This window comes from Labeo rohita, chromosome 5, assembly GCF_022985175.1.
Source record: "Labeo rohita strain BAU-BD-2019 chromosome 5, IGBB_LRoh.1.0, whole genome shotgun sequence".
Classification (NCBI taxonomy): Eukaryota; Metazoa; Chordata; class Actinopteri; order Cypriniformes; family Cyprinidae; genus Labeo; species Labeo rohita.
The window spans coordinates 26421620-26543037 of NC_066873.1; the positions used below are offsets into that span (position 1 = coordinate 26421620).

Consider the following 121418-nt stretch of genomic DNA (forward strand, 5'->3'; position numbering starts at 1 on the left):
TTTTAATTTTCTCTCACAATTCAAACTTTTTTTCTCAAAAACGCGATTTATATCTCCTAATTCGGACTTTATAACTCGATTTAACAAAACTAGTGAGTTTGTAAATTCTGAGGGGGAGAAACGCCAGAAGTGTGGGATATAAACTCTAAGCCGAGGGAAAAAGAGAGAATGACGAGTTGTTTTTCCTCTATAGTTGTGGGATATAATCTCGGAATTTCGAAAATAAAGTCAGAATTTTAAAATATAAAATCAAATTACCTTTTTTTTTTTTTTTTATTCCTTTATTCCATGGTTCCATAGACCGCCACTTGAACCGCCCACAGAAAAAACGTCATCCCTGTTTCGGATCTGTAAGATTATCCCCCATCTAACGTCAATTTCGTTGAATAACAGTGCTTATCACTAAGTGACAAGCTCTTGTAATATGCGAATAACATTTTGAAAATTACATCTAATTAATATAATCCATACTCTATTTAAATTTAAGTATTTTGTACCCTGTCCGTGTAATTCTCTCGCCGGTTTCATGTTATACGAATTGGAAGGTCAGAGTTCAGGAAGCTCTGAAAGCTGCAATGCAGCGAAACGCCAAACTTTTGCACGTGTTTGCTTTTCTGAATGGAAGTCGATGGGGGGGAAAAGTGGTACCGACTGAGAGAATCTCTTCTCCACCGCACACTATACTACGATTATGGAGAAGAGAAGAAAGACGCCCGATTCAACACTGCAAACGAGCGATTAAGCGATGCGGCTGCTACCATGAGTACACAAAGCGATGTGCGATGAGTGTCTACTAGAGCCCAGCAACTCACGGATTCGGATTCGCGGATTTGATGGAAAAAGAAGAGTCAGCCGCTCCTGTCTTGTGGTGAGTAAAAAACTGTAAACAACAACAACCGCAGCAAAAGTAGTAACGTTAATAGTGGTAACAGCAATTTAATTGAGGTATGACCAAATACCGACTTAACCTGAAAGCCTAAATTAGGTTTAAACACCGTAAATGACGCCGTTTGACAGTTTTCAAATAAAAAAATCTAGTAAAATGCAAAATAAAAAAGTAAATTTAAATAACACCGTTTAGGGGATAATGAGTGCCGCAACTGACGGTGCTTTCTGTCATTTAGAACGCCGTAAATAAAACCGTTTAGGGCAGGCCTGGGCAAACCCGGTCCTGGAGGGCCCTGCAGAGTTTAGCTCCAACCTTGATAAAACTCACCTGTTTGTAGCTTTCTATTAAACCTGAAGACACTGATTAGCTTGTTCAGGTGAGTTTTATCAGGGCTGGAGCTAAACTCTTCAGGGACACCGGCCCTCCAGGACCGAGTTTGCCCAGTCTGGTTTAGGGGATAATGAGTGCAGCAACTGACTGCGTTTTCTGATGTTTAAAACACCGAAAATAACGGCGTTTGACAATTTTCAAATAAAAAAACTAGTAAAATGGAAAAGGGAAAAAAATTTAAAAATTTAAGTTATGCCATTTAGGGGATAATGAGTGCCACAACTGACTGCGTTTTCTGATGTTTAAAACACCGAAAATAACGCTGTTTGACCATTTACAAAAAAAAAAAAAAAAAAGTTAAATACAATACATGCAAAATAAAAAAATTAAAAATTAATATAAGTTATGCTGTTTAAGGGATAATGAGCGCTGCAACTGACGCCACTTTCTGTTATTTAAAATGCCATAAATAATGCGATTTCCACATTAAAAAAACTAGTAAAATGGAAGAGAAAAAAATAAAAAATAAATTAAGTTACGTAGTTTAGGGGAGGCCTGGGAAAACTCGGTCCTGGAGGGCTGGTGTCCCTGCAGAGTTTAGCTCCAACCCTGATTAAACTCACCTGAACAAGCTAATCAGTGTCTTCAGGTTTACTAGAAAGCTACAAACAGGTGAGTTTTATCAGGGTTGGAGTTAAACTCTGCAGGGACACCGGCCCTCCAGAACAGAGTTTGCCCAGGTCTGGTTTAGAGGATAATGAGTGCCGCAACTGACGGCGCTTTCTGACGTTTAAAACCGTAAATAACGCAGCTTGACAATTTAAAAAAAAAAAAAACTAGTAAAATGCAAAATAGAAAAATTAATATAAGTTACACTGTTTAAGGGATAATGAGCGCCGCATCTGATGGCACTTTCTGTCGTTTAAAATTCTGTAAATGCCGTTTAGGGGATAATGAGTGCCACAACTGATGGCGCTTTCTGACATTTAAAATGCTGTAAATTACCCTGTTTAAAGGATAATGAGCGCCACAACTGACAGGGTTTTCTGCATTTTAAAATACCGTAAACAGCGCCGTTTGACTATTTAAAAAAAAAACCTAGTAGACTGGAACTAGTAAAATGGAAATGAAAAATTAAATTTAAGTTATGCCATTTAGGGCAGGCCTGGGCAAACTCGGTCCTGGAGGGCCGGTGTCCCTGCAGAGTTTAGCTCCAACCCTGATTAAACTCACTTGAACAAGCTAATCAGTGTCTTCAGGTTTACTAGAAAGCTACAAACAGGTGAGTTTTATCAGGGTTGGAGCTAAACTCTGCAGGGACACCGGCCCACCAGGACCGAGTTTGCCCAGGTCTGGTTTAGGGGATAATGAGTGCAGCAACTGACGGCGTTTTCTGACATTTAAAATAGCGTAAATAACGCCATTTGACGATTTTCAAATAAAAAAAAACTAGTAAAATGTAAAAGAAAAAATTTTTTTTAAAATTAATATAAGTTAACGCTGTTTAAGGGATAATGAGTGCTGCAACTGACGGCACTTTCTGACATTTAAAACGCTGTAAATTGTTAATAATAATAATAATAATAATAATAATAATAATAATAATAATGTTTGCATTCCGCTTCATGGTTGCAGTTAATACTGGACATTGTTGCCTACTTAAACATGGTTGAGAAATACAGTTTCACTTGCGATATAAATGGGTGGTTTGGGATCAGAGATATTGGTAACGTTACAGGTTATTAACTAACGTTATTTAGGCGGAAGACCAGTTCTGTAGCATGGGGATTGATAAAAATAAGTATGATAAATATATGATTAGTGGACAATTACTTTTATCAGTTACTAATGATCTAGTAGTCAACAAAGAAAAGTAAAATGCATCCCAAAATCTTAAGCATTGTCAAGCATAATATGTTTGTTTTTTTAATAACTCTGATGTAGTGTTGGAGTGTATGAAATACACATGTATAGGCAATAGTCTATATGACTTTAGCCTATACATGGTCAACAAGTAGGCTAACACATTAACACATTATTTAGTCAAATTTATTTGATTTCTTGCAGCTCTACAGTGTGGTCCATTTGTCTTTGCACCCTGGGAAGGGAAATGCTGTCACAAGGCAGTTTTTTGTAAGTATTATTTAAATTTATTTAATTTTTATTTACAGTCTAAGTCAAAAGTTTACATACACCTTGCAGAATCTGTGAAATGTTAATTATTTTACAGAAATAAGAGGGCTTATCATACAAAATGCATGCTATTTTTATTTAGTACTAACCTGAATAAGATATTTAAAATAAAAGATGTTTACATATAGTCCACAAGAGAAAATAATAGTTGAATTTTTAAAAAAATTACCACATTCAAAAGTTTTCATGCACATGATTCTTAATACTGTAATACTGTGAATGATCCAGAGATGTTTTTTTTGTTTAGTGATGGTTGTTCATGAGTCCCTTGTTTGTCCTGAACAGTTAAACTGCCCGCTGAAATCTTGCAGGTCCCACAAATTCTTTTTTTTTTTTTTTTTTTGTTTAAATATCATATTTTTTCATTCAGAACTGCCCTTCAGAAGCTACAGAAGATACTGTACTTACATGTTTGGCAGAAGACAAAATAAGTTAAATTTACCCTGATCTTTTCTGGAGCATCAGTGAGCATTTGAGCCTTCTGTAATAGTTGTATGAGTCCCTCAGTTGTCCACAGTGTGAAAAGATGGATCTCAAAATCATACAGTCATTGTTGCAAAGGGTTCAAATACACAAAAATGCTGAATAACCAAAGAATTTGTGGGACCTGAAGGATTTTTTTTTAAAGAACAGCAGGCAGTTTGTTTCATCTACGCTACAGAATGTTTACTCTTTTTCCCATGCTGTCCGTTCATTTTTCTTGGAGCTGTGAATAACAGGTTTTGTCTTACGTGTGTTCTATGACTGTTTCAGTTTTACCATGGGAATAAGTATGGGAATACATATACTGCCAGACAGGAAGTGAGCAGAAGATTAGGACGGTGGTGCAGAATGATGGCCATCAACCCTGCATGTCAACGGCTTCATTCAGTCAAAAATGATGTTTAAATGGAGGACTTCACAGAGAGGGTCAGTGGCTTGTTTGCCGCAACCCATATGCCCTGCATTTAGGGGTGATGGTTATGAGACACTCGTTGTTGTTTTCGCTAATTTTAAGATGGTTTAATTTTTAGATATTTTTAAGATAAATCAACTTCTCTCTTAGGACATTGATTCCCAATCCAGCCCTCAAGATGCACCAATTTTTTTTTTTCATTTATATTCTTGCACACTTAAAATGCTTTCATTTAAATTGTTGATGCACTGTACTCTGGGTAGCAAACACCATACTAAAATGCAGTGTTGGGGAAAGTCAATTTTAAAAGTAATGCATTACAATATTGAGTTACTCCCTAAAAAAGTAATTGTGTTACTTTTTATGGTAAGTAATGCGTTACTTTACTTTTGCGGTACTTTTAATATCTGGGCAGGGGTTGCTTGTGTTTTTAATAGAAAAAGTTGTATTTTTGGCAAATGTAAAAGCCTTTTCACACCAAAAGCCTCAGGCTTTGAGAAAAGTAAATTCACGTCTGTACAGTAGACCGCAGAAGAAAAAAAGTCAACTCTTCAGCAATAAAAAAAAAAAAAAAACAAATGTTAGATTATCTTGAGTAATTGTTGCTTATTAGTATGGTTGAAAAAGTAATAATATTACGTAACCCGCATTACTTGTAATGCATTAACCCCAACACTGCTAAAATGTTTTGAAATGTTTTAATAAAAATACTTTTGTAAATATGTTTAGGTTGTCTTTTGATTTGTAATGTTACCCTGAATTACAGTAGTATCACAATTTGACTAAATATTTGTACATACTATTCCAACTACACAATAATTACACAATAATTAAAGTAGAAACAAAATGACAAAGTACTGTAAAAATACAGTACAATACTGTTTTGACGGTATACAGTACATTGTACTACAGACTGTAAAGATGGATTAAAGTACATTGCTGTAAAACAAATTACAGTAACTTACTGGCAATCTTGCTGCCAGTAACTTACTGTAAAAATACAGGAAAATTTTTAACAGTGATGTGTCACACAAATTATGTTTACAAGTTCTCACCTTGTTTGCAACTGCTGTTTATTTCACAATTCTGAACAATCTGGATGGATCCCCAGATATATCAGGTACAATTCATGTTAAAAGTACAGCACAGCCACTTTATTAGAACACTGAGAGGAACGTTTTACCAATTCTTGAGTGAAGTGACACAAAAATAGCAGTGTAGCATTTATTCAAAGCAAGTGTAGTTAGACACAGTATCCTTCGACAGGGCTTCCATGAAGGCAAAGGCTGTAATTATTTACAGCAGTGCAACAGCACAAGGACCTATAGAAGGCATTATTTCTATAGGCTGTAATTCATAAGCCCTTGTGAGGCAAGCCATGGTCTTCTCAAAGTTGTAAATACAGCTCAAAATGCAGAGTTCCAGATGTCAAAAATATATACTTTATTGGACAAAGCAACAAAGCTGAGATGACAGCCACCACATCTGAGTCTTTGTCTGTCCAGGCAACCAATACTTATACCATGTTCTCATCAGTCTTTTTTAACCAAAAATGTAATTCAAACTGTAAATGACAGTGAATTTAACGGTAAAAGACTACAGTAAAAACCTGTTAAATGGTTAACAGTAAGTTGGACATTACATGTCATTTTTCTGTAGCATAATGTTTTTAAAAGTGAAAAAAGAATTCAAATTTGATTGTTTTTTTGTTAGTTTTTTTCTTATCAGTTTTGTACATCAGGGTTGTCTGTTACATATAATATGTTTAAATGAATGTTTATTGCATTATTTCAGTTTCATGTGTATTACCATGATGGTGTTTAGTGTTTGTGTGAATGACACTGTGCACCTTATGCTAATATTTAAAAGCTGCTTGTAATGACCTTTGGTTCATCACATGACTTTCTCATCACCACCTGCTTTTGGCGGTTATTAGTGTATTACAAAGGTACAAAGCAGATTTCAGTACTTCAATAGGTTGGTATATTACCATTACATCAATTAATGAAATTACAGTATTTCAGTCCCTGGTTGTTCTTACTCCACTAGTTTTGCTACAGTTGATTCTTACTCCTCCTGGTTTACTTTCTAATGGTAGACTCCTACTAGTTTGAACCACTTTCCTAATAACTTCTGTCTCACCCTCCCTCTTGATGCAGGTGTCATGATGGTGCCATTCTTGACATATTCTTGGAAGTTACCCAAAGTTCACTGGTTCACTCTTGTTTATTGGCGCTGCCCAAAGGAAAGCAATGCACTTGCCCATTGGAGAGCACCTAAGACTCACAGTCTATATTAAGACATCCAATATTGCAACAATCACCATATTGATCAGCATACTGATTATGATTATAACCATACATCTTATTTTTTAATAAAATATCACAACACCAGCAGGGGCAGTTATAGATCTTTTTTAGTGCCTTCATTCTCCATGAAGGCATACTTACATTACATTACATTTTATTTAATTAAAATGGATTGTTTTGGGTGGTAGCATTAGATTAACAAGCAATCATGCACAGAAACGATTAAAGAGACAAGCAGTGATGGACAGCACTTAGTCAACGCACTCATTTAAACTGCTTTTCAGAGACAAAGAAACCTCATGTGAAGTTATTTCTTGCTACTAAATTTTGATCCAGCTGACGTTTATCAGAAATGCTGGTTTTTGATGTCACTTCGTATTACAGAAACATAACTCTGTATATGCATATAAAAGCATGCCCTCATTGGGTGCTAAGCCCCCCTAAGAATGAAATCCCAGAAATGCCCCTGGTTACCTGTCACATGGAAAGATACATGAATGGCGCTCCATATGTAGCCTGCATGTGCCTTAGGCAGGGACTTAGCCTGCAATGTACTGAATGTTAACGGAAAATTACAAAGTGGACTTTTGAATTACAATTCTGGAGCATGTCCATCACAACACAGAGATATACCAATAAGCGGCATCTATAGCATCTACCCCAACTCCATTTTTAGTTCTAATATCTCCACTAACTGACTAGTCTGGAGGCGAACCATCGCACACCAAACCAAAAATGTGTTTTTACCATGTCCCTCACAAGGATGATACAAACATTAAAGTTTAACACTGTGCACAACAGGCTATATTTCTCACTTTACTTCTGTTTTTCAAAAATGCATGGAATTATACACTTATACTTAAAAAAAATAAAAGCTCACAATCACTCTCTGGCTTCACAGTGATGCTCTAAGCCGATGGGCATCAGAAAATCTGTTGACAGGTAGCGTATAAAATCCACAGCTGAGAGAGCAAGTTTTTCTGGCACATGTTCTGAAAAAGCCATTGCCTGAAGAGCAGTGTAATACTGCCAGGGTGATGTTTAATGAAGCAGTCTTGCACTCCACACATTGCCAGTCACTTAGAGTCTAAGTGAGTCCAAACGCCCACAGGCTTGTTACAGTGATGTGTGTTTAATGAATCAAGTGTAGAAGAACATAAAGTGTTGACTGATTAGAAGTGTGCTTCAAAACCACCAGGAAAAGTCCTTTTGATTACGTTTCATTTCTCAACATCTGGAAATAAATATTACTGAAATGTACACATTTTTATTGGGATTTGTGTCATGTATAATGAAACACATGGGATCAATTAATCAGATGTCACACCTGTATCTGCATCCTCACATAAAAAAAGCTGAGGCACTTATTTTTAATATATTATCAATTAAAAAACAAATTATCAAATTATAATTGTCTCCAGTGAAACAGATAAAATAATTGAATATGTATTGAAAAGAAAATAACAGCTATTGCTTCTTGAAACTTCCTAAAAATATAAAATTAATAATACATGATTACGCAGTCCAAGGATAAAGGCAGAACGCGTCATGGCATGGAACAGGGATTGCTAAGAATAATCTTTTTGATGACTGATTATTTTGAGATGGATTCTCAAAACAGAACAGAAAACACAAGTGAGAGAATTCAATACAGTTTGAAAGTTTATTCTGAAGTTTATTACAGCATGACAGCAGAATATAACATCGTGTGAAAAAAGCCTAGCATATATTCAAATATATTTAAAAGAAATTAACATTTTTTCAAAAGGCCAAATGCTGGTAATTGTTCGAGGAAAATATCTCTACAGGGACTCACACTGAGTTGAATGCTAAAAACAAGCTGATTAATTAATGCAGCCTGTGATGGCAAGCAGATGGCATTATAGGCTAAACAAATCAGGAGAAGCTGGAGAATAAAGACAGGCAGACCTTTCCTATGTGATGACAGGTGGATTTGTGGAATCTTATCTGAAAGTTCATCCTCTAGACTGGAAGACCCATCAGTGCAGACACATTTGAGCATACTACAGACAGCTACAAATGTTGTGCTAAAACTGTTCTGTTACATGTGAACATACTTGTGTAATCATAATGTGCACAAAACTTTGAACTGTTTCCTTCATAAAATTACGGTTGAACCACTGATGTCACATGGACTATTTTAACGATATCCTTACTACCTTTCTGAGCCTTGAACGTGCCAGTTGCATTGCTGTCTATGCAGGGTCAGAAAGCTCTCAGATTTCATCAAAAATATCTTAATTTGTGTTCTGAATATGAACAAAGATCTTACGAGTTTGGAACAATGTGAGGGTGAGTAATTAATGACAGAATGATTATTTTTGGGTGAACTGTCACTTTTAGAAACCCGAAGAACAAAGAAACAGGGACGTCCCTCACAACAATGACATTTATGAAGCACACAAGACTGACAAAGAAGATCATTGTCTGCACCTGATAAGAGTAAAAATACTTTTCCTCTTTGATTTACATTTTACAGTTGATTTAACATAACGATCTCTAATCTCCTACCTTTTTTACAGAACAGCTGTGTTTGTTACTGGTATTGTTATAGGGAATGTTAGCAGGAGTGCATGAACAGGTTCAAGTTAACATCCTACTGTCCCAAAATAGGGTTGAGTTTACCACAGTATTAGGGTGAAGAATTGGGGGTGTAAATGATGTTTCACTATTGTTCTTCCTCTGTACTATTTAAATTCACAATGATTTCTGAAAATGTCTATAAACTTAACGGAAATGGATTGGTAATTTTCTTTCAATGCATTATCTGCTGTTTATATGGATTTTTCTTACAATGTATATGTGTGTGTGTTCCTTAAGTCTAGATTTTTGTAGTCTCCTTTTGTTAAGAACTGATCCCATTTGATAGTTAAAAAATGTTGCTATTTATTTTGAAATAGACTATCAATATATATTTTCAATTTATTTCATATCTCCTGCAGCTAATACATGTTTAGAATCAGCACCTTTTACATATTGCAACTTCTGGGAGTATTGTTGTGAGACTCAAATCATGTATAACATGCAGGTTTTTTTGAGATGCAATTTTGTTGGCAGCATTGTGTGGGAGCATTAAGAAAATGTTTCATTCAGCAACAGCAGTAGTGACAGCAGGTCAGTACTCTGGGGAGCCCAACAATATAGACTGTATCTGTATGACACCCCTTAAAGGAACAAAAAGAAAGAAGTAAAATTTTTTCTCATTTAAATTAAGTTTTTATTTCCTGATACATTGCCCCTGTTTTAACCTTTAATACACTTTATCAATAGGTTTGAGGAACTCAGAAAAATTAAGAAGCTATCCAACTTATTATTATTTCCTGTAAAAGCAGGCGCGGACAGTTTCTAAATTTATGGGTCTCATCCGCGTCCAGCTATTTTTAGCTGTTCAAAAAAAACTTGTTTTGCTGCTTGGTACTGGTGTGTTTTACCAGGTAATTTTAATGTATACTGTAATCTTAATTTTGAGCACACTAGTTTGTAGTGCACACAGTTTTACCGTTTATCACATGTTGTTATTTTTCTCGTTATTTCTCTATAGCAGCTAATAAACTGGAACTTCCACGTAGGATGGATTAAAGGTGCAGAATTTGTGCTTACCATTTGCCCAGCAATGCAGTGCGCTATCACTTTTTGAAAACATTTAGTATTACTTATTAATGACTAGTTTAAAATACATTTGTGTAAATGTTGTTGTGGTAATTAGCCTTAGGGTAATTACCCCACAGAGACATCACCATGAGGGTTTATTAAATTATGGTAATTTTGGTGTAACATAAGACATAAGTGCAACATAGGCAAGCAGATTGTTTATTTACATGACATATGTCACATAGCTTTCACAGTATCCAATCTGAAGCAATAAAGCTGTTTTCGTTTAAAGATGAGATGTGATGCAGTTGTTTACAGGCAGTGCCTTGAAGTAAAAGGAAACTGTCGGTAGCTAATTGGAAGTCATAGGATTCTCTGGGCCTTTTTGGTTGAGATCTCAGTTCCATGCCACACTTGAGCTTTGGTAAGATGCGCTACAGGTGGAGACTAGTGTCCAATTATTCTGCAGACTGCTAGTTTTTCCCCAATTATTTTCTGTACAAATTTTCTGTCCTGTACCTGTGCTTGGGCCCAACACTGGATAACATGTGATGCAGAGCTCCACAGAAAACCATTGTGAACTATACACGTCTACTCCTTTTCCTTTGATAACAACCTTCAAAGTAAGATTCACTTGGAGTAAACAAAACCTGAAATTTGCAACATAATAGTGTATTTTAAAAAATAATGAGAGCGCACACTGATTGTTGGTCGGCCACTTAAATTCAAATGACACATTATAATGGTAATAATAATCATAAAATGGTTATGAGCAAAGAATCATAATTACATCATTAAATAATAACATTAAAGACTCTGTACTACAACACATCCTGCTTACTTACAATACAATATCTATTCTGTAGTAAACATTACTACAACAGCATTGAATGTGTAATTACTTAAAAAAAAAATAATAATAATGATCGTGCAAACAATATGAAAAAAGGGGGAAAATAGCACTTGAAAAAGAACACCAATGCTTAGTCAATGTATTAATGAGAATAGCGAAAATAAACAAAGCATTAAGTAATATAGTTCATTAGCATGTGATAATGTGGACATTTGCCACCTTCAGTTGGTGTACAGTATGATCAAAGATATGCAAATATCATTTTCACATAAACAGCACTTTTGACCATGAATGCAAAACTGTATTAAAAACTGTTTAAAATGGCCTCACTCCTGTTTCTTCATTCACTGATATGTAAATTATGATTTCTTCTTACATAAACTAGGTTATGTTATGTTTTTTTTTTATTTCTTTAATCAACTGGCAGCTAAAACTGAAGGAATAGTTTTTTAAAGATGGACTGAAAAGGATATATAACCACATGTTAAATGATAAAATGTCATTTTTTTGTTCTTTTCATTTTTAATAATAAAGAAATAAATTAATAATTTTGATTAAACCCCAGGCACTGAAAAACAATAGCAATTCTGTTTACTTTCCGATATTTATTTCGCTAACGTCTATGGCATTTTCTGTGCTGTAGCACTGTCAGCATGCCGCGTGGCTCTGAAATGATTGCTTACATTTATGGTGAGTGTTGTGTTCTGGGGGGTCCAGCACCAGCCAATCTACTACCATGGAGATGAATGAAAATGCAATTAAATATACAATCACTTACCCAGAGATAACCATATAGAAAAAAAAAAAAAAAAAACAATACGGTCCATGAAAAAAAAAAATTGTAATTATAATAATAAAAAGCTCAGACCTCTGGACTTCTGCAATTCAAAACAACATTCTCTTCATTCTCTAATTCAGTACAGAAACCTGTGGAATTTCAAAGATTCAAAATGTCCTAAATGTCCTATTGCTCATTTAGACCCATTACCTTCACAGATTCATCATTTGCAGTCCAAAAAACTCACTGCGACTTTGTCAGATTTGTCAGAACACAACCATGTTCAGTTTCATTTTCATTTAGCTCGTTCAGTGTGTTTTGACAAATCACTCTCTTGCTTCATTTGATCTAGGAGATTAAAATGTCACACCTTTCATGTAAGCAGCTGAAAAGCATTTCAAGTGGAAAATGAATGTTTTTCCTCCATTGGTCAAAGACATTTGTAAACAATCACGGTACTGTATCTATATACCATAAGCCTGAAATATTAACTATGGTTAATGTAACTGTAAACTGCAGTTAATATAGATTTAAATCAACATCTGTTCATTATATGCAAAAATCTGCAGGTGTATTTAATAGGCAATATCTGTAACTAATCTGTACTTTCTAATGCTTATTAAACTCAAAAAACGTATGGTCAAGCACCTTTAGCATCACTATTAAGATCCTAAAACTAAGATAACAATATTAACAATATAAAACACATAACAGGCAAATAAAAATACAGCCACAGGGATTCATTGCAAAAATTGACCTAAATAGACAATTAAAGGGTGCTTTTCCTGAGGGAGGTTTATCAGAGAGGTGTTCCCTGTGAGTTTAGATCACTTTTTTTTGCAGAAGTACAAAGTGAGAGTGTTTTTCATAACATAGCTTTTGTTTGCTTTTTCTATTAAAAAATGACAAAAAAGAACATTTACAAGAAATGAATGATATGCTAATATTTTTTATACCCTAATTAAAATGAAAAAAAAAAAAAAAAAAAAAAAACTCATTCACACTGCATGGACAACGTACCACAGTGATCTTCAGTATCGGTTTCAGGAATATCTGCTGTAATTAGGGTTTCAGCTGCAAGTGTTAATTCAGTGAGGCAGCATTTAATGCTAATTGGACTCATTTAAATTATTTGGCCTGTCAGATTTCTGGTCATTTGTGACTTTTTTTAGTGCCTCGCATCAAATTACCACAGCACAAGATTGGAAAATTTGAAAGTTTTTCTCCCATCGGCAGTTAATGTATGACCCCTACAGTGACATTAGTGACATTCAGCATTCATTAGAGTGTGTGAGCATGAGAGAGTTAGAGACATGGAAAATGTGCAAGAGAACATACTGAAACAATCTAAAAATGGATTTACAATGAATTATTTGCAATAAATATTATGAATTACAGGTAAAGATTCAGCCTTTGAAGATACCAATGCTATTTTCAACAATAATTATAATCTAATTATACCTAGTTGGCAAATCCCTAAATTACCCTCTACATATCTAATACATGCATTAGATACAGAATATGGAACCACATACAAACGATGCTAGACTGTTTCTCAAAACAGGGTCTCAATGTGATTTTTAATGGCTGATGCACTTGGATTTGGGTTAAATGAAGAAGACAAATTTTGAGTACGAGTTATCAGACTTAAAGCGTCAAGAAGATGCTACAAAACAGATGAATCCTGTTGAGACTGTCCATGCAATAATACGTTTGTTCTGCCCACTAGTGGTCACAATGTCACACACACACACGCATATATATATATATATATATATAAATGAATGTGTGTGTGTATATATTATATATATTTTATATATATATATAAATATAAAGTGAATTTTCCAGTGAGGGACGATAAAAAGCTAGTTTAATGTTCTCTGAAACAGACAGTCGTGAGACACTGAAAACCAAACAGTGTTGTGCAAGGAACCACATAGACATCAGTGTTCATTATTTGATCTGCAACCTTCACATTAAAAAAATAAAAGTTGTTGGTGTTTTACTGCCTCTAGTGTTAATTTCAAAAACCACAGAGAATTGAGTAAACGTACAGGTATGTTTTTTTTTTTGGAATTTTACCAAAATATTGGTACAGGCATGTTTTTCAATAAGTCTAGGTTGTGCAATAAATGCTTAGAGATGCCTGGAACAACCCAAATGTAAAATATAAATAGATAAAGGATATAAATAAAGGATCTTTAAAACAAATGTTTTCATCAAGCATGTAATGTGCCAAAGACTATAACATAGCACATCCCACTACACCATTGCACAGACACATACGGTTTGTGGAAAAATATTCACTCTCATTTTTAAGTACATCATAGTATTTGTTAATAGTACATGAGTTATGATTTTCCATCCATGGGTACTAATGTATGTAGGGTTGCTGGGATGCTAGAGACAATCCTAGAAAGGTCTGACCGAAGGTAAGAAAACATCTTGAATGGAAGGCCAGTCCATCATAGGGACTAATTTTTAAGGCCTTTCTAAAACCTCTAATCTGGAACAAATCAACCTGTATCTGATTTAGCAATTGGGCGTGCATTATAAACACTCATTGTGGGTTACAAGTGGAACAGAGTAAGTCACTGGTAATAACCGCAAAAAGAGAGGAAGTGCTATCGCAACGTGCAAGTGCGAGGACAACAAGAAAGAGAGAAAATGGCATGAGTGAACACGAACTGAAGAACTTAAATGTCACATGACTGAACAAGTGAGAACTTTGTTCTCCTGTTCTTAACAGCATTAAAATTATTTAATGATAATGAGTGGGTGTGCATGTGTATTTGTGTGTGTGTGGGTGTATATATTTTGGAGGGTGGTAAACCTGAAGATGTGGTTTTGCGTAGTGTCGTTAGAGTGCTATTTCCTGGTCTAGAGGGCGTTGCATCGCTTGACAGATACATAGTTCATAGATTTCACAGCTAGACAGCAAGATACAGGGAAGAAGAGAGGGAGAAAAAACAGACAGCGTTCAAAGAAAGACAAATTCCTGCCTCAAGGAGACTACAGGACAGGTATGTACAGCATGCATTTTAAAAATATCTGTGAGCTAACACCTAGTTTTCATTCATACAAAATCTATGTTCTTTGTATTATAAAGAACATGTGAAGACCCTTTGGCAGACAAGGCAAATTATCTAGGCAAATCATCTATAATGATGTGCCATCAAACCTGTTTTACTCAGGGAAAAAAAAAATAGACAGAAAGAACAATTTTTGTTCAGACAAATACAAACATGCTTGTTTATTTAAGTCTTCAGGTAAGTGCAGTGTGGCTTGTAGGTTTCCACTTCATTTTAATGCCGTCTCACTACATGCAAATTACAACCCATATCATATCCTGCAGTTGAAGTTTGATGTCACAAGAATAACAGTTTTGCAACAGTGACATTTTTGCTCTTTCACTGACTGACTGTGCAGCAACAGATCAGTTTCCTGTCACATGTACACAAGCAAACACATGGACACCTACTGGTTAAAAAAAAAACGGAAATGAAACCTTTTCAGGCACATTTTAGGCCCAATCCCTTAGTGTAGCTAAAGGTTAAAAAATTCAGTCAAACAAACTGGTCCACATACCTGACTGTCTCCTATGGTCACACCAAGTCATCTAAAGTGTTCTGTGAAATATGTTAAAAATATGAATGGATCTGCCAGTATGTATAATAAGCAAGAGCAAAAGAAATATCACCAGTTTTTTCAGGATTCTTTAATGAATAAAACATTAAAAAGAACTGCATTTATTTAAAATAGAAAGAAATTAATACTTTTATTCCGTAGGGATGTGTTAAATTGATAAAAAGTGATAGAATATATATAAGTCTTTACTATCTTAAATAAATGCTGTTCTTTTGACCTTTTCTTCATCAAAAAATCCTGAAAAAAAGCATCACAGGTTGCAAACTGTTTCCAACATTGATAATAAATCAGCATATTAGAATGATTTCTAAAGGATCATGTGACATGTGGCTCATGAAAATTAAGCTTTGCATCAAATAAATTAAAGCAAGAAAATTTTTGAAAAGAAAGCCTCCAAAGTATCCACAAGTTTCCTACGCCCCATGAGGCCTTGCGTCAAAAGTGGGAGCGTCTTCCGGTTCAAAGTAAACAAGCTGGACGTGACACTCATTCATTCAACAGTTGAAAGGAGTGACGGGCAAATGAAGCCTCGTGAAGCACCGAGACTTTCCTCTGACTGTTTCGGGAAAAGATTCAAAGCTTCGAGAGTGTCGAAAACAGCGCGTTAGTAAAAAATAAATGCAGCCAAAAGACTAAAGCTCCGTCAGAAGCATTCACCACAATTTCCATAGATCGGTCCGTGTTATATGCACAAATAAAAGCCTAACCGTGTGTGTGTTTGTTGGTTGAATTTCAGACTATAAATTAATTTACCCATTAAATAGTGCCATTAATGTAAGTACGAATATCAATATGATGTAACAGAAGAATAATGTACACATATATTAATTGCACATATATGGCATATATTTAATTTTCCTGAAATAATTTGTATTCTTCATATTACTTGTATGACTGGATATTTAATAATGTAATTATTAAATAATTAATAATGTAATTATTAAATAGGTCCCAAATTTAAATTTAATAATTAATAATGTAATTATTAAATAGGTCCCAATGAAAATTTACTCACAAAGTCAGATCTGGGGGTCGAACATTAGGACACGCAAAGTGAATCGCGCACATGACTGGACAGAAAGTGAGGCTTTTACAAAAGGGATTTCTACGTTAACAAGGCTTCATCTGTCGTGCCCTTTAACACAAGCTCTGATGTCTCGGTTCAAATGTCATTTCACTAGTTGACAGCCATTCAAGATTTAGTGATCCAAACTTGCTAATAATGTGGGAAACACAAATTCGAAAAGCATATGTTGCCCATAAGAACGTAATGGCATCTCTCATAAAGATGTGCATCTTTACAAAGTAAACAATGGTCTAAAAAAAAACACTTAGCCTCTTCGCTAATTAGCACACAAAATACCACTGGTATACTACGTCCGCCGCCTCACCGGAAGTTGTACCCACGTTCTTTTTTACAGTAGCGCCCCCCCCCCCCCCGAAACTTGTGGATAACGGGAGATAAACAGCAAAGATAACAAGCTTTTCAAAATAAAAACAAAAAGAAAAGTAAAACTAAACTGGCTGTCGGTGACACTGCTTTTTCCCAAGAAAACTAACATGTTCACCTTCTCTGGTTTAAAAAGTGATCTTTTAAAGTATATTAAAAGAAAACTGTTCTTTTAAATTGCAATAATATTTCATATTATTTTTTCTGTATTTTTGAACAAATAAGTGGAATTTTGATAAGCATAAGAGACTTTTTAAAAAATAATTAAAAATCTTACTGATCACAGATTTTTGAACAGAAGTGATTGTGTGTGTGATTGCTTCATGACTGTGAGAACATGTTTCTTAAGAACATGAGATTTTTTTTAAATATTCTATTTTATAATGCCTAAAGTCAAACTCACTACAGTGAACAAAGTAGACTTATATTTACTCCATTTAATAAAACACATTTTAAAACATTTATCCGTGCCAGCACATTTTCTTTAAATGCATTTTTCAATATTCTAGAAAAGCAACAAGCTACCGTACCATTTCAGTCTCTTGTCTGTTGCTCCCATCACAATGGGAGTGGTTCAGATATTCTGTTATGACGTTCAGTTCTTTGAAAATTATCACTGTGGTTTGTGTAACTGCCATGTTGTGTTTGTCTTGCAGTCTGTCACATAGCTTCATGCATGGCGGGTGAGTCTATACAACTTGTTTTTTAATCTCAGACCTACACTGTAAAAAACAATTTGTTGTGTCAACTTAAAATAATTTGTAACCTGGCTGCCTTAAAATTTTAAGTTCAGACAACTCAAAAAAAGTTTATTCAACTTGAAATGTTAAATTATACTGTGACAACTTAGATATTTGAGTTGAATCAACTTAAAATTTTAAGGCAGCTGGGTTACTTACCCATCTGTTAAATTTAGCAAACACAAATATCTAAGTTGTTACTTAGTACAACTTAACATTTCAAGTTAACTAAACTTATTTTATTTGACTGAACTTAAAATTTTAAGGCAGCAGGGTAACAAATTATTTTAAGCTGACTCAACAAATTGTGTTTTTTTATTTTTTACAGTGTACTTTTCCTATCAGTACTCACTGTCTCTGTTTTGGTGTTCCTCCTTTGTATTTATTGACTGATTGATTGATTGAAATTGTAGTAGCAATATCCACTTTTAATATAAATATTAGTTTTAACATCTATCTAAGCTCCAAAGCTTATGATGCTTCATCTAAGAGTTACTGAAATAAACATTTATACAGTATACACACACACACACACACACACACACAAACTTCTTCAGCCGTGTTATATAGCACATCTGCCGTAACAAAGAACACATTAGTTCTTTCTTAGTCTCAGTTTAGTTTGGGAAAGGATTAAAAACGACATTAAAACATAGTACATTTCTTGAAGATAATGTGGTTCTCAACCTTTTTGCCCCCAAGGTCCCCACAAAAGACTTTTTGACTTGAGAAAAGCATAAAGGTGTTTCAAAACAGCTTTTGCCATTGTAGTAATTCCCATTCTTTGCAAACATATAAGAGTGGAGTAACATCTAAAATCTAATGAGGAGAATGGGGTTCCTCTCATAGTCCACCATTTGAGGTGCTATGTACAGCACGTTTAAAGACAGGTGCTATGTGGCACTTAAAGTTATTCCCCTATTATTACAAGCCAATTAAACATTTTTGTTTAGAGTGTATCACTTGATTTGCTTTTATTTCAGCGAATCTTTAAACAATGTGCTGCTCTATGTGTACCAGGCAACAGCTTTGAGGCCGAGTTCCTACAGACTCACAATGCATATCGCAAACAGCATGGAGCGCCTCCCCTCACCATAAACAAAAACCTGTGCCGCACCGCACAGGCATGGGCGGAGCATCTGTTGTCAATCAAGACCCTCAAACACAGCAACAAGGACTACGGAGAAAATCTGTATTATGCTTGGAGTTCAGCCACCAAAAAACTGACAGGTTAGCTTTCTGCTCGAAAAGCCAAGCAAAGAAGTTCAATTCTTGTCAATCCAGTATAAAAGCTATCAAGTCATTTGATCGGGACAGTCATATCCAGTTAGACCGCTCTTGTCAAAGTTGTCTCTAACTTCTTCTTCTTCTGGTGTTTTATGGCGGTTGGCAAACCAGCTTAATGGTGCATTACCGCCACCGACTGGACTGGAGTGTGGATCGGGATGTATGTATTTATTAATATGATGGGTAGAGAAGGGAAAGACCATAGGGACAACAAACCAAAAAAAAAAAAAAAAAAAAAAAAAAAAAAAAAAAAAAAAAAAAAAAAAAAAAAAAAAAAATATAAAAAAAATAACAAACTAACAAAAAACAAATTTATATTAAAATTAATAAATTATGCATTATGTATATTCTATATTACTTTACTTAATTCACATTCTTGTATAAACTTAATAATATCATCATATATCTTATTAGCTGTTTTCCCCAATAAACCAGATAAAGAAAAGTCATGATGATTTGCCTTTTCATTGACTGAAAGAGACGATATCTCTCATTACTGTATTTGGTACATTGAAGTAGAACGTGTTCAACTGTTTCTTGTTGATTACAGTGTCTACACTCCCCAGTCGGGTGCTTGCCAATTCTATATAATGTACTGTTAAGTCCAGTGTGTCCAATTCTAAGGCGTGTAATAATATTTTCTTCCCTTCGATTCCTACTCCCTATTCTCCCGGCATCTACTGATTTTTGTATATTGTATAAATGTCTGCCTGTTTCATGGTCATCCCAATACATCTGCCAAACGGATTGTGTATATTTCCTGATGTATACTTTCGCTTCGGCTTTACTTAACGGAATACATAGATCTATTTCCTTTATTCTTAGAGATTGTTTAGCCAGAATATCCACCTTCTCATTTCCCTCCACTCCAGTATGAGCAGGAACCCAAATGAATTGTGTAGATATGCCCTTAACTTTCAAATCGTACATTTTGCAAAATATATTATAGACAATATCCATCCTAGCTGATGACCTGCCAGATTTTATACTTTCAAGTGCTGAAAAACTGTCAGATGCAATGACACTATTATTTATTTCCATTTCTTCTATCCAATTTAGGGCCAATATTATTGCCAGTAACTCTGTAGTGTATACTGAGAGATGGTTGGTTACTCTTTTCTTGATATAGAACTCACACATTGGAACATACACTGCTGCACCAGCACATCCTGTTTCAGGATCTTTGGATCCATCTGTAAATATAACCTGTGACTGTGGGAAATGTTCCTCAAAATACTTCTGCACTATATACCATATTGGAATGTTATTAGAATTGTCTTTTAGTTCCTGCTGTATTCTAAGATCTACTGCTGGCAAAGGAAATAACCAGGGAGGAATGGGAGAAAGTGGGACTGTATTACTATACTGCAATTGATGTAGACCTACGTTTCTTGCTTTTGCATCGCCTATCCACCCAAAACTTGTGTAATTTGTTTCATTGTGTTCCCAGCACTCTTTTAATATACTTTTGACAGGATGTTTTCCATTTTGTCCTTGGAGACTGACCCAATATGCCATCATTAATTTTATCCTTCTGATTCTTAATGGCATTTCTCCCATCTCCACTTGCATTGATGATACCGGGGATGATTTAAACGCCCCACTGCATATTCTCAGGGCCTGGGCTTGCAATACATCTAATTCCCTGAGGTTTGATTCTGCTGCTGACATGTAAGCTATACACCCATAGTCAAGAACAGATCTCATAAGTGCCCAATATATACTTTGTAGAGATGTTCTACTTGCTCCCCATTCTTGCCCTGATAGGCACCGAAGCATATTGATGACCTTTTTACACTTGTCCTTAACTTTATTCAAATGCACCTTCCATGTCAATTTTTCATCAAACCAAACCCCAAGGAACCTAACAACTTTTACTTGCTCCAGTTGTTGTCTATAAAGATACAAGGAAAGGGGTGAAATTTTGTGTCGCCTAGAGAAACAAATAACCTGTGTTTTTGCAATAGATAATTTAAATCCCCATTTATTAGTCCACTTTTCCACTTCATCAATTGCAGCTTGCATTTTCTTATTGATATATGGTATATTCCGGCCTCTAATCCACAAAGCCCCATCATCAGCATATAAAGATTTTCCTATATTTTGTTCGACCTGAGAGAATATATCATTAATCATTATATTAAATAATAATGGACTACACACACTACCTTGTGGAGTACCATTCTCTACAGTATATACTCTGGAATATTCTTCACCTACCCTCACTTGTATTTTTCTATTAAATAAAAAGTCCATAACCCAATTATATGTTCTACCATTAATTCCCAAAGATTTTAATTTTATCAATAATCCTTCCTTCCAGAGCATATCATATGCCTTCTCCACATCGAAGAAGACTGCAATTACTACTTCTTTGTTGGTCTGTGCTTTCCTTATATCTGACTCAAGACATAATACAGAATCCATAGTATTTCGACCCTTACGAAACCCACTCTGATATGGAGATAAAAGATATCTGCTTTCCAGGAAGTACGTAATTCTTTCCGTAATTATCCGTTCCATGATTTTGCATAAATGTGAAGTCAAGGCAATTGGTCTGTAACTAGAAGGATCTGATGGATCTTTCCCTGGTTTAAGAATAGGTATTATTATTGCTTGTTTCCAGATTGAAGGCAGTTGTCCAGTGTCCCAAATTTGGTTAAACAAAATTAAAATTATTTCTAATGTGTTCTCTGTCATGTGTGCCAGCATTTTATAACATACTCCATCCTTCCCTGGAGTAGTTTGTCGAGCACTAATTATTGCTCTTTTTAACTCAAACATGTTAAGCGGCAAATCTAAGGGGTTTTCTGACACCTCGTCTTTTTGTAAAATATTAGGGAATTCCATTAAGGTTCTATTCCTGCTCTGTCTGGCCTCTACTGCAAGATTATCAGAGCTATGAACTCTCAAAAATGTTTGAACTAAAAGTTCTGCTTTTTCCTGATTGCTAACAGCCGTTTTATCTCTATTACTCATCACTGGTAATTCATAATTTTTCCTAATCCCCCCCATTGCTCTGATCATGCCCCAAACATCTGATAATTGTACTTCTCTTCCAATACTACAGCAATATTGTCTCCAAAATGTACGTTTTTGTATTTTAATTGTTTTCCTAACTTTTGCTTGAGCCCTTTTATATAGAATCAAAGCCTCCATAGAATGATGTTTTTTGAGTTTCCTAAATGTTTTATTTCTTGCTTTTATAACTTCTTTGCACTCATTATTCCACCAGGGTACACTCTTAGAACGTCTAACCCCTCTGCTTTTAGGTATTATTCCCTCAGCCGACTGAATAATTTCATTAACTAATTTATTATTAAATACATCTATGTCCCTTTGATTCTCCTCTCGAAGAGTCACAAATCTTTTTTCACAAATTTCTTTAAAAGCTTCCCAATTTACATTCTCTAGTTTCCATCTAGGAATTCCATTCTCTTTTTCGAAACATATTTCTGTACCAACTTTAATTATTATTGGGTAATGGTCACTCCCTACAGTATTGTCTTTTAATACACCCCAAGTGCTAATCCCTGCTATTGAACTAGATACAAATGTTAGGTCAAGTACCGCTTCTGTATTATGTATATTATTATATCGCGTTCCTTCTCCATTATTAATACATACTAGATATTTATCATCAATAAATTCTTCAATAAGTAGACCGTTTGCATCAGTACTCTTGCTCCCCCATAGTGAATTATGCGAGTTAAAATCCCCACACCATATTACGCTATTTTGTTGTAATCCCACAACCTCTTCTAAAATGCTTTGACTCAGTTTTCCACATGGATTATAGTAATTTATTATATCTATACAACCTCTTTTAGTCCATATCTTACTTCTAATTGACTCGAAATTTAAATTTATTTGTTCTACCTTATATTTCATACCGTTCTGTATAAATGTTGCTATTCCTCCTCCTCTGCCAAATTCTCTGTCCCTTCTAACTACATTGTAACCGTTTATACTAAAGTCTAACTGCGGTTTCATCCATGTCTCCTGTATGCATATTACATTAGGTTTGTCTGCTAAATCATCTATATATTTCTTAAACTCTTGACCATTTGCTATTAGGCTTCTTGCATTCCACTGTAGAATAGACAACACCATTATGATGATCCAGCCCATGTCTGAGAGGATTGGGTTTCTTCATTAAGGGTATCTCTGACTGTTTCCCAGGGCAACTCTTTTACATTTAGATACTTCTCTGCTGATTTGACAATTATTTTGATCCTTTCATTTCGGCTTTTCGTCTGTGCAGAACAATTTATTATTTCCGCCATAAACAACACAAAATCATTCTTCTTCACTATCAAAGTCTCTTCTTTCAACTTATCACATCCTTGACATTTTCCCATTTCTTTTTGAACACTTTCATTTTGTTTTGTCGTTTTTACATCCCCTGAAACCTTCTTTGCTGCCTCTGCATAGCTGATTCCCTGAATCACCTTAATTCTTTGTACTTCAGCCTGCCTCTTGCTAACTTCACAGCCACGATATGCTGTGCTATGCTGCCCTCCACAATTACAGCATTTCAGCTTGGCACCCTCTTCACATTTACCATACTCGTGTTCTCCACTACATTTACCACATCTTTGTTTTCCCTTACATACCGCCGCTACATGTCCAAACCTCTGACATTTAAAACATCTAAGTGGTGGAGGTATGTATAACCTCACATTGTAACACATGTATCCAATGTATATCTTTACTGGGAGAACTTCCTCCTCAAAGGTGATCATAATCGAGGTACTGTCATTTAAACTTCCGTTCCTGTTTGTTTTTAGACGTTTGATTTCTTTTACATTTGCATTTGTTATGTTTCGTTTCACATCATCTACCGATATATTCACCGGGATTCCTGTAACAACTCCTTTTATTAATCTCCTGCTGTTGGCCATAGAACATTCCACTTTCTTTCCATTTATCCTGCTCATTTTGATTGCTTTCTCTTGCTGTTTTGAGTCTCTACAAATAATCAACAATATTCCGTTTCTAAGTATTCTAGCACTCTTTATTTCACCAATTTCTTTATTTAACGCTTTTGTCAACAGTATTGGATTCATACCTTCAAACAAGTCTCCATCATGCATAAATTTTGCAAACACTTTGTATTCCTCTCTCGTTTCTTCCACAGTTGATCCCCTGTCAGAGTTACTTTCATCCGATTTACTCTGTCGCTTCTTTTTCCGTTTATTATTCCTAACCATATCCCATTTTTCATAGCTCTCGCCACCTACTTCCATCTCTCCTAATTCATTTCCTGATTCGTCACTTCCCTCAGCATACTCCTGTCCATTCACAGTCCAGTTGTTGCCAACCGCCTTGCGATCCAATCGTCTTGCCATCCTCCATCCCCACTCGGTCCGACCCGGATTTAACTCCAAAACAGGTGAATCTACCTGTAAACACTCCGGTGTGGCTAAACGTTTGCACTAGTCTCTTTTACAACACTGACTCCTAGTGGTTTCTCCAGGTCACTTCACGCAGGTGGTGTGGAAGGACACTAAGGAGGTGGGAGTTGGACTGGCCACTGATGGGAGCACAACTTTTGTGGTGGGCCAGTACCTACCAGCAGGAAACATCACAAATGCGGGTTATTTTGAAAAAAATGTCCTACCGGCAGGCACCAAAGTAGATTTGAAGTCCACTGGTACGAGTGAGTAAACGTTCAAGCAAAGTTATTTCACAGTGTCCAAGTCATGGTATTTTATCAACACATTTTTGTTTCATTTATTTATTATTTTAATTATCACACTTATTATTATTAAATTATTAATAAAAATGAGAGTGATAGTAGGTCCAGTGGTACAGTAGATGTAGTATTTAAAGGAGAAGTCCACTTCCAGAACAAAAATTTACAGATAATGTACTCACCCCCTTGTCATCCAAGACGTTCATGTCTTTCTTTCTTCAGTCGTGAAAAAATAATGTTTTCTGTTGAAAACATTTCAGCATTTTTCTTCATATAATGGACTGCTATGGTGCCCTGAGTTCGAACTTCCAAAATACAGTTTAAATGCGGCTTCAAACGATCCCAGATGCGGTTGTAAACAATCTCAGTTGAGGAAGAAGGGTCTTATCTAGCGAAACAATCGGTTATTTTCATAAAAATAATACGATTTATATACTTTTTAATGTCAAACGCTTGTCTTTTCTGGTTCATGACAGTTAGGGTATGTCGAAAAACTCCCATCTCATGTTCTCCCTCAACTTCAAAATCGTCCTACATCGCTGTTTTACATTTTTGGTTCAGGGTGTTTGATCTTCTTTGCATGTTCGCTTTGCAAAGACTGGGTCGGTACTTCTGCAGTGATGTAGGATGATTTTGAAATGATCTTTCGAAGTTGAGGGAGAAAATACGATTGGAGTTTTTCGACATACCCTAACTGTCTTGAGTCAGAATACACAGAGTTCAGGCAGAGCAAGACAAGACGAGTGTTTGAGATTAAATATTTAAATTGTATTTTTAAAATAAAAATAACCAATCGTTTCGCTAGATAAGATCCTTCTTTCTTAGCTGGGATCATTTACAACCGCATTATGGATTGTTTGAAGCCGCATTTAAACTGCATTTTGGAAGTTCAAACTCGGGGCACCATATCAGTCCATTATATGGAGGAAAATCCTGAAATGTTTTCCTCAAAAAACTTTTTTTTACGACTGAAGAAAGAAAGACAGCTTGGATGACAAGGGGGTGAGTACATTATCTGTCAATTTTTGTTTTGGAAGTGGACTTCTCCTTTAAAGTGAATATTGTAAAAGATTGTATAGTAAAGGAGGTGTTGATAATCATTACAGTAAAGTAAATATTTGATATATCTGGCAACATTTAGCTGACAAAGTGGGGCAGGTGCATGGGGCTTCAGGCGTTCATTCAAACAAAGCTCCCTCAGTTCCTCGCAGTACTGAAATATCACCACCAGGGGGCCGAGGGGAGCATCATGTGCGAAGCAGCTTAAAGGGTAAGTCGGGTCAGCTTTATTTGTTTCATGTAAATGTTGTATAATGATAAATGGCCATTTAATGTATTTTAAATTGTGGAGCTTTTCTTTCACCACTTTTTCTGGTGGAATCATCTTCTTTACACGAATACAAACATGGACTGTGGTTAAAAACTGACCTTTCATCATATTTATCTGTCTAGCCTTAATGCAAATGAAATATGATAGCTCATTCTTTGTACTGATGCTTTATGGCTTCTGAAATGGTGCATGTGCACCGCAATACATTTGAAAAAACACATGACAGCATGTTAGAATAAAAAATTCTTTATTCTTTCAATCAGCATGGGATGAGCTTTGTGCACATCAGATAACTCTTGTTTGTCTGTAGCTGACAGCAACTTTGAGGCTGAGTTCCTGCAGACTCACAATGCATATCGCAAACAGCATGGAGCCCCGCCCCTCACCATAAACAAAAACCTCTGCCGCTCCGCACAGGAGTGGGCCGAACACCTGCTGTCAATCAGGACCCTCATGCATAGTAATGGAGAGTATGGGGAGAATGTGTATTACGCTTGGAGCTCAGCTAACAAAAAACTCACAGGTCAGAGTTTACCGACTGTATCTGTAACATTTGCTAATGTTTCACTTGCTCACTTTTCAGTGAGTCATCTTAGATGTAAAGTCTTCACATAAAACCAGTGATTGGGTTATAACGCATAGATATTTAATCGCCAGTGGTTTGTCATAATCTTATTTGCATGTTTTTGACATTTTGTTTGTAAATTATACAGGACATGAGGCAGTGGAAAGCTGGTACAGTGAAATTAAAGACTACAACTTCAGCAGGCCTGGATTCACCTCCAAAACAGGTGAATCCATCTGTAAACACTCTGTGGTGGTTAGACATTTGCTCTAGTGTCTGTTCTGACATCTGTTGGTTTCTCCAGGTCACTTCACACAGGTGGTGTGGAAGGACACGAAGGAGGTGGGGGTTGGAGTAGCCACTGATGGGAACACAACTTTTGTGGTGGGTCAGTACTTACCGGCAGGAAACATCAGCAATGCTGGATATTTTGAAAGAAATGTCCTCCCAGCAGGCTCCAAGGTAGACTTCAAAACCACCCCGTCTGGTGAGTTTGGCATGACTATGTGCACGGATAGAATACTGAACTAAATGATTGAAAGTGTGTCTATGTACACTACCAGTCAAAAGTTTTTGCACAGTAAATTTTTTTTCAGCAAAATTTTAAAATATTTTTACTATTTAAAATAACTGCTTTCTATCTGAATATAATTTAAAATGTAATGTATTCCTGTAATTTCAAAGCTGAATTTTTAGCATCATTACTCCAATCACATGATCCTTCAGAAATCATTCTAATATTCTGATTTGCTGCTCAAAAAACATTTATTATTATTATTATGTTCACACTCAATGCTAATCTTTGGATATTTTTTATTTATCAAAGAAAAAATTTACTCAGCTGTTTTAAATATTGATAATAATAATAATAAATGTTTCTTGAACAGCAAATCAGCATATTAGAATGATTTCTGAAGGATCATGTGACACTGAAGACTGAAGTAATGATGCTGAAAATGTAGCTTTGATCACAGGAATAAATTATATTTCAAAATATATTCAAAATTCAATCATTTTAAATTTTAAATAGTGAGAATATTTCAAACTTTTACTGTTTCTGCTGTACTTTGGTTCAAATAAATGCAGGCTTGGTGAGCAGACTTCTTTAAAAAACACTAAAAAATCTTTTGACTGGTAGTGTACGTTTTTATTATGTTGATATTTATATATAAATATCACTCTTGTAGTACAATATTCAGTTTTAAACATATTTATTTGGTATTCAGCTGACAGAGTTGGACAAGCATTTGCTGCACTCAGTATCAAGTCAAACCAATTGCCTTCATCGTCTCACAGTTCTGGACCAGCACCCTATAAGAGTCCACAGAGCAGCAGCTCAGAAGGTAAACACTGAGAGTATGGAAGCTTATTTTGACCATAGAAAAAGTCATGCTTTGATAAATCAGAACTGTGGTGTAAAAAGTCATTATGACAAAAACATAATATTAAGAGATTAAAGGTCATTATAAGATTTTTTTTTGTCATAACTTTTTTAACCTCATAATTTTGACTTTTCATGTTGCAAATAAAAAATGTTAACACTTTATTACCAAAGCATGACTTTGGGAGAAACTGGCTTCCAATATAATTGCTTTTTAACCAACTACTTTAACCACTTTCTGAATATCACAACACACTTTTGTTTGATATAACAGTATAGTTTTTTTATGTGGTTTTGCATCCAGTTGACATCAACTAAATAAATGCTTTTTTTCAGATAAAGAAATTTTAATAGGTCTTTGCCAATATGTCCTTATTCAAAAACTTTTAGTGCATTTAGCTACCAATAATTGCTAATTACAGAGGTGGTCAAAATGTTATTTTACATACACTCTGCAGTATCTGCAAAATTTGACCAAAATAAAGTACTGACCTGAATAAGCCATTTCATGTAAAAGACATTTACATATAGTCCACAAGAGAAAATAATAGTTGAATTTATTCAAATGACCCGGTTCAGAAGTTTACATAACTTCTGAACGGGGTCATTTAAGACACATGCTGTTTCTTTTCAAACTGAGGGATTGAGGGACTCATATGCAACTATAACAAAAAGTTCAAACATTCACTGATGCTCCAGAAGGAAGCACGATGCATTAAGGGTCTGGAGGTGAAAACTTTTAGAATTTAAAGATCAGGTTAAATTGAACTTACTGTCTTTTGGGAAACATGAAACTATCTTCTGTAGATTCTGAAGGGCCGTACTACATGAAAAAAAAAATATATTATTTTAGATATTTAGGCACAATAAAAAAATTACACATCTCCATTCTGTTCAGAAGTTTACACCCCTGGCTCTTAAGGCATTTTTATCTATTTTTTCCTCTTGTGGATTACAGTATATGTGCACAAAATCATTTGAAATAATTTTACAAGTGAAGTTAAAAAAAAAATCCAAAGGCTTATTTTCCACTCAGTCTTTTTAGGATTCACAGTTCTTTTTTTTCCTGTGATGAAGGTGAGAACTTGTCCCAGTTTCGTCAGTCTCTCCTTGACACTCAAAATGATTACCGACGACAACATGGAGCACGGCCTCTGTCACTGTGCCCCATCCTCAGTAAAGAGGCTCAGGATTGGGCAGCACATCTGATAAGCATTAACGCCCTAAAGAACAGCAGTAAAGGTTATGGAGAGACTATGTCATACAAATGGACATCCACCATGGTCCCTCCAACAGGTAAGTTGTTTTTTCCCCCGAACTGTACCACACTATAATTATAACATTTGTAGAAAAACTGATCATTTTTTTAACTTTAGGAAAAGAGGTTGCTGAATCATGGTACAAGGAAAATGTGAAGTACAACTTTTCAGCCCCTGGCTTTCAGAGTGGAACTGGTAGGCTTTTTTTGCACTCGGTTTATCAGCTGAAAAGGTTAAAACAGTTAAATATTTAAAATATAACTGATCACAAACCAAAACTAAAAAGGGGGGTCAGAAAACTACTTTTATATGTGTGCAGGTAATTTCACCCAGATGATCTGGAAGTCTACTGAGCAGGTTGGGGTCGGCCTGGCATCAGATGGAAAGGGCAAATTCATCACTGTGGCCTTTTACAAACCTTCTGGCAACATCACCAACCCTGGCTACTTCCAGGATAATGTCAAACCTGCTGGGAGATGATTTGTTGAATAAGAAACATTAAGTAGGTCTTATGTATTTTACTAATGCAATTTTTAAGAAATAATTCAAGATATTATTTTACGTTAACAGAAAGTCTGAATATATTCTATATACAAAAACAGTTCAGAATTTACAGCTTATGCATCTTTTATTTTGTATACTTTTTTTTTGCTTGGGTCTGGTATATTTATACTCTTTTGCTGAGGTGGTAGTCATTCCTTCATTGTGATAAGAGATTGTGACTTATAATATATAGGAACATGATGAAATCGTGAACATGATGAAATCGTGAATGTTGAAATCAAAAATATATTTTTGATTAAATTATACAAATGCTAATGTTCTGTCTGTGTAGTTATTTATCTTCAGTGAAGCTGTAATCATGACTTATGGTGACTTATGACTTATGCTGGTGACAAAAAATATATATTTTTTTAAAAAAACATTTTAATATTTCATCTTAAACATCAGCTTTCATCAGATATACAAAGCTACTGAAATGCCAACAAGTCCTTTATCTCTTTCCCAAACATGCACATGTCCACACAGATTGAATACCCATAAATATGCACACTGACATATGCATCTAGATGTGAACACTAATCTAGCCCCAGAGAGCTTAGGTGGGAATGCAAAACTGAAATGGCAAGGTGTCATGTTGCGTGAACATGTCATCACATTGTGTTGCTGGCGAAACATGAGATGCTCTTATCATCATTTTTACATGCCCTCCTTCATGAATACGGACCCTGAATGACATATAGGTCAAAAACTCGTTTTGATAAACTGAAATGTATATGGTTGAGGTTTTGTAGAAATACAGTGCCTGTTGGCCCAAAAGCAAAAAAGCTTCCTTATTAAGGAAACATGAAACTGCCTAATGTAAAGTAATGTAAAGAGCTTCAAAATAAAATTCTGATTTTAGAAATAACATAAGAGCGTTGCATTGTAAAATAGGAGTATGCAAAAGAGTGTCAAGTTACAAAATCCGAAGAAAGGCACTGAGGATGTTTTCAGACCTATGCATTTGTTAATAAAATTTTGACTAGAATGCTTTTTTAGGTCTGTTCTGACATCAATGGAACACGGAAATGAACATAAAATGAACAAAGGTTTTTTATTTTCTTGTGTATATGTGTTTGATGGCAAACAACTAGGAAAAATGAGCTTTGTTTTGCGTTTCCTTGGCCATGAATGTACAGTACATACAGTAGACCTGTATCACTCTGTAAGTCTGAAAGTATGCCTCTGTGTGGAAAGAGTTTCTATAGCAGTACTGCTGTTTCTATAGAGCTGTTTTTGTTGTGCCTTTGGATGGTGGAGGATGTTTTCCAGCTAGGTTAGCTTTCCTCAAAGGGATCACCAGCAACAATAGGGAAATGAAAACGTAATGTCTTAAAACATCCAAAAAAAATACCTGTGAATCCTGTGAAGTGTGTGGAAACAGGCTTTACACATTTTATGTGTCTAGTCAGCATAAACTAAAGAATGAATCATGAAGTTTCAAGTCAAAAGCTACAGGGAGTGTGCATGATGTCCCATTTTGCCTATTCAAAGTTCCTGCCAGGCTTTTTTTTTTTTTCTGTTAAAAAAAGTGTGTGTGTGTGTGTGTGTGTGTGTGTGTGTGAGTGCAAGGCAGCTGCTGCCCAGTGTTGTTACACTTTAAGTGTTAATCAATAATGCAGTGCATAGTTTTGTCTTACAGTCCAACTTACACACACACACAAAATATATACAGCCTCTCAAGTTCAGACTTTCTCGGTCCCTGAAGGAGTACCTCATTCACACATCAGTGCCCTAGTTTCGATGAGTCTTGCTGCATATTGAGCAAAGGACATACATTAATATAAAGTAATATCTTAAAAACACAGCACTTTTGAACACTTGGGATCAGTAATAATATTTAATGTATTTGAATGTCTCTTTTAATATATTTTAAAATGTAATTAATTCCTGTGATGCCCTCATCATTTTTCTTTATCAGCCATTGCTACAGTTTTTAGTGTCACATGATGCTGATTTGGTGCTGAGGAAATATTAACATCTATTATTTAATATTTGTTATTAATATCAAAGTTAAAAAGCAGTACTGTTGTTGTTTTCATGGAAATTATTTTTCAGGATCCTTTGATGAATAGTGCATTCAAATAAACCACAATTATTTGGAACAAAAATATTTTGTTGCAATCAAAATGTTGTCACTTTTGATCAATTTAATGCATGCTTGGAGAAGAAAAAGTATCATTATTATTTTAAATCTTGCTGAGCCGAAATATTTGCAAAGTAGGTTTGAGGGTATTGTGTTTAATAATTGATACCATACAACAGTCACAAAGTCTTGGCAACTAAAACAGTATTTAATTACATTATTGTATGAAGGCTTAGTAAACTATCATCTTACATTTCATAAAATCATAGATCCTTTGGTCTAAAAACACCTTTTGGACTTGTTTTGGACTGACAAAATGCTGATAAGCAGACCTGATCATTATAAACCACAACTGGCATATAGCAAGGTATGTCCTGCTGTGGAAATTCATTCTGCCCTCATCATTAATCCTATTTCCTTTTTGTGCTTGCTCAGCCTACGTGTGCTTCTGTCATAGCATGCATGAACTGAATCCCCTCTAAGGATGTATGACACCTGTGATACTCATCAATAATGAATCGATGCCGCACATCCCACTTGTGCTCAGCGCTTTAGGGATGGCAGCACAATACAGGCCTACACAAATACTTTGCTGTATTGGAAATTTGAGAAATCTTGCATCAGTGAAGAATAATTTATGAATTTAATTTCATTTACTTAGTTGCTTTACTTAAGTACTTTTGAGTATTTATGTTCTTTAGCACTTGTATGTGTCTTTGTGAGTGTGTGTTTCTGTCTATACCTGTGCATATTGATAAGTTTGTGTCAAATAAAGAGAATCTTGAAACAGGGTCAAAGATATTCATTTCAAAGCCACAGGGTCCTATAACTATTTTCTCATGCTCTCATTCAGTTGTTATTTACATCAACAGCGATAGATCATTATCAGAATAGGTCAACTAATTTACTCTTATTCAGAAAATACAAAGAGTAGAGGAAGTACACTTTTTGTGATCTCTATCGCAGGATAGTTTACTACAAAGCCTTCATACATAACTCTGATTAAATACTGTTTTAGTTGTCAAGACGTGGCTGTTGTAAGCTCAACAGAGTGACACATCTTAAACAATGAACAGGTTATGACGTGGGCTACAGTTTCCTTGCACTACAACAAAAGAAGGCCCAAAAATTACTGACTTTGAAAAGTCAAAATACTCTCATGGCGTATTTGTTACTAGTTTACATCTTTGCAAATCTGTGGCTAATTTTAAGTTTCTGTGGCCTAAGGTTTAGTGGTGGACATTAGTGTTTTTTCTAATAACTGTATGTTTCCATAAAAATCACATTGTACATTGTTCATATAAAATCACCACTTTGTAAAATTATGTTTTCTGATGAGATCAGGAGACATGAGGCAAACATCAATTTGGAAATACAGCTGTGGTTCTCAAATGCTTTTGTTTATGACTCAGAATTTACACCGGATATCACACGAAACTACAACAACAAAAAATCCATAAAATTAAGCATGAAAATTGTCATATGAATTGCATAACCCCAAAAATATGCAAAAATTATTAACAGTCTGAAATGGAGAATGAACCCATTTGGTTTCTAAATGTCAGCCATAGATATTCAATAAGTAACATCTGATATTTTACATTTGAGTTTTTCAAGTGCATGTCTTCACAAGCAACTCCCTCAGCCATGACGCTGTACATGTAAATCTCAAATCCCAGCAAATCCTAGCTTTCTTTAGTTAATTACATTTTTCCTTGGCATTTGAGCTGACATGCCTGGACTTAAAATAAGTAAATGTCCAACTTCCTTTTTTTTTTTTTTTTTCGCATACACCCAGAATAAATAAGGTCAAGAAACAAATAAATGGTAAGAGAATATTTGTTATGTGGCCTAAGTAAATTTGCTATAATCAGTGTATTTAACCATCATCACCACTATAATCACTATAATCATTTATTTGAAAATTAAATTACAGTATTATCAAGTGTGGTAACTCTTGAACTCTTGAAGTTAAGCAAACGCTCTAATTGTACGACCGCAATTATGCTTAACAAGTCCAAACATGCCGTGTACTGTTTGGTGAAGGTGGTGCTTGGTAACATGATTCTCAATGAGAAAATACTCCGCTTTATTCAATGATAAAAGCTGGACTATATGAGTATCTGGTTACCAACACAAACGGTTTCTGAGGGATCGCGCAGCGTTGTAACCATTGACAACAGATTAAAACATCTCTAAACCAATCAAAAACAGAAGCGACGTGAGAGTTCGTGCACCTCAACCAATCAAAAGCGGGCAGAGAATGATTGACGTCTCGATCATCCACCTGTGTTTGAATGCGAAGGCTGGCGTTATTTAAAACTGAAAACCGTTTGCTGCGCTCTGCAGAGTTAAGTCGACGCTCAGTGGAAGAGAGTTCACTACATTTGGTTTTGAACAAAAAAAGTGATTTTTCCGTAGCAATTCAACATGAGGGAAATTGTTCACCTGCAAGCTGGTCAATGTGGAAACCAAATCGGTGCCAAAGTAAGTAAGCGCCAAAAAAAGCCTGGCCGCGAGGGGCATAATGTTGTTTAAATATTGTGGAGTTATTATATTAATATATCCAATCATAGTTGGCTAGTTATATTTACCTGTGCTTTTTCTGAGGAAAATGACACATTAGTTAGTGTAACTAGTGATATGAGTCGTTATGAATGTCCACAGTTTGGCTATATTCCTCTGTAAGTTAAGCATTTGTGTGTAACGTTAGTTTTACGAGTTGTCATGACAACAGTGCAAACAAGGACGTTATTTAAACGTACTTTTACGATTTTACTATTCATTTTATATAAATATTGACTCCTTTTTCTTCAGTTTTGGGAGGTGATTAGTGATGAGCACGGAATTGACCCGACGGGAACCTACCATGGAGACAGTGATCTGCAGTTGGAGCGGATTAATGTGTACTACAACGAAGCCACTGGTCAGTTTGCATTTGCAGTATAATAAAACACAAATACCTTGCAAATAAGTTCATTTTCAAAACTGGAAATGTGTGCTTTTCTATAACAGGTGGAAAGTATGTACCCCGTGCTGTTCTTGTCGACCTGGAGCCTGGAACCATGGATTCAGTAAGATCTGGGCCATTTGGGCAGGTCTTCCGACCAGATAACTTTGTATTTGGTAAGACAAAGGTTTTATGTCATTTAACTAAATGTTAAAGGGATAGTTCGCCCAAAACTGAAAATGTTGTTCCAAACCTGTAAGACCTTCATTTGTCTTCGGAACACAAATTAAGATATTTTTGATGAAGTCTAAAAGGCCCAGAAAGGTACCAAGAACATTGACAAAATAGTCTATTTGACGTCAGTGGTTCAATTGTAATTTTATGAAGCTACAAGAATACATTTTGTTGCACAAAAAACCTAAAATAACAACTTTGAGAAGAATTGTTGAATGAAGTTATTTGAATTCTTTGCACAACAAAAAGTATTCTCGTTAGTTTCATAAAATTACGGTTGAACCACTGATGTCACATGAACTACTTTGTCGATGTTCTTGGTACCTTTCTGGACCCAGGACGTAGTAGGACCCTTGTTGTCTATAGAGGGTCAGAAAGCTCTCAGATTTCATAAATATTTTAATTTGTGTTCCTAAGATGAACAAAGGTTTTACGAGTTTGGAACGACATGAGGGTGAGTAATTAATGACAGAATTTTCGGTTTTGGGTGAGCCTGGTATGATCTGTATTTCTTCAATCGTAGGTCAGAGCGGTGCTGGAAACAACTGGGCCAAGGGTCACTACACAGAAGGCGCTGAGCTTGTAGACTCAGTTCTCGATGTGGTCCGTAAGGAAGCAGAAAGCTGCGATTGCCTGCAGGGCTTCCAGCTCACCCACTCCCTTGGAGGTGGCACCGGGTCAGGAATGGGCACGCTCCTCATCAGCAAAATCCGTGAGGAGTACCCAGACCGCATAATGAACACCTTCAGCGTGGTGCCCTCGCCCAAAGTCTCAGACACTGTTGTAGAGCCTTACAACGCCACGCTGTCCGTTCATCAACTGGTGGAGAACACAGATGAAACGTACTGCATCGACAACGAGGCGCTGTATGACATTTGCTTCCGTACGCTGAAACTCACTACACCCACCTACGGTGACCTCAACCATCTTGTGTCTGCCACAATGAGCGGGGTCACCACCTGCCTGCGCTTCCCCGGCCAGCTCAACGCTGATCTGCGCAAACTAGCCGTCAACATGGTGCCTTTCCCCCGTCTGCATTTCTTCATGCCAGGCTTTGCCCCTCTGACCAGCAGGGGGAGTCAGCAGTACCGTGCTCTTACGGTTCCTGAGCTCACCCAGCAGATGTTCGATGCCAAGAACATGATGGCTGCTTGCGACCCCCGCCACGGCCGCTACCTCACTGTTGCCGCTGTTTTCCGAGGCCGCATGTCCATGAAGGAAGTGGATGAGCAGATGCTGAATGTCCAGAACAAGAACAGCAGCTATTTTGTGGAGTGGATCCCCAACAACGTCAAGACCGCCGTGTGCGACATCCCGCCTCGTGGTCTCAAAATGGCAGCCACTTTCATCGGCAACAGCACTGCCATCCAGGAGCTGTTCAAGCGCATTTCCGAGCAGTTCACTGCTATGTTCAGGCGCAAGGCCTTCTTGCATTGGTACACAGGTGAGGGGATGGATGAGATGGAGTTCACCGAGGCCGAGAGCAACATGAATGACTTGGTGTCAGAGTACCAGCAATACCAAGACGCCACTGCGGAAGAGGAGGGAGAATTTGAAGAAGAGGGAGAGGAGGAGCTTGCATAAAGAGTTAAATGCAAAATGTTGTTATTCACTGTTATTCTGTTCAGTTTCTGATTCTTCGGTTCGTCTTTTTGTTCTGTTCTCTCTTTCACAAGCAGCTAAATTCTATCTATGTACACTAATGTCTATTAAAGCTCTAAATTTGATAGCAGTCTGTTGGGTGTCTTTGGCTGTTTTAAAGCGGATTGTAGGTGAAGTTCTGTGCAAGTTTACATTATTAATGTTGTATTACACTGTTGTTTCTTTGCATGGCAATATAGAAAATTAAATTTAGTTAGATAAGTGGCTTCTTTAATTTAAAAAACATCCCATTTTAATATTTGCATCAACAGCAAGATGAAAGCCATGACTTTAGTGTGCAAGTCAGTCCTTGATGGAAGACTGCCATCTAGTGTTTAAACTCAGATCCCACACACAAATGCGATGCAGCACTGATAGATTTCAAAGTGCTTTTAACGTTGGATATAAAGGGATAAAATGTCTCCAAAAGTACACAGACTGAAATCTTTAGACAAATACAGCATGAGTAAGCCAAGAATATTAAATTACATTGTAAAAATGTAACATCCCTATGGCTTTTATAAAGAAGTCCATATCAAATATTGAAGATAACTCCAATTTTGAAATTTATATTATATATATTAATTTGGCAGGGGCTTTCATCCAAAGTGCATTGCACTGACATTGCATTTAAGTTATTGATTTTTAACAGTTAATGCATTTCCTGGGAATCAAACCCATTTGCATTGCTACAAAGATGAATATGAAAAGTTTCAAATTGCAAATATTAAAAAGTTATTCAATGCATAAATTTCAATTATTCAAAAGTTTTTGAAGAGTAAGATTTTTTTTTTTGGTTTTTAAAGAATTCTCTTCTGCTTACCAAGCCTGCATTTGTTTGATTCAAAATATAGCAAAAAATAGTAATATTGTGAAATATTTTTACTATTTAAAATAACTGCTTTCTATTTGAATATATTTTAAAATTAATGCTTTATAAAATTAATATTTTAAGATTAATGCTAAATTTTCAGCATCATTACTCCATTTTTCAGTGTCTCATTCTTCAGAAATCACTCTAATATGCTGATTTGCTGTTTGAGAAACATATTTTTAAAAATTATTATTAATATATATATTTTTTTGTTAAGTACATTTTTCAGGATTCTTTGACGAATAGAATGATCCAAAGATCAGCATTTATCTGAAATAAATGTTAATTTTTTAACATTATACACTTTTTAACATTTTAACATTGTAATTTTGTAACATCATACATTTTACAAAAGCTTGAAGTCCGTATATACACACACAAACACACACACGCATATATATATATATTTTTTTTATTATTATTTATTTTTTTGGGGGAAAGAAATGATAGAAATGAATACTTTTATTTAGCAAGGATGCTTTAAATTAATCAAAAGTGATGATAAACACATTTATAATGTTACAAAATTGATTTCTATTTCAGATAAATGCTGTTCCTCTGAACCTTCTATTCATCAAAGAAACCTGAAAAATTCTACTTGGTTGTTTTCAACATAACAATATAATAATATTAATAATAATAACATTTTTTTGAGCAGCGAATCAGAAAATTAGAATGATTTCTGAAGGATCATGTGACTGGGATAATGATGCTAAAAATTCAGCTGTGAAATCACAGGAATAAATTACATTTACATTAACATTACATTCATTAAAATATATTCAAATGGAAGCCAGTTATTTTAAATAATTAAAAGATTTCAAAATTGTACTGTTTTTGCTGTATTTTGGATTAAATAAATGCAGGCTAGGTGAGCAGAAGAGACGTCTTTAAAAAAAAAAAACATTAAAAATCTTGTTCAAAAATGTTTTACTGGTAGTGTACATCCAACTACATAACACGTACAATACCACTGCTCTTATATTGTGTTGATTTTCTGTTCTTCCCAGCAGGTGGCGATAGAAAATTACTGAAAAGTCTCTCATGAGATGTAACTAGTTCGCAGATAAAATCCTGTCATCTTTTAAACCTTCATTTGTGCCGAGATTTTCTGTCTATAAACTGGAAAGGTATGTGATCCAGATTTACACAGCATACTCAAATGTACAGGTTACACATGGAGAGACATCAACGTATGCAACGCTACATACAGTTTTGTTCCTCTGCTAAATCGCTTCCACACCTTTCTTAATCTCAGAAAAGATTTATTGAGCTTTGCTAAATTATCATATACAATCTTGTCATCAAAGCAGATCTAATTATTAACTTGAAGCTCCTTCAATGCAACGAGGATTACATTAATTAACGTGACACAACAATCTGGCCCAATTTCATGGAACATTGAAGGAAGAAGCTTCGAGTTGAATTGCTTTCAGTCGACACCAGAGCAGAGGGGGAAGGAACATTAATTGAGTCAACTAGCTGTGTTGCGAGTTGAGGATGGCAGAGGAGGGCTTCATTTATTGAGTAATGGTGTCGTAAGTTTGCAGTGTTTAGAAGCTTCCAGTGACCATTGCCATTACCTTTCTCCAATCAACTTCCTGTAGATTGACAGTACATCATCACATGTCATTCTTGCACAGGCTGTGCTTTAATGTTCATAATCACTGTCAGTTTGTTATATTTGGGGATGGACAGTATATCAGTGCCATATCAATTAATGGTTAATACTGAATAGCTCATAGAGGGTCAGTTACCTGGATGCATGGACATATTGGCGATACTCGGATGTAAACAACAGCATGGATTGCACAATTACTGTACTACTGAATACATTGTTCTGCTAATTTATGCTGTCTAAACTACAGAAAAAACCTGGGGAAGTTGCTAAATCATATAGAGAAAGACTTTGTAAGCAGAAAAGGGTGCAGTATTTTGACAAACTAAAGTTAAGAGGTGGTAAAATTATGTACGAGCAGTATTAATTAGGATATTAGCCTAATATTTCACCTACCTGACCGGGAAAAATGTACAAATTATTAACAAAAACTAATGTTGTCAAGATTTTTGCCCTGGAAATCCTGGATCAGTTTGGCCAACCACAAAAGCCTTTTGTTCCTCAGACAGTTTTTTGCACTCTTCTCCTTGATTTGTTATAACTTTTGGCAATCTATAGTACTCCAATGTTTTTCTTGGTCCGACCGATTAGTACAGCCCAAAACATGACAATAATTGACCATTTCAGCAGCAATAATCAGCAAAATATGCAAGTTTCTTTTCGGTTCAGTGTCGCCAATATGGCTGATTGATGACGTGTCTTGAAAACACCACTTTGCATGTTCTCATATTTTTTATATTTACATTACATTTGCTGTAATTTAACACTAAGTTTAACACTTTAAGTTAATCTTTAAAAACACTCTGTTGTTAATAATTTAACAACAGAGCTTAATGTAATGAATATTAGTTTTTCATACTGTACATTATAATGTTGTTTTGCATATTAAATTGACTTCACTATTCATTCAATCCTTCATCCATCCATTCATTCACTCGCACAAAATAGTTTTTTTTTTAATATCTACCATTTATCGGGACAATAACATGATCATCTTACAGAATTTTAATACTGGTGCATCCATTTTTTGACAAATGTTTGACAATATATTGTCAAGTCCTACTAAATAGTGAAATCCAGCATGTATTGCAGTTAATTTATTAAATAGTGAAAAGAAAAGGAAAAAACAATAATAATTACAAAAAACTGTTTTATTAGTGTAATTTCTGTGCACATGGAAGTACCATGGTATTGTACTGCTGCAGTTTCTTGTAAGGGCTCAGTTCTATTTTAGAGTCACAGTAATCCATATCTTGCTAAAATAAAAATGGTAATACAAGTAAAATACAATAAAATCATATAATCCAAACGCATACAGCAAACAGTGAGACTTTCATACCATGAAAAAATTAAAAATTGGTTTTGTAAAAGGTTTAAAACAGATTGTAGTCTGATACTGTGAGCACAAGCTCATGTAAGAGCCGCTAATGTGATCTTTTGTTGTCTCAGCTTTCGCAACCTAATGCATGCATGTTATTCCTTTTAATTGGTTTTTGTGATTTTATACCTCATCCATATGGCACTGGAAAAAGCTTCTGTCTGAGCAACATAAATCCTCTCTGTTTTAGCACTGCTATGTACACAATGTTGATGAAGCGCTCTAAACAGATGATGGATTGCTCTTTAACAGCCAAAGCAACTTCACTGTCACTGCCACTGAAAAAAGAGATGAGGGGGGAGAGAGAGAGAGAGAGAGAGAGAGAGAGAGAGAGAGTGAGAGTATGTGCTATGAGATGCAAAGTGTGGCGGCAGCAAGAGGTGTGAAACATAAATTAGGATGGTTTTAGGCTGCACAGATGGGCCTCTGCCACTCTATATACTGCATACAAATGCTTAGAGCCTGAGGAGCACCTCCTTTATACAAACAGATTGAATGGGCCACCCGTATCAGCCAGTCCACAATGGCTGTGCCTGTACATACTGACACAGACTGTTGACAGGATAGATTTAATGAATTAGTGCTTTTTGAATCTCACAAACTCAGTTAAGTCTTTTTTAACTTCAGAATTTTCTTCTTGCCTTTTTTTGGCTTTTTACAAAGGCTTTTTGAAAACCATTCCAAAAGCTATTAAAGCCATATGTGCTAAGTTTATCAAGTAAAATTGTTCTGGCAAAGTAAATATGAATAATGACGTCTAGGAATGACAAATAAGAAGCAGGTTGATTAACTGCAGAGTTTTGATGAAGTTACTATAGATGCATTTAGAAGTACATGAAACAAGGGAATTTCGATTCATTGTTTTCAAAATGAGAACAGTTATAGGGCGTTTTATCATTCAGTGCAGGTACTGCATTCTGGGTAATAAAGTGTTGCGAAATTTTTTTTTGAGTATTTACAGGTGCATTTCAATAAATTAGGATGTTGTGGAAAAGTTCATTTATTTCAGTAATTCAACTCAAATTGTGAAACTCGTGTATTAAATAAATTCAGTGCACACAGACTGAAGTAGTTTAAGTCTTTGGTTTATTTAATTGTGATGATTTTGGCTCACATTTAACAAAAACCCACCAATTCACTATCTCAACAAATTGGAACATGGTGACATGCCAATCAGCTAATCAACTCAAAACACCTGCAAAGATTTCCTGAGCCTTCAAAATGGTCTCTCAGTTTGGTTCACTAGGCTACACAATCATGGGGAAGACTGCTGATCTGACAGTTGTCCAGAAGACAATCATTGACACCCTTCACAAGGAGGGTAAGCCACAAACATTCATTGCCAAAGAAGCTGGCTGTTCACAGAGTGCTGTATCCAAGCATGTTTACAGAAGGTTGAGTGGAAGGAAAAAGTGTGGAAGAAACAGATACACAACCAACCGAGAGAACCGCAGTCTTGAGAGGCTTGTCAAGCAAAATCGATCCAAGAATTTGGTTGAACTTCATGAGGAATGGACTGAGGCTGAGGTCAAGGCATCAAGAGCCACCACACACAGACGTATCAAGGAATTTGGCTACAGTTGTTGTATTCCTCTTGTTAAGCCACTCCTGAACCACAGACGAAGTCAGAGGCTTCTTACCTGGGCTAAGGAGAAGAAGAAATGGACTGCTGTAGTAGTCCAAAGTCCTCTTTTCAGATGAGAGCAAGTTTTGTATTTCATTTGGAAACCAAGGTCCTAGAGTCTGGAGGAAGGGTGGAGAAGCTCATAGCCCAAGTTTCTTGAAGTCCAGTGTTAAGTTTCCACAGTCTGTGATGATTTGGGGTGCAATGTCATCTGCTGGTGTTGGTCCACTGTGTTTTTTTAAACCAAAGTCACTGCACCTGTTTACCAAGAAATTTTAGAGCACTTTGTGCTTCCTTCTGCTGACCAGCTTTTTAAAGATGCTGATTTCATTTTCCAGCAGGATTTGGCACCTGCCCACACTGTCAAAAGCACCAAAAGTTGGTTAAATGACCATGGTGTTGGTGTGCTTGACTGGCCAGCAAACTCACCAGACCTGAACCCCATAGAGAATCTATGGCGTATTGTCAAGAGGAAAATGAGAAACAAGAGACCAAAAATGCAGATGAGCTGAAGGCCACTGTCAAAGAAACCTGGGCTTCCATACCACCTCAGCAGTGCCACAGACTGATCACCGCCATGCCACGCCGAATTGAGGCAGCAATTAAAGCAAAAGGAGTCCCTACCAAGTATTGAGTACATATACAGTAAATGAACATACTTTCCAGAAGGCCAACAATTCACTAAAAATGTTTTTTTATTGGTCTTATGAAGTATTCTAATTTGTTGAGATAGTGAATTAGTGGGTTTTTGTTAAATGTGAGCCAAAATCATCACAATTAAAAGAACCAAAGACTTAAACTACTTCAGTCTGTATGCACTGAATTTATTTCATACACAAGTTTCACAATTTGAGTTGAATTACTGAAATACATTTCCACGGCATTCTAATTTATTGAGATGCACCTGTATATGGAGATCATTCCTGAAATGTTTTCCTCAGAAAACATAATTTCTTAACTACTGAAAAAAGAAAGACATGAACATCTTGGATGACAACACTGTAAAAAACAATTTAACAAACTAAACTGTTTCTTTATTTAACTCAAATTTCTAAGTTTTAATTTAGTACAACTTAATATTTCAAGTTAAATAAGTAAAATAAGTCTAAAATAAATGTCTGCAGGGTAACAAATTATTTTAAGTTGACTCAACAAATTGTGTTTTTTTTTTTTTTTTTTTTTTAACAGTGAACAGGCTGAGTACATAATCTTTAAATTTTTGAACTACTAACAATTTTCTTACTACCTTTCCGGGTCTTGAACATGTCAGTTGTGTTGCTGTCTATACAGGGTCAGAAAGCTCTCGGATTTCATCAAAAATATCTTAATTTGCGTTCCAAAGATGAACAAAGGTCTTAGGGGTTTGGAATGACATGAGGGTGAGTAATTACCCATTTTTGGGTGAACTACCCCATTAAGGTACAGTCACGTTCACCAATGCTTTGCGAAATATTGTGAGCAAAATACAGTACTTTCAGTAGGAATCAGCACGATCAGGAGTTTTGAGTGAGAACAAAAAAGCTCCCCAAATCTCACACAAATTTCCCACATTGATTATCAAAAACCTGCGTGTTCACATCTGTATGAACGGTGCTACAAAAATCATTATAATAAGCTAATTTGGTGTTCAAGTAATATTTCTTATTATCATTGGAGAAACCTGTCCATAAGGCATACAAATCTTTAAACTTCAAGTCTTTTTAAAACTTTTAAAAACTTTCAAGCAAGGCTTTTTCAAGCCAACATTCAAAGTTGGCATTGAAAAGCTTTCCTTTTCGACCTAAAATTGCAGTTTGTGAATTTTAGTCCATTGTTAATCTACTTCCTTATATTCGAATGTGAAATGCAATTCTGCATCCCGCTTGCTACCTCATTTCCAATACAATTCAAGTCCACAAATTGAATTGGAACTCAAAGACATTCTAAATTCAATTGTGAATGTCGCACAACCCTTCGTCACAAGCCTCCAAATGCTTCCCAACCCAAGCTGCTTTGAAAAATATCACATTGCCCTACTTGCTTTGTTCTTGACAGTTCACTTTGACGTGAGAAGATTGGCCAAGTGGCACTTCTTCCCTATTTCCTCCCTCTCTCCAGTCGCTCTCCTCCTTGCCTGAGGCGTGTGTGTGTGGTTGTCAGCACGCGTGTCTATGTGCGGAGCTGATGGCTTCTGTCGCGCGGGGTGCCACACACGCAAAAGGGGTCCTGTCACTCACTCAGAGCGGCCATATGTGTGCCTGCGTGAGCTCAATGCCAGCGGCAGAGGCTCCCGCCAGAAGACATTAGGGGAGCAGTGGGGCGTCATTACCCAGGCACCATGATTGATTAACCGTGAATCAGGAGCACCAGGGCCCCTTGAAAGCCCCATGCCGATGGGAGGAGGGAGCCCCCTGCAGATGTGGGGGTGTAATTGCATCAAGGCTTGGCAGGAGGAAAAGTAGGCAGGGGAGACAAACACACAGATGAGTGCCCTCATTAGTGAGGGAATGAGATCAGTGTTTCTCCTGATGGAGCCGGTCTGGTATGTGGCGGGGATCATTTAAATATAGCTATTTAGATGGGTGAGCTGAATCTTGGGGGTCTCTGTACTGCAAAAACATAAAATTAAATAAGCAAATAGCAACTGATGCCTTTGAAAAGAAAAAAATACAATTCCATGTGTATCTACATTTTGGTCCAGATTCATGAGGTGTCGCAGTGAGCAGCAGAGCTGATCAGAAACTACTGAGAATAAGGACATTTTCTCTTTTTTTTTTTTACTCCTCTAACACTCTGATCCTTAGCGGTAGGGAAGCTCGGATGAGATGATGATCCCTTAATGGCCCCCTGCCCTTCCTCTCCCTCTCTGGCTCTCTCTCTTCTCCATGTCCCGGAGCCATGCAGCGCATTTGTGTGCTGTGGAGGGGTGACTAATGAAATCCAGTGAGAGGCAGCCAGCCCTGGGAATCCGACGCTAATGTTTTGTTTGGTATTAAGATGCGCAAAGGCAACTCAAACTCCCACTGACTTGGACGCGAAAACATTTGGAATGGGCTCATCAATCAAGCCCCTCCCACGCTGGAACTGTCTAATCCTGGGGTGCGTCACGCGCCGTGGCGACACGTCGTACACGGCGCGCACACACATTAGATGTCATTCACACATGTATGAATTCAAAGTTGAAAAAGTGACTTACAAACTGACATTAGCGGAAAAGTCTTTTGGGGCTTGGATTTTCCCCTCCGGAATTTTGCGCTCTCCTGAGATGCCGGGATTAGTTTCAATTAATTTAAATAGCATCATCATTTTATCAGATGATAGCATGTGGTTCTCCAGTAGACAGTAAGCTGTGTGAAGTGTGTCATATTTAGATTTTATTTCTTTGTCCTTTGTGGCAAAGCATTAGTACACCATAAGTAAGGTTTCCTAATACAGGAGCCGTGCGGGTTATCAAATTAAAAATCGGTGTAAAAACTGTGAGTTAGAAATGTACACTACCAGTCAAAAGTTTTTGAACAGTAAGATTTTTAATGTTTTTTTTTTTTTTTGTTGTTGTGCCTTTAATGGACAGGACAGTAGAGAGATGAGAGGAAAGTACTGGGCGGAGAGAGGGGAGGGGGATCGGCAAAGGACCTCAAGACAGGATTCGAACTTGGGTGCAAAATATGCAAGATACAGTATAAAATTGTGGAATATTATTTTTGAACTGAATTTTATATTTTAAATAACTGAACTGCATTTTAGGTTTATTGGTTTGGAACCATATTATTTGCCTGTAAAATCTTTACTTAATGCATTAGTCAATACTGTGCAAACTAGACTAATTAGGATTTAAAAGAAGCAATAGCAATTAATATAGCAATTAATATTGGGAAGGTTACTTTGGAAATTAAATAGATTACAGGTTACAAGTTACCCTATTTAAAATGTAATAAGTAGTGTAACTATTTCAGTTACTTTATTGAAGTAATGTAACTGATTACAGTGATTACTTTTTGATTACTTTTATTTTTTTCTACATTTTGCACTGTACAGTATTACTCAACACTGATTACTGTCAGGCTTTCAAAATCCTTCATCACTTAAATTAAGACAATAAAGATTACATTTTTAAACACAGCCACCACAAATCAGACTTCAGCACCTCTTTTTACTTTGAGATCATTCTGAGGTTAAATACAGATTTAAAATTAAATCATAAGAAATAATTTAATAGCTATGATACTGTTTTTGAAATCAAATCCTTGCATAGCTATAAAAGGAAACTGGCATCTAACAATGTCTTGGAAAAAGTCAACAGTTAATTTAAAAAATAAGGCATATACACAAATCCAAATAGGAAATAAAACCGTTATCAAATAAGTATGTGTGCTATTCTGTGTTCTAAACCATTGAAACATTGGTGTCTCGTATTTTAGAGCAGTCAGTGCAATGTTGGAAAGAAATAAATCAAATCTGTATGTGTGTGTGTGTGTGTGTGTAAAAATATTCTTATGTAACCCCCCTTTGTAATCATTAACATTTTCATACGCTGTAAAAAAAAAAAAAAATGTGGCTTCAACTTAAAATAATTTGTTACCTGGCTGCCTTAAAAAAAGTTTAGTCAACACAAATATCTAAATTGTCACTTAGTACAACCTAACATTTCAAGTTGACTAAACTTATTTGAGTTGACTAAACTTAAAATTTTATGACAGCCAGGTAACAAATTATTTGAAAGTTATTATTTACTCACCCCCTGTCATCCAAGATGTTCATGTCTTTCTTTCTTCAGATGTAAAGAAATTGTTTTTTGAAGAAAACATTTCAGCATTTTTTCCATATAGTAGACTTCTATGGTGCCCAGATTTTGAACTTCCAAAATGCAGTTTAAATGCGCCTTCAAATGATCCCAAATGCGGTTGTAAACTGATTCCAGCTGAGAAAGAAGTGTCTTATCTAGCAAAACGATCGGTTATTTTCATAAAAATAATTCAATTTATATACTTTTTAACGTCAAACGCTCATCCTGTCTTACTCTGCCTGGGCTGCCAAAAAACTCCCATCTCATGTTCTCCCTCAACTTCAAAATCACCCTATATTGCTGTTTTTTTTAGCTTTTTTTGTTAAGAGTGTTTGATCTTCTTTGCATGTTTACTTTGCAAAGACTGGGTCGGTACTTTTGCAGTGATGTAGGATGACTTTGAAATGACTTTTGAAGTTGAGGGAGAAAATACGATTGGAGTTTTTCAACATACCCTAACTGTCTTGAGTCAGAATACACAGAGTTCAGGCAGAGAAAGACAAGACGCGCATTTGAGATTAAAAAGTATTTAAATTGCATTTTTTTTAATGAAAACAACCAATCGTTTTGCTAGATAAGACCCTTCTTCCTTGGCTGGGATCGTTTACAACCACATTTGTGATTTTTTGAAGCCGCATTTAAACTGCATTTTGGAAGTTCAAAATCAGAGCACCATATCAGTGAGAAAAATGCTGAAATTTTTTCCTCAAAAAACATAATTTCTTTACGACTGAAGAAAGAAAGACATGAACATCTTGGATGACAGGGGGGTGAGTACATTATATGTGAATCTTTGTTTTGAAAGTGGACTTAAGTGGAATTAAAAGTAACTGTAATCTGTTTCAGTTAACTGTATTTTGTAATTAAGTTACATAACTTCATCACATGTTACTCCCCAACACTGGCAAATAATATAGAAAAAGAGACACATTTTTACATATTTGTTGACAACTGCATTTGGAACTGCTAATATTGTACTATATTTATTAGTATATTGCATACAGGGTTGTTTATAAAGTATGATACACTAAATTCTACACTATGTACTGTATTAGTATTCTATGTTGTATAAAAAGGGTCATTCTTTTCTGCTTGTATTTGTGAAGGCATTAATGTTTCTGGAATTCCACAAAGCAATCAGTCTCTCAACGGTTAGTGAGCGAGCGCTGGTGCTTCCCTTGAAGCTCCGTCAGCTGAGATTAGGGCCCGTGATGACAAAGATTTAGGTAGACTGGAGCACACACTGTCACACCTCTCTGTGGTGGGCTTTAATCAGAAGAGTACACATCACTAATGCCATACATTGATTGATGAGTGAACGTTCTCTGTGGGCTTTTCCTCCTGATTGTGACTCGTAATACAAAACTGACTTTGTTTTTCACAATCTAGTCCCGTTTCTTTCACAATATGGTGTAACGAGGACATGATTACAACGAAATTCCAGTTCACATTTTTGAAGGAAAGTGGTAGTGGACTTCGTTGGGAGTTTTGTTTGTCTTGCTTAAGACCATATCTGAACATCTGAACAGGCCTAAGTGGAGCATGACTCCGTCTCTGTGTTGTTCTTGAAACAGCCTGTGCTGGATTGTAGGTTTGTAGGTCATGGCTGACGTTAGTCATACTGTATGTTTATGAAAGTTCATTGTAAATCAGTGGATTGTTTTTTCATACCACATCTTCATCATCCCTAACAGCCTTTTATAGATTTTTTTATTTTTAATAAATCTATGTGATTTATTATTGCCCGATAAATTTAATAGAAAAACAAAAGAAGACGCTTAATGGACCTTGATGACAGATACGACTTTAAGGTTGCATGATTTTAACCACCAGGAGGCAGCGGCAGGCAACCACTGGAGTGGATTGAGACACACTCAGCTTTTGGTGTAAATTAACCGGTTCTAAACACACCTGGAAAATGATCTGTTCTGGGTTGTTTCTCTTTAGCATGCCCGTTTTATGGCAGGAGAAAATTGATATGTCTGCGAGCCAAGAATACTCAATTGCAAACAGCACACAAAAGCATATCAAGACCTTTACAAAATTAGTATTAGTATTAAACTATTTTAGAAATTACATTTTTACTTTTTTAATACACATTTAAGTCATCTTTGATGTTCGTAATTGAGATATTATTATTGGTTATTATGATTATGCTGATGTCAGTGGTGTGCAGTGGTGTTCTGAAATGAGGCGGCCTCAAGTCCTTAAAGTTTTTTTTTTTTTTAATTGTTATTTTTTTAATCAAATGTATAGTAAATTCATGTCCCAGGCACATTTTCTTGGTTAAACAAACATTATTCACACTATACGAAAAAGAAAATGCATATATCTCATCAAGTAAATGTTTTTAATAATTTTACTTTTTTTAAATAACAAATGAAACAATATATTTTATTTGTGAACTTATGTTCAGCTGTTATATTTCAGCTGTTAATATTTTCTTTTGAGATATGCTATGCACACTAAGTGCACATAGTTATAGATTCTATTTACACTGTTAAAATAGCAGGATTACTACTTACTGCAAATAGTGGCAATTATCTGCTCCTAAGTACTGTAGTACATTATAAAACAGTATGCAATAATAACATATTTAGTGTAAATTATAATTTTAATTCAAATTATTAAATGGATGCCACCTTATTGGGACAATAAAGCCATACCTACACCTACCCTAACCCTACCCGATACTTCAGTTTCAACTTTTTGATTATTTCCTTTATTTTTATTTAAAATAAATGCCTTTCCGATGTGATACAAGATTTGAAATATGAGGGAAAAAAGTGTCAAAGCGCAAGTTTGAACATTTGGTCAGTTACGCTAAAAATGACTACGGCACACGCTTTACTATCAAAGCCATTGGAGCAGTTGTTTGACAGTGTCTTTTGTAGTGTTGACTAGCCCAATCACACACTGATGGGTGGAGTTAGTGTAAATAGCCTCTGCCAACAAGGAAAGCTATTTGCACTTCATGTACATAGACACTCTTTTTAAATTAGTCTTCCCATTAACACCAATATATTGTTAATTCAGACGGATTCCGGAACGCGCACAAACACAAGAGGCAGGATTTATTGCATGAACCAGTCACAGCCAAACATAATCGGTCATATCCAATCATATCAGACAGAGGCATTGCCTCCTCTCATGTGACTTTCCCCCATTCATTCTCAATTACCCCCCACTAAATGCACTGCATGCTTTAGGGGGTCTGTTAAAACTCAGTGGGCTTAGGGGAGGCAGGGTACATACTCAGAGAACTTTCATCATGTTATCCTGCTGATTTGCTGCTCACTTTCTTATTATCGAATATATTTTTGTGTGAACTAATCTTTTTTAACTGATTATTAGATTTGCTGCATTTATTGAAAAATAAAATGTTTTGTAGAATTATAAATGTCTGTACTATCACTTTTGATCAATAGAATGCAACTTTACTGAATAACAGCAAATTTAAGTAAATAAAAAATGTCTTACTGAACCAATTTTTTTGTCCAATCCAACTTGTCCAATCATGTGTGAATGGTGTTTTTTTTTACAATGACACATTGTATCAGTAGATGTAAATTTCATGTGAAAGTAAATATGTGACCCAGGACCACAATAAAAGGGTCAATTCATACATCTGAGAGCTAAACAAATAAGCTTTCCATTAATGTATGGTTTGTTAGGATGGGATAATATTTGGCCAAGATACAACTATTTGAAAATCTGGAATCTGAGGGTGCAAAACAATCAAGTTACTGAGAAAATCGCATTTAAAGTTGTCCAAACTAAGTTCTTAGCAATGCATATTACTAATCAAAAATTAAGTTTTGATATATTTAGGGTAGGTTGATGGAACATGATTTTTGTTTAATATCCTAATGATTTTTGGCATAAAAGAAAAATTGATAATTTTGACCCATACAATGTATTGTTGGCTATTGTTACAAATATAGCCGTGCTACTTAAGATTGGTTTTGTGGTCCAGGGTCACATATGTACGTATGTATGTATACTACTCTTCCTGCATCAGAATTTAACACATTTTATGTGCTGTTCTGATAATCTCTGTGTTTCACTCTAACCTACTCAAGGGTCCTTTTTATATGGACAAGTCTCATTTAAGTCTGAGGCGTCTGATTTCTCATTTTTACTGCCTTCAGACTGTCCAGGGAGAGTGAGAGCCTCACTGGTGAAAACAGAATAATGAAAAGGTGGGATTTTGGCCATTTGACTTCAGTGGCAGCCTTTAAGATACTGCACCAAAGAAATGTCAGCCCAGATCTTATCAGCGCGGTGATAAGAGGACAGCGCCCCCTAGGTGGCACTTTTTACTGAAGGTCAGAACGGGGTCAGGGTGGCAAGGCAAAGGGAGATCCAGGTCCAGGACTGGCCACCCACTGTGCAATATCCAGTTTCCGTCGAGGGATGGGAATAAAGGAGACACAGAAGGGAGAGAAGGACTCAAGAGTGTGAGGGGGAGAGCAGACGAATCTGAAATCATGGAGCATCTCTGTCCTGTATCCATCCACGGTGCTCTATCTCTCTCTCTCTCTCTCCCACGCTGATTATTTCCTGGTCTGAAGCCCCTGTGGTTTTCCAAATGATTTTAAAATGGATTTCATTTCCTGTTAGGGGGAAGGGGGGTAGCGATAGTAGTAGGACAAACCCGAACGCTAGTTGTGTGGGAGAGAGATGAGGAAGGGAGATGGAGAGGAGAGGATGTGAGAGAAATAAAGAGAGACGGGGCTTCTTTTTCCTGGATATGAGGTTTTGAGTTTTGCCCTCAGGCCTCAACACCACGCAGCATTCGGTTACAATGCTCATTTCCTCTCACAGACCCTGGAAGACTTCTCTTCTTTGGCACCGTTCTTATTTCTTCATTGCACTTGCCTTTTTTGAAGAAACAAGAATTGCCAGGTTCAATATTCCTCTGCTTGTAAAATCACTTCACATAGTTCACCCAAAAAAGATAAGCCTGTCATCATTTATTCACCCTCATGTCATTCCAAACCTGTATTTCTGATTTCTTTTTTTGCATAAAAAGAGAATATTTTGTGTGAAAAATCTGTGTGCGTGTTTTTTGTCATCCATATAATAAAGTCAGTGAGGTCCAAAGTTGTTCATTCTTCAAAATGTCTTCATTTGTGTTCTGCAGAAGAAGTGAAATGACACATCTGAATAATTAATGACCGTATTTTGGTAAATTATCCGTTCTAAGCAAGAACCCAGAATGACGATTCTTTTCACCAATGTGACCCTGGACCACAAAACCAGTCATAAAGGTCATTTTTTTTTAATTCAGATTTATACATCATCTGAAAGCTGAATAAATAAGCTATATTGTTAGGATATGACAATATTTGGCCGTGTTACAACTATTTGAAAATCTGAAAAAAAATCGCCTTTAAAGTTGTCCAAATGAAGTTCTTAGCAATGCATATTACTAATCAAAAATTAAGTTTTTATATATTTACAGGAGGAAGTTTACAAAATATCTTCATGATCTTAATATCCTTTTTACCCACACAATGTATTGTTGGCTATTGCTACAAATATACCCGTGCTACTTAGGACTAGTTTTGTGGTCCAGGGTCACATCTGTATTTTGTGAATCACCATTAAGATAAAGAAACAAAAAGCAATGCATGCACTCTTTCCCATTTCCCTCTCAATGTATTGCTTTCATTTCTTTCTCCCACAAGGCCCGGGGAATCGGCATGACATAAGCGCCTTCCTCTCGAGGCGGAGGTCGGAAGACAGAAGGAGAGGAGGAAGGAGGAAGAGAGAGAGACGGGGCTCGATAAGCGCCGCTATCAGAACGCACCCAAACACAGCGTCCGGCTGTTCTCCCTTGTGCAGGCGGAGGAAAACAGATACCCTTAGCAGGTTTGGGCACTTTTCCATGCTGTCTCTTCCCTCTTTTGTCACCCATTTCAATAGGTAGGACTCAAAGAGGATGTCTGTTAGGATGTTCGTGACAAAGAGTAAATACGGCAATTGTCTTCTGCACAAGAGGCTTTATCGTGTGTGAAACTCTCCAAAGTAAGCTAAGGGAATAAAACCTTGCTCAGTGTATGTTGCTGGCTGTTTTAGACACGTTGAAATGATTAAAGAAAGCAAGTAAAGAAGGAAGGAGAATGAAGAGCGAGCATGTGAGCAAATACTGGTGTCATCACCTACTTCACTCACATCTTTCTTCAGCTTCAAATCCTATATCCGCTCATCCTGTATCCCCCACTGAGCCATCACTTTCTCTCTCCTAATGAGTAGAGACTCTCTCTTAACCTGTGCCACCATCTACTAACGTCTTACAGCTAATTACCATCGGTTTGTCACAGCTTATGCAGATGAAGCTCACTCATTCCCCTCAGGTTCAATATAGCACCTCTCACAAACTAGTGTGAAACCAGGCAATGAACCTGTGTTTGATTAGATCTTTGATTCATTTTTTCCAAAAGTTTGTGTACTTGTTTACCAGTTTTAAAAAGTCATTTCCACCAGAGAAGAGATGCGAAACAGAAATGGCAAAAATGACAGAATTATTTTGTGACGCATGTATGTACAAATTAAAGAGTGTTACAATTTTTAAGTGTAAAACAAAAAAGTGTTGATGAAAATTGCCTTCATTTTCATCCAATTGCACATCATTTCAAACTTGATATAGAAGAAATTAAATAAATAAATACAATCAGTCAGACTTTTTTATGTGTCAGACTGTTTTGGTTAGCATTGACAGATAAATAGAAAGCCATACAGATTTGGAAAGACATGAGGGTGAGTAAATAATGACAGAGTTTTAATTTTTGGGTGAACTGTCCCTTTAAGAACAATTAAGAAAGTGCCCGTGGTTGAAGAAATACAAAATAAACACTGTTAAACACAGTATGCTTAGAAGCCGTACTCCACATGACGAACGCTGGCATTAATTATTGTTTCAGATTTGACAGTGGGACTCTGGCTGTGTGTTAGTCAACCTGGGAAATTTCCCTTCTGCGATGGCCAAAATCTTGATTTGAAACAGAATGTACAGTATCTAACCCCCATAGCTTTAACACAGGAAGTAAGGCCACCCTAAAAGTGCCTCTCAAACAATAGCCAGGAGGGCCGTGCACTGGCCAGATATTTTTATATGTGAAATTAGGACGTCTGTTGATGAAAGGAAACCCAATTGGCCATCATACAGAAGTGTAGAGAACCCTTAAAAGGGACAGGGAGAGAGCTCATGTGTGACCTTGACCACCAGCATAAACAGTGGCATCCTGTGAAACCGGATTGCGTTCACAAACCGGATTGCATCAGTGGTCAGCAGGTAACCAACGGGAGGTTCTTAGGTTCAGCTTTGTTTATGAAAAAATTAAAGGAAAGCAACACCTTTGCTCTCTTGTGATCTATGCCTTATGTCCACTCCTTATCAACAGAGATAATGAACAAGCGTGTGTGAGTGAGAGGAACACACGCTGTTTGTCGTTAATTAAAGGAATAGTCCGCGTTCAGTCAACAGCACTAATTTCCACTAGGCCATCCTTTTCCTTTTATAGAAAGTCAAAATATGGGTTACAATGGAAGTCAGTGGAGCCAGTCTGTAAATGTTAAACTGCTCAATGTTTCAGTAGTACAACCACAAGATGTAAATTATAGCATTACAACTTACTAATCTTTTCTGTTTAAATGTTTGTCCAATTTTAAATCTCTCTGAGATGACAATGTAGAAAAGCCACAAACTTAGGGTTGCGACAATAAATCGCTGCATCGCGATTCGTGGATCGATTCTGAGATTTTCCGAATGCATCTCAATTCTCTCTGCAATTGATTCTGAGATTAGTTTTTAACAGCAGATGGTGCTCTAATCTAGTTTTAGTAATTTCATTCATTTCAGCAGAATATAATTAAAATGTTACAGTTCAATAGCTAAATTCCACAGCACATCTACTTAGGTGATTTTTTCGGATAAGACTGTTAATGCAGTAAAACTATAATGCAGCCAAGGCCAAATTATGAGAAACAGAAACGATTAATTCAATTTTTTCAGGTTATGCAGTCTGTTAGTTTCCCTCACCTCCCGATCTGTATCATTCATTCTTTTGTCACATCACATCGCCATAAACTGAAGCTATGCAGTCTGTACCAGAAACAGAATTGATTAGTTTATCTCTCAAAGCTTCGGTTTTGAGTCATTTGTTCATCCAGCCCCATAGACTATAACGCTATGTAGTCCCTTGAAACAGAATAGATTGGTTAATCTCTGGAGTTTTCGGGTTTGAGTTGTTCTTTTGTCATGTGCCTGCTTCCTGGCTCAGTATAAAACAAACACAAACATTACATGTTATTAACTGTATGCTGTTATTATATGTAGGTATCTTTGCTTTATCAAAGTGATTTTTTCCTCATCATACAGATAAAGATTTAAGCCTCTTTTTTTTTTTCTTCTTTTTTTTTTTACCACATACAATGTTAACAATGTTCTGTCATCATAACAGAAATTCACAAACGTATAAACTGTGAAAAATTAAAAAGCTACAATTTGACATCATTTTTCTTTGATAGAACAGTGGAGATGAGACAGGAAGTGAGTGGGAGAGAGAGAGAGGAGGGTGGGATTGGGAAAGGTCCACAAGGCTGGATTCGAACTCGGGACACCCGAGGCACAACTGCACCATATGTCGGCTGTCCACAAGGCTATTGGCGTTATATAACTCACTTCTGTATCCAATACTGCTGTCACCCCAGATAGCACACATACATCTCAAAAATGTCTGTTAGTGATCGCTTGATCTGGAAAGCATCTGCTGTGTACAAACATCTGACAGACGTCTGTATGATATCAGTTTTAGATCCATTCTAAATCATAAACATCTTAAAGACATCTAATAGACGTCTATTTGACATCTGATCAGAAACGTCCTACAAACGTATTGCGGATGAGCAAACACCCTAAAAAATACGTCTTGCAGATGTAAATGCAGACATCAGATGTACGTGCGCTATCAGAGACGTCACGTGACTAAAGAACGAACGATTTAGACCTAAAGACTCGAGAGGTGAACTAATCAATTCTCCTTCTCCAACTTTATGAATGATTGTTTTAGGTTCAAGTGGTGTGTGTGAAGCAGAGTATGGCTGTTTCCAAAGCATGCAGTGCCATCTGCAGTTAATTCAATTCAAATTCAATTCAAATTTATTTGTATAGCGCTTTTCACGATACATATCGTTGCAAAGCAACTTTACACCAAATTCATGTTTTTACAGTATTTGTAGTAGCAGCTTACTAGTGGTGACTAAGTCAAGTTGATGTACATATGGCAGAGATGTATGGTAAAGATCAATTAATGACGTAATCAAACAGACAAAGAACACTAAATTAGTAGCAGAATTCGGTAGTGCTGTATGTTGTTTCAGGGTTGGCATCATCTGAAGTCCTCTAAGGGGTTGGCATCATCTCTTCTTAAGTATTCTGGATCCAGACTGGAGCTTGTGAATTCCTAGTTACCACAGGATGTTAAAAAACTGATCAATTCAGGGAGAATTGCAATGCATTCGGAAAATCTCAGAATCAATGCAGAATCATTTCTCGATTGCGATGCACTGATTTATTTTCCCAGCCCCACCTAAATTGACTGTAAAAATTATTATTGAAACAACTTCAAAGCTCAAATATGACCACAAGTCATAAATCATATTTTTCAGAATTCAGATTTATACATAATCTGAAAGCTGAATAAATAAGCTTTCCATTGATGTATGGCATGATGTATTGTTAGGATAGGACAATATTTGGCAGAGATACACCTATTGAAAATCTGGAATCTGAGGGTGCAAAAAAACAAAATACTGAGAAAAGTTGTTCAAATTAAGTTCTTTGCAATGCATATTACAAATCAGAAATTAAGTTTTGATTTATTTACGGTAGGAAATTTGCACAATATCTTCATGGAATATGATCTTTACTTAATATCCTAATTATTTTGGCATGAAAGAAAATTTGACCCACACAATGTATTTTTGGCTATTGCCACAAATATACCCGTGTTACTTATGACTGGTTTTGTGGTCCAGAATCACAAATATTACACATAAGAATAAATGGAAGTGGTTTTATAACATTATAAGCTTCACATTTCTGCTTTTAAATCGTCCAAAAGTGCATCATTGTAACCTTTGTCATTTTTTACAAAGGGATGAGCTAAATGATTTTTTTTCTGAGTTAATCAACATTATGCCACATATGGCCTTAATTGATCTTAATTTATATATAATCCGGTATATTACTGTAAGTGCAAAGTGTAAATGACAAACCCCAGTAATGGATCTCCTGTAGGTGCTTGTTCCTTCGGTTTCCTCAAGGTGGAGCAGAGCGAAGCGAAGGAGAGACTTGCAAATGCACAAAGAATTCAGTCAGTTAGTAGGATTTCTGGGATGGATGAAGCCTGTTTTGGGGGGGTGGGGTGGGTGTGAGTGGAGGGAGGGATGGGGTTGGCCTTGGCTGCGCTCGGCGGGGTTTGATCAGCCTGGCTCAGGGCTAATCACACTCGCGTTGATTAACAAGCTGCGCAAACACACAGGGCATGATTGAGCTGCCCGGGTAAAGAAAATAACCGGCAATCTACGAGAAGCCCAGGACACACATGCCTTTCACTCGTCTCTCCTCAACCCCAAACAGCCTCATACATACACGCACACATCAGAAACGGCTCTCTCTTCTTTCTTTACTTCCCCTGGTCAGAAATCTTTCTGTCCTTCCCAATCATTTTTCTCCCCTACTGTTTTGTTTTGCTTAAATGTGCAGTGCACAAAGCGCTGAGGTAATCACATATTCTCCGTAGTCTATCATATGGCTATTCATAGTGGTGCTCCCTCTTGACGACTTCTCAGCATTGCTGACAATATCTTGGCTTGTCTAAAGCTCACCGATCACTTTGGGGCAGCGCTTTGTGGACGTACAACACGTGCACTAGATTTCAACGTAAGCATAGTGTTTAGGTACGTGTGGGGGGTTAAAAAAAGAGGGCACACCTCCGCCTCCTCACTCTCCTTCACACACACACACACACACACACACTTACCCTCCTGCTTTTGCAAGCTGCAAATGAAACCAGATGGACTCATTTATTGCCAATTAGTTCCAACGCTGTAAGTGAAGCCTCACCTATACAATTTAAACTTTTTTATTGAAACCTCCCAGCACCTCTAACACTGCATCTCAATAAGAGGGCCTAACATCTTTATAACCTCCACCTCCCACCAGTGCCGGGAAAGAAAGAGAAAGGCTGGAATCTTTGAGGTTTCTTTCCAGGAAGATTTAAAGGTATACAGATATGTATTCCTACCGTTCAGTAGTTTAGGTTGGCAAGAATAAGCAAGAGTCTCTCTTGCTTACAAGACTGCATTTGTTTGATTAAAAACTAATACATTGTGAAATATTATTTCCATCTAACATGACTGTTTTCTATTTTAAAATGTCATTAATTTCTGTGGTGGCAAAGCTGATTTTTCAGCAGCCATTACTCAGTCTTAACCATCACATGATTCTTCATAAACCATTCTAATATGCTGATTTGCTAAATTTTTGTGGAGACTGAAACGTTTTTTTCAGGATTCTAATTTAAAATTCAAAAGAACATAATTCATTTGAAATAGAAGTATTTTGTAACAATGTAAAATAAAAATAAATGAATCTCAAATTAATATTTGAGATTCATTCTGGTTTATTATCCCTCAGGTATCTTTATTTGTTCAGTGTTTATTACATTCCTAAAAAGTTTGTTTTATTTGGATTTATATATACACATTAGGAATAGTTTGTGTAAATGATGTGGTTCTGAAACGTGTAGAAAAAGTATGGGACAGCACTGAAGACTCAAAAGGTCTTTACACAACTTTACACCCACATTAGTGAGCCAACAGGAAACGGCTAAAGAGGGGCGAACACGTGTCATTAATCCATGGAGCCACACATTTGGAGGTCCCAAGAGGAGGATTTTCCATTAACATGTCTTTTTTAGTCATTCAGGCCAGATGTACACTGTGAACTCTATACCAGTCTCAGACAATAATGCTTTCTTTTCATTCTTGTGGTCTACTCTTACCCAGTTAATTTGTTAACTGTAATGACGTTAAGGTTGAAGAGTAGACTGTTAGGCTTTCTTTAATCTAAAGGCCATCTGTAAGCATTCATGCAGCTCTCACAGTAGAACTTGGTAGAACCAATGCCAATGAAAATGCAGAAATTTACACTAGTGATTTGTGTAGTGATTTGTGTTTGGTCATATTTGACACATATTTACTCTCAGACACATAAACACTTGCTTGTCTTCCGCTGCAGTGGTCTTGCTTCGTCTACCATATGATTTCCTGTGGATCTCACCAGTAGCTTTATTGCTTTTAAGTGGGTACCGAACAATTTGATATCTAATGTATTGAATAGGCAACCAATCGCTTTCTTTTAATTGTCAAATTCATGGCAGCTGGGTTTACAGTCTTTGAGACAACACAGGCTCATTGGAAATATGTGCCTCTATATACAGTTTTATGCAAAAGTTTGGGAACCCTTTGTAGAATCTGAAAAATGTGAATAATTTTAACAAAATAAGAGAGATCATACAAGCTGCATGTGTTTTTTTTTTTTTTATACTGACATGAGTAAGACAATTTACATAAAAGATGTCTACAAGACCAAAAAATAGCTGAAATTATTAATATAACCCTTCAAAGGTTTGGGAACCTTTGGCTCTTAATACTGTGTGGTTACCTGGATGATCTACAACTGTTTTTTTGTTTTGTGATGGCTGTTCATGAGTTCCTTGTTTGATTCCAGAAGGAAACAAAATGCATTAAAAGCCGGGGATGAAAACTTTTTTGAAATTTGAAGATCAAGGTAAATTGTACTTAATTTGTCTTCTGGGAAACATGCAAGTATCTTCTGTTGCTTCCGAAGGGCAGTACTAAATGGAAAAAATATATATATTTCAACAAAATAAGACAAATTTGGACATCTTCATCCTGTTCAAAAGTTTTCACCCCCTGGCTCTTAATGCATACTGTTTCCTTCTGGAGCATCACTGAATGTTTGAACCTTTTTTAACAGTTGTGTTTGAGTCCCTTGATTGTCCTCAGTGTGAAAACATGGATTTCAAAACCATACAGTCAATGGTTCAAATATGCAAAAGATGCTGGCAAAATGAAGAATCTGCAAGACCTGGAGGATTTTTCTGAAGAACAGTGCTCATTTTAACTGGGTACAACAAACACACGTTATTAAGAACCAATAGGGTTCACAAACTTTTGAAGGGGGTTAAAATTTCAGCTATTTTTTAGTCTTGTGGACTATTTGTAAACATCTTAATGTAAAATATCTTACTCAGGACATTACTAAATAAAAAAATAACATGCATTTTGTATGATCTCTCTTATTTTGTTAAAATTATTCACATTTTTACACAGATTCTGCAAGGGGTTCCCAAACTTTTGCATAAAACTGTACATTTCTGCAAAACTGAAAAAAAATGTACCTACTGTATATGTATGAATCACTGCAGTTTCCAGTTAAAATAAACACTAGAGGTAGTAAGTCCGGCAGCTTTTATTCTTTTTCACACAAAGTATGATTTACAACTACACAGTTTTGATTATTAAGGCCTTATTTTCACACAGTTACTTGCAGAATATTATGTTATGACTTAATATTCTGCAAGTAATTGAATTGAAAAACAATTTTAAATCCTGAGCAATTTAAAAAAAACTTTCAAATGTTTTTTTTAATCACATATACAGCTTCATATGTATGAGTTTTCTAATTCAGTAGTTTTGCTCAGTAGCTCATGTGATGCATTTCCGTGATGAACAGTCAATATACGTACCTCAAGCAGCGTAATAGAGCGCAAAAATACATGCCTGTACCAAAGTAATAAAAACGTGCCAATTTCACCTATTGAACGCATTTTAACGCCACTCTCTGAACATTTCACTTTGAAACTGACGTGAAACATGCAGTAAGATGTGTAATTAAGGTTTTGCAGAAATATATACATAGGCATTTATTTTTATGAGCCTGGATTGCTTTGAGACTCAAACTTTTAAGTTCCACACAATTAAATGGCAAAGCAATGAAGTCTGAAATTTTGCACATGTGAATACAGCCCCTTGCGTGTTTGCTTATTAAATATTTGGGCTTGATTGATTATGCATTCAGCTAACAATAAACTGTAATATTGTCAGCTCTGCTTAACAGATTTAATGATGCTGTAGTCGATTTCCCCACAAAATCAGCATGAAAAATGTGGAATAAACATCCACTGATTAACCTGGGCCACATCTTCGCTCTTTAGGTTTCAGTTTTGTGGAACGCTGGTTTCAGTAAGTAGGGATGACCTCTGCACAATATATTTAATGTTCCACATACAATGCAATTAGGTATATCTCTGAAACCTCATATCATATCAGACACACATGCCACATGACCTTAATTAAGATGCCACGTAACTTTGACTTACTGTCCCTTTATCAAATAATATACTTATAACATTTTGTCTCCGTTCTGAATGTGTTGATAGACATGAACCATTACCCTAACGTTCCATGTGACTTCTCGCTTGTTTTATTTTTCTCTCCACCCTCTCTAAGCAAAGCCATATGTCTGCTGACTTGCATGTCACACGGCTCATTAGCACACAGCCCCGCCCACCTCCTAACATGTCCTGCCCCCTTTCTGCTCTTCTCCAATCAGTTTGCTGCTAACTCAAAACCACTGTGGGGAGCATTTTAAAGTCATTATCATTTTTATCAGTGCTACTCTTTTGTTAGCAAATGTAAGTGTTTAAAGAGAGAATGAAAAGTCTGTCATTATTACTCGCCCTCATGTAATTTCAAACCTGTGGAGCACAAAACAGTATTTAAAAAAATACATAAATCTTTCACTGTTTTTGTCTATATATAGACTAATGAAAGTCAATAGAGTCTGAAGTTGACCTTCATTGTATGCTTCACTGTAGCCTGTACCTTATTTACCCCTAAAAAGTGCATATTTTTAATGGTACATACTACTACTCTTATGTCCTAATATGAAACTTTTAGGGGTAAATAAGATACAAAGGTGTTTTTTTCAAATAAGTGTACTGCCCCGCTGACAAGACAGGAACGATAGTTGCTCATTTTTTTTCTGATAGTGTGTGGACAAAAACTCACAACAATGACCTACACCACCGTTTTGATACGTATTTCACGATTCAGTTTTATTCCAATTCACAGGCTTTCGATTCGATTTAATTTGATATTGATTATTTTGGAGATATATCAGGTATAGTACATGCCAAATTTTCTCAAGGAAAAAAAATCTCTCAAACTGATGCTTTAAAATACATGAGAATCAGTACTGTAAAAATGAAGGTTAAAATGAACTGTTCTGTATATGAACGCTCAAATTCAATATTTTTTTATAATAATAAAGTTACAATTACAAAACAAATTGTAGTAAAAATATATATATTTTTTAAATATAAACATTTACACAGTGACTGACATAAAAAATTGACAGATTTATTCAAACAAATTAAACACCGAAGAACAGTAAAACTTGCAGCTTTGAAAGGGCTCTCACACCCGGGCTCACCGCCACCCGGTGGCTTTAGGAAAACAGCGAATGGTGCGCAATATGGATTTAAAGTGGTAAATATAGGAGGAATATGTCAAAGTCATTTATATGTGCCAAACTTCCTGCTGCCGGCTGGTGGCGCTATGACTATAACTGAATATTGGCATGTAGATGTGTTCAGGCCAACACTTTGATCTACTTTTTAAGTTTGGTGCAGAGTGAACATGGTATGTTTGAGTTAGTGTAAATCATGGGATACCTGTTGCCAACAGGTGGCGCTATGATTATAACTGAATATTGGCCTTTAGATGTCTTTGGGCCAGGACTCTTACCAAACATGTGAAGTCTAGTGCAGATTGGACATTGCATGTTTAAGTTAGTGTAAAACAAGACATTTCCTGTTGCCAGCAGGTGGCACTATGATTATAACAGAATATTTGCCTTCAGATGTGCTCAGGCCAGGCTAAGTTATAACAACTTCCTTTTACATGGTGAAAGATCAAACTTTGTCAAGCCGCCATGGACACACCTTTTTACGAAAACTCAAGATCTTTGCAATTTAACATCACAAAGGCCTTTCGATTAGACTGAACAAATGGACCTTTCTCACATTTCCGGGTTTCTCATAGCGCAAGTCGTCATAGTTGGGTAAAGTCTGAGAGCAGTGAATGGGAGTGTACCACAAATATATTTTTTGCATTTCCATTTGCTTAAATAACAAAAGAAAAACCCCACGATAGTGTTTTCACGACTTTCAATCAAAGAAAAAAATTAAGAGAGACTGATATCGGCATTAGAAACACCCTCGCATTAGCGTTAACTCGATTTTTGTAACTTGATTAAAAGCTGATATAATACAAAGTATAGTGTTATAAATGTACATAACATTTAAAAAAAATCTAAATATGAAAAAATGCAAGGATTTATGATGATGATGACTGTTAAAACGCGTCATCACAGTCTTGTGAAAAGGGTCCATATAATATTGATGTCATTAAACATGCCACTTTCTGTTGCCAGCAGGTGGCGCTATGACTGTCACTGATTATGGTCATGTGCATTTGTTCAGGACAGGACTCTTATCAAACACGTGAAGTTTGGTGCAGATTGTATGCCTGAATTATAACAACTTCCTCTTTTACGGTGAAACATTGAAGTTTGTCAGACCGCCACGGACACGCCCTTCAACAAAAACTCGAGATCTTCACAATTTAATGTCACAAAGGGCTTTAGATTACACTGACAAAATTTGGTGTTGATCTGTTTAAATCTCCAGGAGGAGTTTGTTTAAATACAACTCCTGAAAATGGCAAAAAGGGCACAAACTTGCCGAGAAAATTCTAAATAACAGACTTCCTGTTGGATTTCAGACTTCGTACTGGGGGGACTTTTTTTTTTGTAGGTATTGGTGTGTTACATGTGTCTACCCAAATTTGTACATGCATGTAAAACATAGCTCTAGGGGCACTCTGTTCAGATATTATAGGTGGCACTATTGAGCCATTTAGCCACACCCACTTCTGAAACCCATATCAGATGCAAATTTTCACCACTTTTGGCATGTGTGCAACGTTTCATGAATTTTAGAGCAGTGTTAAACCTGTGAAGTGAAAGCTGTCTCACTTTAAACCTGTTTTTCTTAAAATTCCATTCCTGAAAATCATAGCTTATCAGCCAACTTAAGATAGCCATATGTTATCGATAGCTTTCATATGGTATCAAAACCTAAAAAAACAGTAAAACTTCACCATGTGTTGGGTTGTTCCTAGATCGCATCACATATTTAGCAAAACGCTCCCCTCTAGAGTTAATTTTTCTAGCTGACCTAAAGGTTTATGGTTACCGAATATGTTTTTTTTTTCTGAGATGAATGTGACGTTTGTGACATACTGTTTATATTGACATCTTTACGTGCTGGAAACACTCATTGAGTGATTACATGAGAGGGGATATGAATACTCTTTCTTTTAACATACCTTCGGATTTCATTCATGTTTATTTTGTGCTATAACTGGTTAAACTGGAGGAGATGATCAGTTCACGTGCGCTTCACGCTGTCACTGAGAGCGATCTGTCACTCCATTTATTGTTTATTGTTTGAATATTGTAATAAAATGGTCAGAATTTGAAATCTGAGACACTGTTTCATATCCAAATAAGAATGCACAAAGCTTTCTGTGACTTATTGGATGGAAGGAGCCCTACGAAGTTCAGTTCATTAACTGAAAAGAGGCTAGACCTATTGATTCTTGGGATTTAAGAATCGATATTGTTTTGTAAAAAATGAAAATCGATTAAGATCTAGAAATTGATTTTTTTTTTTACCCAGCCCTAATTTACAGACTCAAAAAGTTCAAACAAGTTCTGTGAGGGAAAACGCATGCATGAAGCATTGACATTATTTGTGTCCAGGAAATGCATCCAGTTAATTTTGCGTGTGTGCGTTTCAGTGGCCTGAAAATGATGAGGAAGAGGTTATTTTCAGTGCTCCTCATTGAGACTGGCGCTAATTGTCCCTGCAATGCTAATCAGTTCCGCCAATCCCAAGTGGGCCAGAAAGAGAGACCAATTTTCCTGTTACTGATCTCATGAGGGTGTGTGTGTGGGTGAAAGATGGTATGTGTGTGAATTTACATGTGTGTCTTTACATTTATGTATATGTGTGTGTGTGTATGTGAATCCACAGAGTCAAAGAAGTGCAAAACACCTAAAGAGTTCCCCTGGGAATCTCAATAGAGGTGCTTTATTAGAAGGCCTAGCTTTTGTGCACTTGACATGTTTGTATTTTTTAATTTAAATATTAAATAAAGTATTTCAAGCACGGGTGTGATTTTAAACAACCTTCACAGCCCATTTTATTATCATAAACTAATTCTTAATGGCCAATCAGGGATTAACCTGATCTAGGAAGTAAACTGTTCTGCGGTAGGCCCGAACAGAACATGACCAGATGGACAAGGTTATTTCTGTTGTGTTTACAGTTTCAGTTAGAGATTGTGCATGGGTGCAACTAACATTAAATACTTTAAATGTGGAAACACCATAGCAGCAATTTCAATCTGGTCAACCAGCTGGATTCTCCCTGGAGGATTTAGCCCGGCAAGCGCAATTTATGTCTGACAAACTATCACCACACATTACATGTGACTATGCGGTGCTACATAACACACCCGGTGGCTACTGCACAGATGTTAGAATCACAATGGAACTATATCTGATTTCTGTATTCAGTCTTTATGAAGTCCCTCGAGTCATACCAAGAGGAAATTGTAGGTCTTGAGTATGTTAACAACACAATCAAACATCTTAACTTTTAAATCAGATTTCTGCCTACTGTATAGAAAGATGTAAACAGATAAAGACCATCTTGCCTCCATATCCTCATACTTAATTACTCATAAAAATAACGAATAAAAGTTGCTAGACAGATGGTAGAAATGAGACCTAAAAAGGGACAGTCATTAACAGACTGCATTTCTTCACTCAAATGTTTTAAGAAGCAAAACAGTTCTTAGTGCTGAAGACTATCATTCACAGTTACTGATACACTGTAAACTTTTAGAGTGATGTTATGGGTCATCAGAACAGCATCCTTTATTTAATATGCAGGTAAATTGATATCTATGTGATGCTATTTTAAAATTGCACTCTTTGGACTTATTTTTTTTCCTGTGTGTGGCATGAGTCTAAAAGCATGTTGCTCAGACTTATCACTAGTTCACCCAAAAATTTCAATTCTGACAATATTTGCTCTTCAACCCTTAATTATCCTCATGTCATTCCAAATCTTCCATTTTGCATTTCTTTCTTTCTGTGGAAAATGAAAGTCAGTGGGTTCTGTGTTTTTAGTCTTGCATAGTCAGACCTTCAGACTGACGGCAGAAGGTCTGGGAACATTGGCCGCTTTGAATGGTCAAGGACCACCTAAGAGTCTGACAGATAAAGCAACCAATCATGTTTCGTTTTGTGCCGCGTCATGTGGAAATGTCCCCGCAATAACACACCAGTGTGTAAAACTCTTGGACATATTTTAAAGAGTCTATGCCGTGAACTTTACATATTTTGCATACTTTTGAAAATCCAACATTTAGTTTATCCTGATAAGCGCTCATTGTCACAGTTGTAAACATGACGGCTTCTACCATTAAGGAGATTTGGCCTCACAGCATCTTTGTTTCCAGGTGGAAACAATAAAGAACACGACTCACGTCTAGTGGTAATCCTGTATATTTCAACCAATCCGATGACGACTTTGAAACTCCTGAAGTGTTTCCAATTTTGTGTGCCATATGCATCAGACGTTCAGCCAAGACTAAGTGTTTTTTGGAGTGTTTTTTGTAAAGACTAAGTGTTTTTTTGGATCCCTTTAAAGGAGACCTGTTATGCCCCCTTTTACAAGATGTCATACAAGTTTCAGGTGTCCCCAGCATGTGTCTGTGAAGTTTCAGCTCAAAATACCCCACGGATCGGAAGTTTGAAAATGCCTATTTTGAGTGAAAGCATGTGCATTGTGCATGTTGCATTAAATTCAAATAAGCTGGGGGGTGAAAACTTTTGAACAGGATGAAGATGTTTACATTTTTTCATATTTTGTTGAAATATAATTTTTTTCCATTTAGTACTGCCCTCTGGAAGCAACAGAAGATTAATCTGATTACCTTGATCCTCAAATTCAAAAAGTTTTCACCCCCCCGGCTCTTAATGCATCGTGTTTCCTTCTGGAGCATCAGTGAATGTTTGAACCTTTTTTAATAGTTGTGTTTGAGTCCCTCAATTGTCTTCATTGTGAAAAGATGGATCTCAAAACCATACAGTCACTGCTGTAAAGGGTTCAAATATGCAAAAGATGCTAGAAAACTAAAAAATCTGCAGGTCCTGGAGGATTTTTCTGAAGAACAGCGCTCTGTTTGACGGTTCAGAACAAACAAGGGACTCATGAACAACCATCACAAAACAACAACAAAAAAAAAAAACAGTCGTAGATCATCCATGTAACCACACACAGTATGGACCCTTTTCACAAGACTGTGATGACACATTTCAATGTTCATCATCATCATAAATACTTGGAAGTTTTTTAGTTTTTATTTGTATTTAAAAAAATATATGCACATTTATAACACAATACTTTGTAGTATATCACCTTTTCTTCAAGTTCCAAAAAAACTAGTTAACGCTAATGTGAGGGTGTTTCTAATGCAGCGTCTATGGGAGGGTACGGTAAATGGACTGTCTCTCGCAATTTTTTTTCCCTTGATTAAAAATCGTGAAAACATAATCGTTTTTCTTTTTCTATTTGAGCAAATGGGAATGCAAAAAATATGTTTGTGGCACTCTCCCTTTCACTGCTCTTGGATTTTACCCAACTATGATGACTTTCACTATGAGAAACCCGGAAATGTGAGAAAGGTCCATTAAGAACCAAGGGTTCCCAAACTTTTGAAGGGGGTCCAGATTATTCCTGATCCTTTCCGTGAAGGCGCGCACGTATCATTCATGATATGTCGCAATCTGAGAAGCTGCAACATTTGAATTTGTCAGCGCGAGCTTTGATGCTTACAGTTACAGGACTCGCTGGTCAGGATGGAGATGAAAATCACAGAATAAAGGCTTGAATTTGGGTCCGTTCCTCGCAGTTGTATAGATTCTGAAGGTCTGGATTGCAGCGCATTAATAAAATTTATTGCCGCAATTTCAATATTCATAAGGATTAATTTTTAGGTGTAATCAATACGTCAGTATTGTACGTTTAGATGCTGAAAATACGTCAGTAAATGTATGTGTTGTAGAACGACATTTTACATAAAAAACACGAATTATCATGAGATTATGTTGCCTTTTTCACATTTTAGATACACCAGGAACCCAACTGTAGCACTTAAACACAGAAAAAGTCAGATTTTCGTGCGATGTCATATTTAATTTTCATTGTATGCACAAAAACTTTCCTTCAGAAATTCTTGAAAATGTCTTTTGTGTTTCACAAACTTTCCACAGAGTACAAGTGAAGCTCTGTTTTAAGTGGAAAGAATTTACAATATTTGTCATAACATCGTCTTCTCAGAAGTGTATTTATAGAAGCAGTGTATATAACAGGTGATGTGATTTCAGCAGGACATTTAAAAGTGTGACGTCTGACAAGTCTTTCCTGCCAACAGTAGCCTTTTCTGGACGAGGAGTGCTGTGGATACGTGGGAGGGGTGGAGGGCTGGAGGGGGTGTCAGCAGCCTTAATCAACAAATGACTGTAACACCATTGTCAGCTCCAACCCCCCTCATTAAAACATTCCCCAAACTGCCCACGTTGCCCGTAAAGTCCCCTCTTTATTTTTAGGTGTCTAATTAGGGGCCTTTGGCTTAGGCTTCTCGCACTCTGTGTCGACTTTAAAGGGGTAATTAGGGAGATTATGTCTAGGCTGCTGTGAGAGTTTAGGGAAAACAGACCAAATGGATGGATGGATCAGGCTGGAAGTTTGGAGCAGGCAGAAGAGCATAAGGTTGCGTTCCTGTTCGGCACCAGCTTGGCATTGTGAGGCTGGCAAGACAAACATGTCCCACAAACCAGACCCAAAAGACAAGCTATGAATAACCATGTTTTCCATTACAGTTCTTGAAAATAAAGTAGCAAACTTTTTCAGTGTAAATCGTTTGTATGATAAATTCCTTCTTTTGTAAGTCATGAGTGTAAAAAACTATTAGGGCTGATTAAATAAATCAATTAAAGACTAAAATAAATTTTTTAAACATTTTTGTATTTAACAGCTTAGCATATTCATTTACCTTTTTAAAGGAAAGAAAAAATAGGTTTTGGGTCTAGCAGTTTGTTTGGATGACACTGACAGCAGAATGTGTGTAAAGACTGAATGGAGGTTGATTTATGCAACAGTGCTTTTACTCATCTCGTTTACACTCCTCCAAAACAAAACACCTCTCTTTTCTATTTTTATTCCATTTTGTTCTTTCTTAGATTAAGTCTGAGAAGAAGCTGCTGGGTTATCTGTTACAGTATTGATTTTTTAAAAATAATAATATATTTTAATGCAGTGTATTTATTTAAGAGTCACTAGCCATTTTAATATTATTAATGCAGATTCTTAATGAAATCTATTATAATATGAGTTAAAAGGAACGGATTTCCTGTTTGGTGTCAGTGGATGGTACTTGAGCCTTACTAATGGGACTGTAAGGGAACATAATACAAAAAAAGCTTTGGCAAAACTTAGAAATGTGATATTGAAAGTGTAATTAGCAAATCCAGTAGAAATTCCTAGCTTGTCTAAAACAGCATGCATGCTGTTTTCAAATACCCAGATAAAAATTCCTTGCAATTTCCTTTAAATTCCCACAGGGATGTCTGCAGAGGCACTCATTACAAACGCATACACGGCCCTTTTTTAAGAGACAGCTGAGTCAGGCTAAGATTTGGTGTGCAAAATCTGAGGTCCGCTTCGTTTCTAGCTCTAGTCCTTAGAGAATGAAACTATTCATTATAAATAAAAGCCAGTTCTGGCTTTAGCTTGGAGAGAATCGGTACTAGAGACAGACAGAAAAACAGAGGGCGATTGGGGAGGGTGGCACTGGACCAGCATGGTGTAATGGAGTTGGAAGTGTCCTTAATTACACATGTGGCTCTGTGACTATGCAAGTGTGAGGCGAGAGAATCTGCTTGAGAGAGAAAGAGACACACACGGTCAGAATAAGCGAAAGGTAACACAAAAAATACAAGCGTCGCTTATCAAAATCATACTAAACATCTAAAAAACAAAGAATTTAAAAAGAGATACAAAATGATTCTGTTGGTAGACAGTAAAAAAAGAGGAAGCAGAAAAACAGGGAGGGAAGAAGAGAGGGGAGTGCTGCTTGGTGTGGGCCCCGTGCTGTAAATTGCATCTGTTCCTAATTAGGGAGTGCTAATGAAGGCCCGTGTTCGTCCCGGTCCCACTGAGAGACGGGCTGGCTCGCAGCCTTCATCACAGAGAGACTAAAAAAAGAGAGCGAGAGTGACTTTAATATCATTCGGTTACTTAACACAGTACCAACTATATTCTAAACAAAAGACTGAAAGAAAATATGGAGGTAGATGCAGACGAATTTAGTTATTTAGATGCACGTTCCTTCAGAACTACTCAGGTGACTGTGTTTGGTGTCTTTTTAGGCTTACACACTTGGCTGTGCAAGTGTGTGTGTGCATGTTTGTAAGCAGCAGGCGTAATTAGCAGGGATTTCTCAGATAACGAGTTTTTCCTCCAGCAGCAGGGGACGTGGTAAGGTCAGGCTGAGTCGGACATTCCCACACCCTGCAGTGAATACAGGTGGCCTTCCTCTTCACCACACCCTCCATAGCGTGCACACGCTCACTTGTTTTTGTTGACCAAGAGCTCATCGCTAGCACAAATTCACCATCCCTGAAGGGCAAGTCCATTCCATTCCAAAAACTGTTAAATATGTACCACTTAGGTAGAAATATGTACCTTTAAAGGAAAAGTCCACTTCCAGAACAAAAATTTACAGATAATATACTCACCCCCTTGTCATCCAAGATGTTCATGTCTTTCTTTCTTTCTTCAGTCAATAAGAAATTATGTTTCCTAAAGAAAACGTTTCAGGAATTGTCTCCATGTAGTGGAGTTTGAATTATCAAAATGCAGTTTAAATGCAGCTTCAAAGGGCTATAAACAATCCCCGAGGAAAAAGGGTCTTACCTAGCAAAACGATCAGTCATTTTTGAAACAAATTGACAATTTCTAAACTTTTTAACCTCAAATGCTTGTCTTGTCTCATCTCTGCGATGCACATGCGTAGTCTGTGTAATCTAGGTCAATACAGTTAGGGTATATCGAAAAACTCCCGTCTCGTTTTCTTCTTCAACGTCAGAATCATCCTAGATGCATTTTACCTTTTATTTTTTTTATTTTTATTTTTTGATTGTCTTTGCATGTTCACTTTGTAAACACTGGGTCGGTACTTCTGCAGCAATGTAGGATGATTTTGAAGTTATGGAAGAAAAAAAGATGGGAGTTTTTCGACATACCCTAACTGTCTTGGCCGTATTGAACCGGAAAAACAAGACAAGCGTTTGAGTTTAAAAAGTATATAAATTGTCAATTTGTTTCGAAAATGACCAATCGTTTTGCTAGATAACACCCTCCTTCGTCGGCTGGGATCATTTAGAGTCATTTGAAGCTGCATTTAAACTGCATTTTGGAAGTTCAAACTTGGGGGCACCACTAAATTCCATTATATGGAGATAATTCTTTATTTTTTCCTCAAGAAACAATTTCTTATCGACTAGAGAAAGAAAGACACAAACATCTTGGATGACAAAGGGGTTGAATAAATTATCTGTGAATTTTTGTTCTGGTAGTAAACTTCTCCTTTAGGGTACTCATATGCACCCTTTAGGGGTAAGGTACAAAGGTGTATCATTTGAAAGCGTACCATCCCAGTGACAGCTTTAGTATGTTTTATTCTGAGAGTGAATTGAAAAAGAAGTTACGTAAGCTCTGTAACTGTGACAATATATCACTGAATGAGTTGCAGCAGATTTCTAGTTCCCAGCATGCTTTGCATCAGACTGCATGGGGGAATACATTTTGAATTTAGTGCTATTTTGTACATTTTTGCACAAGATGAATGCAGGGAGAGTTATGTTGTTGTTTAATGTTCTGTTATGTATATATTAGGTTATATAGTGGTTATTAGGGTTTCTGTTTTGAGTCTGGTTAGGTCAAAAACTGTTGTATGTTTCTCAAAGGGGACATCAGATGCCTATTTTCCTCAAGTTGGTTTGATTGTTTAGGGTCTTCGTGAAATGTCTGCTACATACTTTGGTTAAAATTCCTAATTGGTCACAATTGTTGTAAAACAACACTTTTACCAGCTCTGTTCACAGCAGCCTGTTTTGGTGCATGTGTCTTAAATTATGAGGCACTGCTCACCATGCCCTCTCTTCCATTTTTTTTTTAATGTATTTGGAGGTGCATTACCATCAAAAACAAAACTGTCCTCAGTGGCTCTGATGTCAGGAGAAAATTACTCTTATGTTCACTTGTACATACAACCACTAAATGCCTGGATTGTTTACGAGACTACAGAAGCTGTAGTGTTGTCACTACAGCTGCTCGAGTGCAGAGAAAATGGCAGACAGTGTACAACTGGCTGAGGGCAGAAATCACGGGACAGTCTGTCAGCGGTCGTTGGCGGGGCTGAAATATGGTAATATGGGATATTCCGTCACCGGTCTTGGGTGGGGCCAAAATATGTCAATACAGGACAGTTCGTCAATGGTCGGCAGGTCCAATATATGCTAATACAGTACAGTCCATCAGCGGTTATGGGCGGGGCCGAAATATGCCAATACGGGACAGTCTGTTAACAGTCGTGGGCAGGGCCAAAATATGCTAAAACAGGACAATCTGTCAGACGGTCATGGGCGGGGGCAAAATATGCCAATACAGGACACTCTGTCAGCGGTCGTGGGTGGGGCCAAAATATGCTAATACGAGACAGTCCAGCAGTAAAATCAAAACGGCTTGATAACTGAGACTGTTTGGGTTTTCTGGGGATTAAAAAAAAGGGTGAATGGATTTTTATCATTGTAGATTGTGTCCACACACTGCTAAGACACATTCATAAGCAAACACAATGCAAAAGTTTACATGCAATGTGATGTTTATGCAATCAAACTGTAAGAGTTCACTTAGTCAGTTTCTATTAACATGCCTGTGTAGTACAAAATCAAAATCTACTTACTTAATTTGTGGTCACATTTACCATTGCTTTCAATAGGAATCTGTGTAATCAGTTTCACATGAGGCCGAAAGACTTCCACATGCAGGTTTCACTCATTTTCAAGCTGGTCACGCGAACTGCTCTGTAGACCAACAGAAAGCTGGTTAGTTTAAAAGTGACTTCTGTGTGAGCTTTACATCTTGTATATTCGTAATCCCTATGATATTGACAATAAATGTCCTTTTTTGGTCGCAAAATTTGACCGCACTCTTAATCTTTGTGTTTGCATTGATGTAAGTGATTACCTCAGACTTTTTGATTTCAGCTAACTTAGAGTTTATAAGTGAAGCTTAGAAAAAAAATAAATCAGGAAATGGTCTGGAAAGGGTCAGTACTCCCTGACTGGAAACACCATCTGACCAGAGGATGGAATGCAACCAATGTGTAAAGCTATTGGTGTGGCCCACTCACAGTCCGCAGTAAAGGTATTCAACTCGCACAAAAGGAACAGCTTGTGCGCTTCCCCTCCCAATTACTGACCCTGACAGGGGTAAACAGAACTCCCCTCCAATCTCTCCTACATCTCCCACCACCCAGGCCAAGCTGCGGCCCTTTGATCAGCCTGGAGCTCATTAATGCTCTTATCTGCTTTAATTAGCTCCCAGGGTCACGGCGGCCCCTCTAAAGCCGACCCTAGACCAGCTGTTCAAGAACTCAGATCAGCACGCCACAGAGAGCGGATCTGGGTGGGAGTTCTTTCCAAAAGCGGATACAGGATCAGTTTTTCTGGCTCCGAGTTCAATCGCGAAGCCTTACGCGTGTGGAAGTGGAACGGGCCCTGGATCAGTAACTTTTGAGTTTTCACTAATCATTGCTTTAGATGTGAAAGGGTCAAAAGTAATTCTATACACCTTATTTATGTTTTAATATATCTGCATTTGTGAGGAGCATGACAAAATCCTCATTAAGGAGTTATTTGGAAGCTTAGGCCCAGATTAGGTCATCCCACCCAATGTTGCTCATCGGCCAAGAGCCGCACGCGATCAAATTTCATGAGACATCTCATAATGAGGTCCGTTGGCTATAAAAGCTTACAAAGTTACTCAAGCGTTCAGCTGTGCTGCTGGAACTGAGGACAAACATTTGTGTCATTTAAAACGTGTTGTGCTCATGCATACATGTATACAAGCAGGTGTCACTCCATTGTTGAATAAACTAGCACACAGCATGTCTCTACTGTACTCACAAGAGAGGGGAATAGTGCATCAAAACCAAAGCAATTAATCCACAGCATGCTCTCCTGCTGCTCGGTAGGACAAACTGCCTTTGAGGCAATTGAAGGTAACCCAGACAATTAACTAGAGGGATCAGGTCTGGACAGGGCCCCCAGATGCAGAGACACAGGGAACTGGGAAGACACTACATGGAGTGTTCTGAAAGTTTTTAATAAGATTAAAGGGGTCAGTGTTGTTATGAAGTACACTATCAGTCAAAAGATTTTTAATGTTTTTAAATAAGTCTCTTCTGCCCACCAAGCCTTCATTTATTTGATCCATAGTACAGCAAAAACAGTAACATTTTAAAATATTTGTACTATTTAAAATAACTGTTTTCTATTTTAATATATTTTAAAATGTAATTTATTATATGTGATTTCAAAGCTGAATTTTTAGCATCATTTCTCCAGTCACATGATCCTTCAAAACATTCTAATATTCTGATTTGCTGCTCAAAACATTTATTATTGTTATTATTATTATTATTATTATTTATTATTATTATGATTATTATTATTATTATGTCGAAAACAGCTGAGTAGAATTTTTCAGGTTTCTTTTATGAACAGAAAGTTCAGAAGAACAGAATTAATCTGAAATAGAATTTTTTTTTGTATAATGTCACTTTTTATTAATTTGATTCGCCTTTGCTGTATAAAAGTAATAATTAAAAAAAAACTTTGAATAACAATTATTGTATCATATTAATATTTTTACCATCTAATTCTAACCAAATCCACTACAGAATTAATTTAATCCACTGTTAATACTTAATGATATTTGTGGTGTTCTGTTACTGCTAGAAATGATGTCACTTCCTAGAGGATGGAGTGATGAAAGAACTGGAAATTTATTTTACAAAACAAAATAACAAGAATGAGGGCACAGGAAAGTAGGGCTGTCAAACGATTAATCGCGATTAATCACATACAAAATAAAAGTTTGAGTTTGCCTAATATATGTGTGTGTACTGTGTGTAATTATTATGTATATATAAATACAAACACATTCATGTATATATTTGAGAAATATTTACAATTATATGTAGTTATTATAATTTTTAAATAATTGATATTATATATAAATACAAATATTTTGTACATAAATAACATATTTCTCTTAAATATATACATTAATTTGTGTTTATTTATATATACATAATAATTACACACAGTGCACACACATATATTAGGCAAACTCAAATTTTTATTTTGTATGCGATTAATCGCGATTAGTTGTTTGACAGCCCTACAGGAAAGACAAAGTTATTGCTAAAGAAAACAATAGTCAGGAAAAATATATGTAAAAAAATATATATATTTATAAATATATAAAAATTAAGTTCTTAGCAAAGAATATTACTAATCTAATTAATTACTAATTAAGTTTTGATATATAAATATAGAAAATTTACAAAATATCATTTTTTTTTTAACATGATTTTTACTTAATATCCTAATGATTTTTGACATAAAAGAAAAATCTATAATTTGACCGATACAATGTATTTTTGGCTGTTGCTACAAATATCCAGGTCCAGGGTCAAAAATAAAATAAAAAAAACACCTGGTATATTGATTAATAAACTGACCTTTTTATTTTAATAAGTCCCAGATATAGTAAAATATTAGAATCCTCTCAAATCAAAGTATTTCAATTATTTAAAATTCACTTTCAATGTTCAATTAATTTTGATTGCTAGGGGAAAAAAAGAATGAAAACAAGTTTGATATTTCATCCAATATATTATGAGGCATGTAAATGTAAATAAATGAGCACATTGAGCATAAATTGCACAAAGCTATACTGGGAAAAATTCCAAAAATTTCTGAGTCCATTTATGGTGGTTCGAAATAGTTTTTCACCTCTGTTGTGACATACAACATGTATTGTATGTGTACAGTATAAGAGCAAGAAACAGAGAGCAGCAGCCACACAAACGTTGTAATATGCACACACATACGTGCTACCGCTGAGGTGAGTCTACCCGTTGCTCCTGGCATCTGCAAGCACCTGTAACTTTGTGACAGTGTATCAATAATGATTCATTTCATTAACAGCAGACGCGTTGGGTACTCGAAATGTGTGCATGCAGCATGTGCACAAAGTTATTCGTAGAAGTGAAGGTGGGTTGTTAAAAAAAAAGAAGCGAAGACCCTCGATGTTGCTAATTCATTTACAGATTTAATTAGATGGATGGAGCCCCTCGCAGTTATTAAAACAGAGGGGAGAAAATGTTGCCAGCACCACAGCACTTTTTAATTATGACTCCAGATCCCTGCTTGCTGACGTCTGGGGAACTGCTTAATTAAAATCCTCATTATTTTACTTTTAATTAGTTCCCCCCTCTTTTGTTTCCTCTCACCATATGGCCATGTTCCATGGTCAAATCAACTTAATTGAGCTAATTAAGCTGATCAGTTTAATTATTCAAAGTCTTCTGATTGGATGGAATTGCTGTCCAGCATCCGTGCACCCCCCCCCCCCTCCCCCTTTCGTCACCCCCTAATGAAGCATTTTTGTCATTCTCTTCTCCTCTCTCACAACTGGCTGTTTCCTTCTTCTCGGTTATGCACAGATCGTGCTCATTTATTTATCAGTGACGTATACACTACGTCCAGTGACCTCACACCCCCAGCTGCTGGAACAACAGTGTCTACAGAGCCTATTTTCGTGTCCCTGAGGTGCTTTACTGCCACATAAATCCCATGGTAGTAAGATGAGCTGACAACCAAAAATGTAGTTTGGCCTTCTGTAAATTATATCCTCACAGTATTTATCTGTGAGTAAAAACAGACACTTGCTCTCTGGTGTTGTTTGCTGACTCAACTGGCCTGTCTGAGTAAAGTAGTTATGGTCATTAGGAACAAGAACTGCTAATGAGAGCCACTAATGTGGGCTGACCTGTTTTTCGTTTCTGTTAGGAACATTTCAACCCTTACCTTTTATTCTTCAGACTGGTTCATTTCTCCGTTTTTTTTTTTTTTTTTTTTTTTAAAAAGGATACTGTTGTGTCCTAATCAGCCGCAATCACGCTAAGCACCGACTGACAGCCAGCTCAACCAAGTATACCTGGCTGCAGCCTGCAGAACGGGGCGGGGCTGCACGTGGGGCGGGGCTACACGCATCGCCCCACCCACAAATGCTTTCATTGGCTAATGACATGTAATGACGTAGTCAACTCCGTAAACAGGAAATGCGGTTACGAGCATAGTTCAAGCTACGATTCATTTGTGATATTAAATATCTGTTACATATAAAATATTAAACAATATATTATAAATTCGTTAATTATCTACATGTGATATTAATAAATGGTTCAGTTGGTTAATGACATGTAATGACGTAGACACCTCTGTAAACAGGAAATGCGGTTAAGAGCACAGCTGAAGCTATATATATATATAGAATATCATTAGTGATATTAACTTACATACAAAAATAAACAATATATTATGAATTCGTTAATTATCTACACGTAATATTAATCTATACCAAACATAATACATTATGTTTTCATTCATTATTTTGTGCAAAATTTCATTATTATTACTAAGCAAGCATCCACTTCCTGCTTTCGACCTGTCATATCTTTGTGCATTAAGAACTGTATATTGCAACGATTAATGTTTATTTGCAAATTTAAATTATTTATGTTTTTGTTTTTTTATTTACTTACTTTCGTAAGAACTACATGACAGCTATTGCTTTGTTCTGATAACAAAACCTTTCACAATAAATTATGTGTACATGTAGAGATAAAATATAGAGATTACCTCATGTTAAAGAAAGTTGGAAGTCCAAAAGCGTTGGACTAAACAATATATGAAGAGGAATAAACTCAAAGAACATGAAGATAATGCAGTTTGATTATTTCATTTTATTGGTCATACAAAACAGCAGTTTAACATCACTGTTTTATTAGCAGAGGCCCACCTGTTGTGTCTTCAGTTGTTCAGTTGCCACATACATTTAACATGTAATAATACACACACACACACACACACACACGAGGACAGTCTTATTTTAACTACTTCACATCTCCTTATACAATCGCTCATTAGTGACATAATGAACGCAATGTTGTAATCAAACATTACAACTAATCAAATAAGACAAAACTAGTAGCTCAACTACTCACCAACGCAGCGACAAACGAGTGGAAATAAAATCGCGTTGATAAATAAAATGATGCGTTGGCGTCATTAACCAATGATATAATTTGTGGGCTGGGCGACACATGTAGCCCTGCCCCACATGCAGCTCCACCCCGTTCTGCAGGCTGCAGCCAGGACCTTCTCAGCTCAACCCACGTCCTGCCTATTTGCCCATTTTCGATTATCCGGGAGTGACGTGCAATGACGCGATTCCAAGATGGCGACGGCTGACTCCCGCCCACTAAAAGCTTCAAAAATTCTCTTCAGAAATCTACGGGTGACATCACCGACACTACGTCCATGTTTTTTACAGTCTATGGTTCAAACTAGTGATGGGTCGTTCTTGAATGATTCGTTCATTTTGAACGAATCTTTAATGTGACTCGGGACTAACGAGTCGTCTCGGGGAGTGATTCGTTCAGTCGCGCATGCGCAACATCCAATACTACTAATACTAGGGGGGTAGTAATCTGGCGGGGGTCAGAATTCGGCAAAACACCGGCTCAGACTATATAGGTTAAGTTTATGGAGCTGTCACGTGATGAACGAACTACTCGAACCCAAAGACTCGAGAGATGAACTAATCAATTATTTTTCCGGTTCACACTGCATTGGTTAAGCTTATGGGGCGGTCACGTGATGAACGAACGACTCAATCCCAAAAAATTGTCAGGTAAGAGGTGAGGTGAGCTAATCATAGACTAAAGACCCAGGTAAACAATTAATTAATCTTTTCTGTTTCATATAGCATTATAGTTTTGTCTTGTTTGTAGTGTGATCAACGTTTGTGTAAGCAGTATTTGTGTTAGGTAGGTAACACGTAACATTTTAATAATATTTTTGCTAAAATGAAAGAAATTAATGAAGTCACTCGAAAAAATATTCGTTGATTTTCGGACGGTAAAATGATCCGAACTTCCCATCACTAGTTCAAACGGATCCGCTGTTTTGATTGGCTGCGTTTTGTGATGGATTGCATCGCGCCACACCCAATTTCGCGCAAGATGCAGACAAGCATTTTGCTTGTGGAAGGAATCCAGGTATCTCCTACGCTTTATGTGAAAAACGCTTCATGTGAAAAACATGTTGCTTATTAATGTACATGTACATTAATGTACTCATCAATGCTTAATATAGATCGCGATTAAAAGACTAAATTCAGTATTCACCTTGATGATGCATACTGTATACAGGCAAGCACATTTTCTCATAAAAAAAAAAAGATGTAAATGTTTTAAAATGTGGTGGATTGCACTGTCAGTCACAGCGGAGAACTAAATTTAGTATACACACTATTAATAAAACATGCTTTGTATGAACAGACCAGTAGATAAACCTAGCACACAAATGTGCATGTTAAGTGAAAATGCATGTTTTGTGTTTGTATTCTTGCTTATGCATCATCAATAAGATGTATTAGGTGTGATATTTCATATTTTCACATTTGGTATTATAGAATGTCTCAAGGACAGGTTTTCTGAAGCTTTCGCTACAAGATGTTTTCGAAGAACACACTGGACAAACAGCATTCAGCATTCGAAACTCATCGTAAAGTTTCCTTACCCGTCTTCAGTCTCTCTCTCTCTCCCCCGTCTCACTTTCTCTCCAGTATGCTGTTTGGCACTCTTCTCCACTGCTTCTCTACCACTGAAGCCAAACAGCTGTGGAGTTTATGATGCTGGCAGCTTAAAAACAGAGCCGAGTCAAGTAGAGAGGCCTGACCGTGGCCATATATATCACAGATAGGCAACAGGATCTGACGGATAGGCTGCTCAAACAAAAGATAGCTGTACATGAGTTTTAGGTCAAATGCACTGAAGTAGCACAGCGTATTAAACCAAAAGCCTTTTCCTATGACTTGTTATATTAAATGACTAAGCATTGGATTAGGTTTTCAAATTTTTGTGCCTTTGTGGGACATCTCTGAGTTATTAGAGTTAGTTACTATGACTGTGGTTAGCACACAATCAGTGGCACATGGATATTATAATGGACCTCTTACAATGTGACAGTGCTCTCATCAACTTTCCTGAGCTGTTACTGAAAATGGAAGCCTGTTTCTATGATTGAATTTAAAAAACACTTTTTATCATACAACTGACTTCTTTCCCTTTTTTGTTCAGACATGGCGTCTCACAAACTCAGACTTGCAAGATATAAACTCTGAATTCAGTGGAAAAAGTCAGAATGTTTATGTCTGTATGCCAAGACATAAACATCTTGCAATTCTGGCTTCTTTCTCTATGTTCTGAGTTTTTTTTTGTGCAATTCCAAGTTTATATCTCACAATTTTGTTTGTATCTCGCAATTCTGAATTTATTTAGGATTTGTTAGAGCTGATTGTGATAGTTACCTTTCTTTAAATTTAGTACCTTTTTAAAATGACTTGTTTTCCGTCCCATTCTATAAACAAAATTTCATAACTGAATTAGACGCTACAAAAAATATATACCAAAGTATATACACTACTAGTAAGATTTTAAATGTTTTTTTTAAAGAAGTCTCTTCTGCTCACCAAGCCTGCATTTATTTGATCCAAAATACAACAAAAGCAGTAATATTGTGAAATATTTTTACTATTTAAAATAACTGCTTTCTATTTAAATATATTTTAAAAAGTAATTTATTCCTGTGATCAAAGCTGAATTTTCAGCATCATTACTCCTGTCTTCAGTGTAACATGAAATCATTCAGAAATCATTCTAATATTCTTATTTGCTGTTCAAGAAACATTTTATCTATATCTATATTTAAAACAGTTGAGTATATTTTATTCAGGATTCTTTAATGAATAGAACGATTCAAAGATCAGTATTTATCTGAAATAAAGTTTCTGTAACATTATACATTATACTATTCAAAAGCTTGGAATCAGTATAACTTTTGGGGAAATAAATTATAGAAATTAGTACTTTTATTTAGCAGGGATGCTTTAAATTGATCAAAAGTGATGATAAAAACATTTATAATGTTACAAAAGATTTCTATTTCAGATAAATGCTGTCAAAAAAATTCTACTACTTTTCAACAATAATAATTTAAAAAATGTTTTTAGAGCAGCAAATCAGAATATTAGAATGATTTCTGAAGGATCATGTGACTGGAGTAATGATGCTAAAAATTCAGCTTTGAAATCACAGGAATAAATTACATTTCAAAATGTAATTCAAAAAGAAAAAATATTTTACTGTTTATGCCGTACTCTGGATCAAATAAATGCCGGCTTGGTGAGCAGAAAATACTTCTTTAAAAAACAAAAAAAATCTTGCTGTCCAATAACTTTTAACTGGTAGTGTATCTTTATATATTTATGCATTATGCAAGGTATACATTTATTTAGTTCTGAGCCTTTATTGTCACAGATGTCTGGATATTTTTAGAAGCAAAGTCACATAATCTTCACACAGAATGATATATAATCTATTTATATAGGCTTTGCTTAAGTTGTAGGTATTCACAGGGTGGTTGACCATTGACCAGCAGTAGCCACGCTGGCCCATTGCTGTGATTTGATAGTTGGTTTTCCTATAGTTGATAGTAGTAATGTAGAAATCTACGGCCTGTGCCTCCCTCACTGTCTGATAAAAAAAATATCCCTTCTTCATCTGTTCTGCTTTTTCCCCATCTTCACACAACATGAGGTGAGGAAACAATGTAATTACACCAATTTGCATGTGTTAATTGGATTAATTAGTGAATTGAAGAAAGAAGGGGGGGAAAAACTACATGCATGTCCTCGCAGACAAGGGCTTCTCGAAATCAGTGCACTTAAAAATAAAGTTTCTCCTTCCTTTACAAGTTGGCAAAACCTTGTGGTGGAGCTCTGATTTGAGAAACCGTTAATTGGCTTTTGAATATGTCAGACTAATTAGAAATGCACAGTTGAAGCATGATCCGTTTGAATGCAAAGAGCTACTCGAATGGCCAAGGGAGTTTTTATTTTATTTTTGAGATTCGCTATCCCCTCCTCTCACTTATCAAGATTGGGAGATAATTGCAATTAGGATCATTTGCATAAGTTAATGAATTTCTCTTCTACTTTCCTTAATGATCTCAGGCCAGAGAATATTTATGGAGCACCGAATCTAAAGTACATGGACTCAAGATGTCAGAATGCATGGGACGCCAGCTTGGCTTTATGAGAACCTTTAAATGAATTCAGTTGGTTAAACGATACAACAGATGTGACGATCTGAATGCAAAAACATTATACTGTAAACATTCACTATAATGCGTTTACCACAGAGCAGCTTTCATTTCCTGATTTATGTGTGCTCTGACAGTGATACATGTGAAATCATTGTGGTTATTTATTTATTTATTTACGTTTGTGATGCCACAAACCCCCAAATATGATCCCACGAGTTTACATCTCGCAATTCTGACTTTTTTTCTTAGAATTCTGAGATTTAAACTTGCAATTCTGAGAAATTAAGTCAGAATTGTGAGATAAAAACTCACCATTGTGACTTTTCTCAGAATTGTGAGTTTAAATCTTAATTGTGAGATATAAACTCACAATTGCAAGTTATAAAGTTCAATTCTGAGCAGAAAAAAAGACTGACAAGTTTATATCTCGCAATTCTGACCTTTTCTCAGAATTGAGTTTAAATTTTAATTGTGAGATATGAACTTGCAATTACAAGTAATATAGTCCTGATATGTTCTCAGAATTGCGAGTCTGTATCTCCCAATTCTGACTTAACTCACAATTCGGAGAAATGCGACTATTTCTCAGAATTACCTGGCAATTCTGAGGAAAAAAAGTCAGAATATTGAGTTTGTATCACGCAATTTTGAGAAAAAGAGCCAAAATTAAGATAAAGTCACAATTACCTTTTCTTTTTTTTAATCAGTGGCGGAAATGGGCTTCCATAACAAAGAACTACATAAACTGTGAAAAAAAAACAACTTACAAATCTTAAATTGTTATCCTCTTGTAACTTTTATCTGCCCACCAAGAGAGTACCATACAGTCATTGCAAAAAATAAACAAAGTTTATATTTTACATTAACATAATGATTAGATGATCTTATCGTAAATATTTTATTCTATCAACAAATGTGATTAAAAAAAATAAGTGTTTTGCACTGTGATGACAAAACAACTGGCTGTGCCCAGTACATATCTGTTTAAAACTACGTAACATTTAATAATATAAAGGAAAACACACTAAATATAGTTTATTTCAGTGTGATCTAACCCAGCACTTTTAAGATTCCACAAACACACATCGAATTCTTCAATGTGAAAAGTCACAGCTGGCTTTTACACCCCCTACCCAACACACACACACAGCATAATGAGGCATGCTTGGCTTCCATTTTTCTCATAAGAAACGCAAAGGGAAAGGAACATTTTTTATTAATCGTAAAAGTAAATTGGAAACGAACACCTTGTGATTGCAGGCCAAAGGTAGTTGAAAAAAAGAGAGATGGGTTTAATTAGCTAATTAAATAAACAAGATATGGGGGAGTTTAATGCCAAAAAGCAATTACCAGGAATGCCATAATGAGAAAACTTCTCAAACCTCAGCAAATCAGATCAGAAAAAGGCAGATTTTGAAGAAGTAAATGAAATCTTGAGAGGAGGGCCAAAAAAAATGAAAGAAAAGGGCGGGAATATAGTGGTAATTTCTGTAGCGACGTTCACAGAGATGCACAAGACCTCCCTTTAGCAAGATTGAAATCACGGCAGGAGAAAGAGAAAGTGCCAGCTCAAATGCCTTTCATTACTCTCTATAATGATGCAGATGCAAGAGTTTATGTTGAAATCTGGAAGGTAATGAACCATGTTTTTGGCCAAGGACTATTGGAGAGCCGTCTTGACTTCCAATGAGTTTCAAGCCAAAACCATCAAATGTTGATGTACGCTGAGCAGAGATGTCAAGACTGCATATGTGATGGTTATAGTTATTTAATTAAGTACTTTTTTTCTTTTACAGATATCTTATCTTTGAACGTTCCTCCATTTGAACAGAGGACACAAGGAAACAGGTCAACCATTGAACACGATACAACAGCACATGAAATATATACAATTTTTACCCTCCATCTCTCTCACTCTCCCAAAAGTCTTGGCAGACACTGAATAGCAGTCTCTATTAGAGAATATGCATACAGACATATAATTTATTCTACCAAACCATGGAAAAAAAAACATGCTGTTTCCTCTGGAGACTACGACTCTTTCAAAAAAAGAGCGCTTCATACGTCAAACTCGAATAGACAAAACAATACATGTTCACGTATCTGTACTGTGCATGTGTATGATTACTCGCTAATAGGAAGTAAATGACAAAGGAGGAAAAACTGGACATAAAAATGTTTTTAGGCACCAAAGACGACAAAACGCTTTCAAAAAAGACAGAATAAACTTACACAAAGTGAAAAGGGACTTTAAGCAAAAGGCAACCACCACTGAAACGAAACAGTGAGTTTTAACAGTCTTTTGATCAATGGATGTCGTTTTGTGGGTGAGAAGTGATATCTATTATAGTCCGTAGACCTCCGCAGTCCGAAATGTCAGGTAACGTCCACAACGTTCCTTGAGAAACTTCTCAAAAGGAAACAAAATCATGTTGAGCTTTAAATAAGCTGCTCTTTAATAGAGTCTAAGGCTTTCAGGGTCGGGCCATCCCAGCCATAACCAGATAGACCACATATGAGTGCATATGATCATTTTCAGATTCTGTGGCTTTCTTCAATTTGATTATGTTTCCCTCGTTAGGGGTGATTGTCTCGCAAGTGACTCACAGTACTTGCGTAGTTCTGAATTCTTCTAAGGTGGCTGGATGCACGAAGGTGGAGTGGAAGATCTTGGGTGTGGGTGGACATTCACAATGATATATTGGAGGGAAGATGTGAGGAAAAATATGAAGAGAAGGCACACCGCAAATTATAAATTCATGTTTTCTCAGCACACCTGTGTGAAAAGATCAAATAGCCAATCAGTTAGCAATCTCTCTTAATTTTTATTGTACGTTTCTCTATCATTCAATACAAATTTACACCATTTGCTGAAAGGATTAGTTCATTTCCAGAAAGAAAATTTCCTGACAATTTACTCACCCCCTTGTGATCCAATATGTTCATGTTTTTGTCTTCAGTCGCAAAGAAATTAAGGTTTTTGAGGAAAACATTCCAGGATTTTTCTCCATATAGTAGACTTCAATGGTGGCCAATGGGTAGAAGGTCAAAATTGAAGTTTCGTGAAGGCTCTACACGATCCCAGTCGAGGAACAAGGGTCTTATCTAATGAAACGACAGGTCATTTTCTAAAAAAAAAAAAAATTTAATTTATATACTTTTTAACCACAAATACTCATCTTACTAGCTCTGCAGTGTGTGTGCACATCTTCACACATTACGTAATCACGTTAAAAAGGTCACATGCGGTTAGTTCTTCGTCTGTGTACTTTGGTTCAAAAAAGTAGGGCAGGCCAAAAAATTCCATCTTATGTTCACCTCCAACTGCAAAATCATTTGACATCATTGTTTTACCTTTTTTTGTAAAGCAAGTTTGACTTTCTTTGCACGTTCGCTTTATAAACAATGGGTCAGTACTTCTGCCTACATCACGCATGACCTTTCCAACATGATTTCGTAATGTGTGAGGTCGAGCTATTGCAAGACGAGCATTTGTAGAAAATGACCAATCGTTTTGCTAGATAAGACCCTTATTCCTCGCCTGGGATCGTGTAGAGCCCTTTGACACTGCACTGAAACTGCAATTTGGACCTTCAACCCACCGTCCACCATTATTAAGAAAAACCCTGGAATGTTTTCCTCAAAAACCTTAACTTCTTTTCAACAGAAAAAAAAGAAATAGATCTTGGATGACATGGGTGTCAGTTATCAGGAAATTTTAATTCTGGAAGTGAACTTATCCTTTAAGTAACTTAAAGTTACAGCTTTAAATGCAAGTTGAGAAATATCATTGACACTAATTGGTTTGCACAAAGATTTCTAATCAATTCGCAGTGTTTATATCATACCTTTTGGTCAGGTAGGAGGGTGTTGCTCTGCAGGGGGGTTAGGTGACTACTGAGCAAAGCTCCACCTGGTCGGTCATGTTCACAAAAGATGGTGCCGTTGACGTAGTGAAATCGGTCACCAGGCACCAAACGATTTCGACATGTGGCACAAGTGAAACACTGTGGAGAGAAGAAAAACAAAACAAAAAGTTATTTCGGAGGAACTCTGGTGTGTCATAAAACAAAACGTTTGAACGATTACAAAATGATTGAAGTTGAAATGAAATAGAAGTAGCAAGATCTTCTCTTGTATTGTTAGAAATGAGAATAAATACGTACATACATAAACATATATATATACATACATATACATATACATATATACATATACATATATATATATATATATATATATATATATATATATATATATATATATATATATATATATATATATATATACATATAGCTTTCCTCATACATGTGTTTTTATATATATATATATATATATATATATATATATATATATATATATATATACATGTATGAGGAAAGCTATATGTGTATATATATATATTTCTTCTATGTATGTATATTTCTTCGGATAAAAAAGAGGGAAAAAAGAGGGAGCCGAGGAACTACACATATGGTACATTTGCATTCTTTGAAAAAAATCTATTACACTTCAAGCTCACATTTCTTCAGACACTCACAAATTAGAAATTTTGTCAGGATGTAGTTACCCAATTTTGCAAACTTATGCAAACATGGACCACTGGGAAACCAAACCGATCCACTCAGCCTAATCAGGGAATGGTTTCCTTTTCCAATCAAATATTATTAAGACAGGTTGACACCTACAGCACTATAATTAAGAAGGAATGTGTGGCGCAGTTGGGAAAACGGTTAGTTGATGAGTTTCGGTAGGCGTCTCTTGAGACTATGCTGCTATCAGTGTTCAGTAAATGTAAGACTTCAGCTGACAATTCCAAGAGAAACATATTTCCCCCAAAATAGGCTACTTCAGGCCCTTACAGATGTTTCTATTCCAACCACATAATGTGAAGTATAAACACATATGTTAATACAATAATCCTGTTCATTTTCACTCTGGAGATATGGGATGTGGGTCCAAGTCTTCGTTTTGCAAGAATCAAGCATTTCAGACTTTTTTCAGTCTTAAGGGAGTTGCAATACAATACTCAAAAAGAAGTAAAGTTTCATAAATCTAACTATAAAGCATTGATTCAATATATTGAGCAACTCCTGCTGGCTTACATGCCAATGTCAAAAGAAATTAAGTAATTGGAATGTACAAAACAAATCCCCTCATGTTTGGGATTGGTTTAGAAATGGTAACCGTACAAGTTTCGATGTTGCGTAATTCTGTCTTTGATCTTCCCTGTGACAGACAAGTTTGACTCATCTTTTCTGATTCAACAGTGTGAAAATCCATATCAAATCAAACCACAATTTTTGAAGCTTGTCACCCTGTAGGGCAGCACAACAATTTTGTTTTCCCACCTCATGCATTTAACTCTTGCCACTCAAACTGCTGCATTTTCAAAATGAAAGGTGGGTCTGATCAAAAGATTCATAAAAAAGAATATGGTCTACTGTAAATAACTATAGTTCGAGTCCATGTAGTAGTAAATGTACTATCTATCCAAACATATTATATAATAATGTAAGAAACAATGCATCACTGCTGCATTACATATAAAAGAATATTCAGTATTCCCATGTTTTCTACAAAATAAAACCAGAAATCGAAATAATGGGCCCTTTGTTTGTCCTGAAAAGTTAAACTGCTCGCTGTTCGTCAAAAAAATCCTTCATGTATCACAAGTTATTTGGTTTTTCAGCATTTTTGTGTATTTGAACCCTTTCCAGCAATGACTGTATGATTTTGAGATCCATTTTTTCACACTGAGGGACTCATATGCAACTATTACAGAAGGTTCAAACACTCACTGATGCTCCAGAAGGAAAAACGATGCATTAAGACCCAGGGGTGAAAACTTTTGAACAGAATGAAGACGTGTACATTTTTCTTCATATTTCTTCATTTAGTACTGCTCTTCAGAAGCTACAGAAGGTACTTACATGTTTCCCAGAAGGCAAAATAAGTTACACTTACCCTGATCTTCAAATTCAAAAAGTATTTACCCCCCCCCCCCAGCTCTGAATGCATCATATTTCCTTCTGAAGCATCAGCTTTTGAACCTTCTGTAATAGCTGCATTGAGTCCCTCAGTTGTCCTCAGTGTGAAAGGGTTCAAATAAAAAAAAAAAAAAATGCTGATAAACCAAAGAATTTGTGGGACGTAAAGGATTTTTCTGAAGAACAGCAAGCAGTTTAATTGTTCAGGACAAACTATCACTAAACAAAAATAAATAAAAACACAGCAGTGGATCATTCAGGTAACAACACAGTATTAAGAATCAAGTGTATGTAAACTTTTGAACAGGGTCGTTTTTTTATAAATTAAACTATTATCTTCTCTTGTGGACTATATGTAAATGTCTTTCATGTAAAATATTTTATTCAGGTCAGTACTAAAAAAAAAAATAACGAGCATTTTGTATGATTCCTTTTATTTAGATTCTGCAAGGTTTATGTAAACTTTTGACCTCTTGAACTGTTTGTCACCAGAGAAAAAGTCTTTCCACCAAGTTTTTTTTTGTTTGTTTGTTTGTTTGTTTGTTTTAAATACTGACAGTGCATTAGTGTTAGCTAACAGACTATGGCTCACCTTTAGATGGTAGACGTTGCCCTGGGCCCTCATGACCATCTCACTGGCAGGGATAGACTGTCCACATGCACTGCAGGCTCCACTGTGACCAAACAACCTGCACAGACAATGATTGATTAATTATCTAATAATATTTAAAGAGTTACAAGAGATCAGTTGAAAGTCAACACATTTTAAGATCCAAAATGCATGTTTCTTTAAGTGCCATTCTCATTTGAGGGATAAAACGGTTTCCCATATTGCAAAACAACACACAAATCACCCTGAAAATAAATCGTCTGCCACTGATCCACTTCTTTTCCCTCCACAATTGAGGAAATTCATTTTTATATCCGTAGCTTGAAGTTGGAGTGCTTTGCAATGTGTGTTTGTGAGTGTGTGGCTTGGATGGCAGGGCACCAAAGCCCCTCTAGCCCTAGACTGCAGCCTATCAGCTAATCTGGAGTGGCAGTGTAATTGGTGGCAATGGGTGGGGGGTGGCTATAGGAGCCTCTGATCCACCCTTGGCTCCTAATTAGGGTGCACTTGATTACTCTGCTGCCTGAGCTTGAGGTTGTTATGAGCAATTTTAGGAGAACACTCAAATGAGTTCAAGTCGTGCTCTTGATGAGCTGAAAGAAAAAAAAAGCATCTACACGCTCTGTCATATAGAGATAAAACCCAGATGCACACAAACAACATGCAACATACACGCATTCCACTCGCACACATGCGCACAAACAACTTGTTTTCATTCAGAACACCTGGATTCACCGTGTCACAGTCATGTTTCAGTAGGAAACATTTCTTCCGCTCCCTCTCTGGGGTCTTTATTGTGACGGTAACCAGACCAGTTTGGCAGCTAATTCTCACCGCCTCACTTTCTCCTCTTCCCCCTGCCCTCTCTCTCTCTCTCTCTTCTCTCTCAACCCCTCCTCCGCTATCACTGTCCCAGCTCTGACTGCTCGCAGTAATGAATTTTTGATCTTAATCCAAACAGTAATTTAATAAGAGACGGCAGAAAGGAGCCCTGTTCTCCCTAATTAATGCACCCTACTTTTATCAGACCTCAGGCTCCACGCTGTGTCATTTGGTAATGAAGCTCTGCCCTTTTGATTAGCTGTATTATACATATTTAATACACTGCAGATTGAGTACACCTTACATGCACTCTTAAAGGAAATATCCATAAGACCACCCTTGACACGGATAACATGTTTGCTCAATTACAATGCTGTAAGAGATGTCCTTTACTAAAAAGTAGTTCTTTCTCACTTGAGTTGTTATCGAACCCAAAGTTAAACAACTGATCATAGGTTGCTAGTCATTGCACAGTTCTTTAATGAGACTGGTCAAAAATAAATAGAATACAATATATATGATATTGCATTATAATGTAACAACAACAATAACAACAACATTTTTTCACTAGTTGAGCCAGCCCCATATCTTAAAATGTGTTTTAATTTTATATACAAGTAGTAATAAATAATAATACTAAGAAAAACACAATAAATATTAACTATTATAATATTAATAATTTAATATATTTAAATACATTTACAATTAATATTAATAATTAATTTATTTAATTAAAAATAATTTGAAATGTATATAATGGATATAATATAATCAATATAAAACTAGCATTACTAAAATAAATAATAATAATAATATTCATCATCATCATTTATGTTGCGCATATATGTGATTATTCAAATTTTATATTTATTACCAGTTCAGTCAGTCAGACGTTCTAAATTATTTTTAACATTATGTACACTACCATTCAAAAGTTTCTGAACAGCAAGATTTTTTTAAAAAAGTGTCTTCTGCTCACCAAGTCTGCATTTATTTAATCCAAAATACAGCAAAAACAGTAAAATTTAAATATTTTTTGAAATACTATTTAAAATAACTGTTTCTATTTGAATATATTTTAAAATGTAATTTATTCCTGAGATTTCAAAGCTGAATTTTTAGTATCATTACTCCAGTCACATGGTCCTTTAGAAATCATTCCAATATTTTGATTTGCTGCTCAAAAAAACTATTATTATTATTATTATTATTATTATTATTATTATGTTGAAAACAGCAGAGTAGAATGTTTTCAGGTTTCTTTTATGAATAGAAAGTTTAGAAGAACAACATTTATCTGAAATAGAAATCTTTTGTAACATTATAAATGTCTTACATGTCCCTCCTCTTTCTATCCAATCCTGAAAAAAATGTCAACTGTTTTAAATATTGATGATAATAATAATAATAATAATTATAAAAAAAAAAATGTTTCTTGAACAGTCTCTTGAAAACTGGAGTAATGATGCTGAAAATGGCTTTCAATCAAATAGCTTTGATCACAGTAATAAATTACATTTAAAAATATATTCAAATAGAAAACAGTTATTTTAAATAGTAAAAATATTTCAAAATTTTGCTGTTTTTCTGTACTTTGAAAATGTCTTTAATAGGTCTTTAAAAAAAAGTAAAATCTTACGTATATTATAATACAATAAGTAATACAAATGATAATCTGAATATATACATATTAATAATTATTTCTTAATTTAATATTTATATAAATTGCATATACGTTAATATAATTCATATTAATTAACAAATATAATAATGTATACAATATATTATCCTAAAACATTAAATGTTCGTCATTTGCTTTAAACTCAATCTGTACGTTATCTTACAATTTACTATGATAGCTATTCTGTATCTGCAGTAAATATTTCAAATATGGCAGGGCTGCACAGTTTCTTTTTGATTTTGGGATCTATAAGATTATTTGACTTTTCAGCAGGCATCTCTGGCACTTTAACAGCAATCAAAAAAAAAAACAAAAAAAAAAAAAAAGCCCATCTGTGTGGCAATGCCAAATAGTCAGACATCCCTGGTTGAGGTCCAAACAGACCAGTGTGGGTCTAACAGGCAACAATGCCGTGCCGTCATGGACCAATGCATCACTGCACACATCCAAACACACAGAGGTCAATTTCAAAGCCTCGGCGATTATAAACAAATCTAATCTCCTCACCTCTGGAGCCTTCAGCTCAAAATATACAAGGGAATAGAAGCCAAATTCAATCAAAGAGCTATGTAATCATCATACAGACATACGAGCAATCATAGACCCTAGCAAAAAACCGCCAGAAAAATAAACGAACGATTTTTAGGGTTTGCAAAACAAGGTTATGGTTGTTTTGTAGACCGGTCAAAATTTGAGTCGACTTCTAATTTGATCACCGACTGTGTGGTTAAACAGTACAGCTCAAATCTAAAGTGGTGCACGGCACATGAAAACCATGTGGGGAGTCTTTGAGGAATATGGCTGCTCCAGATGCCATGTTACATGCACCCACACACTTCCTGTCATGATCGCTGAACTTTTCTTGTCCTTTTCATGTAGAGTTTATGCAGTAACATGCATTTCAATGTGTGGTCTCGGAAAAGATGTCTAATATCAGTACAACAGACAATGCTCTGCATTCATCCCAACAAAATCTGCTAATTTCAGATAAAATTGTTTTTCACAAATAGACAAATTAACATTTGGTTTGCTCATTTAGATTTGTGTTAAATCAAAAATTTTAATTTTGGTCAAAACAAATAATAAACTGAAAAACAAGCTGCTTTTCATGCAAGATTTAGTGTGTAGTGTGTAGTTTATCAGTTTTTTTTCTTTTTAGTAGGGATGGGCGATGACTCATCGTTTGCGATATACCTGTAAAAATTTTCCCCACGATAAGAACGTCTTCACGCGATAATAACGATGCAGTAGCATGTGTGCGATGTTTACAAACCTGTTGTCTAACAAAAATATAATTTATTGACATGCTTTTTCTACAAATTAACTTCATAACATAGTCGAGCGTTTGAAATAACCTTTTGTGATCAGACGTGGTTTCATATTATAGAATGAGGTTGAAATCATACTATTTTATAGTATTATAAAAGCTGATTATATGTCGATTAGCATTGCATTATAAATATAATTTAAAAAAAATACCAGAGAATGCTTGAAGAACACAGACAAACCATATATTGTAGCAATCATATGTTTATTGTCAAGTTTCCTCGGTTAAATTTTCTCGATAACCTGTAGCGCCAGTACTATTACTTCTGCTATAAAGCACATGGGGAGTTTCCGCGCAAGGGCGCCCTCCGGTTTCCAGTATGAATTAAACAGTCATTACATTATACGTGTGTACTCAGTTACGTCTATTTTGGATAAAAATAAGAACGATAATATAGGAAAGATAATACTTTTCTCTAAAGAAACAGGATTCCCTAAATTATCGCCATTGATATCGTAACTGTAATAATACCAGAAATTATCGTGATAAATTTTTAAGCCCATATCGCCCATCCCTATTGTTTAGGCAAAAATAAATACCAAACAGATTTAAAATAAATCTGTGGACACTCTTCTAAATATCCCAAGTCTACTAATTCTGGAAAGGATACAGATACGCCAAACTATATGAAACAAAGATTAATTTCACAAATCAATTTTATTGATTTGTCCCAGTAAAATCCACCAATTTCCTGTTCTTCTTGTATAACACATTATGACTCATGTTGTGACCAGAAACATAATTTATTTGCTCTTATTCAGCATTTCTGCATCAGTCCAACCAAATCCCCAACTTCCTGTGTCTTTTAGTACCTGATGTAATCGTTCCTGCAGAGGATCATTCCTCCTTTGCTGAAGCAGGTGCTGCCGATCTCTCCCAGCTGAGCTTGGCAGCAGGAGCACTTGAGGCAGCGCGTGTGCCAGTACCGATCCATGGAGAAGAGCAGGAAGCGATCCGAGATCCGACCTCCGCAGCCCGCGCAGGAGCGCACTGCCCCACCGCTACCTCCTGTTACCGCGACGGCGGTGCTTTCTACGCGACTGTTCACCATCGCCTGCCTGCGGGATAAAGCGGAGAAGCTCATAAATCAGAAGATCTGGCCTGTGTTATCCAGAGGCATAGTTCTACCACTATCAGAAGATCAGCCATTACAGATGTTCCTCCAAACCACTTCAAACAAATCACCATAATACATTCTTATCATCCTGAGGACACGTCATAGCAGAATAATGGAAAGGATATTTCTTGTCCTGTTGCTGATTGCATTTTCAGTGTCCCCATCCAGAGACAAGAGAAAAGAGGATAAAATTGACTGACCACTTAGGATTATAAATAACAACAACTCTTTAAAAATAAAAGGGAAAAGGGGAAAAAATTACAGTATTTTATTATTATTATTATTTTATTTCAGAAAATAACAGTGAACAAGACTGGGAAAATGTCTGCTACATAGAAGCACAGCATCCTCTTGTAAATTTACAGTTTTACTGTAATAGGGATACGTTTATAGTACTACGCTAGTGCTTAAGTTCCAAGAATGCACAGGAACACATAATGTGTGCTGCATAATTTAGATTTACATATGTGATCCTGGACCACAAAACCATAGTCATAAGGGTCATTTTTTAAAACTTGAGTATAAATAAGTTTTCTATTGATGTATGGTTTGTTATGATAGGACAGTATTTGGCCGAGATACAACTATTTGAAAATCTGGAATCTGAGGGTGCAAAAAAAATCTAAATACTGAGAAAATCGCCTTTAAAGTTGTCCAAATGAAGTTCTTAGGAATGCAGATTACTAATCAAAAAATAGGTTTTGATATATTTACGGTAGGAAATTTACAAAATATCTTAATAGAACATGATTGTTACTTTATATCCTAATGATTTTTGTTTTATATATATATACTAGAGCTGTCAAAATTAGTGCATTAATGCAGTTAATACAGGGGCGAGGCTAGGGTTGGCCACCCCACTCACAACTGCTGTTTTTGTCTCTTTTTTTCTTGACAAGGAGCGCTCTTATTTAGTCACAGAACGTCTTTATGATCATATCAAACATAAGACTTTTCAGGGAGTCAAACGAGCGCGGGAAAGGTACAAGTGACGACGGAGCTTCAGTAGAACAACGGTGAACTGCGGTCGGATGAGATGTTATCAGGCCATATGTCAGTAAAAATGAATTTAACTGTCCTATCAGCTGTAACACTGTGCTCCTAACATGCTTCAATTGTAGCACAAATGCACTCACGTGCACTGTAGCCTGTATCATGTCATATTAAAGCGCAAATTAAATTACGAGCATGCGTGTCAGATCCACTTCACGTTCAGCAGTGGCAGCTCTTAGAGTAATAGCAGCCAAATAACCCGGCTGCTGTGATGTCTATTAATCAAAGAACAAAAGAAAAGAGGAAATCAGTAACTATTGTAGCTTTAAGGACACATCCATATTTAATGTATTATTTAGTGATTGATACATTTATTCAATTTCTGTATATTTCCTATTTCCAAAAGGGCACAGGTAAAAAATGGGTTTATGTGAAGATGGTTTTAAGTTCACTTAAATTAAAGTTATTTTTAAAAGTCTAATAAATATTAAAATTGATAGCTCTCAGTTATACTGTAATGGCGAATGGCTAGAGTCAATGGTTAAATATTAGGAAAAAATAATTTCCTAGAGACATCAGCAATATTGGTATCAGTGATACTCACCTTCAGTCATAAAAAAATTTAACAAACATTAAATATATATGGTCTTTATGTTGTTTCTACATTAATTTAGAGATTGAATGTTATTGAATTATTGCAATATAAAAGTATATTAAAAATTTTTAATGTTAGCTGGGATTAATCATGATTTCTTAATTAAAATGTCTTAAATTATTTAATGATTTTAATTATTACACATAAGGGGCAGTTATAACATTAAAGTTTTTGGAAGAAAATTAATTAAAAGTAAATAAGGTTCCCACTCAAAGAAAACAATAATCAGTGAGCGTAATTGCATAACTACATATTTTTATCCCACAATGCAGTGCAGCAAGAAAAAAAGATGTGTTCTATACCATAAACAGCTAATGAAGCTAAGAGCAAACAGATGACTTAGAGCAAACTTCCCTGTATATCTTGGCAGAGCTTCACCAGTACAGAAGTACACAACGCAACGCTCTCTTAGCACGAGAACCTGGAGCTACTGAAATGAATGAATAACGGATAAATCAATTTCTTTAAGGCACTGCTAATCAACCTATGACCACCATAAGAATAATAAATGTGATATCTTATTAACAAGTTAGTAACATTATGAACAACACATTCAATCTGTATTAATAATAAATGCATTCATAATGTGTTTGTACATAATGAGTGAAGTATGTCAGGAAAAGTTAGTTAAAAGTTGAACAAAAAAAAATAAAGCTTTAAGTGCAATGTTATTGCCACGGAACTATAATAAAACTCACGCCGCAGGCAATTCTATGGAAATGATGTAGTCCACAGATTTTTATATCTGCCTTAACATTATCAGTTTATATCTACAGCTCATTTCCAGAACTTTCATTGCAAATATGAGTGGAGATCAAGCCCAGCTGGAGGCAGTGCAGCTCTCAAATGGCAGTAACTGGAACCATAAGGACAAACTAAAGTCTGTTCCTCTTCAGAGTACACAATCTCAAGAGTGTGAATGCTGAGCCGAGAACAAGGGTCACATCTATTTGGCGTCTCTAAATAAGAATGCTAATCTAAAACTAGCTGTCCTTACCTGTATGAGACTTTAAACATTACCTTGGTTTACCACAGTTCTTACTGTACCATGTAAACACCAATAATTTAGAAATGAGACTCTAATGCTTTTTCCATGATTTCCACTTTTCCTTTTTTCAATATGTCCTAGTTTGTAGTCGGTATGCCTTGTGCTAGACAGCCTTCAACCAACACGAGAACTCAATCACAACACCAAGCACTGTTAATGATGTTTTCCAAATGAAAGTGCAGCTGATTTGTCATTCCACATCTGATGATTTTCGTTCAAGTATGTTTTCACTTATGTCGAGTGTATTCCCTTGATGAGTTACTGTTCACCAGCCGTTTTCCCTGCGAGCAAGCAAACTATTCCCGCTCACAATAAACAGCCTTCTGCAGTTCCAGAAGGACGAATTCAGACCACTAACTATCCTTTCCACACACACACATACTAGTACAGTTTTAGTATCTAGCTTCAGGCCAACATATTACCTTTTCTAACATAATCTAAAATAAGCACTGTTTGAGAAGGTTAGAGCGTCCAACTAAGCAAACGACATTCAGACTCCAGGCACAATACATATGCTCAAACACATTAGGAAATGCTTGCACATTTTATTTCTAAAAATAACTTTGTATCTCCGCATTGTTTTCTGAACAGACACAAAGCGAGCTTCACTGCTGCGTTTGGAGAACCTCAGCAAAATCCTGTGAGGACCAGACGGTGCAGTTTTCTCTTTTTTGGAGGGCTGCAGCAATGTGAGGAAGAGGCTTTGGACATCTGGCAGAGGCTATATCACTTGTTATTTCCTCCCTCTGTTGTTCTGAAGGAGAGGTCAGTCGGCAGCAGACTGGAGATGGAGGCCAGGTTAGAGGTCACAACTGAGCCCTGTTGATTGGTAGGGTCGACCAAGGGTCAAAAGAGGAGAGGAAAGCAACAGGAAAGCTCTTTGTGCTTCGCTCTAAAGGATTGGGAACGCTTTCCTCAGGTCCTATCTGTCTTCCTAGCCTTGTGCCGGACATAAGATATTGGCCGCCACGTGCTTTCCCACAAACAGAAGCATGAACATCAGGTACAATAGGGTCCTAAAGGGACAGCCACCCTAAAAATTAAAATTCTGTCAAATTTTACTCAACCTCATGTTGTCTATAAGACATAAAAAATATATATATTTATAAATAATTTCAGGGTTTTATTTGTTGCACGACTTTTTCCCCGATTTATAGTCTGGATGCGTTGACACTGATTGCAGAAAGTCAATGGGCACAGAATCACATTTTCAGCTTCAGACTTCTCTATCCATTCTGGGGATATCAAACATGTTTGCTATTTTGAGACGATTTTTGTTTTCATTTGTCATGCGTCTCCTAGCATTAAAGCGAGTGTTCTGCATAAGTTTGTTTTTGTTCAGAAAAACTTGAAAGTCTGGTGTCCGTAGTTTTTCCTCAGTAACCCTTTACAAAGTTGACAAGTTTATGATGCCTAGTTTTTTTTTAATCATTTCAGATGTAGTTTATTCCAGTCATACAGTTTTGGAACAACATGACGGTAAGTAAATTAAAAAATATTAATTTTGAAAAAACAACCTGGATCTTGTGCACATATATGGTTTACATTCCCTCACCTTACCTGATAAAACTGACCCAGCAGGTCTAAAACAATGCTCAGAGAGCTACGTAAGCATTTCCTCCACAAATACAAGTATCCCAAAACTGACATGAACCTACATGCCTGAATTCTTATTGGAGAATTTGCCAAGCACCGGTTTAAACCAATTTCCAACACTCTCGGCTCTAATCTTTTCATTGTCATGTCAGAGTTGGGCATATTTGAAAGTCTTACACGAACTACGCGCCTGATATCTTATTAAATGCATTGGGACCAGCTGTTTGAGATTATAAACCTAAACCAAAAGTAAATTTATTCAGCGCTCCTACACAAACAGATTTCGCCTCAGGACCTTTTCCCCATAACTGACACCGGTAACAAGCACCATACATTGTCATTCCCACACACCTGCAGAAGTGCCATTCCAAAGCAGGTTGCCAAATAACTTTGCAACAGTTAATTTCATGAAAATGCAAATCCCCCATTTTTTAATCATCCCTTTCCTGCAGACCTAAGAGCGAGAGAGACAATGCTGCCGAATGGGACCCTGGGGGAATATCGCACGCTTTGAGGCTTGGCTGTTTCAATACAGAACAATTACATTATCCCTCTAATAACTTAGGTAAGTTAATCCTTCACTGGAAACGTTTGGCGACAACCTTTTTTTAAGCTATGAGGCTTAATGTAGTGTGTTATCACAGGGTAGCAGGAGTTTGTGATGCTATGGGCCCACATCTTTGGCAGTCTGCATTGTGTTATGACCAATTCCTGACTTAAAAGGCAAGCCAAAATATGGCTTAAGAGAAGTGCAAAGTTTGTTTAAAGGTCACCGCTAACTTAAAACAGGCATATATGGGCAAACAGGTGATATATGAGCACAAATGATTTTGATGACAACATTTCTGGCAATGAATGGAGAATGTCATAAAAGCTTTACAGACTCACTTTAACTCTTTTTGACCCATTTAAAGAGGGTTTTTAGTAATGCACATATCCTATACGAGTTTAATATAACAGCTGGTTAAAAAGCTGGTGTTCATGACGAGTACTCACCCCGATTTCCCAAACATACTATAAACTGGTCAACCAAGCACTGCTAGTTTCTAAGTGAGGAGCTACTCTGGAAATAGAGCAAACTCTTTTCTTTCTCTCGTTATTTAAACGCTGTCATCAGAAAGGTCAGAGAGGGGGAGGCTCGTTCAGTTCCACTTGACTAACGGGCTGATTGATGAAATAAGAGGCAAAAACAGAAGCTAATGAAGAGAAACACAATACCGTCGCTGTCCGAGCGCAGACTGATGGATTGGTGTCGGCTTGACGGAGCAAATGATGGGTCTACGCCACGAGACAAATCACATATCATCAATTACTAGCCTAATGGTGTAGGAGACTTAAGAACACACTATTATGTTTTATGGTTGCGCCTCAACTTTTCCTATTGTTAGGCGGAACGTCCGTTGAGAACTAACCGCACGGTCACCATAGAAACTCGCTAACGCGGGAGAACAACCATATAATTTCGCTATTTCAATATAAATTGACTTACGCTATAACTGTGAATTTTAGTGTCATAACACTTCGCTTAAGAGAACAAATAACTGCGCAAAAACCCAGCGTGAGTCGCCGATAATTAAAATAAATGAGCATAACACCATGGTTCGCAGCCTCTAAAAATAGTAGCGAGTCCAGTGAGCAAATGACCAAACCCTGGTTGGCACCACCGCAGATTAGCAGTATATCCTTCTCTTTTAATAATGCGCTCTGGGGCCATATAACTACACGCTTCGCCGTTTCATTAAAACGGGTCTCTTTTTAATTAACACTCCGCGCACAACTCCCCATTGTGCACAATTCTCCGCTCCAGTGACAGCATACATCAAGGCTGTGTCTCAAAACATAGTGTGCTGCCTACCTAGACAGCGTTTTACCAAGACCCCAACTGAGCCCAGCTGTCTAGGTTGGCAGCTCGCTATGATTTGAGACACAGCCTCCGAGTTACTGTACAGGGAAGTTGCAGCCAATACGCAGCAATGTATAGTTTGGTTAATGTACAATTAAACAAGGTTGGCGATTATGCGCTTGAGATTTTGTTAATAAAACTTTAATTGTTAGTTCATAGCTCGACTGGGAAACTGTGGCACTTGCAACTCCAACGTACGATCTACTAATAATGCTTAAGATGCTTTTGGGAAACGCATCTCTGATACATCTGTATTAGATAAAGCAGCTAAATGACAAATGATCACAAACGTATAATAACATGCAAGAAAATTACATCGTATAGGAGTAGTCGTTGTGAGGTGCGTGTTTGAACACGCACTGACTTGATTGGAAACTGTTAAAACAGAAAACCATCGAAACGGCACGCTCCAGGCGTATTGAAACTTATCTTTACTAATTCACAATCTTTACTAGTGTGATCTCTACTACATGTTTTACTCACCGTTATTTGTTCGCAGTCTAGTAAAGAAGTCAAAAGGTGGTGGGATCACTCTCAAAGTTATTGCGCGGGATTAACCAGTGAAACTCTGGCTGCTTTTGTATTTTGTTTCGTCCACCCAAAAATGGTTGAGAAAATACGCTTTTGATAATCCGAGTGTCGCGTGTTCCAACAAACTTCAAAATCGTCCCTCTCGTTAGAAGCGCTCCGCAGCAACCGTCAAATTCATGTTAGTGTTGAGCTTTGCACGTGGTCTTTATGGCGCTTTCTTAAAACTAGAATTTATTATAACTCGCTTCCTTATGACTAAGTGTCTAAAACCTCCTACGAGCTGTGAAATCTTGTTTCTGGCATCAGTTTACGCTGAAATTACACATGAACGAACAGGGAGAAAATTTTAAAGTCACTCCTCTGATGACGTGCCATAGGTGCAACCCCCGCAGCCAATGAACGGCGAGGGGCGTGGCATTTGACAGGATGATGGATGGCTGTTTGGGCAACTTCAAACTATTTGAAACTAATTTAAATTGCCCATAATCACCACGGCTGAGTTATGCTGAAAGGATTTAAAAGCCGTCTTTATCCACAGCATTTAAGCCTGCGGACGATTGGCCACGTTTAGGTGTATTAATTATTCACCTAACGCTACGCGCTCACACAAATGGACAGTTTTCTATAGCATAAATCTATATATAAACCGACAATAGATGCAAAAACATACAGTCCAAATAACAGATGTGCTCACGCGAGAGGAAAACAGGCAGCTGTTAAATTGAACACTACCACGTGCTCTCACCTTATATTTGCTGCGTCTCTCGGCACGATCGAAGCTGCGAACATCTGGCCAAGATGGAAAGCCAATTACCTCTGGCGCCGTAAATCTTTATTTAACCAATGCAATACTGTCCAATTTGCCTTGATTTACCATTACAGGTTTAAATGAACTGGCCTTGGCCTCTCACTTACAGGCAGTGCTACCACTAAGAACTGTTGTGGCTTATGATGTCAACTACTAAACACACCTGCGAGGCAAAATCAATGCTTCACTATTAATGGTAATAGCATAGTTTGACAAGTGTAACACAGTCTTTCGAATGTCTACGTTCTCTTTGTTCCAACTAAGAACTGTGGTCATAGTTTAAGTTGCATTAAAATTAGTGTCTTTTTAAACCTGGCCTATGTTATGGAGAAGCATACTTGACGTGCTATATTTTTATTTTCATGCAGGAAAGACAGTATCACTCAGTATTTTAGACTCCTTGTCTGAAACTTACAGGTAAACAAAACTCCAGGAAGCTATATTCTTTCTGACAAGAAAGTTTAGTCCTAGTAAAAGGTTCACAAACATTAATTTTTAATAAATGCAGCAGAGCTGACAAAACTGTTTTTAGAGATGTTCACACAGGTGATGTACATATGTGACCCTGGACCATTAAACCGGTCGTAAATAGCACCTAGCATAGGTATTTGTAGCAATAGCCAACAATACATTGTATGAGTCAAAATTATACATTTTTCTTTTATTCCAAAAATCATTAAGTAAAGATCATGTTCCAACAAGATATTTTGTAAATTTTCTACCATAAACATATAAATATATTAAAACATCATTTTTGTTTAGTGATATGCAGTGCTAAGAACTTCATTTGGACAACTTTATAGGCGATTTTCTCAATATTTAGATTTTTTAGCACCCTCAGATTTTCAAATAGTTGTGTGTCTGCCAAATATTGTCCTATTAAAATAACAAACCATACATCAGTTCAAAGCTTATTTGTTCAGCTTTCAGATGATGTATAAATCTCAATTTCAAAAAATTGACCCTTATGACTGGTCCAGGGTCATACATGCATATATACTGGGGCCTAGCATATGTACATCTAGCACGTTAAAAGAATTGGCAATTGTGTTGGCAATCTTGCTCAGGAATTAAGGGACTAGCGACATCTAGTGGAGGACTCTATGAGCTATTTTGTTTGTACTTGAGGCCAGAAGCATAAATAACATTTCTAAGTTTGCAAATTTTTTTCTCTTTTCTGTAGAATGAGAATATATTATGAAATTATCCTGTATACTTTTGATTTTGCTCATTGTGCATTTTGATACACATTTCTTGACAAAATGTGCAAAGCCAGTATCATTATACTGTTAGAATCATGAGAACACAATTAAGTGAATATTGAAGGGTCATTGATGGGTCATAGAAGGATCTACCAGTTCTATTCTGATGTAAGGCAGTGTCATTTGTTTAAAAAAGGGCTAATAGTGTGATTCTATTTAAATCCGGGCTGTGCATACAAAGACTTCAAAGCAAGCAGCTCTTAGACACACACACTCTGCCTTGGGGATCACCTGAGCAGACTGGTCTTTGATGAGACACTGTGGAGCCCCCTGCCACTCTTACAAAGGTAAATGTATCCACCCCTCCTTTCCTCCCAACCCCCTGGTACCCATCTCCCTGGTGGCCCCATTGTTTCATAGAAACTCAACCCTTTGCATGAGATAGAGAAAGGAAATAGACGGAGAGAAGACCATGAGAGATGAACAGGGCACATCAGTATGGGTGAGAACATATCTAAGCCAGGGAAGGAAAGAGATAAAGGCTGACAGGAAGAAAGGGGAAAAAACTGGGAATACTTGAAAATCCGAAGACACTGGGGTATTAGACCAGTTTCATTGTAGAAATTGCTTTGATGCTTCTTGCTAAGAAACAGCTTTTTTTAATGGATAACCCCCCACCCCCCTCTCTTTCATGAACACGCTACAAGTAAAAATTATTTCGGTATACATGTTGGCTATAAAAAAAGGGGTTCGACAAGAAGGAAATTAGACAAGAAGGTTAAATGGTTATGTAACGGTCAGCTAGAAATAATCTAAATCTGTCATTGGTATCGTTAAGTACTTTCATTATTTGTAAATTCCATTGTAATGGTGAAGAATAATGTTATAAATAACATAAAATTGCTTTCAGATTTTTTTATTTTTGTATAGTTGATTACAGATACAATAAATTGGAGCTAAATGGAGCTTAACTCATTAATGTGTTATGTAACGTACTGATGGAAAATGATAATGAATACAGGAAGTTTCTGCTCTAAGAGAAGTTCTTTAATGTCTCTACTTCTGAGGTGTCATTTAGCCAACAGAGGGCGCTAATTTTCACACCTAAAGGGAACCCCGGATATTAAGACTTGTATGGCTTAAAGGAGAAGTTCACTAACAGAACAGAAATGTACAGATGATTTACTCACCCCCTTTGTCATCCAAGATGTTTGTGTCTTTCTTTCTTCAGTCAATAAGAAATTATGTTTCTTGAGGGAAAAAATTCAGGAATTATCTCCATATAATGGACTTCAATGGTGCCCCCAAGTTTGAACTTCCAAAATGAAGTTTAAATGCAGCTTCAAATGGCTCTAAACGATCCCAGCCGAGGAAGAAGGAAGGGTGTTATCTAGCAAAACAACTGGTCATTTTTGAAACAAATTGACAATTTATATACTTTTTAACCTCAAATGCTCGTCTTGTCTGACCCTGTGTTCCATTTGGAAGGGCCCATCCCTATGCCCTAATCCCTTCAAAGTGTTTACCCTCTGGAGTGAGAGTTTCGAAGGGTTGAAGGGTGTAGGGGACCAAACAACTGTTTCTTGAAGTGCCCTTCTGCGTCATCATCCCGTGACCGCATGGAGGCGCTGTCATCATGGAAAGAATCAGCACAAAGGATCATGGGGTCCCTGAGTGTCCATCATTTGAACCTTTTAAAGTGGCCAGTTTCGAGCACTTTGGTTTGGAACGACTCTTCAATATGGCAGCCATGATTGTTTTCACCCCGAAGTGCCCTTTGGAGGGCGATATATCCCATTTGGACGCACCAAAAGTCTGCGTGAACTTTCTTTTTCCAGTTCAATACGGCCAAGACAGTTAGGGTATGTCGAAAAACTCCCATCTCATTTTCTTCCATAACTTCAAAATCATCCTAAATCGCTGCAGAAGTACCGTCCCAGTGTTTACAAAGTGAACATGCAAAGAAGATAGATGGTAAAACAGCATCTAGGACGATTTTGACGATGAAGAAAACGAGACAGTTTTTCAAGATGAGACAAGACAAGCATTTGAGGTTAAAAAGTTTATAAATTGTCAGTTTGTTTCAAAAATGACCTATCGTTTCGCTAAGACCCTTCTTCCTCGGCTGGGATCATATTTAGTCCTTTGAAGCTGCATTTAAATTACATTTTGGGGTGCCATTATTTCAATTATGTGAAATGGTTGCATTCGGGGAGCTACGGTTAAGGCTAGAAGGGATACAGCTCTAGCTACTGGGCATGCGCACATCATTCTTACGTTATTTTTGTCACACTGTACAACAGTAAAACTGTTTTTGTATTATAGTAAGGGCTAAGTTTATCGTTGGGGTAGGTGTATACATTAAAAAACCACAATCCAATAGGTAGAACAATTGATTTCATTGTTAGTTTCCAGTCTGAGCTGTATCCCTTCTAGCCACAACCATGAGCTACTGGTGCTACCTGTTGCTATTTCTATTTTCTTGGAAAATAAAATAATGATACATTGACCACTGAAGCTATGGAAAGAGCTTACAGGTGGCAATGGATATTAAGCGTAGGCTTAAACCAAAATGCCGTACTGTTGATTTTTCCCCACAAGAAGTCTAAATAAATGAAACCAACGTTGAGAAACTCCTTCAGTGGCTGTGGCTTTGTGACAATGTTTACATCCTGCCAGGATGGCATCTAACGTTTCTTGTCTCTGCTGTTTGTAAGCTCTTTCACTAGCTGTGGTCTACTAAAAGCCTCTAAGGCATCAGGGCTAAAGTGGAAAAAACAAAGTCGCAGGTCTTTAGGAAGTTTTATTCATTCACAGGCATCTTTCCGTTCTTTTCTCCTCTTCTTATCGCTACATCGCTTCTCTTGTTGCCCTTCGACTGAAAATTACAAACAAAAGCCACACATTGTGGCATCGTGTCAGTATTTTACTTTTTGCGTTGTGTTGTGGTAAAAAATAGCCACAGGTAGTGCCAGTAGCTCTTGGAGTGCAACCATTTCACGTCATTGAAATAACGGTGCCCCCCATATCTTCCCTATTTTAATTAACATTTTTGTGTGTATTCAAACAAAGAAGTCAAAACCTTTAAATACAAAAATGTTCCAAAAGAAGCACTTACTGGATTGAACTACACTTTGAAAGACTGTGACTGTCATATTTAAGAGATTCTGTCTTTAGCGGTGGTTGTGTTACCCAACATGCAGGCAAAACATATGCTGACTAATCAAAGACTGACAAATGTTCACAGTATGTGTGGCTCAAATGTTTTGTGAGAGTATCTGTGGATTTGTACAGTCATCACATATTTCCACCTGCCATCCTGCACATTCTCAACACATTCAGACATTTCCTGTTCTCCTGTCATGGCAGTGCTGAAAGTCTCAGATGTCTGTGAGAAAGTAAGAGACAGAGATAACGCAGAGAGAAACTGAGTGAGAAAAATATAACAGTGACAACACCAAAGTCCTACAGAAAAATTGACCAGGCAGGTTGTGTGTTCAAATGAAAGGATCAGTGAAGTTTTTTTTCAACTCAGAAGATATTTTTATGCATTAATAACATAATTGCTAAACTGTATAATTTTTATTGCAATTCATTAGTGTCTATTCTATTGTATTCTAGTTATTTTGTCAATATTATAAACAAAAAACACAAATCCAAAACAGAAATTGTAATATATTTTATTTTACAAAATGAAACTATTGTTATTATACATATAACTGCATTCGCTCCATATTTGCTATTTGTCATTCACCTCAAAAAACTGAGGTTTGAATATGACACTTCACAAGAACTGAAGTCTGTTAAATATTATAAAATATAAACAAACAAAACATCATATATGTACAGTGGGATTAATACATATTTACAGTATATACAGTAAATCTGGTTTTATGAATACAACAAAACGGTATGAATATTGAATTATTAGTCTGTGTATGTACTTTACTATCGTATGGATTATACTATGGTATGTTTTTCTTAAAATCAAACAAGCTTTACAGTTATAATTTATCTCCTGTGTCACCACAAACCTGATAAAACAGCAATGACAATCATATATATTACATATACATATTATTTTTATACTGAGACTACTGTTGTACTGATGAATGCCGGTCTAAAACATTTCTTACAGAAAACTGAGTACAGTAGAAAAGTGAGAAAATGCTTTTGAATGTGTTCTTGAGCTAAGGTCAGTGTGTGTATGTGTGTATATCGTTTGGCAGACTGAAAAGCTCTGCTTGTGATGACAGGCCCTGTCTGCTGTTTCTTTGACTGCAGCTGCAGCGCTGTATCCACATGATGTTGCGCGTAAAGTCGTCTCGTTCCGGTTCGGGACAGTGAAAGTGTAGACGGATTGTACGTGTCACAGAGGGAACACAGAAGCGACCGTCTGAGCAGAATCCACATGAACGAGGCCGGTAACGGCGAGCAGTGAAGCATCCTGCAAATACGATCTGCACAGGCTTCTCTGGTCGTGTGGTTCTTTGACACTTCTTTCCTTTCTGAGTGAAGGAATGGAGAGGAGGAGAAAGACAGAGTGAGAAAGAAGATCTGATTTTATATTTACAAGATACAAATATTTTGTCTGTGTTATAATTGTAGTATTTATTACAAATTTTAATTAGCTTTTATTTTTTATATTATATACATTTACAAATTTACAAAATATGTAATAACAGATGTAATACAAATATTACATCTGTGTTATGTTAGTGTATTTATACATTATTATAATATTTATTAGGAATTTGAATTTGCTTTTTTCATTTTCTTTTATATTTAGTTATTCTTTTAATTTTAGTGTCAGTTTTTCATCTAATATCCATATTTTATTTCATATTTATTTAGGTAAAACAAATGTTCATGGTTTTAGTTATAACAATAATATATTAAATTGTTATATATATGTATATATATATATATATATGAAGAATTCAGACGCAAAACCAGCTAAATCCATCTGACGTTTTTCTTTAAAATTAGCATTTGTTTCAGGCTACTTTGTATATGTTTCTATGTAAGTACTGGCACTTCTGATTAGGCTGCAGCTGGAATTTAGCGAGTTTGAAATAAAAGTATTTAATGGATGTATAATATGTGTCAGGAGCATTCACTTAGTATCATTATCTCATTTTTGACCGAGATGGCTTTTAGCTGGTTTTGCATCTGAACTCTTCATATATATATATATATACAATTTGATATATTATTGTTATATTTCAATATATATTAATATATTATATGCTAGTATAAGTACATAATTTTGTATTGTGTAAATATGATATTCCCAGATACATATGCAAATACAAATTTTCTTTATCACTTATCTTCAGTGATGGTACAAGGGTGAAAATATTTAGAAAATGGGTACTACTTAAAACATCATTTATAATGTTACATAAAAAAAAAAATCTAAAAAAATTATATCTGACTTCAACCACCACTTACCTTCAGTGACGGTGCAAGGTTGACGCCACACTCTCGTATCTGACAGAGCCTAGTTTCACTGACAAGCCGACACTCAGGATTACTATTGGTTACACGGCTGAACACGCCCATTCCACAGGTGGCTGAGCACGGGGACCAATCGGTGACCTGCAGGTTGCAGGTGGGTGGAAGGATGGTGTGGGAATTTGAGGATGAAATCCACTCTAAAAAAAACACAAAAAAAACAAAACAAGATAAAGTAAGAATATGCTGAATGAGCTTGTAATTCCTAAACTATGAGCAATATATCAAACCATATGAAAATAACCAGTGTTTATCCACCTTTTTCTTCCCCTAAGAGTGGGCATGGACATTTGTAAATTTTATGGGCGTGGCTTCCAGTTTCATCCGCACCCAGCTATTTTCAGCTGTACAAAACAGCTCGTTTTGCAGCTTGATATTGCATATTGGTGTGTCTTATCATATTATTTTTAATGTATTATCTTAATTATAAGCACACTGGTTTGTAGTGCAAACAGTTTTACTGTTTACGTGGCGTTGTTGTTATTATGGTTACTAAGTCTCATCCATAGGCTTTTTTTTTTTTTTTTTTTTTTTTTTTTTTTGTAAGCAAAAGTTGGGAAACATTGCTGTACAGCATACATTAAAAAAAAGAAGTGAATTGTTTGTCATTTGTTTCTTTATCAGTTTTTCTCTATACATTACATTTTAATGGCAATGTTTTTCATCTACCTTGATAAGGAGCTCCTGCACTGCTGTCCCAAGAAGTAGATGAAGCTACAAGTAACTCGTTGCCTGTTAGGTCTGTATGCTTTCGTGGATGTGCGTCGGGCAACGGATCCACTTCAGCAATGCGGTTGTCATCATCACACACCCACTCCTCGCAGCAGCGGCCGGGCAGTTTGGTGAGGCGGCGGCGGGAACAGCGCCAGTCGGGTAGAGAGATGCGGTGTGGGCACAGTGGGACGCAGCCGACTACTCCATCAACACAAGAGCACTGATGCTCACAAGTTGGCTGAAAGTCCTCGCCGTGCTGATAGACCCGTCCATCCAGCTCACATGGGCGACCCTGAGCCTCCGCTAGACGTCAAAATGAACAGTAATATTGCTTGATTAGAATGAGTGCATTAATTAGCATGAATAAAGATTAAAATAATGCAGTTTTTTGCAATTTATTATTATTTTAAATACAATTATGGGTTAATAAGCCTGTTCTCAAACCAGTCCATGTCATAACAGCGTTCTTTTTATTCTTACCTCTACACAAGCCTCTGTCAGGGTCTCCACCGGCCCCTAGGTGGCAGCGCAGTCCCTTGATGTGGTCGCAGGGCTCAGTAGGGCTGCAGTCTTGGTTAAACTGCCTGGCACAGACCCGACAGCACCCACATGAGTCCAGAACCGAACTGATACCAGGAGGACACGAGGGGGGTGAGGAAGGACAAGAGCATTTTAGTGGACAGCCTCCTTGCACCTGAGAAAGCACAGAAGGAAACAAGTAAGGACTGATGTTGGAACACACTAGCCTATATGAGACATTTTTCTTTCTTCCATCTCATAAATGAAGAGATAATAAGTTGCTTTCATCTAAAAAATTAAGAAAGAGATTTAAATGCCATAGTTTTGCAATGAAGCAGATGATAAATTGCAGTAGCCTCTTTAACCACTATAAAGTCGTGATTAATTCATGCTGCCTGTATATTAGACCACATACAAGAATAGCACTGTCTCTGTAAGCCAAAACCTGACACACATAAGTCAGTTCCTAAAATAAAATGCTTTTATCTGTAACAGATGCTTCAGGTAAAGGTTTTATCTGCAACCAAAAACTGACATTGCGATTAAGCGATTTTTATATCAGTGCATATTACAAGTTTAATTATTTATCAATAAAATCATAGTTTATAGAAGCAGTAAAACATTTTTATGTTCATTAAATGGTAAAGGTAATTTGCTAAATTTATTGGCAATTATATTATTGTCAACTTGAATGTCAGATGATGAGCATATAATGATGCACATTCAAGTTCAATCCATCAAACAAAGTGCAAAAACTCACCTCCACAGCGGCCCATGACAGCAGCACCAGTGTGATGAAATGTCCTTGCCTTGGGTGGGACATAGTTTGTTTTATCCAAAATGTTTAGTTTGTGCTCTGTTTTTGGATGAGTTACAAAATAGCGTTTCAGATGTTCAAAAAGTGCCTTTTGATTTACAGCCCCTCTGCATCTGTCAGTTAGAAAAGAATTTGGCTGCTTGGCAATCCACACTAGCCCCTTTTTTCTTAAAGCCTGTTTATGAATTGCTAAATGCATAAAACTGTAAAACTCTGCTCTCACTAGATTCACTTAGTGTCTGCCACTTTTATAGACAGCTGTGCACAGCCCCCTCTGACATCACAAACACACACACACACATATTTGACAGGTCACTTTAGACATACAAAGAAGAAAATATAAAGTCAAAATATTTGAGTTTTTTTTGCTATTGTCTTTTTTATTATGAATTAATGGTTAGAATAAACATCTTTAGATATATACTTCAATTACTGTCTTCTTTTACATTCTCTGTCACATTTGAGAGACAGCAAATGAAAACTAGAGATGGAGAAACTGCTAGAAATATTAAAAGGTGTTTGTGTCTGATTTCAGAAACTAGTCTGTGCTGTTGTGAAATACAGGAAAGGTAGTCTAGCACATTTTGGATAGAGTAGAGTCCAGTGAAGCACACACACACACACACACTGAGCAATCCCTCTCACCTCCCCTGCAGACAGCACAGACAGTTTGTCAGACGGCACTTGCTCTCACCGCAGCGGCGGCGAGACATCACACACACATGGCACATAGCTGCCAGCCCGCTCAGTGACGTACTGCATCCACTCACAAAATCTGAGTGAGAGTGAAGGAAAGAAAGATAGGAAAATCATCTGTATGAAAGAGTAGGTGGTGTGGAAATATCACTGTGTGGAGCTTTTCATTCATTTCTTTGACAAACGTGTCAGAAGAGCAGCTGGAATGGCATTCCAGTGATGATGTACTGATGTGACATCTACAGGGTCAGGGGTGAAGTCTGATGGAGTTAGTCATAGCATACGCAGCAAATGACTGTAATGACTGATAATAGAGTCATACGGCATGAATTTGAACAAGTTCAAGGAGACACCAGACAGGTGAATCTTAGACACTGTAAGGACGTATTTGTAGCACCATGACGCAAATGCTTGAACTTCATGCGCAATTCATAATGAGACCATCAATGGTTGTAAACCATTTGACGAAGTTAGTGATTTCTGTGAAGTTTTGAGATTTCCTATAATAACATAATTGTTCTGTGGTAGATGTGAGCATTAAATTCTAGTTCACTGCATGCAAAGTTCACTTTTACATGTTGTTTGAACATGTGTTGGCAGTGTATGTACACATCTACCCCATAATGATAAAAATCCATGCAGTGGTTTTTAATCAATCTGTAAAAATAATATCCCCTTTTTCAAATCGAGCCATTCTCAGAGGCCGCTCCCACGATAGTTGATTGACATGAGCGTCATACCTTAGACCCGCCTTAAATCAGCTGTAAAAGTTCGACCTCCATTGTTTCGATGCTGGAGCAAGGATGCAAGTTAGACATGTGTTGCTGGATGTGTTGCTGGATGTAATATTGAACATAGTAGTCGTCATTTACTCCCGACATCTGAGCTGCTGAAGATGCAGTAGATTACGTTTGTTTGTGAAGGGAATGCACCTCCCGATCTACATATATCCATCTATGTTCACGCAAATCATTCGTGATCCAGCTTCACTTACAGCAGAAGTGAGTATAAGGGTTTTTTTTATGAATCTTTGCGATCGCCTTTCCTAATAACATGCTAGTTAGCAAGTTTAGCGGTTAAACGCGGCTAAATGCGGCTAAAGTAAACAGGCTCGTCACTCCACAGAGAGAAGAGAGGGGCGGGGCGAGCAGAGCTCATTAACATTTAAAGCAACCTTGACCAGAACAGAATGATTTTTGCAGAGCTGAGTTTGGCAAGGTAAAAAGGGTGTTGTTTTACACTATCATTTACACTATCACTAGAATTTTTATCTAAAGTATGTTATAGACTTCTCATTAAGACCCTAAAGAATCATATTAACTTGTGGATGATGGGCATCCGATGACCCCTTTAAAGAGATAGTTCATTCAAAAACAGAAAAAAAAAAAATCTTGATGAAACACAAACAAAGATATTGCTAAATACTTAGTGTTTTTTGTCCATACAATGAAAGTCAGGTTTGTATCTCATTGACTTTTATTGTATGGACATGAGCAGTTTAAAGCTTCCTCAAAATGTCTTAGTATGTGTTCTGCAGAAGAAAAGAAAAAACAAGTTTTGAATAACACAAGGGTGAGTCAAACTTTTACACTGCAGCTAATTTATTTAACATGTCTTTAATCTCTACATAGATGCATCACAAAAGCATTCCTAAACATTTTTTCTTAAAAGTCATGAACATTTCCACCACAGTCTCAGAAGTTTATCATTTTTTCTTTTCAAGTTCAAAGGAAGTCATAATGAAGCACTTTACAAGGAGAATAAATAACATTCACAAACAAATTATTGTAGAGTGATAATAATAGTAAATCATGCAATTTACTCTTTCTAAAGAACAATACTTCAGACCAACAAATAAGACATCAATTAAAGGAGAAGTTCACTTCCAGAATAAAAATGTCCTGATAATTTACTCACCCCCATGTCAATCAAGAGGTTCATGTCTGTCTTTTTCATGCATTTCCTACATTATTATGTAATGTGTGTGGTCGGGCTGGTGCAAGATGAGCATTTGTGCTTAAAAAGTATATACATTTTTATTGTTTTAAGAAAATTACTGATTGTTTTGCTAAATAATACCCTTATTCCTTGACTGGGATCATGTAGAGCCCTTTGAACTGCTTTGAAACTGAAATTTGGACCTTCAACCAATGTTGGCCACCATTAAAGTCCATTATATGGAGAAAAATCCTGGAATGTTTTTCATTGGAAACCTTCATTTCTTTGTGAAAGAAAGGCAAGAACATCTTTGTTGACACGATGAAGTAAATTATCAGGAAATTTCTATTCTGGAAATGAACTTCCCTTTTAAATGACAATCCAACTGGGAACTAGAAATGCACACATTAAATCTTAGGTGTCCCATTTTACTCAATATCCTAGATTACCTTAATTCACCCTTGTTCCTACACATATTTCTAATTTTAAGTATGAGTTTGACTTTTTGTCAGACAAAATAGATGGCCTTCCTGAGTGCTAAAGGAAGGAAAAATAAAGATATAAACATATACGTCTCTTTATTGATGTCTGGAACATCTGAATTGCATTGCCATGGAAGCAGTCAAGTGAGGGATCAGCAGCTCTGCACTTTAGCAAGAGAAGCATGTCAGAACTGCACAGTGGGAAATCAGTGTATATATATTTTGTCTGTCTGCCTGGGGACAGAATAATAAAAGTCTTGTCTAAAAATAGAAGTACAAAAAGCAATAGAGGTTGAACTAACTAATAAACTAATACCATGACAACACTTAGACTTGCCACACAGAGTCTGCAAAGCAATGGAAACTACATCTGCGGAAACCAAAACAATCTCATAACAGTATGAATCAAAATCACAAAAAAAAAAATATATACTTGAGATATACTGAACTAATCCCTTAAATGAAAACCTGTGGTTTTAATGTGGAAAAAGAACTTAAGAAATGTCCAGGTCACATTTCACCCAAAACTGAAAGGAAGTGATATTTTGCATGAAGTTAATAATCTTAGATTTTTATTATTAGTATTATTATTATTATTGCACTGTGCTATTGCAACTGACATTCTATTCCTCAATTCTGATTTTGCTAATGCATTATTCTTTTTTGATGATTTTGATCAATAAGATGTACATTTTGAGTCATAAAAATGACTAAAAAATCTGTATATAATTGTTTGGCAATTTTTTCTGTTTTAAATAATTAAAACAGAATACTTCAATAGTTACAAGTACAATAAAATCTATATATGTGACCACAAAACCAGTCATAAAGGTACATTTTTTTAATTGAGATTAAGACATCATCTGAAATCTGAATAAATAAGTTTTCCATTGATGTATTTTTTAGGATAGGACAATATTTGGCTGAGATACAACTGTTTAAAAATCTGGAATTGGGTGCAAAAAAAATTAAACCGTTGAGAGAAAATCACTTTTAAAGTTGTGTAAATGAAGTTCTTAGCAATGCATATTACAAGTCAGAAATTAAGTTTTGACTTATTTACAAATATTAGGATATTTACAAAATATCTTCATGGAACATGATCTTTACTTAATATTATAATGATTTTTGGCATAAAAGAAAAATTTATCATTTTGATACAATGTATTTTTGGCTATTGCTACAAATATACTCATTCTACTTAAGACCTATTTTGTGGTCCAGGGTCACATATTAATGTTTTCTTTATTTTACAGCAATAAGTAAAACTGTTCTGAAAGTGTACAATACAAACAATCCAAGGCTTCTAATAGTAATCTTTATTTCTTTTAAATATAAAATGTGACCTTGAGACCCCTTCGTGAGTTTTGAACAACTTAAATCTTAGATCAAACATCAAATTTCCACTCAGCAAATGACTAAGAGTTGCAGATGGTAGGTGTGTGAGAGAGAAGCTGCTGGGAACTGATTTGTGCCCCTGGAGCTGTTTAGCTTTGCTGTTTAAGGCAGCAACATCTTTAAATGTTCCTGGAAATAATTCCCTAAACACACCAGAGATGGAAAAAACTAAGCCACAAGTGCCAATATTAACTCCCCAAATATGTATCTTTCTCCTCTATACATCCGTTTTTCAACACAAACTCACCTTGTGTCAATAACACCTCTTTTATGATATTGTTCAGAGGGCAGCTGAAATATGCCGCTTTCAGGCCAACATAATCAAACAGGCGGTTCACGTGTTGATGAGTCAAAAAAATGAACAGGGTTCAAAATACTGGCATGAAATACCAAGCATGGTGTGAAACACTGTTAGCAGATACCAAGGATACCTTAGGGTTATTCATGGAACGCTTTGCAGGATTTGTCGATTTGCTTAAGAATGCTCAACACTCATAAATCAAGGGGGTTGGGGGGATCGTAGAGCTCTGGATATGAATTATTTTTGCAGTTGAGAATTTTGCAAAGGTTACAATAGCTATGTTAGGTCTAGGAAGAATAGACTCAACAGGAACTCAAACAACCCTTTGTGTTTGCGTACGTGTATGTGTTTGTGTGTGCACATTCTTGTCTGGATATGTGGAGATTCCTTCAATTTCCACCCGCAGCACTCAGAGAGCGAAGGTCAGTTTATCGAGCGTTTGTATGTCTGAGTGAGTGCACATACATGAGATTCACTGTGTGTATGTGGTAACCGGCTTGTGATGGATAGAGAAGTTCAGGTTCCGTCTGACGCTACACTGGCTGGTCTGTATTCGGTGCCGGGCGCTCTCTGACAGGCTCATGCATCATCACAGAGCCGCCTCTGTTTGTTTGCTTCTGATGAGCCCTGTGCCCAATGTGTACAGAGCATCCCAACATTTTCCACTGCCAGTGCTGTGCAAAAAGACATTCCTCAAATGACGTCTGTTCAGAATGCTTCATTTCATTTCAAAACTGCCACATTAATCGCAGTCATTTTTGAGCCAAGGTACACTTCTGGAGTCAAGCTGCCTTGAGTAGTCTAAATAAGTTGGATTTTGTGCTGTCAGTTGTTCATTATCTCAAAGTTTTACAGTATATCAGTACTGAAGATCTAGATCTGAGGTAATTGTCCAAGTTGCATGCTGTCTAGTAGCCATTTGGATTAAAACTTATTTTGCAACAGTTAAAAAAAGAGTAGGTTTTATAATAGTATGAATATGAGAAGTATGTATGAAATTCTGACGTACTACTTGCATCAGTTGCGTCCGTTTAAGGCCCCAATATACTTCACACGAAATTCAAGAATGACCTACTACCATTGGTCTGTGACGATTACCTCATGGGAGGTGTGCGCTGAGGCTCCGCCTTCTTTTACGCTAAACTAATCTCTGGGTTCATTTTGTCTATCGAGTCCTTGGAGGTAAAATGTTCGATGTTATGACACAAGATTAATGTAAACACAGCCCACTGTGGACACCCTTGAAATTCGCTTCAAACTTTCAGAACTTTATGAATGATTATTTTAGGTTGAAGTGTGTGTAAGGAATTGTAAGGAAGCAAAATCACAGAATCAATGCAGAATCATTTCTCAGTTTGCGATGTATTGATTTACTTTCACAACTCTACAGATCAGATGCTTTTTCTAAAAAAAAATTCTCCATTTTTGTTGTGTTTATTTTGTTACCGAGAGGAGAGCTTGCAGGACATATTTACAAATTAATTTAAACATTGTCTCTCATCAGAGGGGATGGCGTTGGGAAGTTTGCTAACAGTATTTACCCCTAAACAAAAAACAAAAAGGAACTCCGTTTTGAGTAAATCTGGGCTTTTACTGCCATTCACATGTCCATCTAATACTCCAGAATCTTTGCGAAAGTAGTAGGTCTTCCGGGTACTTTTTGCCTGCTGTTTTCAGACATACTATTCTTTTGGCATACTTGTTTTTTAAGTTATTTTTTATGGGCTTTTTATGACTTTTTGTTAAGATAGGACAGTAGAGACACAACAGGAAAGCACAGAGAGGGGAGTGGGATCAACAAAGCACTTCGAGACAGGAATCGAACTTGGGTCACTGTAAGCGCAGTTGCGCTATATGTCAACGCACTAACCATGAGGCTATTGGCACCGACAGGATGCTGTTTTTTTTTTTTTTTTTTTGCAGACTATAGGTGACCCTGGACCACAAAACCAGTCATAAGGGTACATTTTTCAAAATTGACATCTTCTGAAAGCTGAATAAATAAGCTTTCCACTGATGTATATAGAACAATATTTGGCTGAGATACAGCTATTTGAAATCTGGAATCTGAGGGTGCAAAAAATATTGAGAAAATCACCTTTGAAGTTGTCCAAATGAAGTTCTTAACAATGCATATTACTAATCAAAAATTACGTTTTGATATATTTACAGTAGAGACTTTACAAAATACCTTCATGGAACATGATCTTTACTTAATTTCCTAATGATTTTTGGCATAAAATAAGTCTATAATTTTGACCCATACAATGTATTTTTGGCTATTGCTACAAATATAACCCAGCGACTTAAGACTGGTTTTGTGGTCCAGGGTCACATATAGTATAGAAGTAGGCACTTCTTAGGTGCAGCATGTGGCACAAGATGGCACCAGTTGCATTTGTATGAAATGCGATAAAGCATGGTGTGATACGCAAGACATGAAAGTACTGCCACTTTCAGTTACCTGGATGAGTGGTATAATGCTTTCAATGTTCCTATCAAGTGAAGTCAGAAATAGCATAATTTTCAAACACCAAGTGAAATCGTATATACAAGTGGAAAACTCTGAATTCAAGATGATATAAAAGTTGTCAAGCTGTGCCATTGCAAGGGGAAACACTGATATGTAATATAAACAATACAACATGTTTATAATTTATATAGAAAGATAAGTAAGCAGAAACCATGTCTCTAGTAAATGGTAAAGATTTAATCACTTTGCCAGTTTTCTTTAACAAAAAACATTTAGGCCTGGTTTCACAGACAGGGCTTAGACTAAGCCAGGATTAGGCCATAGTTCAATTAGGTCATTTAAGTAATTTTTACTTAGTTCACAATATAATTTTTTTTTTTTTTTTTTGCTTCGTAAATGTGCAGTGTGTTAACGAATGTCCAATCTTTCCACATGCACTTGAAGACAGCCTGTCAGAAAGATTGTATTTACAACTTGATTGCATAAGAAGAACACCTCGAAGTCATAATTACTAGTGGGAAATGAGTTGTTTTCCAAGTTGGATGCATAACAGTAAGAAAAAAATTTGGAAGCAGTGAATGCAGCATCTGTGGTTGAGGTGATCTGAGAAGTGTGTGTATACCCTACATCAGGGATGGGCAACTTCAGTCCTGGAGGGCCACTGTCTTGCAGAGTTTAGCTTCAACCCAGTCAAACACATCTGAAAAAGCCAATCAAGGTCTTCAAGATCAAAGCCAATAGAAGGCAAGCCTGCAACCTTTAGCCAAAAAAGTGTAACGGCTAAAGCTAACACTTAGTTTTTGGGAAAAGAGACCAGAGGCCGTTTTCTTTGAATGGATGTCAGTGGAGGATAGGCTTCACTACGCTGAATAAACAGCTTTTTAGAGGAAAGCAGCTTATCATTTCATGAATCGACTGCCTATCAGCTAATTTTCAACATGTTTTACACTAAACAATACTTTTGGATTGAACTATTCTTAGAGTTTACACGGAAAAAAATAAAATGTTGTTTTATAAGAGAAGTCACTGACTTTTTGCAACAGGTAGGATTCAGCTTACGGCACTTTTCATTCATTCCTATGGTATCTGTAAACGACGACTGAGTGTCGCACAACTCTGAACTGTAATTTAGTGACATCAAGGCTGTAATACAGACCCTCTCATCTCCCAATAGTAAGACAATCTCTGAAGCTTAACTCTGCAGGACAGTGGCCCTCCAGGATCGAAGTTGCCCATCCCTGTCCTACATTATGGTGACAAAAACCGTATTTTTCCATCTCAAAAATATATCTAAATTACGGTGATTATAATGCTTTATTGAGTGGTTGTTCTGCTCGCTTAATAAACAAACTCCAGCTGGTCCAAAATGCAGCAGCTAGAGTTCTTACTAGAGCCAGAAAGTATGATCATATTAGCCCAGTTCTGTCAACACTGCACTGGCTCCCTATAAACATTGTATAGATTTTAAAATCTTGCTAATTACGTATAAAGCCCTGAATAGTTTAGCTCCTCAGTACTTGAGCGAGCTCTTATCACATTATAGTCCCTCACGTCCGCTGCATTCTCAAAACTCTGGCAATTAGATAATACCTGGAATATCAAAATCAACTGGGGGCGGCAGATCATTTTCTTATTTAGCACCCAAACTCTGGAACAATCTACCTAACACTGTTTGGGAGGCAGACACACTCTGTCAATTTAAATCTAGATTAAAGGCACCAGGTCCAGTCGTACCCAGCCCAGATGGTAGATCAGCACCTTGAGACGACCTCTACATCCCTGAGAGTCAGCGGGGACCATGTCAACTAGATGAGCTTCAGAGACAGACCATCAATGAGGAACCTAGACGGCCGTCAGCGCAAGACCACGAGAACCAGATGAGTCCTCTGCAGCCTGACTTTGCTGCAACATGGAACTTTTTCATTATTGACACACTATTGTCCTATTTAATACTGTAAAGTTGCTTTGACACAACCTGTTTTGTTAAAAAGCGCTGTATAAATAAACGTGATTGATTGATTGATTGAAGTTACAAAATCTGTACAAATGATGCCTAAAAAAAAGCACCAAACAAACTCTAAACTAATTTAGATCTACTGATCCAAGTGTATTTTAATCTGAACCTTAACTCACCACATTTCTCAAAGACCATCTGAAAATTATCTTTGCAGACAACAGCAGAACATTTGATAAAATGTGTGCATTTTTAAGCATAACTTATAGAGTTTGCACCTCTTCCTTCGTTCAGGCCTTTAGCTTTCCTTTCCTGTGCCCTTTCTCTACTCATCTACAACATGAATACATAGTGTGTAGGCTCTACATTAAAAAAAAAAACCTTCATGAATGTTAAATACACATGCATGTGTATAGTACGAATGCAATCTGAATGTACTACATCTGCAGCCATGTTGGCATTGTCATGTTGTGTTGTTTCCCTGCCAATCACGTTTCCTTTCCCATGGCCTGTGTATAGTAAGTGTCCACTGGACATGAACATTAGAATTTTGGCAGAAGTAATCGCAGCTGTGTAATACCAGAAAAAACAGTCTGTAGGTTTAAAAGCTTTCATGTGGGGAGATGTTTGTTCAAGATATTTCCTGCATATTTATAACCACATAATATGTATCAGCTGTGTCTTCGCAAGCTGTATCTTGAGCATGCTTTAGCTTTTGGAGTTTTCTGTCCCTTGCATTGCAGCATGTGGCCCCTTAACCTCATAAATAGGTCAGAAGTTCAAACAGGTGAAGGTGGTGTTCTCCACAGGTGTGTTTCAATGAGGTTCATTCAGACATTCACTTCTCATCACTCACGTGAGTCTGGTATTCATTCAGTTTGAGTTCCTTCACTCTTTCAAAATGGAGGTGTTGACAGCAGTAGGGAGAGCAGAAGCACCCTCCTCCGCTCCTCCACTGCCCAAATCTCAAACAACACAACTGTCCTCTGTGAAAGACAAGATCTCCAGGTGTGCAGTAGATATGAGGTGTAATAGATGCGTGGGTGTAGATGAGGTCCCTGCTTAAGGGAGGATTAGAGGCGAGGCTGAGGTAACTGTTGATGGCAACTTGCAGCCAATGTTTTGGTTCTGCTCTTGGAAGCTAAAATATGTTGTTATGACAGTGAGAAACTCAAACTCAAACAGTTTTATCTGTGCAAAAACCTGGGTCAATCAGTGTAATTAATAATAGAAAAATGTAAACAATCCTTAATAGAGCACTCAATCATGTTGTGCCGGCCAGTATCGCAATCGTTTTGGATTTACACGTAACAGTGTTGAAGCAGCAACATGCAAAGATGATTTATTTTGCTAGTGCCATTATATACTTGTGATTTTAGTCTATTATTAATTTTATTAATAGGCTATGATGATAAGTGCTGTTTATTTTGTAACTTGTCTACGAACTGCTTCAAGTAAGCAGTTGTCTCTTTCATGCTAATTACAATTTGTATAAAAGTATACAAAAGGTCA

The 121418-nt window shown here is 36.4% G+C and overlaps 4 protein-coding genes and 1 long non-coding RNA gene across 7 annotated transcripts; 3 read left to right on the forward strand and 2 right to left on the reverse strand.

The window, feature by feature from the left end:
- Positions 1 to 14731: 14731 nt before the first annotated feature.
- On the forward strand, positions 14732 to 30036 carry glipr2 (GLI pathogenesis-related 2). Its single transcript, XM_051109445.1, has 13 exons — positions 14732 to 14882; positions 17614 to 17640; positions 18718 to 18927; positions 24272 to 24379; positions 24464 to 24646; positions 25824 to 25952; positions 26323 to 26535; positions 26726 to 26803; positions 26882 to 27064; positions 27804 to 27920; positions 29036 to 29254; positions 29335 to 29412; positions 29537 to 30036. The coding sequence occupies exons 2-13, from the start codon at positions 17634 to 17636 to the stop codon at positions 29695 to 29697; spliced, it is 1686 nt and encodes a 561-aa protein (XP_050965402.1). The 5' UTR covers positions 14732 to 14882; positions 17614 to 17633; the 3' UTR covers positions 29698 to 30036.
- Positions 30037 to 34149: 4113 nt separating this feature from the next.
- Positions 34150 to 36757, forward strand: zgc:55461 (beta-tubulin family protein). Its single transcript, XM_051110003.1, has 4 exons — positions 34150 to 34333; positions 34664 to 34772; positions 34862 to 34972; positions 35554 to 36757. The coding sequence occupies exons 1-4, from the start codon at positions 34277 to 34279 to the stop codon at positions 36612 to 36614; spliced, it is 1338 nt and encodes a 445-aa protein (XP_050965960.1). The 5' UTR covers positions 34150 to 34276; the 3' UTR covers positions 36615 to 36757.
- A 1807-nt stretch (positions 36758 to 38564) lies between these two features.
- On the forward strand, positions 38565 to 98673 carry LOC127165406 (uncharacterized). Of its 2 annotated transcripts, XR_007827787.1 has the most exons (4): positions 38565 to 38675; positions 52621 to 52804; positions 97649 to 98060; positions 98495 to 98513. It is a non-coding gene; the product is annotated as an uncharacterized LOC127165406 (long non-coding RNA). The 2 variants fall into 2 exon arrangements; XR_007827786.1 differs by having other exon boundaries at positions 97649 to 98673.
- Positions 83590 to 101403, reverse strand: lmo4a (LIM domain only 4a). 2 transcript variants are annotated; one of them, XM_051110006.1, is made up of 5 exons: positions 101040 to 101403; positions 94057 to 94302; positions 89397 to 89493; positions 86663 to 86821; positions 83590 to 85590 (listed from the first exon to the last, which is right to left on the reverse strand). In XM_051110006.1, exons 2-5 carry the CDS (start codon positions 94293 to 94295, stop codon positions 85582 to 85584), a joined length of 504 nt encoding a protein of 167 aa, XP_050965963.1. In that variant the 5' UTR covers positions 94296 to 94302; positions 101040 to 101403; the 3' UTR covers positions 83590 to 85581. The 2 variants fall into 2 exon arrangements, with proteins under 2 accessions (XP_050965963.1, XP_050965964.1); XM_051110007.1 differs by lacking the exon at positions 83590 to 85590 and having other exon boundaries at positions 86657 to 86821.
- Positions 101404 to 106822: 5419 nt separating this feature from the next.
- On the reverse strand, positions 106823 to 110870 carry ccn1l1 (cellular communication network factor 1, like 1). The gene is made up of 5 exons (XM_051110004.1): positions 110608 to 110870; positions 109809 to 110022; positions 109284 to 109631; positions 108552 to 108754; positions 106823 to 107605 (listed from the first exon to the last, which is right to left on the reverse strand). The coding sequence occupies exons 1-5, from the start codon at positions 110668 to 110670 to the stop codon at positions 107294 to 107296; spliced, it is 1140 nt and encodes a 379-aa protein (XP_050965961.1). The 5' UTR covers positions 110671 to 110870; the 3' UTR covers positions 106823 to 107293.
- Positions 110871 to 121418: the final 10548 nt, after the last annotated feature.

Bases quoted from the DNA above. Each gene is read 5' to 3' on its own strand.
- glipr2 (XM_051109445.1), top strand. The intron at 25,953-26,322 runs GTAAGTCGGGTC...GTTTGTCTGTAG, and splicing joins TGTGCGAAGCAGCTTAAAGG to CTGACAGCAACTTTGAGGCT. The intron at 27,921-29,035 runs GTAAACACTGAG...CCTGTGATGAAG, and splicing joins ACAGAGCAGCAGCTCAGAAG to GTGAGAACTTGTCCCAGTTT.
- ccn1l1 (XM_051110004.1), bottom strand. From the start codon at position 110,670: ATGTCCCACCCAAGGCAAGGACATTTCATCACACTGGTGCTGCTGTCA. The intron at 109,632-109,808 runs GTAAGAATAAAA...TTTGACGTCTAG, and splicing joins TGACAGAGGCTTGTGTAGAG to CGGAGGCTCAGGGTCGCCCA. The intron at 107,606-108,551 runs GTAAGTGGTGGT...TCCTTCACTCAG, and splicing joins ACCTTGCACCGTCACTGAAG to AAAGGAAAGAAGTGTCAAAG.
- zgc:55461 (XM_051110003.1), top strand. From the start codon at position 34,277: ATGAGGGAAATTGTTCACCTGCAAGCTGGTCAATGTGGAAACCAAATC. The intron at 34,773-34,861 runs GTCAGTTTGCAT...TTTCTATAACAG, and splicing joins GTACTACAACGAAGCCACTG to GTGGAAAGTATGTACCCCGT. The intron at 34,973-35,553 runs GTAAGACAAAGG...CTTCAATCGTAG, and splicing joins ACCAGATAACTTTGTATTTG to GTCAGAGCGGTGCTGGAAAC.
- lmo4a (XM_051110006.1), bottom strand. From the start codon at position 94,295: ATGGTGAACAGTCGCGTAGAAAGCACCGCCGTCGCGGTAACAGGAGGT. The intron at 89,494-94,056 runs GTACTAAAAGAC...TTGTCTGTGCAG, and splicing joins TGCAGGAACGATTACATCAG to GTTGTTTGGTCACAGTGGAG. The intron at 86,822-89,396 runs GTGAGCCATAGT...TTCTCTCCACAG, and splicing joins GCAACGTCTACCATCTAAAG to TGTTTCACTTGTGCCACATG.